The following is a 144,179-nucleotide window of genomic DNA, read 5'->3' on the forward strand; positions in this document are numbered from 1 at the left end:
GAGATGGATAACAACCACACATTGGGAATGCAATTAACAGCACTGAAATATATGCCATACCTGAATATGGTTAAAAGAGGAAATGTTAAGTTGTATAGGTAGAATAGGATAAAAATTAAAAATCCATGAAACTGCACTACACAGTGAACCCTAAGTTAAACCATGGACTATAGTTCCTAGCACAATTATAAAAATGTGCTTTCATCAATTGTAACAAATATATCACACAAATGCAAGGTGTTAATAATAGGGTGATATATGGGAATCCCGTATTTTATGCATGATTGATCTGTGAACCCACAATTTCTCTAATAAAAAAATTTAAGTAACAACAACAGCAGCAGGCCTTTTATAACTCCTAATATTTTATAGGAATTAGGTTTAGTGAGATAATTGACATAAATCCTAAATTTTAATGACTGACCTAGAATAGGTACTATCTTTCAATCTACAAAGTTTTTTGACATAATTACACTAATCTTCACGATTCATAAACTTACGTTTCTTATTTTAGAGAGGAGAAAACTGAACTTCATAGAGTTTAAGGGACTTTCCCGAGGTCTCTTGCTTAATTAGATGCACATGCAGGCCAAAATTCAAACTTCTTCCTCCTTCTGTCATGCTGATTTCACCTTAAAGAAATTTATTTAGAGCAGTCTTCTGGAAGCACAAACTAAAGTCATCATTCGCCTTCACTCTTCAGCTCATCCTCATCATTGACAACATAGCTCTCATCTCTGTGGTTTATCTTTGCATTTTGCTTGCCTTCTCTTTGATCATCCTAGAATGTGAAGGCTACAAAAGCAGGGCCCAGGCACAGTCTTGTTCACTGATCTTTACCTATACGATATCTGGCAAGCAGTTGGTACTCAAGGTTTATTGCGGTGGAGCAATATATTCATATAATTCCTCCCCTTTCCTCTGTTCTCCTTGTGAGAAAGCAGCTAATTTACAAGAGTAAATGTGCAGAAGTGGATGTGGCTCAGGTGACTAGGCTCCTGCCTACTACATAGGAGGTTGCTGGTCCGGATCCTGGTGCCTCCTAAGGAAGACAGCGGGCTGGCACAACAAAGGACACAAGAAGAGGGAACATAGTGAGAGACACAACAAAGCCGGGAGCAGAGATTCCCTGTGTCTCCTAAAGAAGACAGCCAGCTGGTGCAACGGGCAGGTACAACAAGATGACGCAACAAGAGACATGGGGAGGAAAAACAATGAGAGACACAACAAAGCAGGGAGCAGAGGTGGCTCAAGTGACTGGGCATCTCCCTCTCACGTTGGAGGTCCCAGATTCAGCTGCTGATTTGGTTCCGGGTGCCTCCTAAAAAGAAACAAGGAAGATAAACAGACACAGCAAGTACAAATGGCAAGGGGTTGGGGGTGAGAGGAGGGGTGGAGAAATAATAAAATAAAATAAAATAAAATAAAATAAAATAAAATAAAATAAAATAGAGTAGATGTGATAGTTTAAGAAGCAAGGTGAGGGCAGGGAATGAAAGAAAACAGAAGTAACTAGGGAACCTTAAGGGAAACTTCCCAATAGTGAAAGTGGTTTTGGATTGAGTAACAACGGAAAAATCCTGGGAGTAGCCAAAGAGATGTAGAAAGGAAACCAGTTAAGTGGCAGTATACCAAAAGGTCATTCGGGTACTCACATGAATTTATGCCAAATTTATTAACTTATTATTAGCCCCTACCTAAAAAACATACTTTAACCAAAAATTCACATTAAATATAATATTTTTATGGTTTCCTTTCCATATCCTATATTCTTTTTAGGAATTTAAAAAAAAAAAACATGTAAAAGTTGAATCTGCTCTGTGTACACAACGTTTCTGCGATTGTTCCTGCCACACCCAAAGGTAAAGTGAGTTTTGGTTTGCTTGCTTGCCATTTGTCCCTAACCTGTATATGGATCAACAATGCACAGAATTTTCCTTGTTTAGCCACTTGAACCACAATAATTTTCATAGTCACGTTTGGGCATGTCAAAACTTCAGACGAACAGAACCTAGGAATTTGCATAAAAGTCAAACCGAGCACGAAGACAAGGAGATTAGTGGCCAAAGTGTGGGCTGCTGGGGTACAGAGCCGGCTCTGCCAGTTCTACCTCGAACAGCTATGTTACCTAAGACGAGTAATGCTGGGCCTGAATCTGCAAAACGTGGAGAATAATAACATCTAATTCATGGAGTTGTGATAAACAAATAAGCTATGCCTGGCAAATGGTAATTGCTCCAAATTCAGCTATTTTATCACATTGTATCAGATTCCTGAAAAGCCATCCAGCTGCAAAGGGTGGGGCTTTAGGGGGCCTTTCAATCTCTTCTACTTTCTGTCAGTGGATTCTTTGGTTGATGGAGAAACAATGCCCTCCTTTTATAACATTTGAATAAGAGATATTTTTCTTCTACCTTGGGTGCATCAAAAATCTTCAGATCTGTATCTATAATTTCCAGTCCAGAATAACCTCGGAGGCTGGGTTGCTACTCTCTGTAACCACCTGTGAGATACCTGCTCATCTCTTACACATTGTTAAAAGGCTTCTGCTGCTAAGACATCTTTCGACTCTGTGCAGCCTGCTCATTCCAGTCTCCTCTTCATGCTGTCTAAGAGGTGGATACAGGGTGAAATGCAAAGTTGTATCTGGACTCGTCAGCAAGACAGAATGTGGTGATGTCTAAATGCCTACTTCACATTAAGTCCAGGAAGTTAGACTCATACAGTCAGATGTCTGGGTTCTCCAGCCTTCCAAGGTCCTTACTGACAAACCCAGGTAATTACAATCGAAGCTTCCATAATTATGTACTTTTATGAGGTACCCTTTCCAAATTCTTGGCATCCCTCTCTGAGGGAGGTATAGTCCTCAAATCCACACAGCTGTGTCTGTTGTCACTCATCACCTCAGACAGTCAACCTGCTCCAGATCTCTGCAGATCACTTTAATAAGCTTCTCCTGACCGGTATTGCCTGCCCAAATTACCTTCCTAAGTGTTAAAGGAGGCTGCTCCCTTAACTCCTTTAAGCACAGCTAAAGCCAAGCTATAGCATTTAACAAGACTTACTAAAGACTTGAGGATATAATGGGGAAGTACAATGAGAAAAGACGAATGTAGCCTCACAGAGTAGCCATCCCTGTCCAAAGGAGGCAGGCATCCTCTTGCTTCAGAGGGTACCCACCTCACAAAAAGATCTTATAGATTAAATGAGTCTGCATGAGTGTTATTTAGAATTCTGCCTGATATCTAGTAAGCACTCAATAATGTTATAATTATTATCATTGTTATCATCGTTACTTCTCATCTCTATTTAGCACTCAGCCCACCACCATTCTCTAAGGAATAGACCACTTCCTGTGATAACTTTACCCGTTCCCTTGCCCCAAATCCAAAGCTCCGGTTTTTTTCTGGAATTCAGAGATTGGGGGGAAAATCCTTTTTGCCCCTCAATAGACTAATCTGCATCCAAACGAAAGACAATTAGACAATTTTATTATGTAGAGCAGTTATTTATTAGCTTGTATTCCTCAGTAATAGAAAAAGATTTTTGTTTTATTCTGCAAAACAAAAGGTCCTTTAGAATGCTTTTCTCCAATGGAGCCTCCTACTCAGAGCAATGTGGGTGCCAAGGAGACAGGCAATAAAATAGATTAGCAAGGGAAGTGGATTTGGCTCAACTGATAGAGCATCTGCCTACCATATGGGAGGTCCAGGGTTCAAACCCAGGGCCTCCTGACACATGGGGTGAGTTGGCCCACACACAGTGCTGATACATGCAAGGAGTGCCGTGCCACACAGAGGTGTCCCCCACGTAGGGGTGTCCCCACACGCAAGGAGTGCACCCCCGCAAGGAGAGTTGCCCCACGCAAAAAAAGTGCAGCCTGCCCAGGAGTGGCACCACATACACAGAGAGCTGACACAGCAAGATGATGCAACAAAAAGAGAAACAGATTCCTGGTGCCACTGACAAGAATGCAAGTGGACACAGAAGAACACACAGTGAATGGACAAAGAGAGCAGACAACTGGGGGGGTGGGGGAAGGGGAGAGAAAAAAATCTTAAAAAAAAAATAGATCAGCAAAAAATATGTAACTACTAATTGAGAAGAATGTTATGAATAGTTTTCTGTGATAGAATACAATAGGGAGAGCTAAGAAAGACCTCTATGAAGAGATGATATTTTAAGAAATACCTGAAGAATGAGCAGGAACCAGCTGGACAAAGGGTAGAAAGAATATCGCTCCATGCAGAGCAACACTCTCCCCTTCTTATCCCCAATTTTGATATTTTGTAATTGTCACAGACACATTTATTTAGGGAATGTTGATTTCGCTGGATCGTTTTCCCGCTCCCCCCTGCCAAATCCATGTGATGTGTAATGATTGGGTTTAACTAATCATAGTAATGCTATCCCCTTTCACCAGTGATCGGTCTTAGGGTGGGTGTAGGACTAAGTTCTGGCAAGTGAGAACGTAAGCAGAAATATGCTAGAAGGTTCTATGAGTGCCTTTTGCTTTTTTAAGGGAAAAATGAAAGGAGAGCTCTGTGTCAACACCCTTTCCTCTTCTTTCATTCAATGTAGAAGTTACATATGGAGCAGTGGCTGTTATTTTGAGTATAGAAAGCAAAAAATATTCTATGTATGACTGAGTAGAAAAACAAAACCAAAATGGATCTTTGATGAACTTCTTAAAATTGAAGAGCCCTGAAACCTACTGCCAGACTTCATCTAAAGTGAGAAAAATAAAATGCTATGTGTTTAAGCAATTGCTAGATTTTCTGTTATTTGCAGCTGAAAGGATTCCTAACAAATACAGCACAGGAGAGATGTGATCGTATTTACCTTTTAAGTAGATCCTTCTGCTGTTCTATAAAGAATTAGACCACTAACAGAACAGTACTGTAAGTTTTCTATGTAAGTTTGTGGTACAAATTTATAATCACACAGACTTAGAGATACAGGGACATTTATCACTTCAAGATGAGAGAAAAAACCTCAGAACATTCTCTCCTTCAGTAGAGTTAACTAGGTGTTGGGGAAGCCTTGGCTCTGAGAAAAAGCAGAATGTTACATCCAGGTGTACTTTACATAATAGACTCCATTTAACATCTCCCTTATGTCAGCTGGTTACCTGCTAGGGCAATAATTGTCAAACTGCTTCTGTAATAAAGCTTACAATATTTGATATTCTATGACTCATTCTGTTCTCTTCTATTTTACATAATTTCTGTGAGAATGAACTTTGGACATGGGATACAAATAAGACTTCATTTCCATTGCCAAAAGGAAAAATAAAAAAAAAAGGATAGTAATATAATCTACTAAGTCTATTGACTGAGAGAATTATACCTGATGATCCTTCAGGATGTGATACAGATAGAATGTGACAAGCAATCAGACGTTTGCTGCTTTTTAAAAAAAATATGATACATCAAACATTCTTCCCACACAAAACACATCGATGTCACTGAAACTTCAAAGGGAAATGAAATAAATCCTGAAATTGGGATCCTATTAAATCCCATCTAAGTTTACTATATAATGCTCACTTCTGTGAGGCAGGAATTGAGGCAAAGAAAGTTCCATAGTCCTGAAATGTTACCCCTTTGCACACAATATTATAGAGCTAGCCAAGAAATTTCTGAGAGATCTAATAATGAAAAACAAGTAGTAATTAGGAAATAATTCCAGCTAGAATAAGATTTATGCTGTAGGCTGGCAATGACAATCAATTAATCCATCCATCAATCAATGTCAGATCTTCAAAAGACCTATTAAGTCATCTATTTCATATTTTTGCAATAAGAAGATAATTCAATAAAAAGTAATTCCTGGTTTTTTAGTCAATATTATTTTTATTTTTCTAGTCTCAGTTTTTTTCCTCCATAAAATTATTTTATTTACTATTAGTAAAGTTTTTCTGCAGTAATTTTTTAAAATGCTATTTAAATAATAAACTATGCCATTTCTTCTAGCTATGGTCCCATACCTCTTATCTTCTAGCAAGAAAGACAAGTGCCAACTAGCCTGCCTAATTGGTAAAGTACACCATCTGAATGAGTCAAGGCTCTTAGGATGCAAACAGCAATAGGCTCTAGTAAATTGATGGAAAGAAAATTTGTTGAAAGAAAATTTTTTGAAAGAATAGCAGAGCTCATTATCTGGCAGGAAGCCTAAAGAGCCAGGCTATCAAAGAGTTAGAGCCAAGTCATCTCCGGTGATCTGGAAACTGACAGGAATTATCTCATAATGGAAAAAATATAGAACCTCAATGCTGGAATGGATGAATTCCTACTACTTTCTCTCTTTAATCCTCTACCCATGATTAAATTCCAGGGAGTAAGTATCTAATTGGCCTAGTTTTTATCATATACTAAAACTTTGCCTAGGAAAGAGCAGGGCCCCTAAGTACAGCTTTACAAGGATGAATCCAAAATAATAATAATAAAATTAAAATTGCAATTCCTCTAAATGAAATGTGGTGCTATTGGGAAGAGGAAATGAATACTGGGCAGACACAAATTACAGATGCTAATTCACTATGCTTACAATTTTTCAATAAATTACCCTACCTATTTTCAATTCATTAAATGAAAAACTGTTTTAAAAGCATTCTGAAAACTCAGGAATCTCCTTATCATTGCTTTCAGTCACTAAAAGATAGGAAGGCCTTAGTGGAATTTATTCAAGCTGAGAGTTGACAGTAGTAGAAAGCTCTAAGAGGTACATAATATAAAGTCAATTCACTAGGAGTTTTCTCCCCACTGCTGAGGGACACAATCAGCTGCTTTGTTCAGAGAGTGATTTGTCACACACTCTTTTGAGTCATAGTGATGGATATGAATGATGACTCCTGAAATGATAAGATCAGCTGTGCCTTATTTCTCTTCCATGCCAGCAACTGGCCCTGTAATCACCATTGACGTGGCCTTCCCTCTCATCTTTAGCATCCCATCCTCTCCTGGCCCACCTTACCCCACAGTCTGACTCTCCCTGATTGTTTCTTGTACCTGCTGATAACTTGCCTTTTCTACTTTGTCCATAACTTTTTCCCCTCTCCACCAAACTTCTACTAAAGTGAGGCTAAAGAATGATGTTATTTTGCTTTGTCTCATTTGTTTAGGTAGGAAATGATGCTATTCTTTGTTTTTTAATGGGACACAGAGTGTCTCAGAAATCCTCAGAAAGGAAATGTAATGAATATTAATACTAAACTGAGGGGGAAAGATACCAGTTGTTTAACAGCTTCAGATCCACGAAGGAGCAGAGTGGGAGAAATATTTTGAAAAGAATCTATTGGGTAATTTTAAAAAATAAAAAGAAAATGATGACATATTGATTTTTCTCAGGACAAGAAGAATGAGTACCTTCTCTATGTTTTGTTGATCAGACAATTTTCTTACCCAGTCTGCCCATAGACAAGTTTCTATCTCTGATTGACAACTCAGTTTTTTTCTAAATAGTTGACTTGGTAGAAATACTTTCAGAGAAAGGCTACACTTGAAAGCTATCAGAAATAATTTAGACTAGCTTCCTTTCATTTTCTTATTTAAAAAGGGAAAGAGTCACAAGAATAGTTTGAGCCTTCACAGGACATTTGTAGTTGCGGCAGAGAATATACAATCAGGTCTGGATGTCTAAATTGCTGGTTCTCAGAGAAGCTGGTTCCTCAAAGCAGAGCTTGAGGCAGAAGTTCATGTAATACTACCTTGTTAGGAAATGCAATCCCAGGGAAGGAGAAGTGAGGAAACAGAGTGAGAAGGAAGGTGGGAGAACCCAAACCAGGGTTCTTACCAAAATAGATCTTTCAGTTTTGCTCCTACTAGGCCCCTGACAAACCAGCCAAGGCATCTCTCCTTTCCCAGAGCCTTTGCATAAATACATATCTCAGTATATTTCTCCCTCTCTACCAAGTGGACATTTGTACTGCTCATAGCACTGCCTATGGGGAGCATTTCTCTTCACAACTCTCCTTTCACTCCTGGGTGTGGCTGTAATGTGGCAGCAACTCATTTTCCACTAACACTAATATATTGTGACAATTCATATATAAACTGGACCCAGGGTATGTCTTCTTCCATTCTTGGTCATAGGGTACTTTAGCCCTCCCCATAAGGCCATGGGGTGGGAGTTGAGGGAAGGGCATTAGTATAACTGAAACAGCATGAGAGTCTGAGATACATGTAATTTATTAATGCCTTCTGTACCTATTCAGGCTGAATCCCAAATATTTTATTTCTATCTTAAGTCTGCTAATATATCCACCCAAATTTATCACTCGATGTATCTGAAAGCAGCATGCCAGCCAGCTACAGCTGCACATATTCTCCTGATATCCCATAGTCAGACACCTGGTTTCTAAGAGAATCTGGTGAAATATCAGGAGCCAATTTTGACACGAGACCGTTCTTGCCATCCCCAGTTCCCGGGTCTCCTAACTGTGTTGATTCTGTCCATTTCAAAGCCTGATTCTCCATCCTTTCTGCCAAACAATGAGCACCAGAATCCTTTCAGCAATCTCCCTTTACTTAAGTAATCTGTTTCTGTTGCTTGCGACCAAGAAACTCAGATCTATAAAAATGGTGTACTGTTCAGGCAGATTAGGTGATAGGTAGTTCCTCCATTCGTGCAAACATTGAGGTATGCATTTTTGTATAACATATACTATCATCATGACATTCTCTATATCGTCATCTGTGAGAGCAAAATATAAGAAATTGCTTCAGTTTTCCAGTGTGTCCAAGGAACAAATTTAGGTCTCTCAGTGCTATAACAAAGGAAGGAAAACACTGTAGCACTATTTACATCTAGATTGATGCTAGTCTTTCTTCTTTGGTCATTTCACATTCAATTAATGTAATGTTTGATGGTATGTATTCAGCGAGCCACATATCTCACTCCAGAAATTATACCAGTTTAACACAAAAGGAAAATTAATTACAGGCAGTTTTGGCTGCTTTTCTAAGATATATATATATATATTTATTTATTTATTTATTTATTTATTTGTTTACAAAATTAGTTTAGGACATTAAAACTGAGGAAATATCAATACCGTCCTTAGGCTCCCCTTTTCCACAAAAACTTCTTAGAAACTGGTAATAGAGCAGGCCAGGTGGCTGGAGAACTGGAGTGGGCAGAAGATTTTTCACTGCATTCCCTTTTAAACTTTTGAAATTTTGCATTATGTGAACTGATATCTACCCAAAATAAAATAAAGTAAAATAAAATAAAACTTCCAGAAAGGGAAATAAATAATCCAGTAAACTGTGCTTATACATATTCACTTATATTTATATGATGTAATAATATGAAGCCATTAAAATTGTATTTTTAGGCAACACTAAAAAATAACCCTTAGGGATATACATGGATGGTAAAAATATATAGAAGTAAGGAAGTAATTACCATAAAAGTCATGAAGGCAGACAATTTCAGGGGCAAGGGAGAGGGTTGTGTTAAAATGGTGTTTCTGGGATAACTGTCAAGGTTCTATCTCCAGAGAGAGGTGGTAGCTACAAGAGTACTCACCTTATAATAATTTATGCAGTTTTCTGTACCTGTGTTACATTTAACAACATAAAAACATTTTAAGAAAGGAAAATATTGGAATGGGAAAGCACTCACAACATGAAATTAAGTGGAATTAAAAAGATAAAATTCTTTTGCATATGATCCCAATTATGCATATGCGTATTATATATTTATAGAAATTAAGATAGACATGCCAAATATTAATTTTATCTATCTGTTAATTTTTTAAAATTTTATATGGCATACTATTTTTTTCAATGTACATTATAATAATTTTTATATAATGTAAAAGATGTAACATTTATTATAAAAATAAGAAGATAAGCCAAATTTGTAGGATATTTTAGCCCTTAACCCTAATATATTAAATGTCTAAGTTCCTATAAATTTAGGCATTTATAATATATTAAAATCATAAAACTTTAGAGCTAGAAGAAATCATAAGCAATCACCTTATGGTCACCACTATTTTATGGACTCAGATAGGTTAAGTGTCTTGGCCAGGGTCCATGATTAGTTAGGAGCAAACCTGGGATGGGGCACAGGCTCCTGGCCTAGTTCATAGCTCTCCTGCACTGATACGTGCCTTGTATTGACTGAGCACACAAAGCCCTGCTCCTTAAGGAAAGTTCTACTGACTTTTCAGAGCATCAGTATGTAAAAATTAAAATTAAGCAATATCACCAATGAAATGGAAATTTGCAATGCAATAACAATCTAATAAGGTGTCTGTTAAAAATTACTATTGAAACAAATTCATTTTTCAATGTTTTAAATAAACAAACAAGCACCAATAAAAGTGTTTAGAATAACTGCTTGGATTCAATCAGCTAAAATGACATGTGACTGCAATAAAGTCCATCACTGCTGCTTTCAATGCTAAAAAATGATACAATATATGGGTCAACTGCTCTAAATCATGCTTGTTTTGACAGACTGTTTCTGAGTTCCACCTCATTTGCACTTTAGCCCCAACTGTGTGTCATGTACACCCATGCAATTTGGACAAACACCACATGATTGCAGTGTACTATGGAGAGAGGGGAAAAAAATAAAATAAAAGGAGACAAATGACTCCACCCATGAAGCTCCAGTTTCCACCTGGTCTATTTCTATTGTTTGACTACCTTCCAAATTCAAAAACTGGTTTTTTAAACACTTCAAGTCTTAACTCCTCAGAATGCAGTGTTTGAAATTTTCTTTCCCACACTTTACTCCCTGAAAGAGAATCTCCAATCTTCAAGCACACAATATATTGAGCACCTACTATGTGACAGACACCATCCTCAATGGTAGGAATACAGAAAGAAGTAAAACAGTCTCAGAAGCTGATTATTTAGTGGAGCATCTAGACAAATACACTGATGATGGCAGTAAAACGGGATTGGTACTATAAGGAAATCAGTGGGTGCTACATTAATGGCACTTTATCCTGAGAATAGCACTTGGCTAATACTTGAGGCAAGTATCTGGCTGTACATTCCCACGCCTCTCAACTACCTCTTATAACCCCAAGGTGAGGCCAGGTGAAGCTCTAGGAATGCCAATTCCCAGTTTAGGTCAAGTTTACATAAACAAATAGCTTTTCTATATACATGTGCAAAACCAAGCACTCAGGAACCCTTAAAATACAATTTCCTCATATATAATGTCAAAGACAAGAGTATGAAACATATTCCTGATTTATCTTCACCTTTCTATGCAGTAGCCAGAGAGTTCATTCCATGAAGATAGGGACCACAGAAGACGTTGTAATCAACTAACCAGCATCTAAGTCTCTCCTTAAAAACAGAATCCAAATTTTATTTGGGGTAGCTCTCACTTTATAAGCAGTATCCCAATTTTACTTGGGACAGCAATAGGTACAGCCTCACTCCACTTTGGTAGATAATTCTCTCCCAGACTGCTTCTTCCTTGCTAACAAAATCCAGATTTGTTTACCTTTGGACACATCATCCAAGGGAGATTAGACCCCTTATGCCCCAGAAAATAATCTTGATTAGTATAAGCCAAACATGGTAGTCTCAGACCCTTTGTACAATGAGAGATTTATACCTGGGGATAAGATGTAATTCTGGCCAATGAGGCCAATTATACTGTGGACTTTGGAAAAAATTATCCCTCACCAAGAAAAGGAGATACGTGGAAGGAAATGAGTATCTTCTCAGGTTTTCATGTGCTGTCCAGATCTGTAAGAGTCACTTTTCAACAATAAAGAATGATGCTTGAAGACCATGCCACCACACTAAGGATAGAAATGTGGAGGGAGAGGAAGAACCTGGGTCCTTCAATGATATAGTTGAGCCAGTCCAGGAGCCAAACTCCCTTCAGATTCCTTGCCATATGATATAATAGATATCCCCTTACTCTTGCGTCACTTTTAATTGTATTTTCTATTACTTGCAGCCAAGAACATCATAAATAATATGTGCACATAAACTCTCTTTGAATTGTGTGTGACAACGTATGAAAATGTGCATATTTCATTATCTACGGAATCAGAGAAATCTTCCCATCAGTATGAAGCATATGGAAAATCATACAGTATGCTAAAAATACTTTCTAATATTTTGATTCTGAAAGATAAATCTTAGAATAATAAGATGTGTTTCATTAAAAGTTCCAATGTAATATATTTGGGTCTAAAAGCAAGCCATTTAGGTAAACAGAAAACTCTGGCAAAGCAAAAAAAGGTCCAGGAAATGATTTAGAATTCTCAAAACCACTCTCTAAGAATTGGATAGGAATTAAAAATAAATTAATATCTACTATCATGCAGAACACTACGCTAAAAAAAAGTTACATATATATACTTTCTCATTTAATTCCACACAAGTTTTATGTTTTCCAAGTGCATATAAAACCATGTTTACACTTTACTGTAGTCTATTAAGTGTGCAATAGCATCATGTCTTTAAAAAAACAATGAACATACCTTAATTTAAAAAACATTTTATTGCTCGGGAGCAGGTGTAGCTCAGTGGTTAAGCGACTGCCACCCAAGTACAAGGTTCTGGGTTCAATCTCTGGTACCTCCTTTAAAAAAAAATCTGTTGCTGAAAAAACATAAGTATCATAATCTCTTTGCTGGTGGAGGTTCTTGCCTCGATGTAGTGGCTGCTGAAGTTCGGGATGCTAGTGGCAAATTCTTAAAATAAGACAATAAGCTTTGCCACATCAATTGACTCTTCTTTTCATGAAGGATTTCTCTGTTGCATGCAATGCTCTTTGATAGCATTTTACCCATGGTAGAACTTCTTTCAAAATTTTACTCAATCCTCTCAAACCCTACCACTTCTTTATCAACTAAGTTTATGTAATATTCCAGATTCTTTCTTGTCATTTCAGCCATGTTCAGAGCATCTTCACGAAGAGTTGATTCCATCTCAACAAACCACTTTCTTTGCTCATCCATAAGAAGCAACTTCTCATCTATTCACATTTTATCATGAGATTGCAGCAATTCAGTCAACCTTCAGGCTCCACTTCTAATTTTAGTTCTCTATTTCCAACACATCTACAATTATTTCCTCCACTGAAGTCTTGAACCCCTCAAAGTCACGAAGGTTGGAATCAACTTCTTCCAAATTCTTATGACTGTTAATATTTTGACCTCTTCCCATGAATCACAAATATTTTTGATAGCATCTGGAATGGTGAATCCTTTCCAGAAGGCTTTCAATTTATTTTCCCAAGATCCATCAGAGGAATCACTATCAATGGCAGCTATAGTATTATGAAATGTATTTCTTAATAATAAGATTTGAAAGTTTAAATAACTCCTTGCAGAATGGAGGTTGGGTTAGCAGGCATGAAAACAACAATCTCATACATCTCCATCAGAACTCTTGGGTGACCAGATGCCTTGTCAATGAGCAGTAATATTTTTAAAGGAACATTTTTTTTTTTTCTCTGAGCAGTGGTATCAACAGTGGGCTTAAAACATTTAGTAAAGCATGATGTTAAATAGATCTGCTGTCATCCAGGCTTTGTTGTTCCATTTATATAAAACAGGCAGAGTAGACTTAATTTGTAAGGGACCTAGGATTTTTGGAATGGTAAATCCATACTTCTGAACATTGACTTCTACTTAAGGTCAATAGCTGCATTAGTCCCTAACAAGAGAGTCAGTCTGTCCTTGGAAGCATTGAAAGCAGGCATTGACTTTTCCTCTCTAGCTAAGGAAGTCCTAGATGGAATCTTCTTCCAGTAGAAGGCTGTTTTGTCTACATTAAGAATCTTGTTTAGTGTAGTCACCTTCATCAGTTAGCTTAGCAAGACCTGCATTACTTGCTGCTTCACCTTGGACTTTTATGTTATAGAGACAGCAGCTTTCCTTAAACCTCATGAACTAACCTTTGCTAGTTTTGAACATCTCTTCAGCAGCTTCCTCACTTCTCTCAGCCTTCCTAAAATTGAATGAGCCTTGCTCTGGATTAGGTTTTGGCTTAAGGAAATGTGGCTCATTTGATCTTCTATCCAGACCACTACAACTTTCTCGATATCAGCAATGAGGCTCTTTTGCTTTTTTATCATCCACGTGTTTACCAGTGTAGCACTTTTAATTTCCTTCAAGAACTTCTCCTTGCATTCACAGCTTGGTTAACTCTTTGGTGCAAGCAGCCTAGCTTTCAATCTATCTCAGTTTTTTGACATGCTTTCCTCACTTGGCATAATCATTTCTAGCTTTTGATTTAAAGAGAGAGACATGCAACTCTCCCTTTCACTTGAACACTTAGAGGTCATTGTAGAGTTATTAATTGGCCTAATTTCATTGTTGTTGTGACTCAGGGAGTAGGGAGGACCAAGGAGAGGAAGTGACAAAGAAATCTCTTTTGTGTCTTACTTCTGATGTGTCCTGGATCTCTGTTCCTTCTGACTTCTTGTCACATGTTCCTTCATTTTCAAGTGTTTTTCTTTTCTGCAGTGAATATGTTTGCTGACTATCTAGGCAAACTATCTAATTATTAAACCTTGTCATTAGTCACTTGGTGTTTCCAGTATTGTTGTGGTTAACTAAGTGAATGACTTTTGTTAAACAATTAATATCCATAACTTACCTTAACAGCAGTCCTGAAGATTATTGACATATTTACAGAGGCTTCTTAAATGTTCAATGTTTTAAGCAACATAGATAGCAACATTAAGTTGTGACATTTGTAAAGCATGGTATTTACATTTTTGTTAATTATTCATTCTCTTTAATCTGTTCTTTGGGACTAAAAAGCAAAGAGCCTGGCAGGCATGCTAAAAATTAAAAATCCTCCCAAGCTTGACGGAGATAAGAACCTGAACAAAACTGAAGCTAAAGAAAAGAAAAACAAATAAAGCTTTGTAGGATGGATGGATGGATGGAAAGGAAGGAAGGAAGGGATAGAGACTGTAGTTTATAATGTTATATAACTTAGATTTGTAATAAAGCAAGATATTAGAAAATCACAGGTTAACTATCTAAATGTAATAATTTTCAAATAATTAAGAAGTAATATAGACTGATTTATTCAAAGATATACTTTCATTACTTTAAAAAAATATATCTCGAGAAGAAAAAAGCCATAATACTGTAATTTTTTTCTGGAGTAAATCATTCCTTTCAATTTATTTTACTGGTCCTATTGAAGACCTAGTTTAAAATCTAAACCATCAATAGAACAGCAAAGCATATTTTAATGAAGTTTAAGCCTATTGCAACCCTGAACAAGTAGAAGACTGAAAATAAGACTTTAATCTATCAGTCAGGCAATTTTCTAAACCTGTCACAATTCTGTGAATCCACCTATCCAAAAGGTCAGCAGAAGTAAAGGTTTCATTGCACAAGTTGATACCAGTTCTATATCCTTTGCCAAGAATGCTTAGGAAAATAAAGGATTCCATTGTTTTGATAAGTTGACCTAGCCACTAAGTCAGAAAGGTCTTCTTTATATTTTCTTTATAATTTAGTAGAAGAAGCAGGATAAAGTCATGTAACTGTTTTAAGGTAGAATTACTTCAGAGTAGTGCTTAAGAGGTCTGGAGTTTGACAGATCTGGGTTTGAATCTTGTCTCCACCAGATGTGAGATCTCAGTAAATTTAACTTCTCTATGACTCAGACTCCCCATTTGTAAGATGGAGATAATAATAGCACTTAGCTGTGGGAGAGACTACTCTCTCCATACCCATTCTCCTCTTCTTCCTTTCTAATAGGACTTTAATTTTTTGTTGGATACACAAATGTTTGAAGGATAAAACAAAAAAGAACTTACATTTCCAAGTCACTTTGAGACAGTGACCATCTGTTTAAGTCCTGGGGTATATGTGAAAATGGTATGTGGTACTTCTGGGAAATGGCCTTGAAGAAAGGGGCATACCTACTTTACCCTTCCTCCTACCTGCAGCTAGAATATGGACATGATGGCTGGAACTCCAGCAGTTTTCTTTTTCCATGAGTAACTTTGGAAATGGGAACAACATATGCCAAAAGTATAAGATAGAAAGAGACTGAGTCCCTGCCACCATGTCGTATCAACCCTGTATTGACTAAGTCTGGACTTCTTGAATAGGAAAGAGAAGTAAACCATTTGGCCTATGTCACTGTTTGGTGATATTTAATTCTTCTCTATCAAACCTAATCTTTTTTTTTCATTTCTTTTATTTTTCTGAGTAATTTTTTTTTGGATTTTTTTAAGATACATAGACCACAAAAATAGTTACATTAAAAAAAAAAAGAGGTTCTCACATACCCCACACCCCACCACCTCCCCTCCTCTCACATCAAAAACCTTTTTCATCATTGTGGCTCATTCATTGCATTTGGTGAATACATTTTTGAGCACTGCTGTACCACATGGATTATAGTTTATATAGTAGTTTGCACACTCCCCCAGTACATTCAGTAGGTTATGGCAGGATATATAATGTCTAGCATCTGTCCCTGCAATATCATTTAAGATAACTCCAAGTCCTGAAAATGCCCCACATCACATCTCTTCTTCCCTCTCCCTGCCCTCAGCAAATACCAAGGCCACTTTCTCCACATCTATGCTACGATCTCTTTGATTAGAATACCAGTAAGTCCGCTGTAATCCATATTTTATGCCTCTGTCCTGTTGACCCTGGGATGGTGATGTCCATTCCACCTCTTTATCGAGAGGAGGCTTAGGTCCCTCATAGTTGATGGATGTGATTCTCCTACTTGGAGTTGTAGGCACTCTCATTTCCCTGTTGTGGTGGTTGACCATCTTCACCTCCCTGTTAGCTGACCTGGGTAAGGCCAACGAACTGGAGAGTAGGAGTTGCAACTCTGTTGAGGCTCAGGGCCCAGGTAGCACATGGCCAGTCCAGAGATTCAAGTCTCCTGGGTACATACCAAGCCCAGTGCCAACCACAGGTTCAGTAAAAGTGACAGAAGAGGCATATGTAGAAAGGTCACATCTGTGTCCAACTCCATCACACTCAGGATCACAAATTCCAAAGTAAAGCCCACTGACAAAGTACTGAACTCCAGAGCCAACTGCCATAACCATAGAACCTGTGTGTCTCCATAGCCCACAGGAGTACCAGTACCTGGGGTTGTATCTACTTTGGCTGTCTCTGGGATCCTGCTGAGGTGTGTGTAAGTGCAACCCCTCTGATGACCCCCCACTCTTTTTTTTTTTAATTATTAAAGTTAATAGATCACAAGGAACATTACACTGAAAAAAATTAAAAAAACAAAAAATATAAGAGGTTCCCATAAAACCCACTCCCCACCCCCACCACATTATTTTTGTGAATTTTATTTTTTAAGATATATACATCACAAAAAATTACATTAAAAAATAAAAGAAAAAAAAATATATAAGAAGTTCCTGTATATCCCCCACCCCGCCACCCCACTCCTCCCATACCAGCAACCTCCCCCATCATTGTGGCACACTCATCGCACTCAGTGAACACATTTTGGGGCACTGCTGTACCATGTGGATAATAGTTTACCCTGTAGTTTACACTCTCCCCCAGTACATTCAGTTGGTTATGGCAGGATATATAAAGTCCAGCACCTGACCCTGCCATATCATTTAGGACAACTCAAAATCCCAAAACTGCCCCCACATCACATCTCTTCTTCCCTCTCCTTGCCCTCAGCAACTACTGTGGACACTTTCTCCACCTCAATGCTAAAATTTCTTCTATTACTCATCACAGTAGTTTTATAGTAGAATATCAGCAAGTCCACTCTAGTCCATATTTTATTCCTCCATTGTGTGGACCCTGGATGGTGATGTCCTCACCATCTCTAGATCAAGAGGGGGCTTAGATTCCACATGGATGATGGATGCAATTCCTCTGCTTGCAGTTGTAGGTACTCTTGTTTCCCTGGTGAGGTGGTTGACCATCTTCACCTCCTTGTTAGCTGGCCTAGGTAAGACCAACAAACCAGAGAGTAGGAGTCGCCACTCTGCTGAGGCTCAGGGCCCAGCTTGCACATGGGCAGTCCAGAGATTCAAGTATCCTGAGTATGCACCATCCCTAGCGCCAACCACAGGTTCAGTAAAAGTGACGAAGAGGCATGTGTAGAAAAGTCACATCTGTGTCCAGCTCCATCACACTCAGGAGCAAAAATTCCAAAGTAGGGCCTTCTGACATGGCACAGAACTCTAAATCCATCTGCCATGACCATATACCCTGTGGATCTCTGTAGTCTTCAGGAGAACCAGTATCTAGGGTTGTATCTACTCTGGCTTTTTCTGGGGTTCTGCTGAGGTGTGCATAAGTGCAACCCCTCTGATGACCTCCTGACTCTTTTTGGAAGACTCTTAGCCATATAAAGTCATTTGTCTTTACCATTTCCCCTTTTATTCAAGGTCTCTTTCTACTTGCATCACCAATTAGTGATTATTAGTAATCCCTTGGTGCCAGGGAGACTCATTCCTGGGAGTCATGTCCCATGCTGGTGGGAAGGTAATATACCTACATGCTGAGTCAAACCTAATCTTAATTGATAATGCCACTACAAAGAGTGGTCTGGGTAATTAAATGAGATAATATAATTGCTGTACAGTAAGTGTTCAGTAAATGAAACTTATTCTCATTTTCCTTATAATTATTCCACAAGGTTAATATTAGGGACTAAATATCCAGAAGAATAAAGTAGATCTAGAAAAGCTTACCTTTCAGACCAGTGACATTAAAATGTTATTAAAACACCTATTAAATGATAAACTACTGGGAAGCAATTTCTGATGTCATTAAAGTAATGATTACCTGCAATTTGACAAGAGGTCAAATAGACTTGGAATAGCAAGTGATCCCCAAAGTAACTACGTATATATTTTCTTACACCAAGTGTTGCCTGATGTTGACAGTCTGAAGGACCCTGAATTTTAAATGAAAATGTAAAACGGGAAAGAGTATGCCTATGTAGAATCCATAAATCAAAACCTTTTGAAGTGTGATGGATTTCCTAATGATAACCTCAATTTCAAATAGCACTATGGACAAAAGAAACACTTTTGGAAAGAGGAATAAACTCTAAAAGCTCAAAACAAGGAACAAAATTAATTAATTAATTTCTCTATATTTATATAAACATGTTTCAGATTTCTGCAACAGAAATTGTTAAGAATCATTTGAAATTACACAATTTTTATCATAGATATTGATGGAGGATTTGAAAACTAAGGGACAGCTTCCCTCTTCCCCCAACCATAGATTGTGTCAAAATAATGTCAAAATCCAAAGGTTTTTAAAAATATCTGTCAAGATGATTTTTAGCATCTTTACCCTAACTGAACTGCCATCAGGGCTCCTCTTAGATTGCTATTTTACTTTCTCTAATAAACGCAATACCAATTCCATGGTCTTCACTCCTCTATAAGCTAGATATCTCCTGGAAAATTGCAGGAAAGACAGAAAAGGGACTCACCATTGAGAAATGCACATTAGGAGATTTCAGTTCCAAAGAAAGGTATCCCTGAAGACAGATACGCTTTGAAATTCAGTTTCTTTCAGATTTAGAAAGAAAATAGGGTATACCATGTAATACGAAAACTTCCCAGTAGGATCTGAGGCAGCACCTCATAATCAAATGTCTTATTTCTTCTGTAGTGAAGTACATGAGTTTGCATGCCAAGAGGGATAAATAAAGGCTATAAATAGCCTCACATTAGTTCTGTACAGTTTTCACTGCTAAATGAGTTCAAGTTAGGTCAGATTTTGAGTTTCAAAAACACTTCCCTTTACATAGCTTTTTGGATTGCATAATTGCAGATAAGGGACGTGGACTTGTACTATGCCCTGCCTCACCAAATAAGGAAACTACTAATGATAAACTGACTGACTGATTTACCAGAACTGACTTTCCACGAACAGTGTAAAAACAGGTTTGTCCCATATACTTGGCACAAGCTTATTTCTTGCCTTGTGACTCAATTACAGTCCATTATGGGACTCAATTGAATTAAAAAGTAGGCTATGAAAGTGAAATACAGGTCAGACTACTAAAATTCAGGTAAGCTATTAAGCAATTCATGTGTGACTCTTCTAATTCAATGTTGAAACTATAGTTAACTTCCAGCTGCTATACTTAACTGGCAAATAAAACAAATGATAAAATTAGAAAGTACTATGAACAGATTGGTATCCCCTGAAATTCATTCATCAATGTGACATTAAAGCCCAGAAAAGACATTTGCTACCAAAGTTTATTTTGGCAAATGAATTTGCAGTAAACAGTCAACACATTAAAATTCTACCCCCATAACTATATAAACCTGTGGGGTAATTTAATGTGCATCTGCCTGTCATCTGTTGGGGAGCCTCAAATCAAAAATGAACCACTGGGGAAGTGGACTTGGCCCAGTGGATAGGGCGTCCACCTACCACTTTGGAGGTCCACGGTTCAAACCCCAGCCTCCTTGACCCATGTGGAGCTGACCCATGTGCAGTGCTGATGCACACAAGGAGTGCCATGCCACGCAGGGGTGTCCCCCGTGTACAGGAGTCCCCCACACAAGGAGTGTGCCCTGTAAGGAGAGTCGCCCAGCACGAAAGAATGTGCAACCTGCCCAGGAAAGGCACTGCACACACAGAGAGCTAACACAGTAAGATGACACAACAAAAAGAAGCACAGATTCCCAGTGCTGGGCACTGATGAGGATGGAAGCGATCACAGAAGAACATACAGCAAGTGGACACAGAGAGCAGACAACTGGGGGAGGGGGAAGGGAATAAATTAAAAAAGAAATGAACCGTTGGATCTCTTACATGATTGTATCATGGTGTTGCATTGATACTCTCCTCTGCTATGTATATTCTCTTTTAATCTTTGGTCTTCTTGGTTCTATAACTGGGAATATTTTACCATTAGATATTTATGTGATTCTTATTTTTAAATGTCAAGATATGCTGGTCTTGGGGAGTTTTTAAAATTAATACTACCAAAAACCAGACAAAAAATAGTAAAACACTAAAAATAAAAATAGATGTGAAAAAAATTTTGACAACAGAATAAATTTTTTTTTAAATATACATGGAACTATATTACTCAGTGAACCCTAAGTTAAACTATGGACTATAGTTAAGAATACAATTATAAAAGTGTGCTATCATCAGTCATAACAAATATTCCACACCAAAGCAAGGTGTTAATCAGGTGGCATATGGGAATCCCTGTATTTTATACATGATTGTTCTATAAACCCACAACTTCTCTAATGAAGAAAAAATAATAATTAAAAGATTTTGGCAGAGCAATCATTCCTTTTAATAAGCTTGTGGCCTTTGTTTATGATATTCATCATCAATATGATGGGTAATGAGGTTACTGTTCTTTTAGAGTTTTTGCCTTGTAAGCAGGTCAATGGTTAACTGTAAACTGTTATACATATAAACATAAATGGCAAAAAAAAAAACGTTTAACTAGATCTGGTACCAGAGAGAACTGTGCTACATGGACAATCAATTTAAAAAACTGAGCAAGAAAAGAAAAAGCAGCAAAAAGGTCTTCAGTGTTGCATAGAAAATGACATCTGACTGGTCAGACTTTAACACAAAATTAATCAACATCTTTTTTTATCAGCTGTTAATTCAGTTTATCCCCCAATTTAATTCTTTCAGAAGTTCATATCACATCAGGAAGTGGAAAAAGAAGGTAGTTATATTAAAAGCAGAAAAGACATGAGCAACATCAAAGAGTACACAACAGCTGGCTAACTGCCATTGCTAAATGCTACAAGTATTGCCATTAATCACCAAAATTATTTATTTCCTAAAAGAGCATAATAGATTGGAAGCAAATAGTAAATATTTTAGAAACTGCCCCTTGACCTGTATAAATTGGGTACAGATGTACTGACCCCGTCTCTGCCTCAAATGCAGTAACTCATAGCAATTCAACTTATGATTACCCACTTTCTGCCACTACCAGGCCCTTTGTTGCCCTTTCCACTCTCTGTACAGAGAACGGATTCCAAGTAACCTTCAAGAATCTGAAAAGCTAATTTTCGGCAAATGGGTAACTCTAATTTACCACATGGCTATTTTATGGAGCATTTAGGGTCAGACTGTTCAATCAATGGAAATCTTATAAAGTTATTAATCCAATTATCTCCACCTTTTACAAATGAAATAACTGATAGCCAGAGAGTACTAACTTGCTCAAGGGTACACACTTATTTAGTGGCAGAGCCCAGACTAGAAATAAGTCATCTGACTCTTTCCAGCGCTCTTTCCCACCAGCTTCCTCAGGTCATGTTTAATGTATTAGATTAAACTGGTAGAATCTTTTGTTAAGTAGGCATATATGTCCTTTGTCCCAATTGGGCTCTTGAATTTCCTCATCCCAACCCTAGGTTTATGCTTTTCTAATTCTATGGGATTTAATAACCCCTTTTCTCCAAAGCATTTCAAGAGCTATTCTGCAAATATTAACTATTTTTTCTGCGCTTTATTTGAATTTGGCTGGTAACATTTGCACTGCTGTAAGGATATGAGGTTCAGAAACCGTGTCTGAGATATAAACGGGGTAACCACTTTTCTGCTAAAAAGATTATAGCAAAAGAAGATGATAAGCAACAAATAAATGGCCCTGAAGCAGATAATTCTCATTAGGGGCTCTAGTTTCAACTCAGATGAAACAGACCAACTTGTCCTCAAAAGTCAGACAGAGGTTCCTATCAAGCTTTAGATAAGCAAAGAGAGTAATAGGAAGCACTTTCCTGTTGAGGTAGAAAGCACTCTCTAAGTTGAATATGCTCCCAAATTAAATTACTTGTGTTAGCAAAAAGAACTCAATAATGTGGCAGCCAGAAAACAAACATCTATTTGTATATTTATTCACAATTGCTATTCCTTGAGCAGTGGGGGTGATGACATAACATTGTTTGCTATAGTGGAAGATTTGGTACCATGTATCCACTTCAATTATCATGTAAAGTGGTTCAGACAGAGGTAGCTAAATGATCTCCATCAAAAAACAGAATGACCTTTAAGAATCATCAGAAAATAACCACAGGCGGCGGACTTGGCGCAGTGGTTAGGGTGCTGTCTACCACATGGGAGGTCCACGGTTCAAATCCCCGGCCTCCTTGACCCGTGTGGAGCTGGCCCATGTGCAGTGCTGATGCACGCAAGGAGTGCCCTGCCACGCAGGGGTGTACCCCGCATAGGGGAGCCCACGTGCAGGGAGTGCGCCCCGTAAGGAGAGCCGCCCAGCAATGGTGCCACACACACGGAGAGCTGACACAAGATGACGCAACAAAAAGAAACACAGATTCTGGGTGCCGCTGACAAGAATACAAGCAGACACAGAAGAAAACACAGTGAATGGACATAAAAAGCAGACAACTGGGGGTGGGGGAAGGGGAGAGAAATAAATAAAATTAATTAAAAAAAAGAAAATAACCATAAAGTAAGACTCCATTAATAAAGACCTGACTTATTTCCACTGTTTATTTTGTGCTTTCTGGAACATTATATACAATATGACATTTATTATTGACATTCTATGACACACTATGTACTGCAGAAAAAAAATTTCATATCAAATCTGTAATAAGCCCACTCCAAAATAAAGCCAAAATAGCTGTATTAGTCAGCTAAAGGGGTACTGATACAAAGTACCAGAACTCTCTTGGCTTTTATAAAGCGTATTTATTTGGGGTAGAAGCTTACAATTACAATGCCCTGAAGAGTCCAACTCAAGGTACCTTAAGAAGTACTTCATCACCCAAAGTCATTGACCATGCACTGGAGCAAGATAGCAGGCGATGTCTGCAAGGGTTCGGCCTTCCTTCTTCCTCTTAAGGCTACATGGTTCCAGCTTCTCCCAATCTCAGCTGTAGCCTGGAATAAGGCTTGTCTCTCTCTCCCTGGGGTTTGTTTCTTTCCAGGCTCAGCTGCTCTGGTCTCTCACAAGGTCAGCTGTAGACTATCAGGCTCATCTTTCCTTCCAGGGTTTTGTCTGTGGAGCACTCTCTCTTCCTGCGTATCTGCTTTTGTGTTCTCCTTCTCTAATGTTTACTTTCACGTAAGCATCTGTTTATCCCCAAGGAGCTGGGACTCGATGCTGAATCACACACTAACACATGACACACATGGTTGTGTCAGAGCCCTAATCTTAACATAATTTAATGAGACTTCTCAGTTGAATCTAATATAGTCAAAAGTTTATCACGCCAGGGGAACTGACCAGTTTAAAACATAGTCAATATTTCTTTTTGGAATTCATAAATAATATCAAACTGCTACATCTGCCTAAAGCATTTTGTTTCTGAATTTTTAGTTGACCAGCTACACCTTCATAATAATGTTTTGTTGACATTTCCAAGTTTCCGAGAAATGATCTTTTTTTTAGAATGTACCCAGGACCTCATACATGGGAAGCAGGTGCTCAACCACTTGAGCTGCATCTACTCCTCAGAAATGGTTATTTTTAAAGTAGAAATACATTAGGTACAGAAAAGGCGGAATTTTATCAATTGGCTTTTAATTTGGTTTATAACGTATACACAGGCCTGGGAGACATATTAATGGTGTACAGTTATATGAAAAATTATTTCATATTCAAACCTAGTACCTTCTCAAACCACAACAGCAGATGTATTTCCTTTAAAAGGACATCAATTTTAGCTTCTTTATACCTGAAGAGCTAATCAGTGAGAAACTTCAAGGCACTATATCTAAAAAGCATTTTGAAAATTATAACAGTTATGATTTTAATTATTATATGTATTTATTTTTATCTAATTTGCTTCACAGAAGTGAGACAACTCATAATTTTTAAAAATGTAAAGGCAATATTTAAAACAGGAGTCCTTGGATGAGATTCCACTAAATGACTCTGAGCTTCCTGGCAGCCAAAGCAAAAGGAAATTTAGGCTATTTTCCTTTTGTCTGATAAGAGAAAGTATACAAGTTCATCTGAAAAGATAGATTTTCTTTTTCCTGGTATTTGAATCCTTGGAGGAATTATATATGAATACCAACTAAGAGATATTAAATATCAAAATGGGAAAAGCTTTCAAAGAGAAGAGCTTTGCAAAAGACTGCAGAAGTATTCTACATATGAGCATTTCTTCAAATGGAAAGAAAAACAAGGAAGCAAAGTTAATTTATGAGTGAAACTGTTTCAGAGAAGTAAATTTATGTAATAAGTACTTCATAATCTCTTGTTCCAACTTGATTCAGGGATTTAACTTAGAGAAACTAGAGCAGCATTTCTGAAAGTCTGTTGTAAAGATGGCTGCATCAGATTATTCAAGTGTCCTTTTAAAAAACAGAGTTTTCTGAACTCCACTCTAAAACTATTGAATTAGAATTTCACATATAAATCCCAGGAAACTCAATTGTAAGTAAGTTATCCTGATGAATTTCATACGTGGTACTGGTTATTAACACTCTCTCATGATCAAACCTACCCTTTTGTGGTGCTCAAGCTAGGTCTCTGTAACCACATTTCTTCTTTGCCGCCTGGCTTCCTGTTAGGTTCTACCAATAAGGGGCACTAGAGAGAGAATGGAAAACAGGAGGAAGGAAATAGGCCATGTTCCTTCTAGTTTGTTTGCTTTTCCTGTCGGCATTATCCAGCTGCACTTCTTCACTCCATCCATTCTAGTTGTTGGTTCCAGTAGCAGTTGGTTCCAGTTTCCACTTTTTTACCATCTTTCAGAATCTAGCCCCACAATACCAGCTGAAAGCACCAACATCTTTAGAAGTCTTGGTGCCAGTTCCATGAGGCTCATCTCTGAACCCCTGATGCACCAGCATCATCCAGGGAGCTTCCCCACCTCAAAGGTCCTGCTCCTAGGTTCTAGGTTCTATCAGCCTCAACCTTTCGACTTACTTTCCCAAGCCTTGTGGTGATAGCTGCTTTCCGGAATTACTCTCTTTGTGTTAGGTCTGTTCTTTTTTGAACTTTCAGTCTTCTAGTACCTGCATGATCAATTCTCGATATAAATTCTCTCTTAAAATAATTGGCATGGTTTCTTTTTCCTGAACTAGGACCCTGACTGATATGCAGGTTAAAGTTTGTGATCTAGTGACTTGGAAGATGAGGAAGACAATACATCCCTTAGCAAGTCCCTCTTAATTATCAATTGTCTAAACTGCTTTTTTGATATCTATAAATAAAAGGCTGGTACCGACTGCTTCAACTGCTACAATGTATTGCCTTAAGAAATTTCTAGGAGCTTTGGGCTCCAGATGAGCAGATAAAGTTGAAAATCTATTATCAAAAATGAAGAATTTTTATATAAGCACTTCTAGATTCAGAGCTCATCTAACCGTACATAGAGGTAGTCCACTTATGAGCCTGTAAGCATTATCTGCAGAATAAAAACCAAACATTGGTTTTATATTTAAGACCACCCATGATGTTATACTTAGTCATTTTACTCTTACCTGAATGCTGCCTCCATCTGAGCTAGTTGTTGTTCCCTTCCATGCCTCATACATGGATTCCTACCTCCCCACCTTGGTTCAGGGCATTTCCTCTACCTAGGAGTCCTCACTGAATATATAAATACCTAGAGTAGTGCATACAATGGGTACTCAGCATGTTGTAACTGGCTTGTATTGCCTCCCTTCTGCATGAAAACTTCTTTAGCGTTGTTCTTTTTCAAATGATCATAAGCAATTACTTCATGTACACATTTTGTACAGAGCTCATATTATGTTGTAAATTGCTTGTGTATATGTCTAACCTTCACTACTAGATTATAAACCCAGGACATTTTATATATCCTCGTATCTCCAGTGTGCTGCACAGACATTGAACAATAAAATAAATGGCCTGCTTAATAGTCTCTACCTTTTTGAGTCTTTCCTATCTCCTCTACTATTTTATAGCAATCTTAAATTCTTTTGCAAATGTAGAGGATATAAATAATAACCAATATGCCTTATACTGTATCCAGTACAACTATAAATAATGTTTTTCATTTGTCTAAATCTACATAATATTTCTCACATATTATCAGTTTAAATTTTGGTGCCAACCCTGTGGAATGAACAGAGTAACATCATTTCTTGCATGACAACCAGAAAAACTGAGGCTCAGAGAAGTTGTGACCTTGTCCAAGGACATATAATGAAACAATGATATTCCTGAAATTTGAGCAGGGCTCTTCACGTACTTTATAAGGCCTCTAGGGAAGTTACTGCTTAGCAAATCATGATGATGAACTCACCTGACAGCTTGCCCTTCTCCCTCTGAAGAGACTCTAGGTTCAACTCCAGGAAGACCTGAAAGGAATGACTCACAGTTCCCAGCAGCAGTGCCAGTTTATGTGCTGGGATCCTGACCACAAATGTAATGATCAGGCCAGGGAGTCATATTTCTGCTGGATTTAGAAAAGCATCTATGTGTTTGTGAAAGAAACCCGATGAGTTGATAGTGCTGCGGCTCTTGGAGGATCCCAATCTACCCCTTCTCCCCAGCCAGAAGCATGGCTAAGGGAGGAGGAAGGAAGGCAGCAGAGAGGTAAGTGCGGCTTCCTGGCTTCCCCTTCCGCTCTTGGCTGTCTTAAAGCCAGAGTGGTCACTGGGTAAGCTAGTCTTATATACTGATTCGTAAAGCCTAGTGAGCCATGGAAATTCCTACTGGCCCACAAAATTACAAACACACTGAGGACACAGAGGGGCAAAGTGCAGTTGGCTTGAGCACACCTGAATACATTTTCTGTCCTTATTGAGCACCTGAAAAACAGGATTAATGCATCTTGGGTGGCACTGTCCACAGAGGATTTGTGGAACATGTTAAAACAGTTGTTTATAACTTGCAGACATTTCAAAGATTTAAATTCAGACAATTTAAACTTGTATCCAGGTTCTCTGGATTCTCAAAAAATAATATAATTAATATCTAATTTTCTCTATATAACATTTGATACATTAATAAGATGGCCTTATTGCAAAACAAATATTAGATTAGAACAAAGATCAAACCTGGTAAAGCTTAATTCACGTAGATAACATCTCTCTAACTTTTAAGGAAAAGGATTGACCAGACTTCTTCACTTCTCTCACTCTGGCCGCCCTCCCTTCACCTGTCTCCTGGCCTTTTCTGCCCCGTTTTCTAACCACTCTGGGTCTTTCCTTGCTACCCCACCCCCTCTAATCCTTCTTCCTTTCTTTCCTTTTGAGGAGGAAGGACTCAACCTTTCAAAAAAATTTGTTTTGTTTGCTGCATTTTCTCTAAGGCTAGGTATGAGCAGCCAATCCTGTTTGCCTAAAATAAAAGTTAGAAAACTAAGTTTTGAGAACCAAGGCTAGAGGAGTTACGCATTTTATTGCACAGTGCATCATCCCAGAGTTCACCCTATCAGCCTAGAACTAGGTCCAGTTTTTCTGAGTAATACCTGGTCTACCCACATTCTATATTGGTAAAATATGTGCTTTGGCAAGAACTATGAGAGGACTAAAAATTATAAACTAAGTGTAAAATATATGTCTCTAGTTACTAATAAGTTAGCACTTTTACTATTAGAGAATGTGATGCTTTCCATTATAATTGATTATATAATTTGGTTTTTCACCATTATTTAGGAGTCTTTATGGGATTGTGAGCAATATTTCATTTTCTGTCAAAAAGAAAATTAGAATCATGAAGATTAACTGTTACTGGAGATAGGGCAAGTATAATAAATGTATAGATTCCTGAAAATGAGCAGATGGAAAATCAATCCAAACAAACTAGCAGAAGGAAGTCAAATCAGAACCATGCAACATGCTGTAACACTGAAATGCAATAATTAAAACAGTCATGAGGTTAATGTACTGAACACTTTCACCCACTGGAGTCAGCAGATCATCCCAAGGTGAAGAAAAGGTATAGGTGTAACATTGTAAGAGGAGAGCTGTGGGACACAGCTACAGACAAAGCCAGTGAGAGAAGAAAGCACAAGAGCTAAATATTGAATTTGTATGGTGTTACTGGAAGATGGCCAGGAAAGGTTTACTCTGCCCTTTATGCCCATGTATAAAATGGATGGTCCAAGAAGATGCCCCTGTTATCTTGAAGCCTCAGTCACCCAGATGCAGAGTGCTGCCTCAGGCAGTCACACAGAGAGTTTACCGCACAAGGAGCCTCCTGAATTTGTGAAATGTGAAGGCCCTTCTGCGACAAACCCCTGGGATCACATAGAGTAAAAGAAAAAAAGTAGGGTGTAAAATATAGTGACTTTTTTTTCCCCAAATAAAACATACATAGAGAAATGACCAGAAGGAAATATACCAAGATAACAAAGTTTCTGATATGTACAAATTTGCTTTCTCTTATTCCTAATTTTCTGTATTTCTACATTGAATAAATTTTCAGCTTTTTAATAAATTAAAGGCACTTAATAAATAAGCAGTTTAAAGCATCCAAGCTGATATTTATAACTTTAATGTCATAAAAACTATTGAAATTTTAATAATTAGAACAGTTTCTATATTGGAAAAAAGCATTCAGAAAAATGGGCACTACTTTTCTATAATTGCTTACATTTTCAACTCATTTTGCAATTTAAACTATTTTTAAAATACAAATGTTAACTTTTGAAATCCTTGATTTTGTTATAAATGCTAGAGAACCTATATAATATATACCCAAAGATAGAACAGCTTTCAAGTAGTCTTCTCAGGCATGAAGTTATCTCAGTACTGCCCTCCTCTTAGTTTGGCTTAGATCTAAGTCTAGCCTCAAGATACCTGCCAGCAGCAACTGGGGCTACATGCTTCCTGGTCCACCTGGAGAATTAGGCTAATCAGCCCTAAACCAAACACAGGCAAGGGGAATGGATTGCCTTAGATTAACCAGTACTCACCCCTAGACTTGGTATCAATGCATCACTGCCACACAATGGGAATGGGTAGACTCAAGGGAAAATACGTGTTTTGTTGGACTGGAAGTTCATTCAATCAGAGGTGTATTAGTTAGCCAAAGGGGTGCTGATGCAAAGTACCAGAACTCTGTTGGCTTTTATAAAGGGTATTTATTTGGGGTAAAAGTTTATAGTCACAAGGCCCTGAAGAGTCCAACTCAAGGTACCATAAGAGGTACTTTCTGGGAGCAGATTTGGCTCAACGGATAGAGCGTCCGCCTACCACATGGGAGGTCCAGTGTTCAAACCCCAGGCCTCCTTGACCCGTGTGCAGCTGGCCCATGCACAATGCTGATGCGTGCAAGGAGTGCCGTGCCATGCAGGGGTGTCCCCGCGTAGGGGAGCCCCACACGCAAGGAGTGCACCCCGTAAGGAGAGCCGCCCAGCGCGAAAGAAAGTGCAGCCTACCCAGGAATGGCGCTGCCCACACGGAGAGCTGACACAGCAAGATGACGCAACGAAAAGAGACACAGATTCCCGGTGCCACTGACAAGAATGCAAGCTGACACAAAAGAACACACAGTGAATGGACACAGAGAGCAGACAACTGAGGGGGGGAGGGGAGAGAAATAAATAAAATAAAAATAAATCTTAAAAAAAAAAGAGGTACTTTCTCACCCAAAGTCTGTTGCCATGTGTTGACACAAGATGGCAGGTTATGTCTATGAGGGTTCAGCCTTCCTCTTCCCTCTTAAGGCAACCGTGGTCCTGGCTTCTTCTGATCTCAGCTGGAGGATGGCATAAGGCTCACCTCTCTCCCTGGGGCTCATTTCTTTCTGGGCTCAGCTGCTCTGTTCTCATCACAAAGTCAGCTGTAGACTATCAGGCTCATCTCCCTTCCCTAGGCCTCTGACATGTCTAATAAGCTTTCTCTTTTCCTCTATGTTCTTCTTCTTTGTGTGTCTACTTCCCTGTAAGAGAGTCTGTTTTATCAGCCTACCAAGGGGGCAGGAACTCAACCCTGCACACCCTAATGACATGGTTGAATCAAAGCCCTAACCTTGATTTAATAAAGTAAAAATGAAACCTCTGAACTTAATACAATCAAAGGGGTATCATGCCCAGAGGAACAGACCAGCTTACAAACATAATCAATATCTCCCTTATGAAATTCATAAATAATATAAAACTGCCACAAGGGGGGTTCTCTTTAAATAAAACAATTTTAAAAATACAAATGTCTCATGAAAACAAACACTTATGTAGAATGAGAAAGAAAAGTACAACAAATTACAATTGTTAGAAAACTGAAAAATACCATAAACATCACAAAATCCAGAAAGGAGAATCTCATATTTTAAATTAACTTCCTGACCATCTCTATTACACTTTTTTCTACATTTTAGGAGGACACATATTCTTTACTTGCCTCTTCATAGGAAAATTTTGTAATAGTTAATAAAGATTTGGAATATAATTCAGTCTTTCCTCTAGCACAAATTACTGATATTTGTTTTTTCATTATTGATCATTTCAAAAACTTTCTTTTAGCTTCACAATTCGTGATCAGGGATGTCATACAAATTTTAAGGAATGCTGTCAAATTTGGGTAAACCTCTATCAAGTTCTTTTTCCACATATGAACTGTAAGATTTGGAAGAATTTTCCACAGACTAGTTTCTGGATCCATACCTTTCGACCTTGAAACTCCTCTGCTACCCTCATACTACCAGTAACCACTTCAGGAACCACTCCTGTCCTCACACATCCTAAATGTGCATAAGCACAGCCCAGTGAATGGAAGGTGTATTCCTGGAAGCCATTTCTACACCAGGGCAGCTAACTGTACATGGGAGTAATTGCATTGCAAACCACTTAAATATATGTCATTAAACCCAAACAAAAAATCCCCTATTCACCTTCATCTTAGTCAGATCTCAAAAGTACCCTCTGCTATTGCAACACCATCCAACAACAGAAGGCAAGTATGATAGAGGGGAAGTTGCAGAGTAAAACAGAAAGCAGTCTTAACTGATTAGAGTTAAAATATCTCATTGTTACAAAATTTTACAAAAAAAAAAAAATGAACCTGTTAAATCAGGGCTCATAAAGCTTTGAATTCTATTTTGGAACAAGCTATCAAAAATATTGTTTGAAAAAAACAAGGTAGTATACAATAGATTTTTTATTTTGATACTCAAATAATATCTGCTTGTTATTGTATTATGTCCCTAATGTGAGCCTATATCCCATGGCAAGGGAGAAGAGGGAGTAGACACAGAAATACATCACATAGACCCTGCCTTTGAAGAACTACTGACTTGACAGGGACACCAAAATCTATAGGCATGCATTTTCTGCTTTAAAAGACTTCATAGATTGAAAGAAAGTAATATAATTTTAAAATGGTAATGATATCTTAATTTTGTATTATAATACATATTAATTGCATGAAAAAATAAAGGCTAGTAGACAACTATTTGAAAAATTATTTGGTTTGAGATTCAAACTGAGGCTGTGGAAAGAATAGTGCTTACAAAATGACATTACACAGTGTTTCATCTTATATTGGAGGCTATTCAACATTTTCATCAGTTGTGTGGTTGATGGAGTTGAGCGCGTGGTGATTAAGTTTACAGATAATAGCAAATTGAAATGAGTGGTTACTGCTTTGGAGACAGGATTAGAATTCTAAATGACCTTGAAAAGCTGGAAAAGGAGTCATATAAATAGACTGATGAGCAAATGAATTGAGAAATGTATAGAGATGTACACTTAGGGATATATTTTAAACCATATGAACAAAATGTGGTGAATTCTTGAACAAACATTTTTTAAATGAAAAATCACCACCCATAACAAATTGAATACACATCAGTAAGTACAGAAATTATGAAAAAAAAAAATCTTCATTTTTAAATGGTTTAACAACAGTGTACATGGAAGAAAAAATACATTTTCCCACAAAACTGGTACCATGTACTCTTTCCTGGACCAAGTTTTACTATAGGGAGAAAATGATTTTCAGAGAGCATCTGACTACAGAGCTTCTGCATCTAATGGATTTCCCACTGATTAGAAGGAATGCCAAAGAAGCGACACAGGGGACATCACCAAACAAATACACAGACATATCTCAGAAGTGGGTCTTAATTAAATCAGTTGAGGGAAGTGGACTTGGCCCAGTGGTTAGGGCGTCTGCCTACCACGTGGGAGGTCCGTGGTTCAAAGTCCCGGCCTCCTTGACCCGTGTGGAGCTGGCCCATGCACAGTGCTGATGCGTGCAAGGAGTGCCCTGCCACGCAGGGGTGTCCCCCGCGTAGGGGAGCCCCACATGCAAGGAGTGCGCCCCATAAGGAGAGCCGCCCAGCGCGAAAGAAAGTGCAGCCTGCCCAGGAATGGTGCCACCCACACGGAGAGCTGACGCAGCAAGATGACGCAACAAAAAGAAACACAGTTTCCCGGAGCCACTGATAAGGATAGAAGCGGTCACAGGAGAACACACAGTGAATGGACACAGAGAGCAGACAACTGGGGTGGGGGGAGAGAAATAAATTAAAAAAGAAATTTAAAAAAAGAAATTAAATCAGTTGAACTAAACATTTGTACATATCATTGCACCACGTACTTTAGGAAATAAGCTACATAGGGCATAGTACCTATGAACAAAGGAAGATTTGGATGAATTTTTAAAAACAACAATAATATACATTTTCTTCCTTAATTTTATATCTAAGAAACTTCAGTATTCCATAACTAAATTAGTGACATTTGTCAATTTTATATGCATGTCTGTCTCAGTTTGCCAGGGCCACTATGACAAATGCCACATAATCAGTTGGCTTAAACAATAGATATTTATTGTCACATGGTTTTGGAGGTAGAAGCCCAAAAATCAAGGTCTCAACAGGTCGCGTGTTCTCCCAGTGTCTGTAACGTTCTGGTGCTGGTTTACCACAATCCCTGGGTTTCCTTGATTTATATCTCTGCCTGTCATATGACTTCATTTTCCTTCTGGTTTCTACTTTTCCTACTAAGTCATTATGTCTCTGTCTAGAGTCCCCATTTAAGGACTTTGGCCATATGGATTAAGGCCTACCCTGATTCAGTTTGACTTCATCTAAATAAGATCTATGATGATCTTATTCACAAATGAGTCGACGCCTTAATAGCAACATATTCAAAGGTCCTATTTACAAATGGGCTCACACCCATAGGAATGTGTATTAAAACTTGAGCGTGTCTTTTGTGAGGGATGTGATTCAATCCCCAGAATTCATGTTTCAATCACCAACTATTTCTCCAAAGCTAATTTTATGAGACAAATTGAATTTTAAGCCAAATAAATGTAGAAATATTTATAAAAAATAAATGTGATAGATGTAGAGATACAACACAAACACATCTTAAGTAGCTTTGATGAGTCAGTCACAAGCACTGTGCCCCACACATATCAAAGGATCAGAAAACTGACAGCCTTCCAGAATATTATGACTAGTTAAAAATCAATACATACATTGATTTTTGGCATGGGTCATTTTGTTAGTTTGCTTTTCTGGTATTTGAAAGCCAGCCACAAGGTTTTGACGAAAGTCTCATTAGCCTTATTAAGAGAGTGTATCATATAAAAAAGGTTGGACTAAAAACAGTGGGATTAGAAACCATGTGAAACCAGGAAACCCATGGGAAACTAAATCACCACTTATACTTTATCCACATGTTTTTATATAATCTTAAAGATAATCTATGAATGATTTATGTTGTTTCCCCTCCATTTTTTGTGTTAGTTGTGTTTCACCCTCAAGGATAATAAATATCCCAAAGATATTTCCTGCTATTAAAAAAAAGTGAGTTATAACTACAAGAAAGGCAACACTAATTATTATTTATTAGAGGTTTCAACATATCATTTCTTTAAATAATAATGATTGTAACAAATATGAAACTTTAGGGTAAAAAGTATTTGACAGTCTTAGCAGTCTAGGGCAGAATAGTTTCCCAAGAAACTAATGCCCCAGATTTAAAATCTCCTCTGAGCAAACACTCTGTGACTGTAATTCTCAGGGTTGGAGTTATTACTTCAAATGGGATTTTTTAAAAAAGGGTATTTCCACAAAATTATTAAAGGTCACATATCAAATGAATTAGAAGGAGTGCCTGAGAGAAGAGGGAATGTGAGTAGGGATTAGAAATTCAAGTAAAAAATTCAAAATAAATCATTAAAAAAGAGAGGAGCCCTCATGAACTGCCAGTGGCAAAGAGGAATGAATTAAGAAGTTTAAAATGTTAAATAAATAAATAAATAAAAGGGGAGGTGGGGGAGAGATGGCTGTATTTCCCAGGCAAGATAAAACAGTGATTTTCCAATTTTCACTAGAGCAGTGGTTCTCAAAAGGTGGTCCCTACAACAGCATCATCATCAGCCCCTGGGAACTTGCCAGTAATACAAATTGTCAGGCCCCATTCCAGACCAACTGAACCAGAAACTGGAGTGGGGCCCAGAAACCTGTGTTTTAACAAGCCCTTGAAGTGATCCTAATGTATGATACAGTTGAAGGACCATATTAGGAATATCTGGGAAGGTTTAAAATTACCAATAACCAGGCCAATTCCCCAACCAATCAAATCAAAATCTGCGGGGATGGGACTTGGGCATCTCCTCCCTTCCTGCACACACACACACATACATACATACAGTGCTCCCCATGTGCTTCCAAAGTGCAGCTGGTTAGAGAACCATTACCTTAGATAGGCCCTTTTCACCCCAGAGAAAAGAACCATCTGCTGAGCTCCAAAACTCTAACCCTCCATCCACTGGATTAATTGAATTCTGCATTAGCTTGTTTTACTTCTATTTAAATGAATGGCTTTCGTAAAAGAAATGTGAAAGCCACAGGCTGAACACTGTAAGTAAGACTGATTGATTCCATTTAAATGTGTTAGTACCTTTGTCAGAAGATCAGAACCCCATGGCAATAGGGACCCTAAAGCTTAATGTTTTGTAGTAGAAAGGCAGGTAGGGGTGACCAAGGGTAGGGCATGGTGAGGACACCTAAACAGCCAAGAATCTGGAGAGCTCACCAGCAGGAAGGAGGGTAAGCCTGTCCTGGGAAAACAGGCAGGCCCGAACAAGGGTTTAAAAGAACAAAAAGCGGATATGGTGTCACAGACAAATTTCACCTGCATCAGAGTTTACCTGAGGCTAACTTTGTACAGCCAAATGGAGATTAGTCAGATATAAAGATAAATTATCTCAGAAATTACTTTACAAATAAGGGGGAAAGTTTTTAAAATTTGCTGACATTAAATATACATGCAAATTTTCAGGCACTTATCTCAACAAGGTGTGCTCAATCACTGCCATTAAAGATACTTGGAATATGAGCTGAGGTGTCTCACAGTAGGGGAATGACAGTTGTTCAGACGATGGTGTTTCCCTTATTTCTGGGTGGAAACTGGCTTCTGGAAAATAGAGAGAAACCCAGAACTGTTCTGTCATCACTTCCTCTAACCACCAGAACTTCAAGAAATTGTTCTGAAGGTTTGCAGAGCAATTTTAGAGGGATTTTCATTCTTCGTAAAAAAAGAATAGACATACAAAAACTGCGACTGAATAATTTAGCAGTTGAATTAGAAAAGATGGCTATTGGATATGCTAAGTTAAAAGCATAATAGAAATTAGTCCAGTTAACTTTCAATTGAAATATTTAAACTGTAGCTTTGTATAAATTAGTAAGTACCCTTTGAAATTTGGTCCAGACATAAAATACTGCAGACGCCAAGAAATGGCACATGAAAACTGTAGAACAGTGGGGAATTTCAACAGTGTAAGCATTAAATATGCTTTAGTCCATCCCTAGAACACTTAAGCTGCCTTAGAATCACCTGGGGCGTTTGTTAAACCTCAGATTGCTGGGGTTTCTGATTTCAGAAATCTGGAATTCGTTCCCTGGTTTTGCATTTCTAATAAGATCCGCAGAGTTGCTGCTCTGAGGACCATATTTTGAGAAGCACTAGTTAGGAGTACTGTGCAAATTCTAGCATGTAGAATTTGTTTAAATTACATAATACCTAAGATTTACTAAAAAATAAAAAACAATAAATATACTTGACCCACCACCTAATGTAAGAAATTTAACATTACAACATTTGACATTACAACATTTTGGCCATGTGTTGATAATTGCTTTGATGGATAGTGGAGCTCATTGTACCATTCTAGATTATGTTTGAAAGTTCCAAAAGATAATAAGAGGATGATTCTGGTTGCTATATGGAGAATGCATAGCACCAGGGGTTGGGGCTAGAAGAGGGGCAAGGCCAGGATGGGGAGTCATTGCTTAATGAGTACAAGTTTCTGTTTGGGGTGATGAAAAAGTTTTGGTAATGGATGGTGGTGTTCGTAGTACAATATTGCGAACATACTTAATATAAGTGACTTGTACACATGAAAGTCATTTATTGTACCACAATAAAAATTTGTAATAAAAACTTTCTTTTGACATTAGAAACTCCTAAAGCTGTCTTTCTGCTCCTCCTCAAATAAGAGCAAAAGTTTTCAAAAGAATCTAGCCTGGCTCTATAGTCTCTCTTAGCCATCTTTATTCTCTCCTACCTCAACCCAGTCCTGCTTTTGCCCCCAGACCCAAGGATTAGACCTCATTTCGCTCAACTTCTCTATGGCACTTTACATGGGTAACCATTCTCTCCTTGAGCACTATTATTATTTTGGGTTTCACTGAGCCTGTCTTTGCTAGTTTATCATCTTCCCTCACTTACCACTCCTTTGCAACAATCTCTCTGATGACCTCTAAATGTCAAAAGGTCTAAATCTGTACTTTCCCCAAAATCCTATAGCCCATTCATTGAGCTACATATTAAACATATCTCAAATCTCCTTGCTTCTCACAATCTCCATCCCTACTTACTTAATCCAAGCCACAAACACGTTTTACCTGAAAGGTCTCTTATCTGGTGTTCCTAATTGCATCATGTGCTACACCTTACAAAGCATTCTCCATATAGCAACCAGAACCATCCTTTTATTATCTTTTGGAACTTTCAAAGATAATCTAGAATGGTACAATGAGCTCCACTATCCATGAAAACAATTATCAACACATGGCCAATCTTTTTTCAACTTCACTCCCCCAACCTCATTTTTCTCTAGCTGAATTATATTAAAACAAATCTTTGACATTATTTCACCAAGGGTTCATCCATAAATTAGAGTGTTCCTTTTAAAGCATAAACCAGTCATGTGCTAGGGTGTCCAATGTCTCAGTTTGCCCAGGGCTGTCATGGTTTAAAAACTGAAAGTCCCACATTCCAGGAAACACTTCAGTTCCAGAAAACTGGGTTGGTTGGTCACTCTAGGTTCATGTTAGTCCTCTGATAAAAAACAACTGAACGGCTTTCCATTGCGCAAATTCTTTACTATGGACTACAGCGCCTACATCGCCTGGCCCCTGCCTATCTTTCCTACATCCTCTCTTACCACACTCCTCATTCAAGAGAGCACAGACATTGGCCTTCTTCCTGTTTTAAGAACACCCCACCTTAGGTCCATTCCTCATGATCTGAACAATATGCCTCTAAAGCTTGACATACTGGATTTTTCAGGTCATGCAGGCATCAACTCAAATGAACCCTCCTCAGTGAGGTCTTCCCTGGAAAAGTCCCCTTTTTATCATCCTATGTGTTTCCTTCTTGATATTTCTCAGAAACTAAAAATGTCTTGTTGAAGTATTTAGGTTCTTGTTTACTATCTATTTCTCCAACCAAAGTAAAAATATAAGCTCCTTATGAAAAGGGATCTTATCTAACTCATTCACTATTTTATCTCCTTGCCAATCACAGTGCCTGACAGGGAGAATAACTATTCACTAAATAAATGAATCTATGTATTTATAAGGCTGGTCTTGATGATGGAGCCTAAGGAAGGATATAGCCACAGGATCATGTAGAGAGAGTTGGGACCTGCAGAGTGTTCATTCACTCCATTTGTTCTCCAGTCAAAAGCCCAAGATTTGGGAAACAAACACCAACCCTTACTTAGAGACCTGGGCAAGTCATTTAATGACTCCTTTGTAAAATGAGATTAATAATAACATTCTGCTGTTTATATACTTCTAGTTCATTTCTAGTAACTTTCTACTCTACTCACAATGTGACAGCAAAAAAAAAAGGCTTCTTTCAGATCCTCAAACAAGGTAGATTTTCTGTTGTTTAACTTTTCACTCTTCAGGGTCTTTTGAGCTACAAAGGTATCAACAGTCGCTTTTCATCCTACTTTTAGGATTTGTTTATAAACTTTTTTACTAATATAAAAAAATATATAGTAGTCCAGAGATGAATGAACCTTCAGATTTCACCTGTCTAATTACTTCCTCCCACTGTGATTCTGCCCCCCTGCCCCTATATTCACATATGAAACTTCTTTTTTTTTCTATGAGACCATCTGCACTGATACTAGTTGCACTGAAAGAAGTAAAGGCTCTTAAACCCTTCCCCTCAGGCAGATGTCCTGAGGACTTTACCGGGAAGTACATTTTTTTTTTTTTTTTTTTTTAGCTTTTTAAAGCATTCCTTGATATTTGAGATTTACAGAAAAGTTGAAAGAAAAATATCTTCTCCCCATTATCCTTTACCCAGATTCCCCAAATGTTAACATGTTGCTATATTTGCCTCATCATTCTCTTTATGAATATAAGTAAATACATATTGTTTTATTCAATGAACTGTTTGAGAATAAGTTGCAGACATGATATCTACCCCTCACTGTCCTAAAAACAAGAACAAGAGCATTCTCTTACATAAATGCTGCACAATTATCAAAATCAGGAAATTAGAATTTATACAATATTACTAGCTTATACACAGATTTTCAAATTTCTCCTTTCTAGCAAAATAAAATCCTGGCTCACATACTGCATTCAGTTAGCATGTCGTGTCCACTTTATTCTCAACAGTTGCTCAGTCATTCCTTATCTTCCATGACCTTGACATTTCTGATGTGTCCAAGCCAATTATTTTTAGACTACCCCTCAGTTTGGGTTTTCCTAATGTTACCTCATGATTGGATTCAGGTTTTGCATTTTTGCCAGGAATATCCCTGAAGACTACCAGCTTTCTCTTCTTTAAAGTAACTACTTTTCCTTCTTTAATTAATAAGTGTTTCCAGGGAGATTCTTTGAAATTATATTACTATCCTGTTACACATTAAACTTTTGCCCACCAGTTTTAACACCAAGTGATAGTTCGATTATTGCTATGATAGTTGCCAAAAGGTGATTTTCTAATTCCACCATTTCTTCCACATGTATTAATTGGCATTTTACTATAAGAAGGAATTTTCCCATCTCCCTCAACTATTTATGAAATCATGGATTCTCATTTTCTTCAATGGGTTATAATCTGTTACTATCTTTACTTATTTTAATGTTCATAGATTTGGCCAGTGGGAACCCCTTCTAATTGGTTCCTATTTCCTTTCATATGTCTGCATCTGTCTTTGAGCATTTTCTTACTTTCTGGCTCCAGATGTTCCAGACTTTTATACTTTCCAGGACCCAGCCCTATAATATTTCTCCAAGGAAACCTATTTCCTTTTAGAGGATAAGAGTTTTTAGAAACAAAAATCCGGGTATCAAGTGTGCTCAATATCTAATCCTATACCACAGGGTTCATTTTAGTTTTTCCATATTTCATATTTATAACTCCCCTTCTCCAACAGTGAGAAATTTTGTTCCATTATTCAGAACATTTGTTTAGTTTTAATTAAGAATTCTAACCCGTACTTCTGAGATAAATAAAACTTCTAACTAAAATTCAGTATTTATATGGTGTTTTTTGTTTGTTTTTGTTTGTTTTGTTTTGTTTTGTTTTTTGCCTCTGGGAAAAATTCTTTCAAAAAGAATGACATATTAAGATAATAAGCTACTTGAAATCAGGAACTGGTCCTATATAATAATAATTCTGTTATTCTTCCAATAACTCTTCTTCCATCACAAGATCTAAATGTATAGGTAACTCTCAATAATTATTTGGTTAATGAGTCAGTGATTGAAATAGATTTTTATGAAGAACCCATAGGGAGTGGATGTGGCTCAAGCAGTTGAGTGCCTGCTTCCCATATTGAAGGTCCTGGGTTCAGTTCCTGGGGCCTCCTAAAAAATATATAAGCAAACAAAAAAACAAAAAAACAACTCAGAGGAGCTGATGTGACTCAGTGACTGAGAGCCAGCCTCCCAAAAACAAGATCCCAAGCTCAGTCCCCAGTCCTGATATCATAAAAAATAAATAAAATAAAATAAAAAGCATTGTGGCTTGAAATAGTACATATACTAATATATATATATCCTTGTGCCAACTTTTCTAAGAGATGGACTAGCACTTTTCTTGTTAGGACTCCACATAACCTGGTGAGCCCCTTAGGTCCTGGGACTAGCCTTGTTCTTCCTTGTGTTCCAGTCACCCAGCACAGACCATGCACATTGGAGTTTAGAAAATGTTTATTGAATTAATAAAAACAAAATTCTGATTTAATTACTTTTAAAAGGAACAAAAATGTTGACAAGATCTGAAGGCTTAAAAGAAATTTTTAAATAGGTAAATAGAAACCACACTGGATAACCCACAGTGATTGCTTAATCTACATAATAGATCCAAAACGAAATGTTAAAAGGATGGGTCTCTTCCTGGATTGCTATTAACAGAGGTGTGAAAAAGTTCCTTTAGAGATGCTGTCATCAACCAGGGAAGGCATCATGTGTCTTCTCCCTCAGCAGCATTAAAGAAGTTGAGAGGGGAGTGGATATGGCTCAAACAGTTGAGGGTCTGCTTCCCACATGGGAGGTCCTGGGTTTAGTTCCTGATGCCTTCTAAAAGCAAAAGAACAAACAATAGCCTGATTTTATCTTTGGTAACCTAATATACATATCTGATCATTACTACGTGGGTCTTTTTTTAAATGTTGACAGGGTTTTTCTAATTTGTAAAAGTAATATAAGCCACTGTGCAAATTTGGAAGACAAAGAAAAGTATAAATAGAAAATAAAATTTATCCATAATCCACACCTCTTCAGAAATAGCCACAATATGCATTTTGATTTATTTCTGTCCAGGAATTTTTTCCTGTGTACATATAAATATTTTGTTTCAAAACTAGGATTATGTTTTATAAGCTCAACAATACTGTATGACCATGGCCTCTTTTCAATGAATATTCATGGTAAATGTGATGTAAATAGTTGCATAGAAGTCATCATACAGATGTCACAGAGTTGTATTTAACTTGTCCCTACAGATACAAAGCAGTAGAAAAAGTAGTAGCTATACATATTGATTAAATTCAAATCATTTCCCTTCCTCAAAAGTAAACTATTCCACATCAAGCTACAAATTTTGCCAAATCAACTAAGTCCCCAGTAATTGTGTGATACGACTTAGTGAATACAACCTCTTGATGATATCAAAGATCTCTACTTTTAACACAGGCTGAAATTTTGCTCCCAAAATGCTTGCTTCAGGGCCACAAAGTAAGAGAGCACTGTTGGTGAATAGGGTTTGAGTAGAATCTCCTTGGTAACTGAAGGGTTTTCAAACTCAATTTTGATCTCCATGGGTCTAAGCTCAACAATCAAAGTCCAAGGTCAGTGTGCTTCATCCTTAAAAATAACCAATTACATGGAAGGCCTAAAAATAGAGTACTTGTTGGCCAAGACACGTTTCTGAAAGCTTGCTTGGAATCCTGTCATGCAGTATCTCTATTTTAGTGCCACAGTATAGCAAGATTTGTTAGCCTTCCCTAACCATTAGCACATATTTTAGATTGGCACATATTTTAGAATGCCAGTAAAGAATGTGTATTTTACCAGTGAAGAATTGAGTGCATTGTAACTGGTTAGGTAAGGGGCAAATTTGGAAGTCAGCATCTTTCTATATAGGAACAGGAAAGATAAGTCACCATTTAAAATTCACAGGGCAGATATGAAAAAGGGGTAAGGAAAAGGAATTTATGGGTAAAGGTGACTCACTGTGAGATGCTAAAAATACTATTGCCCAATTCGGAAATGCAATTGTAATCAGGCAGAATTACCTTATTTGACTAAAGTTATTAAAACGGCAATAGCTATAATTGTTTAAAGCAGAAAATCATATAGAATAATCATCAAATCATCAAAGTTAGTGATGCCATATCAATTGGCCTTATTTTAAGAAACTTAAAAGCACAGCCAGAAATTCCCAGTTATCAATCTAGAAATTTCCACAGACACGGACTATTCATTTTTGTGTGTGGTAATTTCATGCTTTAAATTTTAAAATAAATAAATAAATAAATGAAGCAAAAGACTGGAAGCCAAAATATTCAGATTAACAGGTAGTAGAGGGAAACGGACTTGGCCCAGTGGTTAGGGCGTCCATCTACCACATGGGAGGTCCGCGATTCAAACCCCGGGCCTCCTTGACCTGTGTGGGGCTGGCCCATGTGCAGTGCCGATGCGCGCAAGGAGTGCCGCCCCACGCAGGGGTGTCCCCTGCGTAGGGGAGCCCCACACGCAAGGAGTGTACCCTGTAAGGAGAGCTGCCCAGCGCGAAAAAAAAAGTGCAGCCTGCCCAGGAATGGTGCCGCCCACACTTCCCGTGCCGCTGACGACAACAGAAACGGCCAAAGAAACAAGACGCAGCAAATAGACACAGAAAACAGACAACCGGGGGAGGGGGCGAATTAAATAAATAAATAAATCTTAAAAAAAAAAAAGAAAAAAAAAGAAAGAAAGTATAAAAATAAATAAAAAACAGGTAGTAGACTCCTTCCAGCAGAGGCACTATGACTAAAGACTACAATTCTTCTTTCTAGAAGTGTAATTAGTTACAATTCAGTCTTGCTGTCATAAAGAAAAAAATATATTCCATTACAATAATATTTTTCTTCATTCTTGCCAAGTTTCTGGCCACTCTTAAAAATCTCAAAGCATACAAAAAGCAGTATTAATATATATTTTTTAAAGGAGTTACTTTTTTTTAATAAGAGGTAGGGGATTGAACCCAGGGCCTCACACATGGGAAACAGGCACTAAAACCACTGAGCTACACCCACTCCCCCTCATATTCTTTTCATACAATTGTAATACTCTATCTAGTCCAAAACTTGGAACCAGAAATTCTATAACCTTCTACAGGTGAGTTCCTCCTTAGGAAGACCACCTCGACCTCACTTCTACTCCAACACTCCAATCCCATAGGCTGAATTATGCAATCTACATTAGGGTTCCCATTGCATCAGCAAAAAATACTTATTATATATTTATCACAAAGTATTATAACAGTTTAAATATAGTCACTTTGAAAGTCAGAGTCTTAATCATTGTTGTATAACCAGCTCTTGACCCAGACCAGTGTATAATAAATGCTCAAAGAAGTTCTGTCAGAACTATACCAGGAGAAGAATGTTTTCAGAGACAGTGTTAGTAGTTTTGAAACACATGGTATAATATGTGCTAAAGATTTAACATGTGATTAATACCATTAGTACAGAGCCATGCAAAGCAGCAATTATTCCACATATCCCTGGAATATTCACACCCCATTTCTTTTAACATTTATACTTCCAGAACAACTGCTGTTCATTTCTAGCAATAGAAGAACAGTGCTAACTGACCCTCCCTTCTTCAAAAGAGAACATAGATGGTTCAGCAAAGAAAATGAACTCTATGGAAACTGTAAAAGATGCCCTGGGATGGGTGGAAGTACCAGTATGACTCTTCAGAGCAACCATTCCATCATTAGGAGATTGAGTCAGAATTTCGAGGAGAAGACAAAGACCATGGAAGAGATCCTTCTAAATCAGAACATTAAAGAAATCCATTTTCTTATTACAACCATTAGGGGTAGAAGGTAAAGTCCTTGAATTTATTGATGGCCAAAGAGAATCTCCCTCTCTCCTGTCTCCTCAGATATCCATCTATGTAAGTGACCTGAGTTGTTACTACAGTCATAATTCTTGGAACCACAAAGATGTTAGTATGCCCTCACTACAGTAGAAATGGATGTTTTTGTCTCCCTAGGTGATATACCCATCTTATATTGCCAAAGGCCTACTTTTACCCTGCCCAATGATAATGAACTACCTTAGTGCAGCTTTTCCTGGGAACTTTTAAGATTCCCAGACCCCTCCTTCTGAATCAAATCATCTCAGGGGCTTCCAAAGGCATTGGGAGCCAGTGCCTCAGGGGAATTTGAGAGGTGATTTAATGGACTATAGATTGATTTTATATAAAGAACTATGATTCTGGGGGAGCAGTTTTCAATTTTGACTAGTTCACTAATTGGCTGTATCTTAATCTCTTCTTAAGTAAACTGGGAGCACCAATTCTCTCAAAGCTGTGTCAGACTAGTAAGATATGCAATCAGATAATATATATATATTTTTAAAAAGCATTTGGGAGGTTAAAGTGCATGTAAAAGTAAGGTATGTTCCTGTTATGAGGACTTACATGGGCTTTGTGCCAATTCTGCCACTTTCTACGAGTATTTGGATGGGTCACTTATCCTCTCCAGAGTTCAGTTCCCTGAGGTATAACTGGATCATCTTCCACATTCTTCCAGTTCTACCTTTCCATGGCTCAAAAATTTTTCATCTTTTTATGCTTGGAAAAATATCATCTTTCAATCCCTCACTGCATTTCCTGCCTCTTATCATTCTAACAACTTCTGAATCTCAGCTCCTCTGAAAAGTCATGCAGATATAATCACTTCACAATTTCCTTTCACAATGACATGGCAGGTAGAGAAGTGGTGCCACATAGTTAGAGTACTTTGAAAAAATAAAAGCTTCTTAAAAATGAAAACTATGTAGAATCCAGGGCTTCAAAGATGAAAAATAATGAAAAATCTTGAAGGACCATTTTCAATGATATCCATAATATCATAAATTTTCTGCATGGTTGCAGGATAATGCCCCAAACAGGGTGAGACTACCACAAGGTATTTGCCATCCTGAATTAAACTTTATATATACAGTAGCCACTTGCCAGGGTTTTCCCCTCTCAAAAAGAAGTAATTAAAGGAAAACTATTATAAATATTGTTAAGTTTGTTCTTCAATAAGCTCTGCCTTAATTTTGCTTTAGCTGCTATCACAAATATAATGGGTTGGTTTAAACAAGCATTTGTTGGTTCAAAGTTTCAGAGGTCAGAAGTTCAACATCAAGATAACAGCAAGGCTGGCTTTCTCCCCAAATATTGTGACATTCTGTTGCTGGCCTACCAGCAATCTTTGGGGTTCCTAGGCTCTCCTGCAGCCTGGTGAGGTCCCTCTCTTCCCAGGTTCCAGCTAATTTGGGGGTTCCAGCTCCTCCCCGTGGTTTTCTCTTAAAGACTTCAGTAATCTGGACCAAGACCCAGATCCTCAAGGGATCCCATCCACAATGGGTCCACACCCACAGGAAAGTGAATTAAAGTTAAAAACAGGTCCAAATTGGGATACATAACTGAATCCACCACAAGCAATGTCAATGTATGTAGAGTTACACTGTTATTGTTAATGAGAGCACTTGCCATACTCTTCTCAGGTAAACGTTAATGTTAGTTAGCATTTCTTTGAGACAACCAACAAAATTATGACAAAGGAAATGTTTCCCTAAATTTCCAAAAAAAATTAATCTAGTCTTCAAGTTCACATTTTTGCAAATCTAAAAGTCTGGTCACCCTAATGCAATATAACAATTTAAAGCATTTGCAATCAACTTGCCTTAGGTTTGCTATGGTAAGTATTTTCTCAAGACATGGTTTCGGTCTGCTTTATAGTGTACAGATGGCAGGATGATACCAGAGGGGAAGTTAAGTCTAGAATTCTTTGTACAAAGACTCTGCCAAAGAGATTAGCATATCACTATCATTTTGGGTGAATCTGTACAAGTTCAATAATTTATTTCTGAGTCATCAATACTACTTGGTTCTTTTGTCTTGTTATTCATTCCAAGGAATAAAAAGTAAGATTATTCTATACAGTAATGTAAAAGTGAGTTTTAATCATCTTTTAGGAGAAAATACAAATACAAAACAAACAAACGTTAGTCAATGATCTGTACTGACTGAGGAATATATCCAAGATAAGCCAGCCTTGTTACCATCACTGCTTTCTTGATTTCACCTTCTAATCTCATTGTCAGCTGCCGATCCTATTTCTCTGGGTTCTGTTTCCTACCAAACACCAGCATTGTCCTCCAAACATCCTTAAAGCAAATAGGAAACAATAATAGTACAAAATATGCTAGTTGTTCATTAAATACCTACTATATGCCAAGAACTGTTTTAGGCATGCAGAAATTACTAATATATGGTTTCTGCCCTGAAAAGTCTCATAGTTTGAGAGATGGTATTTTTAAAAATTGGTTATAGTAGTATGATGAGTGCTGAAATAGAATTAGGTATGTGCAAGGTATTATGGAAGAGCAGAGAATGGTATCTATGTTGATGGGGAGGTCAGGAAAACTTCATAAACACTTAATATTAGCAAGGGGCTTTAAGGAAACTAGAAAGAGAGCTTTCCAGGCAAAAGGAATTGCAGGTGCAAAACCATGGATCTAAGGTAGAGCTGGTAAGGTCTCAATCTTGGCATGACCTTGGACAGTCTTAAATGTTTTGCTAGAGAGTTTGGATTTTATCTAAGGGTTAATGGAGGGCCACTGGAAGAGTTTAATTAAGAGAATAACAGGATCAGATTTGCATTTTTGAAAAATGGCACTTGGGACCAGATGTGGTTCAAGTGGTTGACTGTCCACCTCTCACATGGGAAATCCTGGGTTTGGTTCTGATGCCTCCTGAAAAAAATAAAATGAAAACAAACAACAAGCAAAACAAATGAAAAAAACTAACTCAGGGAACCTGATGTGGCTCAGTAGTTGAGGGCCAGCTTCCCACATATGAGGTCCGGGCTCAATCCCTGGCCCCCATACCTCGAATAAAGAAAAAGGGCACTGAATTTTTTAAAATACAGGGTGGATTAGGTAAAGACAAGAGTAGAAGTCACTGAATCGAGCTATTGCTATACAATTCAGTAAATATTATTAATGGGATGAATGAAGGAATGAAAGAATAAATGAACTAAGACTGTAAGAGTAAAAATTGGAAGGTGTGGGAAATTATCTATTTAGTAGAGAGAATCAATAGAATTTGGTAGCAAATCAGATGGGTAAATGAAGAAAAGGAAAGAGTCTAGCATGACTGCCAGTTTTCTAGCTTGGGTACATGAAGGGCAGAATTGTGACTCATTGGTGTAAAGAAAACAGTAAGATGAAGATGTCTCATGGGGGAAGGGAGGAGATTATTGGCTCAACTTTGGCATATTAAGTACTAAGTATCTGGAGTGCATCTCATGGAAATATATACCTGGAACTAAGAGAAAAGTCTTTACTGGAAGTGTACTTTGGAACCATCACTGAATGTCTGGAAGATGAAACCAAAGAAGTCCTCAAAATGTCTCTGAGATTTTAGAACGTAAAAGAATGGTAGAGGAGGAATAAGAAAGACGCTTAAAAACGCCAACTATAGGGTAGGAGACAGGTGATCTCAGGAGCCAAAAGAGGCAGGCAAAACAAGAGTTTCAAGAAGGAAATAAAGTAAGACAGGAGATGTTTTAGTTTCCTGGCTGCTAAAAGAAGTATCATGGAATGGGTTGGCTTAAACAATGAATGGGAACTTACTGGCTCATGGTTTTGAGGCTAGCAGAAGACCAAAATCAAAACATCATGAAAGTGATGCTTTCTCCAAGAAAACTGTGGCATTCTGGATCTGGCTGTCAGCAATCCTTGGTCCTTGGCTTTTCTGTCACATGGCAATGCACCTGGTGGCCTCTCCTGGCTTCTTCCTTCTCTTCCTGGTTCCACTGACTTTCAGCTTCTGGCTGCTCTACCTGGCTTTCTTTCTCTATGGCCTTCTCTATAAGGCCTTCACTAATAGGATTAAGACCCATCCTGATAGACCTGGGCCACACCTTAACAGAAGTAACCTCATCAAAATGTCCTATTTACAGTGGGTTCATACCTACAGAAATGGATTAAGTTTAAAAAACATGTTATTCTGGTGAACATAGCTCCATCTGTCAAGTAAGGTTGTCACAAGAGTTAGGTAATACTCAGAAAGTGTTTAGCACAATACCTGTACATAATAAGTATGGATAAATATAGTAGGATGATTAGTTTTAGACAGGCTATATCCATTGAGCCGTGTCCGCTTCCCATAGACAGACTATATCCAAAGCAATAACGATGACTTGACTGTGCCAATGGTGTGGAGCATAGATAATTTTTATACCTCTCCTCACTCTCTTGGCAGAAAGAACACCAAAGACATGAGTTACATATGCATGCCGTGTCCATTAATGGAGTATTAACTAATACAATTTCATCAAAATCAATTCATATTTACAAATAACATACTAATAAAGGAAAATATCTCTAAATTATAAATAGTCCCTTTTAACATAAATTAAAGACATTCCAAATTAATTAAAAGGATCATTATGAGACTTGTAAACAGCATGGATTTAAATGGAATTATTTTCGGAAGTGATAGATTGTAAAGCGATTTGACAGAGTTTGAGGAAGAGATTATTTCCATTACCAACACTGCTTGTAAAAACACCAAGTATACTTTATAATACAAAAGTGCATTTCTCAAAGAGGATTATAAAATCACTTTGTCTTGCCTTCATGTTACTCAAATGTGGCCAGTCTCGAAGCCAAACTCAACATGTAAATGCAATGCCTTCCCCCCAGCGTGGGACATGACACCTGGGAATGAGCCTCCCTGGCACCAAGGGATCACTACCAAGTACCAACTGATGATGCAACTAGAAAATGACCTTGAATTAAAGGTTCAATGCGGACCAGCAGAATATCCCTGTCTACATATAATAACAGGAGTTAAAAATGCTGTTTGACCTAAATTAAGGGGGAAATGGAAAGGACAAATGAGTTTATATGGCTATGAGTCTCTAAAAAAGAGTCTGGGGGATGTCAGAAGGATTGCCCTTATGCACACCTGAGCAGAGTCTCAGAGACAAATAAAGTAGATACAACCCCAGGTATTGGTTCTTTTGAGGGCTAAAGAGACCCACAGGTTCTATGGTCATGACAGATGGGGTTCACTGCCATGTCAGTTGGCCCTTCTTTGGAGCCGGTATTTCTGCATGATGGAACTGGATACAGATGGGATCTCTCTTCACAAGGCTTTCATGCTACTTTACTGGAATTGTAGTTGGTGCTGGGGTTTAAGATATATCTAGGGGATTTGAATCTCTGGACTGACAATATGATAGCCAGGCCCTGAGCCTCAACAGAGCCTCAACTCCTACACTCTGATTTATTGGACTTACCCCACTCAGCTAACATGGAGTTAAAGAATGTCAACCACCACACCATGGAGCCTAGAGTGCCTACAACTGAAAGCAGGAGGATTGCATCCAGTACCCATGTGGAATCTAAGCCCCCTCTTGACATAGATGTGCAATGGACACAACCAATCCAAGGTCCACAGAGAAAATGTGGCATTGGTGTGGGAAAAGTGGCCATGGTGGCTGATGGGTGCAGGGAATGGGAGGAAGAGATGAGATGTGGAGGCGTTTTCGGGACTTGGAGTTGTCCTGGGTGGTGCTTCAGGGACAATTACCAGACATTGTAGATCCTCCCAGGGCCCACTGGATGGAACGTGGGAGAGTATGGGCTATGATGTGGACCATTGACCATGAGGTGCAGTGATGCCCAGAGATATACTTACCAAATGCAATGGATATATCATGATGATGGGAGAGAGTGTTGCTGGGGGGGGAGTGGTAGGGTGGGGGCGGTGGGGGTGAATGGGACCTCATATTTTTTGAATGTAATACTTTTACAAAATGAATAAAAATAAATAAATAAATAAAGAACGTTGTCTTAGTGGCAGACTTGGCCCAGTGGTTAGGGCAGCACCCGTCTACCACATGGGAGGTCCACAGTTCAAACCCCGGGCCTCCTTTACCTGTGTGGAGCCGGCCCATGTGCAGTGCTGATGTGCGCAAGGAGTGCCCTGCCATGCAGGGGTGTCCCCCGCATAGGGGAACCCTACGCACAAGGAGTGCACCCCATAAGGAGAGCCGCCCAGTGCAAAAGAAAGTGCAGCCTGCCCAGGAATGGCGCCGCCCACATGAAGAAATGACACAACAAGATGACGCAACAAAAAGAAACACAGATTTCCATGCTGCTGACAACAACAGAAGCCGACAAAGAAGACGCAGCAAATAGACACAGAGAACAGACAACTGGGGTGAGAGGGTAAAGGGAGAGAAATAAATAAATAAATAAATCTTAAAAAAAAAAACCACTTGGTCTTGTGGAGCAGATGTAGTTCAGTGGTTGAATGCCTGTTTTGCATGTACTAGGTCCCCAGATTCAATCCCTAACAAAAATAAAAAATAAAATAAAATCACTTGGTCTATAAGTTAGTTGTAGAGATACTTGTCTGCCTAACTGTCATCTGATGCAACCCTTTCATCTCCTTTTCAACTCATGGAAGTGTGTCTCCAAATTGTCCTGAACTGATAGGCACAGACCAATATACCAACAAAAACATTTTCACATTTGGTGTATTAGTCAGTCAAAGGGATGCTGATGCAAAGTACCAGAAATTGTTGGCTTTTATAAAGGGTATTTATTTGGGGTAAAAGCTTACAGTTACAAGGCCCTATAGAGTCTAACTCAAGGTACCACAAGAGATACTTTCTCACCAAAGTCTACTGGCATAGGGCTTGTTTTTTCCAGGCTCAGCTGCAGGCTGGCATAGGGCTTGTCTCTCAGGGCTTCCTATACTACCTGCAAACAATCAGGCAAATGGCTCATCTCTCTCTGGGGCTCCAGGGTTAAAGCTGACAAATTTCTCTCCTCTTCCTTGTCTGTGGAGCTCTCTCTCTTCCCATGTATCTTCTTCTGTGTCTTCTTGAGTGAGTGTCTGTTTACATTAGCCCACAAAGGGAGCAGGGGCTTAACCTGAGTTACACCCTACTAATGTGGTTGAATCAAAGCCCTTATCTTAATATAACTTAATCAAAGCCTTCTCAGCTGAATCTAATATAATCAAAGGGTATCACACCCAGAGCAACAGACCAGTTTACAAACATAATCCTTATCTTTTTTGGGAGCTCATAAATAATCTCAAACTGCCACGATTGGCAAAACCACAATAATATTTCTTCTTTAAAGCTTATCAAAGAAAGTGGGAAATAGCATGAATGGCATTCTTTTCTGACAACAGCAACCCTGGATGGACAAACAGGAATAAATAATACTATAAAAGATCATGGATTGGCTTCATTCATGAGGGCCTAAGGAAGGTATCCCAAAGGAATGCTTTTCACAGTATCTGTATCTAACTAATTTCTATAGTTTTCATCCTTAATGGCAATGCTTCTCAATAAAAATGAATTACTAGAAAAGTGAAATGGAAAATAGATATTAAAAATACAAGCCTAATTTTAAAAATTAAGCTTGGTAGATATAAAATTACACTATCTAATTGCTTAAAAATTTTCTAAATGCTTGGTTTAAATTTCTATACTTATCTCCTCTCAAACCAGTAACAAACCATTCATTCATAGACTCCATTTCACAGAATAAACTTTGAGTAACACTGCTCTAGGGACAGCTTCTCCTGAAATATTCACAAAAGTGGAGCAAATGACAGATTTTAAGTAACTGACTACATAATTATGCTTTTATGATTCACTTTTACTAAACTCTAGAAAGATGGCATATAAGCCAGAATTCCAGTACATTTGTAGTAGAATAACTCCTTTCCAGGATCACAATATGTGAGAAGACAAATTAATAATCCAATTTTGTTTGTTGAGCCAAGAATCAGAACATAAGAAAGTAAATAACCTTGGGGAGTTTTCAAGGCCAGGAAAGCAGCATAGGAGAATGCAATCAGGTGACTGGAATTTGAATCCCTTAATACTTGTGTGACTTTAAATCACAAGTATTAAGTGCATCACTTAATACTTGTGTGACTTTAAACTTTCTAAGCTCTGTATCCTCATGTTTATAATGAAGATATTATCAATCTGGAGAGATTTATATAAGAATTAATACAGTCCTTAATACAGAGCCTAGCACAATACTAAGCACTTAATAAATGTTATTTGGTGTTATTAATACCATCCTATAAGATATTTCTCTACCACAACAGCAGGTTTATGGCACACAGATTCAAAACCTCTTCCCAAGATAGTTCTGGAAACACTGGCGACCTTCAAGTCTTTAAACTTTATTTTAATATGCATCCCAGTTATCATCTTGCTTCTTTTCTCATAATCTTCCTACAGACAGATATAATCAAATTAATTCAGTGGCAGTTTACAATCAAATTCCAGTGCTGCATTCCTTAGATTACACCTAAGTCACCTAGACTCAAGTCTTAGATGTTTTCAAATGTCTGTCACACATTTACTGACAATATCTTGTTTTACACCTGTAGATATGGTATATAGACACCCTTGTTATGGCAGTTTCTGATTCAATTCTCTGAAGACAACCTGTTTCTCCTTACTTCAAAAGCTTAGGGAGCTTCCCATTGGTTCAATTCTCTGAAGACAACTTATGTCTCTTTTCTTCAAGGGCTTAGGGAGCTTCTCATTGGTTGGGCATTATATTCTCACATCTGAAAGCAAATTATAATCAAAATTCTTGATAAGGATGGAATCAGAACAAGAATGGTTGTGATGCTTTTGGGGCCTTGAGTTAAGTTAGGATAACCTGGTACCTCCATCTTTGCTGCAGAACCTGTCAGAGTCATAGAACCTGTGAGAAATCTCTTCCTTGACAAATTACCAATTTCTAGATACCATGCCAATATCTTTGAAAAATATTCTTACTTCTAAATAGTTAATCAAACAATTCAAAATTTTTCAAAATTTCTACCAGGCAAATAACATTCCATATGCTCATTTTCTGAAAATATGGAGGTATCCCTAGCAGATCTTGAGGTTTATCTCCTACCTTTCTTTCCCTTTATTTTGCTTCAGCCCCTGGGGTATTTCAGTTCCTTGAGGACCATATAAACTCTTCCCACCTGGGGAATATGCACTGCCATTTCCTCTACCAGGAATACCATTTCTTCCCCTCTTTCAGTGCTTCAGGTTTATTATTTAGGTCTCAATCTCTTCAAAGACACAGTCTCAACCCTGTCTAAAGTAAGTTTCCCCAGCTATTCTGTTAACAGCCTTCACAGCACATATTCCAACTTCCAATAATATTCTTTGCTTATTTACTTATTTATCTCTCTTCCTTCATCTGAGTGTAAGTTCCATTCAGACAGAAACATTGCTTATATTTTTCATCATAAAGTAGTAGAGTACCTGGCATATACAAAACATTTGATAATAAATGTTGAGGATGAGGGAAAATTTATAGCCAAAACTATGGAAGTAGGTGAGAACTCCAGAGAATATGTAGAGTAAGGCCACGTGGCCTTAGGACAAAACTCCACTGAACAATGCTGATGAAGTAGCTAAGAAAGGAAGAACCTACAAAGAAAATTGAGAAAAACTGGGAATGGGATGCCACAAAGGATTTGGGCTGAGAAAGTAACTTCATCATATACAAACAGTATTAGTCAAGTATATACTACATACATTAACATATTTGAGGATTGGGGAGTGGATGTGGCTCAAGCAGTTGAGCACCTGCTTCACACATAGTAGGTCCAAGGATCAGTCCCTGGTGCATCCTAAAAACAAACAAACAAACAAAAAAACAGCAAGCAAATGAAACAACCAACTCAGGAGAGCCAATGTGGCTCAGTGGTTGAGTGCCAGCTTCCCACATACAATGTTCCAATTCAATCTCCAACTCTGTACCTCAAAAAAATAAAAATTTTTTTAAAAAATATGTTTGAGGATTCAAGTAATACATGACATGAACAGCCTTCTTTAAATAGAACGGACTTCAAGATGTTTTTTATACTCATTTTCTCTGCCCCCCGCCTTTTGAGGTACTGGGGCCAGGAACTGAACCCAGAACCTCACATGTAAGAAGCTGGAGTTCAACCATCGAGCCACATCAGCTCCCCTGAGTTTTCTTTGTTTGCTAATTGTTTGTCTCCATTTCCAGGAGGCACCAGGGACTGAACCTGGGACCTCCCATGTGGAAGCAGGGGTGCAACTGCTTGAGCCATATCCATTCCCCCTCATTTTCTCTTACAGTCAATATTTCTGAGCGATGAAATGAGCTATGTCAATACATGAAGATAGCAATATTTGTGGAAAATACCCAGTTTAAAACAATTAGAACCTGATCAAGATGGTGGAATGAGACACTTTATGGCTTCTGCCCCACTCCCTGACCCTCAGAATCTTTGAACAACCAAAAGAATTGGCAGAAACATCTTTTTCAAAGCTCCAGAAACAATGAGGATTGTATTAACATGACAAGCCTAGAATCAAGAAAAAGGCCACTTAGAAGTAGTAGGAGAGGGAACCGGTATAGCTCAGTGGTTGAGTGCCTGCTGCTTTGCATGTACTAGGTCCCAGGTTCAATCCAGGTACCTCCTAAAAAAGAAAATTGAAAAAAAAAAAAAGAGGTGGTAAGAGACTAACTTCTTGGCCTTTTGGCTAAGATCGTGTATAAAAGCAGTAAGAGTTCCTTGAGCCCTGGTCAGCCCTTCTCCAACCACTTACCAGCTCATGTTCCCAGTGCATGGGTCTCTGGTCCTAGTTCTGGAGGGAGTAATCTGCATGCACATACTGGGAGCATGTATGCCTGAGGGATTTACCATCCTAGAAATTGCCCTGTAGGTAAACAGCAGCTCACTGAGCTCTCCTGCAGAACACTGGGTGAGAGCAGTCAAGTTGCTTCCTGGGGCCAGGGATTTCTGGCTATAGGACATACAATGCAGTGCCCAGGACCATGAGGAAACTGTTTCCTAGGGAAGAGGGGAAATTTGGGAGAATTCCAGGAACAAATGAACATGCCCAAGACTAGGGCAGAAAGAATCAGGATGGGCCTCAAACTTTGGCCTTGATCTATTCCTTAAGCTTGTTGTAGGTTTAAGCCCTGAAGGAGACCTCATACAAGTTAATCTTCACTTACTGAGAAAGGTGTTTTCTTTCTTTACTTTTTGTTAACTCCTGACAGTCAAGGAAAGCTTTGTCATAACACTAGATGGATACAAGCTTAAGGAATAAACACCTCAGAGTCTAAATTCCAGTGATAATCCCTTAAAATTTCAAAATGTTTGGGGTTCAACAAAAGGTTACAAAACATATAAAGAAACACGAAGTGATGAACCAAAGGAAAAGATTAAAGCTTTAAAAACTATCAATCAGAAGGACTAGACTTGGGACATACCAGAAAAAGACATTTAGACATAACATAGAGAAATTGAAAGGTGAAGAATTTTCTTGTTTAAGTGTTTGTCTGTTTTTTATTATTATTATTGAAATAATGAAAATGCTCTAATAATGATTGAAGTGATGAATGTACAACTATGGATTATACCAAATACCACTGATTGTACACTTCAGATGAAATGTGTGCTTTATTAATACATACTGGTAAAATCGATTTGCTTTAAAAAAAATCCTAAATGTGTTCAAAGAAAGCTAAAAAAAAAAATGGACCAAGAACTAAAGAAAATCAGGAGAATGACACATGAATAAAAAGAGAATATCAATAGAGACTTTGCAATTAAGAAAAGGAACCAGAGATGAAGACCACGGATAGAAATTAAAAATTCCTTAGAAGGGTTCAACAGCAGCCTGAAGCTGGCAAAATAAACAATCAGTGAACTTGAAAATAAGACCATTGAAATCATCCAATCAGAGGAGCAGAAAGAAGAAAGAAGAAAGAAAAGTGAGCAGAGCCTAAAGAACTTGTGGGACACCATAAAGTGTGCCAATATACACATTGTGGGAGTTTCAGATGAAGAAAGAAAGGGGGAGAGTGAGTATTCAAAGAAAGAATGGCTGAAAACTATCCAAATTTAACAAAAGACATGGATGTACACATCCAAGATGCTCAACAAATTCCAAACAGGATAAACTCAAAGACAAACACAAATTCCAAACAGGATAGAACCAAAGAGAGAATTCTGAAAATCACAAGAAAGAAGCAGTGCATCACAATCAAGGGAAACTCAAGAAAGTTAAGTGTCAATTTCTTATCAGAAACCATGGAAGCAAGAAGGCAGTGGGATGATAAAGTGCTAAAAGTAAAAATCAGCCAAGCAAGAATTCTGTATCTGGCAAAACTTTCTTTCAAAAATGAGGGAGGAATTAAGACATTTCCAGATAAATAAAAGCTGAGGGACTTCATCACCACTAGACCAGCCTTACAAGAAATGCTGAAGGGAGTTGTGGGTTTTGAAAGGAAAGGACATTAGACAATTCATTGAAATAAGATCTCTGGTTAAAGATAATGACATGAGTCATTGTAAATACCAGCACATTTTGTTTTTTTTTTTTTAATTTCTCTCCCCTTCCCCCCCTCCCCACTTATCTGCTCTCTGCATCCATTCGTTATGTGTTCTTCTGTGACCGCTTCTATCCTTATCAGAGGCACCGGAAATCTGTGTTTCATTTTGTTGCATCATCTTGTTGTGTCAGCTCTCCGTGTGTGCGGTGCCATTCTTGGGCAGGCTGCACTTTCTTTCGCGCTGGGCGCCTCTCCTTTAGGGATACACTCCTTGCACATGAGGCTCCCCTTTGGGGGGACACCCCTGCGTGGCAGGGCACTCCTTGCGCACATCAGCACTGAGCATGGGCCAGCTCCACACGGGTCAAGGAGGCCCGGGGTTTGAACCACAGACCTCCCATGTGGTAGGCGGACACCCTATCCATTGGGCCAAGTCTGCTTCCCTGTATTTTAGGTTTGTAACTCTACCCTTTACTTACAAAAGGATCTAAAAGGCAAATGCATAAAACAATATGATAAATCATGGTTTTGGACTTACAATGTATAAGTATGTAATTTGTGACAAAAACTACATAAAGCTAGGGGACAAAGGAGTATAGGAACATAATTTTATGTACATTATTGAAGTTTTTAAATTGATGACAAAGTAAACAATATTATTATAGATTTAAGATGTTAAATATAAATCCCATGGTAACTTCAAAGAAAATATCTTAGAATATGCAATCTCATAGAGACAGAAAGTATAGGAGAGGTTACAGGGGGTGGGGGACAGGAGCAGTGGGAGAGTTAATGCAAAATGAGTGTAGGGTTTCTGTTTGGGGTGAAGGGAAAGTTATAGTAAAGGATGGTGAGGAAGGCACTGCAACACTGTAACTGTGATTAATCCCCCAAATGGTAAGAATGGGAAGAATTATGTTGTTCTTATATTTCCACAATTTAAAAAAGAGAGAGAAACTAAAGAAATAATTAAGTGAAAGCATACGACCAGATGGGAGATATGAATGAAGGAGAAAAGACTCAAAAAGACATTATTGGGATATAAGAAAAAATTGGAATGTAGAATGTAAGCTTTCTATCAATGCTAAATTTTTTAATTTGATAACTGCACTTAAGGTGATTACATAAGTGAGTACCCTTGTTCATAGGAAATGTACATGGAAATATTATGTTCAAGGAGTATGATGTGTGCAAACTGCTCTCAAATGTTCCAAAACATAGTACATAGATGATGATGATGATGAAGCAATTATACAGGTAGGTAGAGAGATAGATAGGTAAACAGGCAGAATGATAAAACAAATGTGGCAAAATGTTAAAATTGGTAGATATGGGTATCGGTAGGGATAGAGGAATTTTATTCTCTGTATGAGGTTTATATTATTTTTGTAAATGTCCTATAAACTGGAAAGCATTTCAAAATAAAAAGTTTAAAATATTGAAAGAATTTTAAAAAGCAGTTGTATTAGGGTGGGAAAAATATGACTAGTATAGCTTTTTGTTGTTTTTGTTAAATAAGTGTTGTTATATTCACAGGGAATTGTTCAAGAACATTTCTCCTTATGTAAGTCTTGTACCAGTAAAGCTACTTAGGCCAGTGTCTGTCTGGATTATCTGTAGCCTAAATGCCAACTCTGTAAATTAAACCTGTCAAGTGACAGCTTTGCCATAGCATGCATAACCAGCCTCTAAAATTTATTTATACTCCACTCCCTTTCTCTGGCCAGATTAAATTCTCCTCTCCTAAGCTATTTTTGCCTCACTTCAGACTGTGGCATAATTCACCGTGTTCTAAACAATCACATGGAGACTGTGGCCCTCATGATTTCCAATTCCCAAATGATTTTTATTTAGACTCTAAAACAGCAAAAGAGATTTTACTAAGTTTACAGAAAATAAATGTTTTCTCAAACTAGATTCTTCCAGGTACCAGCATGTGAATTAGGTATAATAATAATAAACTACAAAATGTTTATTCTTGAGCAATTAAATCTTCTATTACTATGAGTTCTTAATAATTCAGTGTCCCAAGGAAATGGTTCCTTCTGGCATGCAAATGGAAAATATTCTCTTGATTAATCTGCCCATCACATCTTAATATAAACTGAATCTCCACAGAAGTAAGTACGCACTACCAAATGGCAGAGGTACTAATGTGAAAACACATTTTCATCTGTTTGAAGACCACCTAAGCAATTTTCAAGTTTGTATTTAAGTTGATTAAAATTAGACATGAACAATAAAGGGACAGAAAATGGGTATAATAGAAATTGATTAAAGAAAACTGTTTCTTCAAATAGACACACACAAAAAAATTGTTCAAAAACAGCCTTAATCAATTTTACAGAAAATCATGACCTTTGATGGTTGGATTTAATGTTTTCATAAGATAAAAAGGATTCACGTATATGTCAACATTTACCTTGTTAGTACCCACCTGGTAGGTAACCAACAGGTTGTCTGGTTGTGTACAATACACACAATAGCCCAAGGGCAATTACTGGTCTGTGGACTTTGACCTTTAAACTAGATTCCTTGAAAAGCTTGTTACAACAAGCTAAACTGCTCACTGGAGACTTCTGTGTCTAAAGTTCCCACAGAAAGGATGATGTTGCCCTGCTGTTTGGTTTTTATTATTCATTAATACTCATTAAAAGGATTCTTGATAAAATTTTAAATCATTGCCTTAAGGGAAAGAAAACTAAGTCAATTCTTAATATAGAGCATGTTTTAGTTTTGAACAACATTCAAGCACTCATAAATTATGTTCACAGAAACTTAAATATGCAACACATTTTTTTACAACCACACAAGATTAATTTTGGATACAATTTTATCTAAAACAGCTGACAGAAAGTAAACTTTGGCCATGTTGATATGGCCGCTTCTAGGACACATTTAAAATATGTGAATGGGGGATGGCCATCTGCACTGGGATACAGACATCCACTGCGTTATAACCAACTGGGATTTTTGCTTTTATTATGTATACTTAGTACATCATTATACCTTTTTTTATCTTTCCCATTTGTGAAAGTGTCACATTTAATCTACCATTGCAATGGTTATGCTTTTGTTTTACTAAATGAGTCTTGATCAGACTTACTCATAACCCCAACCGAACAGTCACAGCTCTAATCAGTCTAAGGTAACTGAAGAGGATGAAATCATCCATTCCTTCTGTGAACTTGGCATAGTTGGAATCATTTGATGTCTACTCTATATGCTGCCCTTGTAAGGACCTCTCTGTCCTACATCATCAGGATCTGCTGATTTGTTACCTTCTGTAGTCTCATCTCCCTTAAATATCTTTGTCTCCCAACTGTTGGCCTTTGAATTTTGAATATGCCAATGAAAAGTCTTCCTATGATGATGGAGTCAAGGACAGATGTTTTGCTGAGAGAAGTGGTTTCCAACTGGGCATCCTGTTCATCAGGAAAAGAAGTCTTCCATCTTAGGGCTTCTTCTGGAACATCACAGTAAGCATTGACTTTAGGGGTGTTCTCTAATTCCTTGGTATCTGGACCACTATTTGCAAGTTCACATACCATGGGGGCTCCTGACCAATGTTGGGATGGATTACTGTTTTTCCAGCATCAATAGCTTAAAACTATTGGGCTGAGTGGAATAGACACACTCAGCACAGCAAAAAGCCATAATGGCACAGGACACATATAAAAACAGCAACTACCAGAGTGCAGGCCTACAACTGAGAGATTTTAAAATATCCTTTCTCTCAAAATCAAAAGTTTTTTCTACTTTTCCATCCTTCAAAGTATGTTTTTCAAAGTAGGTCAGAGTAGTACCTCACCTGAGAGGCTCAGACCCCAAAGAAGAGGATTGGTCTACTTGAGAATTTGAGCCCAGCTCTTAAAAGCTTGATGAGCTTAGCAGCCTGAATTCCCTTGGTGAGAATATTTCATGTCAGCAATGCCTATGGTAATTACAGGATCTGTGTATCACAAGGCTCACAACTTGTATCACAAGTTCTACTAGAAAGCTGGCTAACACTGATTTGGTTCTACTTACCATTTGCTCACAGAGTTTATATCTTCTCTCACCAAATTCATTCGTTTGCAAAGTTACTACAGGAAAAACTTTCATTATTCCAGTTAGCATTACTGTGCTGACCAACTCTTGGGGTGAGAGTGGCATAAGATGTGCCTGTTAACTACACTATTATCTATGTTGGTCAAGCAACCCACTTATAAGTTTCTTATTTATTATATTAACTCTGTCAACAATATTTTCTTGCAGTCTGCCATGAATACTTAGTCAATATTTTTTTTGCCATGAAGAAATTTTTATATTTTATATGAAATTTGTCAGTCTTTTTCTTTATGACTTGAGATTCTGGGCCTGCATAGGAAGTCTCTTCCCACACTAAGATTATTTTTTTAAATCCTTGTTTTCTTACAGGATTTAAAGTTCTTAAATCTTTCCTCCTTTTATACTTAATTTGTGAAGGGAAATAATATACTTCTCAAGCTCTCCAGTTTCCCTTGAGTTAGATGGATTCCAAAATTTCCAATGCAAGCAATTTTCTTTAAAATGAAGATGAGTTGATTTTGGTTCCTTTAAAAGCCTGACCCTTTTTTTTTTCCCGAAGAGCACTTACTTTGTTTACAGAGAACGTGTTTTCAAGAAAGTTGAATAACTATGCAAGAACATTCCAATAAATTCAGAGATGCTGTAGTACACTGATTGAAGACACAACTTGATCCGCAAAGCCCTCTCCTATCTAATCTTTAGTGAAAACAGCAAACAAAAGGCTTCAGTGTTAGTGGAAAACAGTTCTTCAAAGCAGGTAAAGGTCCTGTTTACTTCTAACAGAAAGCTGAGGAGAAAGGGTTTTCAGATTATACATGACAGAGCTGCCCTTGTGTAGCACAGAACAATTGCGATAAGGCTTTACTTCTTTGGGGCCTAAATTATGAAGAGAGTGGAATCACAAGGACAGAATATGAACAATAACCAAAAAAGCTATCCTTTGACGCAAAGAATTGCATCAGTCCTCGACAAAACCGGAGATTCTTAATTTTAAAAAACGCTTCCTTTTAGCAATGCCTAACCTTTCATTATCTGTGATAACACGTTAAATGAGCAGTCGTACAAAAGATGCATGTGATTTCGAAATGCCACAACTGAGCCAGCAGCAGTTGCCGGCGTATGTACTATGAAAGCGTTGACCAAAAAGACCATAGGGAACGTAGGGTTTTATATGCATCACAAGACAACTTTCACTCTCTTCTGTATGGTAAGTTTTGCCAAGATAAGTTTATCCCCACTTAAAGATGCCCCCCGGCGACAAGTATTCCTCTTGCCCAAACCCGGGGCCATGGCAGTCAAGATGTTGAGTCACTAGGTACAGCAGTCGCGGGACATAAATCTGATTTGATGACGGAGATCCTACGGGAGTAGGTGCCAAGGTAAACCGCAGGCAAGGATGACTGTGGTTATGGCTTAAGGCTGAAGAAAGCAGGTCGGGCATGAAACGCGATTCCAGCCCGAAGAGACTGCATTTTAAGTTTGAGGCAAACTTCAAGCCTCGCCTGTGACATTTGTGCATCCCTTGGTGGTTTTAACCACAAGAAACAAGCTTTGCGGTGCGACCGCTTCCAGTCCCAAGTCCCGAGGCTTCTCTCGCTCCCACCCCTTCTCCGCCCCAGGTTTCGTCCACTAGCGAGTCTCTCTTCCGCTACCTCCCTCCCTCCGCCGCCCGGGGGATGCTCCCACTCCGAGGCTTTGCCATTCATCAACCGGTTCACACCGGCGGCCGCCGCCGCGCTGTGACGTCAGCGGCGAGAAGGCCTCCGCCCCCGCTCGTCGGCGTTAGGCCTCGAGCCCCGGGCCCCGATTGGCGGCCGTGGTTGCGTACATCGCTCTGGCTATAAAAAGACGAGCTTGTGACGCAAGGGCGCCTCGGCGCGCGTATTGGCTCTCCCGGCTGCGGACCGGCTCGGCGACGCGCTCTCCTCAGAGCCGCTCACTGCATGGTAGAGCCTGGTGCCACCGCCGCCGCCTGCATCGCCACCGCCCCGCGACGACCACCGCCACCCCCTGCCCTGCAGCCGCCGCCAGCGCTTGTTTCGCCGCCGCCTCGGGACCGGCTGTATGATTAGGCCACAATCTTCAATGAGTAAACATATTCCTGTGAGTAGCCGTCGTACTGCCGCTTATCGAGCAGGGAGTCCGCGCCCGGCCCCCCCATTCCCGCGGCCGCCTTTGTTCGTAGCCGGGCGCCCGCTCCCCGCTGTCCCGGGCCGCGGTTTCGATGTGTGCGGGGCGGGAGCGGCGTGGTCAGAGGCCCAGTGGCCAGCCGTCGCGGCTGGGAGCGGGGAGACGGACGCCGGGGCGCCCTCGGGGTCCGGCTGGCGGTTGGCTTCCAAGTCCCAGCCGAGCCCGGGGCGGCGGAGGTGATGCGGCCGGGCCTGTGCGGTGGGCGGGGGCGGTTTCGGCCGCCGCAGCGGGCCGGGCGGGGCAGCACAAAAGCCGCTTTGTGACCGCTGCCTCCGCCCTTGGTGCTCGGGCTTGGCGCGCCCGGTCCGGGCCCGGTGGGCTCCGCGGCGTTCCGGGGCCCCTTTGTTCGGCCGAAGAGCCGCCCGCCCGGCGAGCGGGAGACGTGGCCCAGGGTGGGGCGAGGGCTGCGCGTGTCACTGCAGAGCCGGCGGCGAGGGCCCGGCGGCGGGGTGGGCAGCAGACCCTGGCCGGCGTGGGGTAGGCGGGACGGCCGGGCGCGGCTGGTAACGGTCTCGGCGGAGAGGTCTCCGAGCTCGGGGCTGGCGCGGGACAGGAACCTGGTGCGGCCACCCGACGCCTCACACAAAATGGCCTCGGCGCCGGCGCCTGACTGAAGGCGCGGCGCGAACCCGTGATTGCGGCGCGGAGAGGGGGCGCCTCGGGCGGGCCCGGGCGCGCGGAGCCGCGGCCTTCGGGGAACCTCCCGCGAGCTGCTGCCCTGCGGGGGCTCGGGCGGGCCCCTGCCAGGTGAGGACACCGACCCCCTCCCTGTCCTGCCCTCAGTCGCCACCTGGTAATTCGAGCAGTTCCGCATTTAACGCCCCACCTTGGGCTGTGGATAATGGGAACAAGTCGAGTCTTGCCTTGCTCTGGGACTAGTCCTTCGAGAAATGGCCCGGGTCTGAGCGCCTTGGAAACTGCCAGGGCTACTGTTAGAAAGAGGCAAAGGAGTCCTCGAATCAGCTGATGGTTTCCTTGCTAATCTCGGAAGGGCCCTGGATCTGGACCGTTTTAATCAAGGAGTATTTAGAACTGTTCCTGAAGTCCTTGGTGTAATATGTGTATCCTTCCGTTGACTTGTGGCAACAGTAACGAGGCAGAGCCAGACTTCCAAAGTTTATCTTTTGTCGGTGGGAGCCTCTGCCATTCCAAGAGGATTGGCTTACTTGCACTGTACTTGCAACTGAATTAGTTGAAAACCAGAAAACTAGATCATTCCCAAATGTAAGCAGCATTTTACACATGATTTATCCTAGATGCAGATTAATGATTTGGCAAAGTGGTCATACTGATTAATTGGCTCGGCTCTGCAATCTGACAAACCCCATGTATGTTTTTGTGATCCTACGGAACTAGTATGTAGGAGGATTAAAAAAAATCCCTTGGTATTTTGAACTACTAATTGTGGATAGGTTTCCCCATGAAACTGGGAATTGAGGAATGACTTGGGCAAAACAGATAGGTGTGTTAGTAGTGTTCAGTAGTCAGTGCTGCTTTGGGAGAAATTCCCCCAGCCACTGGGTGGCTCTGCTCAGTAAAAATAACCGGTTCACTAAATTCTGTGCTTCGTGATGATAACTGCTTACATGCAGGTTTGTGACCAGAGTAGGATTTAACAGGAATTTATATTCTAAGGAAGTGATACATGATTATTTCTGTGATCTGATAGGTCTTCATGTGAATTCTTCAAAATTTAGCAGAATTATTATAGAAAATAACTGGCAAGGGACTCTATTTAAAGGCTATAATAAATTACTTGGAAGAAAAAACATTAATATTGATGCCTTTCCTGTACATATTCTGAAAATATCCTGTGATATTGGCATAAAACTGATTTTAGTTCTTAGAGAATTTATAAAAACTAGTAAATGTGTGTATACATATTTATATTTATACTTACTGATAGTAGAAGTTGTTTTTTGAGACCTTAAGTGCAGGATTGATTCAACCCTCCAACTACCTACCACCTCCTTTTTTTCTGAATTAGATTTCATTTTTAGGCTGGATAAATGAAAATTTTGTTTGAAAGTATAAAGTTCACATTATTATTAAAGTTATGGTATATTTTTATAACTTATAAATCGTAATGTTTTCCTTTTACATTCATAAGCATACATTCTTATGGTACTTCGCATAAACTGACCTTCCAAGATTCATTTTCCTCATTATTAAATGGAAGTGACAGATTAATAAGTTGTTGAGAATAGCATATAGAAGCACTTTGAAAACCAGTCTTTTTTTTTCTCTTGAGAAAAGGATGTATTGGTTGTATCCTTAAGTCTTTAGAATAGTAGGTAAATTTCATTGAGAGCCAGTTATTTTTACTATTTTACTATAAGTAGAATGTTATGTTTAAACTCCGATTCCTTAAAACTTTGACTTAAATGTATTTTTGAAATTGAAAAAAAAATGATTAAAAGCACAAAATGAAAATTAGATGTGACTTAATAATTTAACTATAAGACTTGGACATGGTTAACATAACTTATTAATAACATAAGACCAAGATTTATAGGACAATCTTTGAGAAATAATTACATAAAGAATTACTGTCTTTATAGAAGGCCACACAACTGACATCTCCCACCCCCAAAGTGGCTTAATAAAAAAACAGTAACTATAAAAGTAAAAGATGTTTTTCATTATGAGTTGAGTAAATTATCCAAGGTAACAGCTTCAGAGTATTAATGAAATTTGTAATAATGTGTGAAATGTTGGAAGACTCAGTATAGGCAATTGTAAATATAATTCATGACAATGTAAAGCAAACAACCAACTATTAAAAGAGGATTAATAGAATAAAATATATAATGGTTATTTACCAAATGTCAACAGTGCTTTTCTTTATAGGTCATCAGTAATTTTAGTTTTACTTCTTACCTGGCGTTAGGATTCTGTTTAAAGTTTAAAGATTTTATATGATAAATAAACTTTTGTTAAATGCTTATTGATTTAATCTATAGTCATAACTTGTATTTTGTGGTAAATTTAAAGTTGAGAATAGTGGCTTGGACTTTAATTCACAAAGATCATTGTGCACTTAAAAACAGTAAAAGCCTAACGTTCCTTTTTGAATTGGAAAGCAACTTTTTTTTCCCTCTTTGTCTCTCTTTTTCTTTTAAACAGCAGTTCTGTGGTGTTCTTGGTCACACATTTATGGAGTTTCTGAAGGGCAGTGGAGATTACTGCCAGGCACAGCACGACCTCTATGCAGACAAGTGAACTGTAGAAAGTTACTACTACTCCACCAAGAAACCCCCATAAGAGTGGTTAACCTGGACACAGAAGTGTTGAATTGAAATCTGCAGAGCATTTTACAAGAGTTCTGACCTGGATGGGGTAAACCTCAGTGCACTTCTTTATATTGCCTCAGTATTACTGGATTGAAGAATCGCTGCTTCTTGTTAGGAGGTTCATTTCATTTCCCATTACTCCCAACTTCATATGCAAAGCACTGAGAATTTCAAGTGGAGTATCTTGAAGTAGACTTCAGTTTCTTTACATCATTTCTGTATTCTTTTTTTTTTTTTTTTAATTCTTTCATACCTTATTGAGTGTTTTTTAACTAAATTAAAATGGCTCGAATGAACCGCCCAGCTCCTGTGGAAGTCACATACAAGAACATGAGATTTCTTATCACACACAATCCAACCAATGCAACCTTAAGCAAATTTATAGAGGTAAGGTTTGACACTTTGTAATGTCTTAAGTTGATTTCATTTTAACAAGGATGTTGTACCTGGGAAAATAGCTATTACTTTTGAGAATTTTGAGATATTTACATATAGCGGAAATTCCTAGAAATGAAACGTTGATAACTTCTGTACGCTAGAGGAAAATTATTTTATAGATTTCAAGAGGGGACATATACTTGAATTTAGTTTGGATTTACCTCTTGGGTTGTTTGCTTAATTTAAATCTTTATATGTGGACAGTGTAACAGTATAGCTATCACCTGTATGAAATTTGTAGGGTAAATGCTGTCGTCGTTGAAGTTTTCAAATATTTACCGACTAATGCCATAAACCAAAGTTTAGGTTGTGTCTTAGACTCCCTATTTGCTATTTAGAACCCATTTTCTCCTTGTTAATTTTGGTTTTTCCTTAAGGTAGCTAGGTGCCCAAGACTGTTTGACTACTTACCTCTTTTGCCTCTAGGAAGGACTGTAGTGCAGAATAATTTAGTTGGCCCATGCACGTTTTATCTTAAAAATATCTACAGGTACTCAAACAGCATATGACGCCTCACCAGTTGGTAATACTTCATTGGTGTTTTTATTTTTGATTACCATCAAGATATTAAATGCTTGGAGAGATATAATTGGAAAAGCATTATGAGCCTGTAGTTTTAAATGGTATGTGTAAAGAGTGTGTGTGTGTTTTAAACTGTATTTTCAGTATTCTGGAGTCTCTGTATATACTTTTAAGGTTCTAAATTACACCGTACTTCAAATGAATAAAAATTGAAGAAATTAATATAAATGAGTGAAGTCAGATTATTTCTAGTCATGAATGAGTCCTTTGATTCTTTTGACCTTTGTCCTGTTGATTCTCTCTTATTAGTGTTTCTTCCCCTTTTGTCAAGAGTATTTAACTAAAAGAAAATAGGTGTGGGTTTGTAACGTTCCCTTTTTGCTGGTCTAGAATTATCATTTAGAACAAGATTTTGCTAACATGTTGAACATACCTAGGTTGTACTGTTTCTTCCATAATTTTCAATTACCCAGCAATACCAAATCGAGAGATGAGCAAAATAAATGATAAATAGTAAGAGTGTGTAATAGTGATGCAGTTTAGAAGATTTCATCCTGTTCTTCTATTGTGTGTTTTATCCAGGAACTTAAGAAGTATGGAGTTACCACAATAGTAAGAGTATGTGAAGCAACTTATGACACAGCTCTTGTGGAAAAAGAAGGCATCCGTGTTCTTGTAAGTAACTGTTCCTATGTTTCTTAATAACTGCTACAAAAATTTTATTCAAAAATAAGCTACAGACCTTAAAACGTTTCATTTTAAAGGTTTTTACAAAATCATGCAGTGTCTTTTTCAAATAAAAGTGAAAGCTTAGCAAAGATTTGAGGTTAATAAAAGCTCTTTTAAAGATAAGCACTTGAGTTGCATTTCGTTAACAATTGGATTTACTAAACTTGGGTAAACATGTTAAAATGAAAATGTCTCTTGGAAACATTTAGATGTTAGAAATTTAGAATTATTTTTAGTGTCTATATTGAAAATTTAAAACATTTACATAATTCTTTTGACTTAGGATTGGCCTTTTGATGATGGTGCACCACCATCCAACCAAATTGTTGATGATTGGTTAAGTCTTGTGAAAATTAAGTTTCGTGAAGAACCTGGTTGCTGCATTGCTGTTCATTGTGTTGCAGGTCTTGGGAGGTAAGATAATTTCTTACATCCATTTATTGGTATTGATCTTAGCTCCAGTAAAAACTTGATTTTCAGATACATGTTTGTAAATTAAATTTGCCTTGTTACATTACTGAAATGAACTTCAAAGTAGGTGAGATATGGTAAAAATCATTTGTGTTCCAATACAGCTGGAGGTAGCAAATGCAATTTTCAGTTAAATTTGTGGGCAAAATTGCTAGAAAACTAATCTTTGAATTATGAATTGTATGTCCCAAAGGTGGTCTGCATTGTGTGTGTCGTTGTATATTTGATATGGGATTGGTCCTGAAGATTCTGATTCAGTAGGAACTCATTACATATATAGTGCCAAATTGTATAAATGTTCAGACTTCTTGTAAACCTCCCAGTCCCACTCACCACCAAGTCCCTTTTCTGGCGGAAAGAGTTAAATGAAAAGTGATAGATTCAGGGATTTCGGGTACTGCAACTCTGTCACCAATCCCATTGATAATAAAATATAGAGAAGAAAGCGTAAGAGAGGCATTCGTGACATTTAAAGAAATGTCCTTTGTGTTTTTTTAATAATAAACTATTTTTAAAGAGGTTTCAGATTACAGATGACTTACATCAAAGTATGAGGAATTCCCATGTAACCCCCTCCCTCTTCCACATCACCCCCCTTTTTTTAAATTTATTCCCCGCCTCCCATTGTCTGCTTTCTGTGTCCATGTGTTCTTCTCTGTCTGCTTATATTCTCATTGGGCACCTCTAGGAACCGATCCTGGGATCTTTCCAAGTGGGAGAAAGGTGATTGCTCTCTTGTCCCACCTCAACTCCCTCAAGTGTGAGGAACTATTTTTTGTTTGTTTTTTGAGATACCGGGGATTGAAACTGGGACCTCATGTGGGAAGCCAGCAGTCAGTCTCTGAGCCACATTGGCTTCCTTGTTTTTTTTAAATGTAGCAGTGCAATTTATCTGTGAATGCCACTCATTTTAAAAATGCATGTTAAAAAAAATTATTCACTTGTGAAGATATACCTACAGTAATAATCTAAAAAATAAAACCATTGTGACAGTTATCAGTACTTTATACATCTAACAAATACTGAAGGAGGCAACTACCATTATTATAACTTCTTTAAACCCAAAAACACATCATACTTAAGAGAAACATCAGAATGTTCACATTTGCATGCGTTTTTGACGAACTTGCAAAGATGCCACATATAACAAAACCACAATTTTGAATCAAAATAAATATTAAAAACATTTAAGCCTTGTGACTAACTTACTCTATGGAAGCAAGAAAAATAGTGACTAGTAACAGCAGGTTTATCTCTACAAGAAAGCAATCACTAATTTCCCTTATCATAAAACAAAAGTCAGTGAGTCAACATTTTAATAATACTGACCAAGTTATTTATTATTCAAGAATTTACTTTTTTAAAGTTATATCTTTAAAATGTATCCATCCATATATTTAGATTAAATTAAACTTATGCATTAAGAACATTTTGCTCAGAATTCTAATCTTAATTATAAACCATAACTTACCAAAGCATAGTCTAAAAACTATATAATAATGCTACCACTTAGATTTATATGCGGTATCTGGAAAACTTAAAAAACAGGAGTTTTGCCTGTTTCTCCAGAATAAATGTCCCTATGTCTAAAATTTTAAATGATAATCAGCAAAGATTCAAATAATTCATGCTATCCATTTTCCTTCATTGGCTTTGATAAAAACAACCATCTGGTATTGGAGCACCATCTTCCTTCTCAGTTACAGTCTCTACAGTCTTAGAAGCAGACAAGCTAACCATTGTTTTATTTTTGAAGCAGTCTTCTGCTTCTCAGCCATAGCTGCACAAACAGCAACAATCTCACCACTTTCAAACTCAGTCAGAAATTGACTTTGGTGAGAAATCTGTTACTTTCTCATGATTCATTCTTTTTAATCCTCTGTGCCAGTTTTCTCCTGCTTCTGGAGTGTTCTTGCCCAATAAAGATCTTTCCGTATTTCAGGGTTTGTTGGTGTATTAGTCAGCCAAAGGGGTGCTGATGCAAAATACCAGAAATTGTTCTTATAAAGGGTATTTATTTGGGGTAGGAGTTTACAGATACCGGGCCATAAAGCATAAGTTACTTCCCTCACCAGGGTCTGTTTTACTTGTTGAAGTGAGATGGCTGCCGACATCTGCAAGGGTTCAGGCTTGCTGGGTTCCTCTCTTCCTGGGGCTTGCTTCTGTTTTCTCTGTGAGCTTACTTCCCAGGACTCCAGCATCAAACTCCAACATCAAAACCCTTAACTCTGTCCTTTGCCGTGTCTTTTATCTATAAGTCTGCACCCACCAAGGGTTGGGGACTGGACACCCTACTGGCACAAGAGGTTTACTTGTTTAAGGAATCCAGTATAATCTAATATGCCCAGAGGAAAAGACCAGTTTACAAACATAATCCAATATTTCTTTTTGGAATTCATCAATATCAAACTGCTACAGTTGGATAGATGTGAAAGGCTACTTGATAACCTGGAATTGCTTCCTCCATTTTGTCCATCTGGCTCCCTGTTGTCATATTCTATTGTCTATCTTTATCCTTTAGTTTACCTTTCCTCATAATCTTCATTTCAAAACTCTTCACATCTCTTGCCCTTGTTTTATCCTTTCAGGCTGCACTACTCCTTTTAGTATCTCTTGCAAATCTGGTTCTTTGTCTGTGAACAACTTGGAACTCACCCTCATTTTTGAAGGACAGCTTTGCCAGATACAGAATTCTTGGCTGGCAGTTTTTATTTGTCTTAAATATGTCATACCACTTTCTTCTGTCCTCCATGGTTTCTGATGAGAGGTCTGCACTTAATCTTATCGCGTTTCCCTTGCATGTGATGCTTTGCTTTTCCCTTGCTGCTTATAGAATCCTCTATCTGCTATTTGTCCATTTTAAATAGTAGGTGTCTCAGGGTGGGTCTCTTCAGACTTATTCTGCTTGAGGTAGTTGTCCTTTGGATATTGATATTTATGTCCTTCATAAAGGTTGGGAAGTTTTTGGTCGTTATTTCCTCAAAATATTCTTTCTGCCCCTTTTCCATTCTCTTCTTCTGGGACACTAATAATGCAGATGTTTGTAAGTTTTGCGTTGTCACTTAATTTCCTGAGACTGTTAGGTTTTTTCCATTCTCTCTCTGTTCTCCTTCCTGTCTTCTCCAGTTCTGATGTTCTGTGTTGTTGCTTCAAAATCACTAATTCTGTCTTTGCATAATTCAAATCTGCTCTTATGTGCCTCTAATGTATTTTTAATCTCATCCATTGTGTCTTTCATTCCCATAAGATCTTTTACTTTCTTTGCATGCTTTCAAATATTTTTTATGCAATCCCATTGTCTTCTTAATATCCCTTTAGTCATGTTTTCTTTACATTCTTTGAAGTGATTTTGAAGAATTGTATAATTATCACTGATTACTTGTATTAAAAACTGTATTTCTTTATGATATTTAGTTTGTTCTTTTAGCTAGACCATCTCTTCCTGTTTCCTAGTATGGCTTGTATTTTTTTGCTGATGTCTAGGCATCTGAATATGTTGGTGTATCTATTCTAACTCATTTCTCTCTTTTGCCTTTTTCCCCACAGCTCTTCCTTGATGTTTGGGTCACCTTATTCTCAGTCTTTAAAATTGTCCAGCATATATTTTCAAAGTCAGGCCAGGAATTCATTAGTGGGGTGCAGGTTTTCTACCAGAGGTAGGATGCAGAGAGTACCAGAAAGTTTTTGTCCATGCAGTTTCCAGACCGGCCAGCAGATGACTCTAGTCAGTGCACGTTTTTATGGAGGTGTTTCTGTGTTGAATCTCCAGATCAGAGATTCATAGTGGGCTCTGCGAGCTAAATTCACTGAAGAAAAGCACCCTGACCTCCTCTGCCTTGAAATAGCTGACAGGGAAGAAGATGTCTGTTCTCCTCTGTCGGCCACAGTGAGCCAGGGCTTTTACCCCAGTTTAATATCTTGAGAGTGGGGAAAGGGGGAGCCCTTCCTGGCTGCAGCAGAGGCCTGGTAACTCACGTCTGTCTTTTCAGTTTCTTTGTCTCTCTGTTCTTCACTCCCTTGGGAGTTGTGTAGCATTGTCCTGGTCTGCTGGCTCCCAAAGCAGGTCCCTCAGACAGCTTTTGGCTCTTTCTCCTTTGTTTTTGTGAGCATTCAACTCTGCTTGTTAGTTAGTTGGTCACCATCTTCCCACAGTCCTCCCAGAGTCAACATGCCTTTTTTTTCCATTTTAAAATGGAAAATATTTTTTCACTGCCTGGAATACATGAAAAATTGTAATAGTTAAGGGCATAGTTCATTTTTGGTTCTTGAGAAAAGTCTGGGTTTGATATGAAAATACAGAAAAATACTGATTCTTTTTAAATTAGTATAGTATTAGTCACCTAAAAGGGCCCTCATGCAAAGTACCAGAACTCTGTTGGCTTTTATTAAGGTTATTTATTTGGGGTAGACGCTTATAGTCACAAGGCCCTAAATAGTCCAACTCAAAGTACCATGAGAGGTACTTTCTCACCCGGTCATTTGCCACATGTTGAAGCAAGATGGCAAGCAATGTCTGCTAAGGGTTTAGCCTTCTTTCCTCCTCTTAAGGCTGTGGTCCCAGCATCTTCTAATCTCAGCTGTAGGTTGGTATAAGGCTCATATCTCTCCCCAGGGTTTCTTTCCAGGCTCAGCTACTCTGTTCTCTTCATAGATCAGCTGTAGACTATCAGGCTCGTCTCTCTTCTGAGGGCCTCTCCTGCTAATGAGCCATCTCTATTCCTCTGTTCTTTTCCTTTGTGTCCTGAGAGAGTCTGTTTTATCAGCCCACCAAAGGGCTGGGACTCAACGCTGAGTGGCACTTTAATGACATGGTTTTTAGCGAAGCCCTAATCTTTACATAATTTAATCAGACGGTTTAGCTTTATCTAATCAATCAAAGGGTTGTCATGCCCAGGGGAACAGACCAGTTTACAAACATCATCATATATCTCTTTTTGGAATTCATAAATACTGCCAAAAGTATCAACATTTACAACTGGTATTTCTTATATAGGAAGTATGGTAGATAATACTTCTGGATTGGGAAATGTTTGTAGTAATGAATTTCCCTGTATTTTAAGATTTATCAAAATTCTTAAATTATCAGAGCTCCAGTGCTTGTTGCCCTAGCATTGATTGAAGGTGGAATGAAATATGAAGATGCAGTACAGTTCATAAGACAGTAAGTATTTATTGGGTTCTTTAATTCACCATCTCTTTCATTTCCGCCATTGAATGTCAGTGAATTTATAGTACTATGTAAATGAATCTTTTCTGATAGAAGATCTGAGTGTTGTGATCATTTTTAAGATAGTATTAAGCAGAAAGTAAAGATCTTATTTCATGGTTTTGCATTCCATCCAGATGTTCATATTACAGAGATTCAAATCCAAAAGTATTTATTTATTTGAGGTACCAGGGGTTAGGGAACAAACCTGGGACCTTGTTTGTGGGAAGCCAGTGCTCACCTACTGAGCCACATCAGCTTCTCTGAGTTAGTTTTTTCATTTGTTTTGCTTGTTGTTTTTGTTCTGTTTTATTTCTCAGGAGGCACCAGGAACCAAACCCATGACCTCCGATGTGGGGAGGCAGGCACTAAACCACTTGAGCCACATCCACTCCCTAAATCCAACAATAATAGATTCTGAATTGTTTTAATTCTTGATTGAATGTCTTTATTATTCTGTTTTATTTTTGTTGAAGTATAATAAACAGAGAAAATGCACAGGTCTCACAGGTAGATGGTGTTAATAAAACATTTAAGTAACAAGTATCCAGTACATGTTACAGAATAATTTCTTCACTCCAGAAAATGCATTCCATTTTATGCCTTTAGCAGTCAGTTTATCTTCCCTGCAACCAGAGATTAACTTTTGACTTACTGTCACCAGAGACTGGTTTTTTTTTCTTGGACTTTGTAAGTGGATTCATGAATTTTGACTATTGTAACCACCACTCAGAAGAACAAAAATTCACTTTTTACTACTTTTTCCCATTTACAAGTGTATGCCTGTCCCATATTCCTTTCTGTGTTAGCACACTGAACATTACTATAGTGAGATTTGCACAGTCTAATTTTTTTTCCTTCCAGAAAGCGGCGTGGAGCTTTTAACAGCAAGCAACTTTTGTATTTGGAGAAGTATCGTCCTAAAATGCGGCTGCGCTTCAAAGACTCCAATGGTCATAGAAACAACTGTTGCATTCAATAAAATTGGGGTGCCTGATGCTATTGCCTTGGAAGTGGAACTTGAGAGAGGACCTAATTTGTCAAACATAATAACCCACATATTGGTGAATAAGTCTAATGAAGTTTCCATATGAGTATTGAAAAGCAGTCTCACCATGCTACAAGTTTGACAGAATTGCAACCTCTGTGGGTTACAGTCAACCTGTTTGGATTTTTGCTGGTCAGCATTTAAAATGGGCTTATCATTTGTAACAATTGACCTTTTCTGAAATCATGCAGTATTGAGTTATAAGTTGTCTTTAAATCTATTCCCATACCAGGATCTTATCAATATATAAGAAATTTTTGAGAGATTAGGTGCCAAAATACCCAGCACAATACTTGTATATTTTTAGTATCATACAGAACTTAAAATCCCAGGAACTATGAACACTCTAGACCTTATGTGGTTTATTCCTTCAGTCATTTCAAACATTGAAAGTAGGGCCTATATGGTTATTTGTTCACTTTATGTTTACATCTCCCACATTCGTACCAATATACATCAGGTTTGCGCAGCCATTGAATTTTGTTGGGATTTTTACCGAGTCTTACGGTGATTATTTAATGTCAACAAAATCTCATCTTGTGACTTTAGAGGAAACCTCCATTTTGAACATCTGCATTGTACAGAAGCACACATGTCTTTAATGTCTCCAGACAAAAAAAAGCCTTACAGTTAATTTAATGTTTGCACTTTGGGGTGCAACTTAACCGGGGAGGGCCTGACAAATAAATGGGAGGGGGCTATTAAATATTTTAGTAAAATGTTGCTTTCGTCTTGTGCGGAACATGTAGATATGCTCTTTAATTTAGTAATTATTTTTTTAAAAGGTAGCGATGCTTTGTTATGATAGCTACAAATAATTCTTAATCATAAAATTTCTGAAATTCTTGTAATTTTTTCCATATCTATTGGAAGTTGTTTACCAGCTATTTTGTTTGAATTGTGATTTTTTTTCCTTCTCTTCCCAACCTCTTGCAAAAAAAAGTAGGTTTCTGCTAATGAATTCAGCAGACATCTAATATTTTATATGCCTTTTGAGCTGTGTAACTTAATATTTGGATACTTGATAATTTCTTTTATTATGTAATTGATAAAATGGTGATGTGTATTAATGTTAGTTCAACCATATATTTATACTGTCTGGGAATGTGTGGTTATAGTTCTGTGGGAGAAATAATTTGTCAGTGTTCACCAGCTTGTAAAAACCTAGTGCGAGAGCTTAAACATCTAAATAAATAATGAAATGCATTTATCACTGAGATTGTTTTGCTTAAGATTAACAATTTATTTTGTAAAAACTGAATGAATTGCACTTCACAGAAATGCCATTTGGAGTAAAGTGTGTCCACCCTTTGTGAAAGGATTAAATGAAGTCAGTGTTGTAGTAAGCTTTTAGATAAAATTTGTTAGGGTGGTGGTAACTATATTTAATACTAAAAGTGTTCTTCATTATAAACTAATTTAAAGGTCTAAAAGACCTTTTACTATTCTATACTGAGGAAGCAATGTTTACCTGGGAGGAAGACTTTGATTTGGAGCTCAGTTAAACCAGTTATTAGCAGTTTTGAGCAACATAACTTCCGAGCCTCAAGTTTTCTCATTCGCAAATTGATAATTGCATACCTTTATGTTTTGAAAATTCGTTTGAACATATTATTTGGCATCTGAGGGCTGAATATTAGCTTCTTTAAATAGTTTGAGATAATAGTGGAAATACTTGTTTGCATAGCTTTTATTAATCTGAAAAGGTTCAAACGTTCTCATCTGATAGCTACAAATATAAAAGATCCAATTTGAGTAAAATGTGAAAAATCCACCTTTTGCTTATAAGAATTTGTTTTCATCTCTTCATGGCAGTTAGCATTTAATATACTTAAAACTGAGTAGAAAGGGAAAGAACGGATATTTGGAGGCCCTTATGTTCTGTAAATCTCAGAGCTTTTGTTTTTGGGTCTAGTTAACTTTCACTACTAATATATATCATTCATACATGAACATACAGAGTATATATTAAAAGTTGTGAATTCTAACAATGTACGTAACACTATACAGGGCACCCATAGTACCTACACTATTTTTGATTTTTTTTTTTACTAACCTACTCTTGGGAAAACATAATTTTGTATAGTTAGTTCCTGATAGACTATATCACCACATAATCTCTAAAACAATATTTGCATTTGTTGAGAGGAGATGCCATTGTGATTAATGGAAAGTGTCTTTTTGTGTTAGAAAAAAGTTAGTTTGCAGTGTTGGATTGTGAAAATTAAATTTACTTTATAAACCTTATCAGCACAGTATACAATATAAGGTTTGTGTTTTTGCTTTGTTTTTTTAAAGGGTTGCCAGGAATTGAACCTAGGACCTAGTACATGGGAAGCAAGCACTCAACCACTTGAGCTTCATCCGCTCCCCAAAATGAGAGTTGGATTTTTTTCTTTGTCTTTAGGAGGTACTAGAGATTGAATCCAGGACCTCGTGTGTGAGAGGCAAGCACTCAACCACTTAGCTATATCCACACCCAAGACCATTTCTTTTGTTAAAACACTCAAACATGAGTTCATGAACTCATTTTCCTCAAAAACAAAGTGCTTTTCTTACATCTGAATAAACCCTTATTTGTAATTTTCTCCATTTAAATTGAAGCCTTTTCTGTTTTTGCAGAAAAGTATGTCATAATAGGCTAATCCATGCTTCAGGAACAAATCTGAATTCTTTGGGACTTAGAAGAGATTGATTTCTCACTTATGTTTCCTGTCTTAGCACAGGGACCCAGGCTCATCGAGTATCTACTTTTTGGAACACGGCTAGTTGTGACAGAAGGACAAAATGGGCTTTGGAGTGTCACGTGGTAACGAAATACTCGCCAAGAAGTCACCCGTGTCATTTCCACCTAATTCACTGGCAACTTGTCACACAAACATAGGAAATGCATTCCTATCATGTACTGAAAGGCCAGAATATAGAGCAGTATTGATTGCTACCATATCAGGATTTTATTAAAAGTATATCCATAATAACACCTCAATAACTGAAATAGCAAGTATAAGGGGATAATTTCCAAGCAGCCAAAACTGGTGTCATAAAGTTCAGACACTTAAAGCTTGTGAGTGATACTTACAAGGGAACCATAGGCACTTATTTAAATCTATTGAATGTTTTAGACATAACTTTAGTTTTGATAGTTCAGTTTCCTGTCTGGCATGAGTTGGTAAATAAAGCAGAACATGGAGGAAAGAAGCATGTAAGTGGCAGTAAGATGTCTGTCAGCCTGGTACTGAGAGATGAATTACAGAAACTAGGCTGACTTCAAAAAGCCCAGCCGTTTGAAATAAATCAATGCTATGACTACCTTTGGCTTACATTCCTTAATAGACCTTGGCTTAAATGATTCACCCACAGGAAAGAACCTTTTTAGATGTTGATGATTACCTTAGTTATCAAGAATGGATTACATATGGTTTTGTTCTTTAGTCCAGTGTTTCCAAGGGATATACTTAGGTATATTAGAAAAGTGGTACCATAAATAAATTTGGCAAACACTGGACTAAATGTAGACATTTACTGCAATATTACTCAAGAGTGTTAATATGCCAATAGCATTTTTACTATTTCTGAGTACAATATGGTATTTAGCCATTGTATAAGTCAGCATCTCTGAGGTAAACAGATGGTAGACTCAGAGTAGGTAATTGAGAAGCATTTAATAAAGGGAATAGTTGCCACCTTCAGCCCTAGAGGGGAAAGGGAAAAGTTAGCAGAGCTGGAGAGGATTGCCTGAGCTGTGACCTTAGGAGGAAGATGGAGCCCAGCTATTGGCAATCCAACAGCAAAGAGAGAGAGACTGAGGAATAAATAACCTAGCCTCAGTTCCCTATCCTCTTTAATGTCCTGCTGGTATCTATTAATCTGACCTGCCTGTTCCCTACCCCCTGCAATTAGCCAAACCAAAGGATGGAGAGGTGCGATGGCTTGCTCGGTCGGTAGAGGTGGGGTCTGGCTGCGGACGAGGGGTTGGTCCAGCTCTGGACGAGGGGTCGGTCCGGCAGCAGACGAGGGATCGGTCTCACAAGGGGTTGCGCGGTTCGGCTGACGGGGTCGCCCGGCGAAGCCGGCGACGAAGGGGTCGCCCGGAGAAGCCGGCGACGAAGGGGTCGCCCGGAGAAGCCGGCGACGAAGGGGTCGCCCGGAGAAGCCGGCGACGAACTGGGGACAAGGGAGGCCAGGCCCTTGTCGGGGGCTCTCAGGACTGGAGGGCGCACGGCAGAAAAACTACCGCGGAGACAAGGTAAACACGCAAGTCCACTTTATTGAGGGCGAGGCAACAGTTTTATAGGGGCTGGGGAAGGCTGATTGGTTGAAGCCACGCCCTGTTCTGATTGGTTGCCGGCGAAAGGTCAGTGGGCGGTACCGGATGGGGGAGGGGTGGATTGGCTGTCGCTGTTGCTGGGGGAAGGGGCAGGGTTTAGGGATTGGTGGCTGCTGTTGCTGGGGTGGAGGGCAGACTGGAGTTTCCCGCCCACACCGGGCTGTTGCTGCTGTCGGGGGAGGGAAAAGGGCAGACTGGACTTTTCCGCCCACACCTGGCTGTTGCTGCTGTCGGGGGAGGGGAAAAGGGCAGACTGGAATTTTCTGCCCTGCGCCTGTGCAGGGAGAAGGAAGAAGAAGGGTGCCGCCCCACAAGGCATCGGGTGGCGCCATCTGGGAGGAGGGGCGGCCGCGGAAGCATGGCTGCCGAGAAGGGGAGACCCGAGGGCACTCTGCGCCCATGCCGAGCTTCCTTCAGGGGTGGCGGTGGGCCCGACCAACCACCCTATTATGGGGGCAGCGGAATTAGGCCTACCGCGGCCGCTCCCCTGCCAGGCCAGCAAACCACACTTCAGCCCGAGGGGTGACCGCAGAGAGGGGCAAAGGAATCTGCAAGCTATACAGATCAGTCTTTCGGGCACAGAGAAGAATAGAGGCAAGTAGAAAATGGAAAACAAAATATCCTGTACCATTGCTTTTTTTCATAGATGACTGGGATTAACGTTCTACAGAGAACACATTGGGAAAAATTGGCATAATCTATAGTTATCTGTCCAAATTTATACACATGTATACATATTTTTAAGTGGCAATATAATGAATCCACATTAATATGAAACAGTTCATTCAACTTCAATTAAGTTGGTTTTGGAGGAGTGGGAGCATAGTTTTTCTGAAAAACTGATAAGATTAAACAACATACTGCCCTTCATTTCACTTTCGACTTCTGCATTGTGATCACAGAGCTGGTAATTTTTGCAAAAATATTCCAAGGCTTTAATTTTCCCAAAGGCCATTCTTAGTCTAATATTCATTAATTCTGTCTTGAAGCATCTATTATGACACCCATACAATTTTTTTTTTTGTATTCTAATTTAACTCTGCCTGACAATAACTTCTGTTGTGATTTGAGCGATTTTCCAACATAATTTTCATTGACTTCATAAAATCCTGCAACTGAAATTTCTGTTTCATATGTTTGCTTTGTGTTTTTGGCTACATTGATTGGCTGGAAAATGACCAACAAATAGATCTGAACTCAGTAGATGCTAGTGTTGATTGGGAAAATATATAAGTAGATATTTACTAATGAAAATATACTTTTGCCCCCCTAGAACTTTATTATCATAGGGACTCAAATAGATCTCAAATATTAATAAAAAGAGCTCATAATCGGAAGGAGTAAAGAGCTAAACTAGGTCAAATGTGGCTTCAGTAGATATGACTCACAAATTCTATTTCAGTTGTTTGTGTTCTTTAGACTTGTTCACACCAGAAGTCCACCAATAGTGTTGAAAAGATGATTCCACAGAACTTGACATTCCCATTTCTTGTCAACCAAGAATCCAGCTTGAGGGAAACAACTCATCAGTTGGTTTCTCTAGTGCTCATAATGCAAAATCTGTAACATGAAAATGCCTGCAAGTAGTCGTGCCTTCCAGTTTCAGCATATTTAAATACCTGACTTCTTTTAAGGAAACGTTTTAGAGAAATCTGCCAGGATATTTCTCTAACTTGAATGTAATCATAAGGAAACTAGCATGTTAAGAAAACAACCATGGTAAATTCATTTATACTCACTTTTTGATAGTATTTTATATGTAACATTAATTTTTATCATGTTTGCTAGGATTTATTCAGCAAATATTACATACCAAATTTTATTATTAAATGTTCTTTTCAATTCAACACATACATATACTAGGAAAGAAGCATCTTTTTGAAAAAAGTAGGGAGTCTGCTAATGGTTGGTGGTCAGAGCTAGAAGCTAGAGGAGAGGTAAAAATCCCAGCCCTTAGAGAACTGTCTGGTTTTTAAATTGACTAGAATTAGGAAGTTATGCATTAATTCCATAGATGTTCATTAAGAGAAGATTATGGGGGAGCGGATGTAGGTCAAGTGGTTGAGCACCTGCTTCCCAGGTATGAGGTCCCAGGTTCAATCCCCAGTACCTCCTTAAAAAAAGATTGTGGTCACTGCAGGCAAAGTGATAAAGACAAACATGGTCCTTTACTTCATGGAACTTAGACTAGCAGGTGAAAATTTAAACTTGACCTGCTCACCATAGCATGATAAAAAGAAGTATATCTAAACCAAAACCACCTCTCCCTAAAGCTTCCAAATTGCAAAAGAAGTATATTAAAATGCCCCTGTTGCGAAGGCATATACAAGTAGTTTCATGGGTAGCTATCAATGGAATATCATTAAAACATGGAATCAAGATGACTTCTGGGAAGATGGTAGATTAGAAAGACATGAGGTTTTCTTTTCTCCCAGAAAAATAGAAGGAAGACAGAAATGGCCTGTGAAAAAATCTAGTGTTTAGGATACCTGGGGAAGGCTGAACACCACATACAAGGGAGCAGGGCACAGGAAAAAACCTCGACAGAAAGATCACATATAGGAACTGCAGCTACAGCTGCCAGCACCCTCCCCCCACCCTCTGAGCAGACAAGTTTGAATTCTCTTGCTTCATGCCTGCAGCCACAGAAAGAATGGGTCATAGGGATCCACCTCCCCAGGAAACAGGAGAGACAAGGACACAGCCTAAGACTGATTCAGTTTTAGCCAACAAATTTGGTCTGCTGTGTCCCACAAGCCTTTCCAGACTGGGTGGGGTTACACCATTGTTTGCCCTGGGAGAGGCATGGGATTAAATATATCCCACTCTCAATCACACTCCTACTAACTTAGATTGGTTGTTGAGGAAGGAATGGGGAATGGAATTATTTCCTACCTGGGAAAATGGTGGGGGCTGCCAGCAAAGGTTGGATATCAGCCTATGAGGAAGTCTGAATTGCAAGACTCTGAATAGCCTCCAGGCAGGATACCCTGTCACACTGATCTAGTCCCTGGTGCAGTGAACACACTCCAACTAGTTTTATAACTGAGAGGGTTGTCAAAGAACACCATCTACTGGTGTACCAGGGAAATATATGTGAGGAAATTAAAAGTGAGTAAGTAAGAAAGTCTTTTGAAGGCCTTTAAAGCCTTTCTTCCCAAGGTTCTTGGAAGCAGGTCTGCAACCCATTACTGAGTCCATGGCACAGATTTGAACAAATAACAGTGACAAGCCTAAAGACCTAGAACAGGTTGAACCAAAAATCAAAGAACAGGGAAGCAGAGTTGGCCCAGTGGATAAGGCATCGGTCTACCACATGGGAGGTCCGTGGTTCAAACCCCAGGCCTCCTTGACCCATGTGGAGCTGGCCTGTGCGCAGCGCTGATGTGTACAAGGGGTGCCGTGCCACACAGGGGTGTCCCCCGTGTAGGAGAGCCCCATGCGCAAGGAGTGCGTCCTGTAAGGAGAGCTGCCCAGCATGAAAGAAAGTGCAGCCTGCCCAGGAATGGCACCGCATACACGGAGAGCTGACACAACAAGATGACCCAGCAAAAACACAGATTCCCGTGCTGCTGACAACAACAGAAGCGGACAAAAACAAGAACATGCAGCAAATGGACACAGAACAGACAACTGGGGGGAGGGGAGAGAAATAGATAAAAATCTTAAAAAAAAATTAAAGAACAGCAGTGCAGTAACACATAATCACTAAATCCCTATGTAAGAGAAACTGAGCATAAGAATATAACTGACCTACATAATTAGATGCCTAGACCTCAGCAAAAAATTACAAGCCATATTAAGAAAATGGAATAAGCAAAGGAATGTATCAAAACCCCAGATGAGACACAGGATTTGATATACCTAATCAAATGAGTTGAAAGCTAATATGGCTAAAGAGAGAATATAACTGACCTACATAATTAGATGCCTAGACCTCAGCAAAAAATTACAAGCCATATTAAGAAAATGGAATAAGCAAAGGAATATATCAAAGCCCCGGATGAGACACAGGATTTGATACACCTAATCAAATGAGTTGAAAGCTAATATGGCTAAAGAGAGAAAGGACATCAGGAAGACACAAAGTAAGCACAAAGATTTTAAAAACCTGAATAGAAAAATAACAGTTCATGGGAATGAATACACAGCAGATAAGATCAAAAACGCATTAGAGGGAAGCAGATGTGGCTCAGCTGACAAAGTGTCTGCCTACCATATAGGAGGTATGCGTTCTAACCCAGGGCCTCCTGGTTCATGTTGTGCGCTGGCCCATGTGCAGTGCTGCCATGCACAAGAAGTGTCATGCCACACAGGGGCAACCCTTGTGTAGGGGAGCCCCCTGCGCAAGGCATGCACCCCACAAGGAGAGCTGCCCCGTGCAAAAAAGCACTGCCTGCCTAGGAGTGGTGCTGCACACATGGAGAGCTGATGCAGCAACATGACGCAACAGAAAGAGACACAGATTCCTTGTGCCAGTGAGAATGCAAGCAGACACAGAAAAAAACACAGCAAATGGACACAAGAGAGGAGACAATGAGGAAGGAGGAAGGGGAGAGAAACAAATCTTTAAAAAAAACACATTAGAGAGGAGTGGATATAGCTGGAGTGGTTGAGCACCTGCTTCCCATATAGGAGGTCTTAGGTTCAACCCCTGGTACCTCCTAAAAAAAACAAAAACCAAAAAACACATTAGAGACAAACAGCAGTCTTGAAAGGATAGAAGAACGAATTAGTAATACAGAAGACAGAAGAGCTGAAATTGGAATCCAGATGTGGCTCAACTGATAGCGCATCTGCCTACCATATAGGAGGTCCAGGGTTTAAACCCAGGACCTCCTGGTCTGTTTGGTGAGCTGGGCTATGTGCAGTGCTGCTGCATGCAAGGAGTGCCATGCCATGCAGGGGTGTCCCCCACATAGGGGAGCCCCACATGCAAGGAGTGCACCCTGCAAGGAGAGCCAACTCACATGAAAAAAAAAACGCCCAAGAGTGGTGCCACACACGGAGAGCTGATGTACCAAGATGACGCAGCAACAAAAAAGAGACACAGACGTGGACACAGAAGAACACACAGTGAAGGGACACAGAGAGCAGACAATGGAGGGGGGAAGGGGAGAGAAATAAAAATAAATAAATCTTATAAAAAGAAGAAAAGCTGAAATTGAAGAGAGTAAAGAACACAGAAAGAAAAGAATGGAAAAAAATGAGCAGGGGCTCAGAGAGTTGAATGAAACATGAAATATAACAACATACATGTCATGGGAGTTCCAGAAGGAGAAGAAGGGAAAAGGGGCAGAAAGAGTGATGAAATAATGGCTGAAAATTTCCCAATTCTCATGAAAGGAATGAATTTACATGTTGAAAAAGCATAGTGTATGCCAATCAGAAGAAATCCAAATAGACCTACTCCCAAGACACATACTCACAATATAAAACACCAAAGATAAAGAGAAAATTCTGAGAGCAGTAAGGGAGATATAAACTATATCACATACAAGAGACACTAGTGACTTAATGTGACTTAATGTGGATTTCTCATCAGAAACAATGGAGGTAAGAAGACAATGGTATGACGTAATTAGAATAGTGAAAGAAAAAATTGCCAGTCAAGAATTATCTGAAAAGATTGTTCTTCAGATATGAAGATGAGTTTAAAATATTCACAAATAAACAAAAACTAAGAGTTGTAAAAAAGAATCCCCCTTTGCAAGAAGTATTAACTTAAAACCAAGAGAAAAAGACAGAAGAGAGATAAGTGGAAGAGAGTGTAGAAGATATGGTTAGCAGAAAAGATAAACAAAAAGAGTAAAAAAACAGACGAAAATAAGATACAACAAATGAAAGCCAAAGAATAAAATGGTGGAGTTATTAAATAATGCATTTACACTAATATCATTGAATGTGAATGGAATAGACTCCCCAATAAAAAGATATAGGCTGACAGAATGGATAAAAAAACATAAACCATCTGTATGCTGCCTAAAAGAGACTCACCTTAGACCCAGGGATACAAACTGGCTGAAATGAAAGGTTGGAAAAAGATACTCCACTCAAATAGTACCCAAAGAAGAGCAGGAGTAGTTATACTAATCTCAGACAAAACAGACTTTAAATGCAAAAAATGTTATAAGAGATACAGATAACCATTATATATTTCAAAAAAGGGATAATCCATGAGGAAGGTATAACAGTATAAATAGCTATGCACTAACAAGGGTGCCCCAAAATGCATGAGAGAAACCCTGGCGAAAAGGAGAGAGGAATAGACATCTTGACAATAATCATTGGAGATTTCAACCCACCACTCACATCATTAGATAGAACATTAGAAAGAAGATGAACAAGTAAAAGAACTGGAACAATATGATGAAAGAGTTAGACCTAACAGACATACAGAATGCTGCATCCAAACTCAGCAGGTTATCCATTCTTCTCAAGTGCCCATGGATCTTTCTTCAGGATAGACCACATGTCAGGCCACAATGCTACTCTCAATAAATAAAAAAAGATTGAAATTATACAAAGCACCTTCTCAGATAATCATAGAATGAAACTGAAATCAACAAAAGACAGAAAAGAGGTAAATTCACAAATGTGTGGACAGAAAAGAGGTAAATTCATAAATAACTCTCTCCTAAATAATCACTGGGCCAAGAAATTCCAAGTGAAATCAGTAAATATATTGAAATGGAAATGATAACACAGTTTATCAAAACATATGGGCAGGGATTACAGCAAGATGGTGGCAGAGTAAGGCGCTCCTAGAGTTAGCTCCTGCTACAGGGTAGTTAGTAAACACCCAGAGCTCTTTGGAGCTAGTGGAAGCACCTGTTTGGGGGCTTGAGGAGGCCAGAAGGGCATCCTGCAACATCCTTGAAGGAATGGAAGAAGGAGGCTGCCCATCTGCTGAAAAGACTCATAAATAGAGTGCTCCATGCCCCGGAGGCCAATGCCCAACATCCACCAGAGGCATAAGCCACTGCGGGAGCTATTCTGTGGCTGGAATTGAAAGTTTCACTTTCCAAAAATGGGGGAGAAAGAGACGATTGGGCACCAACTTCAGCTACTGAATGAGTAAAATTCAGCAGGCTAAAGTATAATCCTAAGAACAGCTAAAGTTTGAGGCTGTCCAAGTCAGAAAGAGTCCAGGAGCTGCCATCTTAACTCTGCACCTGGCACAAGGGGAAGCGGGATGGACTGAAAACCCCAGTGCTGGTTGGGGACTGGCTTCTTTCCATCCAGGTCTGATTGCAGGTCTAACCTAAGACCCAGTGCCACCTCCGACAGGGAGGAAGCTATAGGGAACTGTACCAGCCTCTCTGGGAAATTGCCGGCCAAGCCATGGAGGCTGGTAATTATCCTACTCTGGTGGTGCAAGCAGCCCCAGGAGCTATTCTGTGGCTGGAATTGGAAGCTCCATTTCCCAAAAAAAGGGAGGAGACAGTTGGCTGCTGATTTCAGCTACTGATTGGTAGACTCGGATGGCTAAGGAATAACCCTAGGAACAGCTGGGGTGTGAATTTGTTCAAGTTGGAAAAAGGCTGGTGCCCACCATTTTGATTCCACCCCCAGCCTGAGGGGAAGCCAGCCTGACCAAATATCACAGTGACAGTAGGAACCGCATTCTTTCACCCGGATCAGCCTGCAGCCCTAGCCTAGGCTTCAGTCCCACATCTGGCAGGGAGAAGTTTGGCTAGCTCAGCACCAGTCTATCCAGGTAACTGAGGGTACAATTGGCTGACACAAACTGAATAATTAAAAGTCTACTGGGGCTTGAACTGCACTGCATAGATTGCTGCCCACACCTGCAGCTCCATCCGTGCCCCAGGCAGGGGAGAAATGGGCGTGAAGCTTCATCAGTCTCTCAGGGCAACTATAGTCTAGGCCTGCATGACTTGGATTATTCCACGCAATTGTGACTCTGTCCCTACCTCTGGGAAAGGAGAGAGTTGGGAGAAGCTTCATCCATCCTTGGGCCAATGAGGGAAGCTTGAGCCTTCACAGTTTATAGCACCAATTACATCCTCGGCTCCTACTGCACAACTAGCAAGGGGGAAAGTACAGGAAGCCCTAAACTAAAGAGAAAAACTGCACCCAGAATAAATACTCTAAAATGCAGATGAGAAGACTCCAACCAAAAATTACAGTCCTCACCAAGAAACAGGAAGCTATGGCCCAGTTAAAGGAACAAGATAAACCTCCAGATGACATAAAGGAGTTGAGACAACTAATCATAGATGTTCAAACAAATCTCCTTAATAAATTCAATGAGATGGCTAAAGAGATTAAGGATATTAAGAAGACATTGGATGAGCACAAAGAAGAATTTGAAAGCATGCATAGAAAAATAGCAGATCTTAGGGGAATGAAAGGTGCAATAAATGAAATTTAAAAAAAAAACATTGGAATCATGTAATAGCAGATTTGAGGAGGCAGAAGAGAGGATTGGTGAGCTTGAAAAAATGGCCTCTGGAAGTGAACATACAAAAGAAGAGATGAAGGGAAACGGACTTTGGCCCAGTGGTTAGGGCATCCGTCTACCACATGGGAGGCCCGCAGTTCAAGCCCCGGGCCTCCTTGACCCGTGTGGAGCTGGCCCATGTGCAGTGCTGATGCGCGCAAGGAGTGCCGCGCCAAGCAGGGTGTCCCCCGCATAGGGGAGCCCCACGCACAAGGAGTGCACCCATAAGGAGAGCCGCCCAGAGCGAAGGAGGGAGCAGCCTGCCGAGGAATGGCGCCGCCCACACTTCCCGTGCCGCTGACGACAACAGAAGCGGACAAAGAAACAAGAAACAAGATGCAGCAAAAAAAAAAGACACAGAAAACAGAAAACCAGGGGAGGGGAGGGGAATTAAATAAATAAAAATAAAATCTTTAAAAAAAAAAAAAAAAGAAGAGATGAAGAAAAGAATAGAAAACCTTGAACAAGATCTCAGGGAACTAAGTGACACTGAGAGAAGTGCAAGCATACATGTCATGGGTTTCCCAGAAGGAAAAGAGAAGGGAAAAGGGGCAGAAGGAATATTTAAAGAAATAATGGTAGAAAATTTCCCAATCCTATTGAAGGACATAGAGATTCATGTCCAAGAAGCATAATGTACTCCCATCTGAAAAATCCAGATAGACCAACTCTGAGACCATACTAATCAGAATGTCAAATGCCAAAGACAAAGAGAGAAGTTTGAGAACAGCAAGAGAAAAGCAATGCATAACATACAAGGGATTCCCAATTAGATTAAGTGCTGATTTCTCACCAGAAACCATGCAGGTAAGAAGACAGTGGTCTGATATATTTAAGATACTACTAGAGAAAAACTTCCAGCAAAGAATTTTATATCCAGCAAGACTGTCTTTCAAAAATGAGAGCAAGATTAAAATACAGATAAACAGAAACTGAGAGAATTTCTAAGCAAGAGACCATATTTTCAGGAATACTAAAGGGTGTGCTAGAGGCTGAAAAGAAAAGATAGGAGAGAGAGCCCTGGAAGAGAACTAGAAATGCAAATCATATCAATAAAGGTAACTACAAGTGTCAAAAGAGTGGTGAAAATAAAGTATGACAGATAAAACCCAAGTAGTCAACCAATGATGTAAAGCACTTGTATTCAGAAAACTGTAACCCAATGTTAAAAGAAATAAAAAAAGTTCCAAATAACCAGAAGAACATTCCATGCTCATAAATTGGAAGACTAAATATCATTAGGATGTCAATTCTACTCAAATTGATAGACAAATTCAATGTAACCCTGGTAAAACTTCCACCAGCATAAAAAAAAAAATTGAAAACACAGCAAATTTATTTGAAAGGATAAGGGGTCCTGAATAGTCAGAAACATCATAAAAGGAAAAGCAAACCCTCATCTCTGGACTTTAAATCATACTACCAAGCTATAGTGCTAAAAACAGCATGGTACTGGCATAAAGACAGATACATAGACCAATGGAACCAAATTGATGGCTCAGAAACAGACCCTCACATGTGTGGTCAAGTGATTTTTGACTAACCTGTCAAATCCATGCAGCTTGGGCAGAACAGTCCATTCAGTAAAATGGTGCTGAAAGAACTGGATGTTTATAACTAAAAGAAGGAAAGAGTACCTCTCTCTCACACCTTATCCAAAAATTAACTTAAAATGGATCAAAAACCTAAAAATAAAAGCAAGAACCATAAAACTTCTAGAAGAAATTGTAGGAAAATATCTTCAAGATCTGGTGGTAGGTGGTGGATTCTTCATGGAGATAAGAAAAGGACTGAGATGTACTACTGATGTTTAATGTATGTAGAAGTTTTAATTAGCTTTACTGTAAAATTGTGGAAATGTATAGAATGGATGGCAAAAATAGTAATAGCTAGTTTGTAAATAGAGATGTGGCTGAAAATGGTAGTCTGGGGATGTAAATGCCAACTGACAGAATGCTAGAAAATAATCTAGGAACTGAATAGCACAGTAAGCCAAGAATTGGACGAGAAATGTGGTTGATGGTACAGATGCAAGAGTGTCCTTTGTGAGCTAGAGCAAATGCATATCACTACTGCAGGCTGTTGGGAACACACAGTAAAAATACAACTGGAATGACCTGTGGACTGTGGTTAACAGTAATAATATAATATTCTTGCATCTATGCCAAAGATGTACTATGTTGATAATGGGGCAGTATGGAAAATGTGAGGCAAATGTATAATATTGGCAGGATAACTATCAGATGATATTATCTTTCTGTAACAAGTGTTCCACCACAGTATATTGTGTTGATGGAGGGGTGTTGCTTGGGAATTCTGCATATGTGCATGATTGCTTTGTAAGTTTATAACTTGTCATAAAAAAATACATTTAAAAAATAATAACATGTGTTGGGGGAAAAACACACCAAATGTAAGATAAGGACTGTAATTAGTAGTAAGATTTTGACAATATTCTTTCATAATTTGTAACAACATCTCATGACAATGCAAGGCATTAGTGGAGGTTTCAGATATGGGACCCCTGTATGATGTTTTACATGTTTGCTTTTTAAGTTCATAACTTTCACAATACACTTAATTGTTTATGTATGTTCATATATAAATGACATAAAGATAATAGTAATAGGGAGGGTTGGGGGAAAATAATTTGGTTAGTAGTAATATTTTGACAATGCTTTTAAATCATTAGTTTAAAAAGTTTAACAAGGTAAGGTGTTGGTGGTAGGGTGAGTTATGAGAGTCCTGTATGATGTTATATATGTTTGGTTTGTAAGTTGACAACTATTACTATACACTTATCATTTATGTATGTATGTGGGTGATATATTTCAATAAATTAATTTAAAAAACATATGGGTACAGTGAAGGCACTCTTGAGAGGGAAATTTATAGCCTTAAATGCCTATATTAAGAAAAGAAGAAAGATCAAAGATCTATGAGGGAAGGCCCGGCAGTGCAGCCATCCAAGCCATGAGACTTGTGCTACAAGACATGGGACTATGAGTAAACTCTAGCCCCCACATGCCCTTGAGTAAACTCAGGGATGGTCTTCAAAGCGCTGAGTCGCAGGGCGAGGACAGTGCGCATGCACCGCACCACCATTTCCTCTCCTTCCGCCATTTTCTCTAGTAAATCTATAGTTACCATATATAGACATATTGCTGTCCCAACCAATCAGATAATGTTTCTGCGTTCACCCTACATAACTCCCGTCCACTACCCCTTCCCCGGACTCACTAGCAGATCGCTCATAAACCCGCACACCCTGGCTCCCACGCTTCTGCCAATAAAGCTGTCTACTTCTCCTGGCCAGTGGCTTGTGTGAGTTTGTAGCCCAGTCCCCCTTCGCTGACTAGCAGCCCCGGCCAGCAGTCCCCAGCACACGGCTGGTGAGGTGTGTCGATGCTCCCGGCTCATGAAGGCGGTGGCGAGGAACGCTTTCAGCAGCCACCGCAGTGGCGGAGAAAGCGAAACCAACATCCATGCAGTGGGCGCCACCTCCGCCCCCCCCCCCCCCCCCCCCCCGCCGGCAGATGGCACCCAACATGGGGTCCCTGAGCTTCTGCGCCTTCACCTCCCATCGCCGGAACCTAGAAGACCCCATCGCCTCATTAACACCGTGTTTCGAGTGAGTTGCCCTGCCCGCATCATGGGCAATCTTTCTTCCTGTACTCACTCTCCCTCTGCGCTGCCCGCAGCAGCTTCTGCTTTGTCAGAGTGCCACCCTTCACCTCTAAATGATGCTGATTCGGAGGCGGACAACACCGTCCCCCTCAAACCCCTGCACCCAGGGCCTCCTAAGTATGCTTCTGCTGACCCATTGTACACCCCCCCCCCGTCGTGCGACTGTGCTCGTCCATCCACCCCTCTGCCAAGCGCCCCCACCCTGGCACACGTAACTTCCTCTTCTTCCTCTTCCTCTGGGTGCTGCCTCATCACCCCTGCTGCCATGTCTATCTGGTAGTTACTGCTGTAGATGCAGAGCATCCTATAAAATGGACCCTTCATGATTTGAAAACTATTTCTACCCTGCATAAGGCAGTTCAAGAGGACAGTCTACACAGTCCTTATGTTCAAATGCTTTTAGACAATATCGCTTTTCAAACTAATTGCCCTATTGACTGGAAAAATACAGCTCCCGCGGTTCTCCCCTCTAGTGACTTTCTCACTTGGAAGGCACTTTTCTTTGACAAAACGGAGAGCCTTTTCCTCTGTACCAAAGACAGCAAGTCTGAGGTTCCTGTTGATGCCCTCAGGGGCGAAGGGGCTTTCCTCAACCCTGAGGCCCAAATAAACCAGGATGATAATTACTTCGACAAGGTACATACAATTACTACTCTGAGTTCTCTGGACAAATTGACTGTCATTTCCCTCAACATCGGCTTATTGCCAGCTTGCTCACCTTTCCTCTTGCCTCTTTGCCATTTACCTTCCCTGCTTCAAAACCCCTGCCCAACCAGCCCGTTGCATTCACAGACCCAAATTCCTCCCGTAGCGTATACATCCTCAAACGATTCGGTCGCGAAGATGTTTCCTGGCTGTGCCCTCATGTTGGGTCTGTCCAACTCAGAGAGCTCTACGCAGTCTACAACCTCCTACTACATATCAGGATATCCCTCTTAACATTTTTTTCGACAGTGCTTATGTCATCCAGACTGTAAATATCTTGCTGCTTACTGTCTTTGCCACCAAACCAAATGCACTTGATTCTCTCCTCCAGGCTACTCAGCTTCTACTTGAAAATAGGAGATGCCCATGGTACATTCAGCATATTCATTCCCACACAGGGCTCCCAGGACCCCTATCCACTGGAAACAGTGCTGGAGACCATCTACTCATTGCTTCCATGTCACCTTTACGCCAAGCTGTCTCCTTACACTCTCAGTTTCGCGTCAGCTTCAGCCATTTGCACCTTGTTTCCCCAACTCTCATTCTCAATGCAAACAGGTTGTTCATGCGTGTGCCTCCTATGCTCCTATTCTTCCACTAGGTCCGCTCCAGTCCCCTGGTGTCAACCCTCGAGGTCTCAAGCCTAATTCTCTTTGGCAAATGGATGTCTCCCACATCCCCCACTTCGGCAAACTAAAGTATGTTCATCTTATAGTTGACACTTATTCCCACTACACTTATGCTGTCGCTGCTGCAGGTGAAACAGCCCGTCATGCCACATCGGCTCTATTACAGGCAATACTTGTCATGGGCGGTCCTTGGAAACTAAAAACAGACAACGGTCCATGTTACACTTCCAAACCATTTCATACGTTCTGTTCATCCTGGAATATTTCCCATGTCACTGGCCTCTCTTACAATCCTCAGGGACAGGCCATCATTGAGCGTGCGCACCTCACCTTTAAAGCCTTGCTTCAAAAGCAAAAGAATAACACATTGGGTATACCTATGCCTACCCCCCACACTACCGTTGCTCATGCTCTTATCACCATGAATCACTTAACCTTCTCAGTCCATGGACAATCACCTGCACAATTACATTGGGCAGGGCTCCAGCCCCCCATTACTCCTCTCCCACTAGTCCACTGGAAAGACCCACTCTCAGGCGAGTGGAAAGGGCCTCACCCCTTATTAACACAGGGAAGAGGGTATGCATGTGTCTTTCCAGAATCTGCTGATCAACTGATTCGGGTTCCTGCATGGCTCATCCGACCTGCTCCAGTTCAAGCCGATGACCACTAACACCACACCGACCAACACCATGTCAACTCCTCTAACTCAGCAGCTGGCAGCGCTGATGCTCAATGACACCAACGACAACCCCACACCAGGAGGAGGCCCTATCTGATGACACAGACGTCCTCATCAAAGCTGAACTCAGGGGCTCACACCAAACCCACACAAGGACTCTGAGCACTGGTGAAACACCTGCCACTTTTCCTCCCAGTGCCCCAAATCACCTTGCAATTCCCCATAACCTGGGTCTCCAATTGTTCTTTCAATCTTCCTTGTTAACATCACCCTCAATCATACTCAAGTAGCAAATAACTATCCCGGGCTTAAGTTTTGTCCAACGTGCCTTAGCAAAATTTGTTAGTATGTCCCACCCTGAAACCCTAGCCAGTTATCTCATCATTGGTGCCTCGATTATCTTAGTAATTATCATATGGAGAGACTCCCACAAAAAACAAAAAACTCTCCACACCTCCCTCACCAAAATACAACTAATTCAACTTGCTTTAGTCAATAAAAAGGGGGGAGATGAGGGAAGGCCTGACAGTGCAGCTGTCCAAGCCATGAGACTTGTGCTACAAGACACAGGACTATGAGTAAACTCTAGCCCCCACATGCCCTTGAGTAAACTCAGGGATGGTCTTCAAAGCGCTGAGTCATGGGGCGAGGACAGTGCGCATGTGCCACACCACCATTTCCTCTCCTTCCGCCATTTTCTCTAGTAAATCTATAGTTACCATATATAGACATATTGCTGTCCCAACCAATCAGATAATGTTTCCGCATTCACCCTATATAACTCCCGTCCACTACCCCTTCCCTGGACTTGCTCGCAGATCGCACATAAGCCCGCACGCCCTGGCTGCCGCGCTTCTGCCAATAAAGCTGTCTACTTCTGGCCAGTGGCTTGCGTGAGTTTGTAGTGTGGTCCCCCTTCGCTGACTAGCAGCCCCGGCCAGCAGTCCCCGGCACATGGCTGGTGAGGTGTGTCGACAGCCCGCGGCTCATGAAGGCGGTGCGAGGAAGGCTTCCAGCAGCCACCACGGCGGCAGCAGAGAAAGCAAAACCAACATCCATGTCAGCGATGTGACCCCCCCCCCCACTGGCAGATCTAGCTGAACAACTAGAGAGACAAGAAAAAGAACAGCAAACCAATCCTGATACAAGCAGAAGGAAAGAAATAAAAAGGATTAGAGCAGAGAGAAATGAAACTGAGAACAAAAAAAAACAATAGAAAAAATCAACAAAACCAAAAGCTTGTTCTTTGCAAAGATTGATAAAATTGGAAAACCTCTAACTAGACAAAGAAAAAAAGATGCAAATAATACAATCAGAAATGAAATGGGGAAAGTTACAACTAACTCCACAAAAATAAAAAGGATCATAAGAGGGTATTATGAGAAACTGTATGCCAACAAAATTCATGACTAAAATGAAATGAAATGACAAATTCTTAGAAATGTACAATGACACTACAAGAAGTAATTAACAAAACATTCACATTTAAAATGACTGAATCTGTCATAAAAATATCTCAAAAATAAAAGTCCATGTCCAGATGGCTTCACAGGTGAATTGTACCAAGCATTTCAAAAAGAATTAACACCAATCCTTTTTAAATGCTTCCAAAAAATTGAAGAGGAGAGAAAATTACCCAACACATTTTATGAAGCCAACATCACTCTAACACCAAAGCCAGATAAAGATACTACAAGAAAAGAAAATTAAAGATCAATATCTCCAATGAACATACATGCAAAAATTCTCAACAAAATATATGCAAATCAAATCTAACAGTATATCAGAAGACTTATACATCAAGACCAAGTGGGATTTATTCCTGGTATGCAAGACTGGTTCAACATAAGAAAATCAATCAACATGATTCACCACATTAAACAAATTGAAGGGAAAAAGAACATTTTCATCTCAATAAATGCAGAAAAGGAATTCAACAAAATCCAGCATTCTTTCTTGATAAAAACACTTCAAAAGATAGGAATAGATGGAAAATTCCTCAATATGATAAAAGGCATACATGAAAAAACCACAGCCAACATCATACTCAATGGAGCAATGTTGAAAACTTTTCCTCTAAATTCAAGAACAAGACAACCATGCCCACTGTCACCATTATTATTCAATATTGTACTAGAAGTCCTAGCTAGGGCAACTAGACAAGAAAAAAAAAAATATCCAAGTAGGAAAAGAGGAAGTAAAACTCTCACAATTTGTGGATGACATGATCCTGTACTTAAAAAATTCTGAAGTATCCATAACAAAGTGACTTAAATGATAAATGAATTCAGCTAAGTGGCAGAATACAAATCAACACACAAAAATCAGTGATGTTTTTGTACACTAGCACTGAACAATCTGAGGAGGAAATCAAGGGAAATTTTCCATTTTCAACAGCAACAAAAAGACTCAAATACCTAGGAATTATTTAACCAAAGAAGTACAGGACCTATATGCAGAAAACTATAAAACAATGCTAAAAGAAAATTTAAACGATGTAAACAAATGGGAAGACACTCTGTGTTCATGGATTGGAAGAATAAATGTCATGGTGAAGATGTCAGTCTTACCGTAACTGATTTATAGATTCAATGCAGTACCAATCAAAATCCCAGCAGCTTACTTTACAGAACTAGAAAAGAAACTTACCAAATTAGTTTGGAAGGGAAAGTGCACCTGAACAGCTAAAAGTATTCTAAGAAAGAAGAGCAACATGAGAAAAATTTCACTGCCTGACCTTGAAACATATTACAAAGCTACAGTTGTTAAAATACCATGGTTCTGGCATAAACATAGACACATTGGTCAGTGGAATAGAATTGAGAATCCAGAAATAAACCTTCACCTATACAGTCAACTGGTTTTTGACAAACTAATCAAGTTAATGTTAATGGGACAAAACAGCCTCTTCAGCAAATGATGCTGGGACTACTGGATATCTATAACCAAAAGAATGAAAGAGGATCTTTATCTTACTCCCTATACAAGAATCAACTCAAAATGGATTAAAGATCCAAATATAAAAGCCAGGACCACAAAGGTACTAAAAGAAAATATAAGCACGTGCAACAAAAGAAAAAAAAGATAAATGGGATCTCCTCAAAATTAAACATTTTGCACCTTACAGGACTTAGTGTCAAAAGGCAGCCAACTCAATGGGAGAAAATATTTGGAAATCACATCTCCGATAAGGGTTTAATATCCATGATATATAAAGAGATGTTATGACTCAACAAAAAAAGACAAATGACCTAATTAAAAAATGGGTAAATAATTAAATAGACATCTGTACAAAGAAGTACAAATGGCAAAAAAAAAAAAACACACACACACACACATGAAGAAATGTTCAACATCACTAATGATTAGGGAAATGCAAAACTACAATGAGCTATCATTTCACACTTGTCAGAATGGCCACTATTAAAAAGAATTCATAAATATCAAATTGCCATAAATATGATATTGTCTTGACTGGCAGTTTTTCTCTTTCAGTATCCTAATTGTATCATACCACTGTTTACTCACCACCATAGTTCCTTTTCTCCTCCTCCCTTCCCCCTTCCTCTGCCCTGCTGTTTTTGCTATGTCCATTCATTGTGTGAGCTTCTGTATCTATTTCTCTTTTCATCTTCTCGTCTCATTTTTTTCCCTCTAGGATTCACCGGAATTCAATCCTGGAGACTTCTGAGGTAGAGAGAGGTTCCCTGCCTCCTGCACCACCTCAGTTCCTGTTTTCTGCTATGCTTCACATTGACTCTCTCTCTTTTGTTGTGTGCATGACTCACTCGTGTGGGCACTGGCTCACCATGTGGGCACTTGGCTTGCCATGTGGGCACTCAGCTTGCCACATGGGCTCTTGGCTCACCATGCAGGCACACTTTCTCTTCTTCTTTTTCACCAGGAGGCCTCAGGGATCAAACTCAGTTCCTCCCATATGGTAGGCAGAAGTCCTATCACTTGAACCACATCCACTCCCCACCCCATGGTTTCCGATGAGAAATCCATACTAGCCTTCCTGGACATCCCTTTTAGTTGATGGTTTGTTTTCTCCCTTTTGGCTTTCAGAATTTTCTCTTCTTCTTTGACATTTGACATTCTGAATAGTATTTGTCTTGAAGTAGTTGTTTTCAAATTTATTCTGATTGTTGTGTACTGTGTTTCTTGGACATGTAAGTTCATTTCTTTCATGAGTGTTGGGTAATTTCCAGCTATTGTTTCCTCAAATACTCTTTCTGCCCCTTTTCCCTTCTCTTTCTGGAACTCCCATGACATGTATGTTATTGTGTTTTGTGTTGCCATTCAACTCCCTGAGCCCCTCCTCATTTTTTTTTTTTCATTCTTTTCTCTCTCTCTGTTCTTTTCTCTCTTCAATTTCAGCTGTTTTGTCTTGGTATCATTTTTTCTTCTATCATTTTGAGTCTGCTGTTGTATGCCTCAAACGTGGGTTTTTTTATGGCGATGATTTTATTTTTATTAGAAAAGTTGTAAGTTTATTAAAAATCAGGCAGTTAATACAGCATTTCCCCATAGACCTCCCTCACACACACACAGTTTTCCCTATTGTTAGCACTTTGCATTAGTATGGTGCATTTGTTACAACTGATTAGACAATACTATAATTAGACTATTAATTTCAGTCAATAGTTTTCATTAGGGTTCACTGTGTTGTGCAGTCCTATGATTCTCTTAAAATTTTTATTCTAGCAACATATATACAAACTAAAGTTGTTTCATTTAACCTCATTCAAATATATAATTCAGTAGTGTTAATCACATTCACAGTTTTGTGCTTTCATGACCATACATTTGTAAAACCTTTCCATCACTCCAGACAAACTCTATATGAATTAAGCATTAATTTCCCAAGACCAATTCATTTTTTTCTTCTTGTATTCTTTTTTTACCAAAGTGGGAAGGAATGGTTTTTTATTTCAAAAAGAAATGTCAATTTTCAGTAGCAAAACAGTTGCATTATCGTTCCTCTTTTCCCCAATCTGTCCCCAAAAGAGACTTCACCAAAGAAGGAGGATATGTTTTATCCCAAAAAGCTGAAGACTTCACAGGAACCTCACCAAAAAGGGGGAACTGGGTGGGAAAGGAATTATGAAAGATCAGCACACCACCAGCCCAGACTGTAGAAAGCACTCTCAGCCAGATAGGGTGGCCAGTGCTCTCCAACTCCAAAGAAGCAAAGTTTCTAAATAATATAAAATAAAACTAAAAAGTTTTGTCCATGAGCTATTCAAGATTTCTCTAGCATTGACTTATCCAAAGCATGAGATGGAAATTTTAGATATCCCCCCCACCAAGGTGGCTCCCTCATATGTTTGCTTTTTGTCCATTCATTGTTTTTTGCTTGTTTTCTGTTTGGTTTTTCTTTAGGAGACACTGAGAACCAAACCTGGGACCAACCATGTGTGAAGCAGGCACTCAACTGCTTAAGCCACATCTGCTCCCTGCTCATTTCTTCTTGCTCATTGCTCATAATTTTTGCTCATCTGCTCATTGTCTGCTCTTTTTTTTTTTTCCTCATTGTGTGCTTGTTGTTTTTTTCTTGATGTCTGCTCTTTGTCTACTTATTGTTTGTCTTTCTTTTTAGGAAACATAGGAGATTGAATCTAGGACCTCCAATGTGGGAGGTGGGTGCTCAACTTCTTGGGCCACATCCACTCCTAAGATGGCACTTTAGAGACAGTAGCTTCAGACCTAGAAAAAGGGTGATGAGATATTTCAGATGGCTAAATCAGAGGCAAAAACATAATTTTATTTTCTTTACTTTGTTTAAAGAAGGCAGGAGAGTAAATCATTGGGCACTACAAAAGGGGAACATGATACATTCTTTGAGAAGTTGGGAAGGGGGTAGGGAAAGGATGGAACAAAGATAGAATGATTTGGTTTCAGACAGAGGCCTCACAATATTAATATTCCCCATCCTTCTTCGTGTACAGAGGTGTTCCTCTTTGTGCATTTCCATTTATCTTCCAAATCATCAATTGTCTTTTCCAGTTTGGCTACCCATTTCTCAACAAACTCAGCACAGGTCTCTGCCTCTTTGAGTTTATGAGTAAGAATTTCTAGCTCTTCTTCACATTGGTTTTCCCTTTGAGAGTCCTTTTCTTCAGAAGCACTCAGATGACACATCCAGTCTGGTTCATCAGTCTGATCTGTTCATCCACCTCTCAGCAAACAAACAGACTGTCAGCTTCACTTCTTTCTCAGTGCATCCCAAGTCCCCTTCAATAATCACTGGCTATGACCCACTTCCTCATACTTCTGATCTGCTTCTTCTGCCTGTGTTAAGCTTCTTTGAGTTCCATCTTTTCTTCATCTTTTAAAGCCTGGTTTTCAATAACCTTCAGACCTCCCTTGGTTCAGCAGCAGTGTTCTCTGCTTCCTTCAGCATGTTCAGGAGAGTGCCACACAGCTTCTCTTCAAGCAGGATCTCTAATAGGGTTTTTTTTCTCTTATATTTTTTTAATGTAACATTAAATGTAAAAATAACATAAAAATATAAGAGGTCCTCATATACCCTCCACCCCCCTCACCCACTCCTCCCACATCAACAACCTCTTTCATCATCATGGCATATTCATTGCATTTGGTGAATACATTTTGGAGCACTGCTGCACCACATGGTTAATGGTTTACATTGTAATTTACACTCTTCCCCAGCCCACCCAGGGCGCCATGGCAAGACATACAATGTTCACCATCTGTCCCTGTACTGCCACCCAGGACAACTCCAAGTCCTGAAAATGCCCCCACATCATATCTCTTCTTACCTCTCCCTACCATCAGTAGCTACCATGGCCACTTTCTCCACATCAATGCTACAATTTCTTCCATTACTAATCACAGTAGTTCCATAGTAGAATATCAGTAAGTCCATTCTAATCCATACCCTATTCCACCATCCTGTGCACCCTGGGATGGTTATGTCCACTCCACCTCTATATCAAGAAGGGGCTTAGATTCCATATGAATGATGGATGCAATTTTCCTGCTTGCAGTTGTAGGCACTCTCAGCTCCCTGGTGTGTGGTTGACATTCTTCACCTCCCTGTTAGTTGGCTGGGGTAAGTCCAACGAACCAGAGGGTAGGAGTTGCAAGTCTGCTGAGGCTCAAAGCCCAGCTGTCACATGGACAGTCCAGAGATTCAGGTCTCCTGAGTATAGACCAATCCCAGCACCAACCACAAGTTCAGTAAAAGTGACAGAAGAGGCATGTGTAGAAAAGTCACATCTGAGTCCAACTCCATTGCACTCAAGAACACAAATTCCAAAGTAGGGCCAACTGACTTGGCACTGAACTCACGAGCCATCTGCCATAACTGTAGAACCTGTGGGTCTCTGTAGCTCTTAAGAGCACCAGTACCTGGGTTGTATCTACTTTGGCTCTCTCTGGGATCCTGCTGAGGTGTGTATAAGCATGACCCCTCTGATGACCTCCTGACTCTTTTTTGGAGACTCATAGCCATATAAACTCATTTGTCCTTTCTATTTCCCCCTTTTATTTGAGGTCAAAAAGCAGTTTTTAACACCTGATCCTACATGTAGGCTGAGATATTCTGCTGGTCTGAGTTGACCCTTTTATTCAAGGTCTTTTTCTGGTTACATCACCAGTTGGTGCTTGGTAGTAATCCCTTGGTGCCAGGGAGGCTCATCCCTAGGAGTCATGCCCCATGCTGGGGGGAAGGTAATTCATTTACATGCTGAGTTTGACTTAGAGTATGGCCACATTTGAACAACATGGAGGTCTCAGGAGGTAACTCTTAGGCACCCTACAACTCTAGGCCTAGTTCATATTTCAGGCACACAGGCTCATAAGCATAGTCATCAGTATCAAGGGCTCACTGTTGGATCATTCTTCTTTATTGGTCTTTGCCATTGCACTTGGGGGATTGTTGATGTTCCATTGAGGAATGTGATAGCACTCCCCTGACTAGGAACTCAGCACTCACTCAGCTGTCATTTGTAACTGTAACTACTATGAAAATATCCAAACATTTTTATGTGCCCCTCATCAACAACACCCAACACTAGTGTTCCTCCCCTGCCATAGTTGAACCTCTCTGCAGTCTAAAACTTCTTAAAAAATGAAGCCTAATATTTTGCCAAGTTCCATGGATAGTAAAATGGAATATAGTTTAAAGGTTAGATATAGAATACATACTAATTTAGAAAAACTAAAATAAAATAATAAATGAATAAATGAAAAAAAAAAAGAAAAAGCTTTGTTTTTGACATTTTGCCTTTCATCACTGCAATAGGTGTTGCCCTGTATGTACAGTGGCAAGGCAATTTCTTTCATTTCTTCCTCAGTGTCTACATCCTTTTTTTTCCTAATTATTAATTTTGTCTTCACAAAAGTTTTAGATCACAGTAATTCACATATACAATATAGGGTACTCCCACATATCCAACACCAAACACTTGGTCCCTTTCCCAGTAATGATCTTTTTACATGTTCATATTATATTTGCTGGAGCTGATGTACAGATATTGATACATAGCTTTCAAACATGATTCCATTTTGGTTTACATTATGGTTTATATTTTATTTTATTTTTTTAAAAGATTTATTTTATTTATTTCTCTCCCCTCCCCCCCCCAGTTGTCTGTTCTCTGTGTCCATTTGCTGCGTGATTTTGTCCGCTTCTGTTGTTGTCAGCGACATGGGAATCTGTATTTCTTTTTGTTGTGTCATCTTGCTGCATCAGCTCTCCGTGTGTGTGGTGCCATTCTTGGCAGGCTGCACTCTCTTCCGCACTGGGTGACTCTCCTTATGGGGAGTACTCCTTGCGCGTGGGGCTCCCCTATGCAGGGGATACCCCTGCAAGGCAGGGAACTCCTTGCGTGCATCAGCACTGCACGTGGGCCAGTTCCACATGGGTCAAGAAGGCCCAGGGTTTGAACCGTGGACTTCCCATGTGGTAGACAGATGCCCTATGCACTGGGCCAAGTCTGCTTCATGGTTTATATTTTAGACTACACAATTTTCTAAATTTTTACTTACCTTATATTTTACATTATGGTTTGTAATTTAGCCTATAGACTTTTATACATTTTTTGGTGTGATTTAACATGTCCTATATCCATCATTGCATGATCTTGTGGAAAACTTCCATTGTCCCACAGTTAAACTGATTCCGTCTATTCAATACCTCTTTCCCCCTCCCCTCAGGGCCCACAGTGACAGTAATCTTCATTACTTGAAGGACCATATTCACAGATACTTGCAACAATGTTGAGGGCTTGACACACTCAATTGCCCTAACCCATTGGGAGCCACCAATTCTCTCCTGAGATCAATCCCCTCTGTTTGAGAACATCAGTCCTCCCCAGGATATGGGTATACGTTCACACTCATTGTATGGGTCTCCACCCAGTGATATAACCCACTGTGACAAAATGAGCACTCACACACTCCCTAGAAGACTGCCCTGTGTCAGATGGCCCCCCTTAAGCATCTTAAACAGGTAACCTTATTATATTTTCTGAAGAGTTTTCTCAACATTATAGTTTCAACCACATACCTGACAATCTCCTATGTTCATATATTCCCCCCACCCTTCCCCCAATTTCTTGGGCCATCTTACCCATCCTCCCATCCCTAGCCCCCCTCAAGCCCACGAAGCCCCACCCAAAGGTATCCGTATGCCCCCATTTTATCCCTTCCCTGTACAAATACTTACCTCCAGCTTATTATAGATTTCACCCATGTGGGTGTCAGCTCACATGAACTGTTACTTTTCTATTTGGGTTTTCAAATTCTTCTTTGTGCTTACTCAATGTTTCTTGAAGTCACTTATCTCTTTAGCCATATTGTCTTTCAATTCATTAATTTGATTTTGGAAATTTGTGTGCATTACATTAACTAGTTGTTTCAAATCCTATGTCTTTTCTGGGGGCTTTGATATATTCCTTTTCCTGGGCCATGTGTTCCTTTTTCTTAGTATGGCTTGTGATTTTTTGCTGATGTCTAGGCATCTAATTAGGATGGTGAGTTTACTCAGATGCTCAATTTCTCTCTCATATGTAGGGATTTAGTGGCAGGAGGCTCTGTGTTACTCTGTTCTTTGATTCTTTGTTAAACCTGGATCTTTAGGATTGTCCCTGTTGGTTGCTCAAAAGTGGGCTCTGGACACACTAATGAGTTGCATACCTGATTCCTAGGGCCTTGGGGAGGGAGGCTACAAAGGCTGAAAGAAGCCTTTCTTATTTACTTTTAATTTCCTCACATGCATTTCCTTGGTCTGTGCACAAGGCACACTTTGACAGTCCTCTCAGTACAGTGCCTGGTTGGAGTGTGTTTGCTGCAACTCGGACTGTATCAATGTGATATAGGTTCCTGCCTGGATCCTAAGAGCCTTGTAATTCAAACTTTCTCAGAGACATTTCTCCAACCTTCTCTGGCAGCCTCCTCCCTTTTCTCAGGTAGAAAATAATCCCACTCCCCTCTACATCCTTAACAGTCAGCCCCAGTTAGTAACAGGAAGATTGAGAGAGTTGAATCTCTTTAGACCCTCTTTAGTCCCAGATCTGCTGACTTTTGAGCTGGCTCCCAAGTCAAACAATGGTGTGGCCCCACTCAGCCTGGAAGGGCTCAAGGGACACAGCAGATCAAATTTACAGGTCAAAAGTTGAGTCAGTCTTAGGCTACGTCTCTCTCTATCTTCTTTCCTGGGGAGGTGCTTCCTCAACAATCAGTCCCTGTTAGTAGAGAGGGAAATTGATAGGGTTAGATCTCTTTAGCCTTATGCCAGCTCCCAATGCAAATAATGGTGCAGTCCCACCCAGCCTGGAAGGAGTGGTGGGATACCGCAGATCATGGTGGGTCAAAAGCTGAGTCAGTCTTGGCCTGTGCCCCACTCTCTCCCATTTCCTAGCCAGGTGGGTCCCTGGGATGTCCTTTGTCTGTAGCCACCAGTGCAGAGGCCTGGGTACTCAAAGTGTCTTTAGTGTGGAGGACAGTGTCAACAGTAGCACTTGCTCCTTCTAATCCACAGTTTTCCCTTTGAGATTCTTTTCCTTTGTCCCTCTCTCTTCTGGGCAGTGTCCAGCCTTCCCCTTTTGTCCTAAACCCTAGAAGATTTTTTTCCCAGGGCATTTCTGCCTGTCCTTTAGCTCTTTTTCTGGGAAGAAGAGAGTCCCATGTCTTCCTAGTCTACTATCCAGAAGTCTGTCCCAGCACCATTTCTTTTTTTTTTACACTTTTTAAAATTAAAGTTAATAGATCACAAAGAACATTACATTAAAAAACATACAAGGTTCCCATATAATCCACTCCCCACACCCCACCCTCATCACTTTTGTAAATTGTATTTTTTTGAAGATTTGTACATCATAAAAAAGCACCATTTCCTAAAAAGACAGTTCCATCCCAGAAAAGTGGACTTTGTATGTTTATAAAAAATCAGTTGACCATTAAGGTACAGGTTTATTTCTGAACTCTCAGTCTGATTCCGTTGATCAATGAGTCTATCTTTATACTAATACCATGCTGTTTTGACCACTGTAGCTTTATAATACACTTTAAGGTCAGGAATCATGAGTCCTCCATCTTTGCTCTTATTTTTTAGTTGTTTTTTGTTTTGTTTTGTTTTGCTACTTGGGACTTTTTCCCCTTTCAAATAAATTTGGTAATTGACCTACCAACAGTAAGGTAGACTGTTGGAATTTTGATCGGAATTACTTTGAAACTATAAATCAGTCTTGGTAGAATCTTCACAATGTTTAGCTTTCCAGTTCATGAACATGGAATGTCCTTCCATTTGTTTAGGTCTTCTCTGATTTCTTCTAGCAGTGTCTTGAAGTTTTTTGAATATGGATCCCTCACATTCCTGGTTAAATTAATTTCTAGATATTTGAATCTCTTTGTTGCTATTGTAAATGTAATTTTTAAATTTCCTCCTTACCTTGCTCATTAGTAGTGTATAGAAACACTACTGATTTTTGCATGTTGATCTTTTATCCTGCCACTTTTCTGAAGTCATTTATTAGCCCTATGAGCTTTGTTGTAGATATTTCTGAGTTTTCTAAATATTGGATCATGTCTTCAGTGAATGTGAGAGATTACTTACTCTTTTCCAGTTTGGACGCCTTTCATTTCTTTTTTTAAAGGACTCAACAAAATTTATTTTACTCTTTGGTGATTCCAGTTATTCTGTCATGCAGGTGGGAGAAGAACATGCCAATGATCCTCAGCTGACTTGAAGAGCAATCTTACAAATATTTATATAGTTTAGTTATACAATGTTGTCAATTACAGCATTATTATTACTAGAGAAACAAATTAATAAATTATTCAACCAAGCAGAATTACAAGTATCTTTTGGTAATTATTTTTATGTCTAGAACCTTCCAAGTCTTATAAGACCCCTTTGTCCAAAGAATACTTCTAATATCTAATATTTGTTAAGAATGGAACAAATATTTATGAATAGTTACATAAATCTCCATGTTGCACAGGAAAACAAGATTGCTATTCTTAGAAAGGTCTCTGTTTAATGTCTTATCAAATTGGGTTGCTTCATCTACTTTTTAAAATAAAATTTTATTGAAATATATCATTCATAAATTAAAGTACATAAATATATGTGCATAGTAAAAACCTGTGGATTTACAAAACCACTGTGCAAACCATCATACAGCATTCCATTATGTCACTCCACAAACAACTTGCTTTATTTGAAACATTTGTTATAAACTATCAAAGAGCATCATCAATACATTACTACTAACTATAAACAATGTTTTACATTCGGTGCATTTTTCCCCCAACACACCCGATTATTAACACCCTGTATTCGTACTATATTTTTTGTTATAGTTCATGAGAGAATGTTCTCATATATGTTCTGTTAAGTACAGTCCATCTTACACCACTGGATTCCCTATGTTATACAGCCCTAGGCTTGTTAGAGTCCATTCCAAGTGTATATTCAGTGGCTTGAATTTTCATTAAAGAGTTGTGCTGTCATCAGCTCAGTCAATTATAGAACATTTTCATTACTTAAAAGGGAAAAATCACATACCAAATTATACTCACCTATTTTTGTCCCTTAGAATTGATATATCTTCCTTGCCATTGTTGCAAAAATATTACATTACTGTTAACTGTATTTATAAATTACATTAGTTGAAATTTTCCAGTGTATCACCATATACTTAACACTTTGTAAAAGAATATTCTTACATTTCTGTGAAAAGGGCAGTTGCAACTTCTATTGGGATTGTACTGAATCTGTGAATCAGTTTAGGTAGAATTGACATCTTAATGATATTTAGTCTTCCAATACATGAACATGGAATACCCTTTTATTTATTTAGGTCTTCTTTGGTTTATTTTAGCAATGCCTTGTATTTTTCTGAATATAGGTCCTTTATGTCCTTGGCTAAGTTTATTCGTAAGTATTTGATTCTTTTAGTCAATATAGTAAATAGATTTTTTTCTGACTTTCTCCTCAGATTATTTATCAGTAGTGTACAAGAATACTGCTGAATTTTGTGTATTAATCTCATATCTGCCACTTTACTGAACTCTATTAGTTCTAGTGGCTTTCTTGTGGCTTTTTCAGAATTTTTTTTAGGTATAAGATTGTATCATCAGTGAGTAAAGAAAGTTTTACTTTTTCCTTTCCTGTTTGGTACGTTTTATTTCTTTTTCTTGCCTAATTACTCTAGCTAGAACTTCTATCACAATATTGAATAACAGTGATGACAGTGAGCATCTTTGTCCTGTTCCCGATCTCAGGAGGAAAGCTTTCAGATTTTCATCATTGAGAACTTTGCAAGGTAGAGAAAGCTTCCTTCTATTCCTATCTTTAGAATGTCTTTTTTTTTTTTTTATCAAGAAAGGATGCTGTATTTTGTCAAATGACTTTTCTGCATCAATTGAAAGGATCATGTGATTTTTCTTCTTCAATTTAACAATGTGGTGTATTATATTAATTTATTTTCTTGTGTTGAACCACCTTGCATACCTGGGATAAATCCCACTTAATTGTGGTGTATAATTCTTCTTATATGCTTTTGGATTTGGTTAGAAAATATTTTGTTGAAAATTTTTGCATCTATATTCATTGGAGAAATTTGTCTGTAATTTTCTTTTTCATAGTATCTTGATTTGGTTTTGTTATTAGGATGATGTTGTCTTCTTAAAATGAGTTTGGTAGTGTTTTTTCCTGCTCAATTTTTTGAAGATCTTGAGAAAAATTGTATTAGATCATCTTTGAGAGATCGATAGAATTCACCTGTGAAGCCATCTGGTCCTGGCCTTTTCATTTTGGGGAGGTATTTGATGACTGTTCAATCTCATTACTTGTAATTGGTTTCTTGAAGTCTTCTAGAGTCAAAGTAAGCTGTTCATGTGTTTCTAAGAATTTTTCTATTTCATCTATAGTGTCTAGTTTGTTGGCATACAGGTTTTCAGAGTAACCTCTTATTATCTCTCTTATTTCTGCAGGGTTAGTGGTAATGCCCCCCTCTCATTTCTGATTTTATTTATTTGACTCTTCTCTCCTTTTTATTGTCAGTCTGTCTAAGGCTTTGTTGATTTTATTGATTTTCTCAAAGAAGAAACATTTGGCTTTGTTAATTCACTCTATTGCTTTTGTGCTCTCAATTTCATTTATTTCTGCTCTAATCACTGTTATATCTTTCCTTCAGCTCAATCTGGGGTTAATTTGCTATTCTTTTTGTTCCTCCAGGTGTGCAGGTCTTCAGTTTTAGCTCTTTCCTGGTTTGTAATGTAAGAATTGAAGGCCATAAATTTCCCTCTCATCCCTGCCTTCTTTTGATATATTGTGTTCTTGTTTCATTTGACTCAAGATATTTCCTGATTTCTCTTGCAATTTCTTCTTTGACCCACTGATTATTTAAGGATGTGTTTAATCCACATATATTTGTGAAGTTTCCTTTTTTCCATCTTCTATTGATTTCCAGTTTCATATAATGATGATCAGAGAAAGTACTTGTATTATTTCAAACTTTTACATTTATTCAGACCTGCCTTATGACCCAACGTATGGTCTATTCTGGAGAAGGATCAATGAGCACTTGAAAAGAATGTATATCCTGTTGTTTTGGGGTAAAATGCCCTATAAATATCTGTTGGTCTAGTTCATTTATCACATTACTCAAGCCTTCCATTTCATTATTTATCCTCTGTCCATTTGTTCTATCCAACGTTGAGATTGTTTTATGAAATTCTCCAACTATTACTGTTGAGACATTTGTTTCTCCCTTCAGTTTTGCCAGTATGTGGCTCAGGTTTCTTGAGGCACTCAAGTTAGGTGCATAAATATTTATTATAGTTGGTTATACTCCATGAATTGCCCCCTTAATTAACACATAATGACCTTCTTTATCTCTTATAACAATTTTACATTTAACATCTATTTTGTCAAATATTAGTATTGCTACTCCAGATCCTTTTGATTACTATTAATATTTGTGTGGAATATCTTTTCCCAACCTTTCACTTTCAACCTGATTGTTTCCTTACATCTGAAGTGAGTCTCTTGTAGACAGCATATTGGTGGCTTATATATTTTTATCCATTCTGTCAGTCTAGGTCTTTTGATTGAGGAATTCAATTGATTAGCATCCAATGTTATTACTATAAAGGCATTACATACTTCATCACTTCATCCATTTTATTCTTTGATTTTCCATTGTCATATCTTCCTATCTGTCTTTTACCCTTTAGGTTACCTTTACTATTAATCTTCATTCCTACACTCTGCTCCAAGTCTCTCATCCTTGTTTCTTCCTTTCAGGCTGTAGCACTCCCTTTAATAGTTTCTTGTACATCTGGTCTTTTGATAATGTACTTTCAGTTTTTGTTTGTCTGTGTAGACTTAAAACTCATCCTCATTTTTCAAAGACAGTTTTGCCATGTAGAGTTATTGGCTGGCAGTTCTTCTCTTTCAGAGCCTTAAATACATTATACCACTTTTTTCTAGCCTCCATGGTTTCTGATGAGAGAGTGGCATTAGTCTTACTGAGCTTCCCTTGTATGTGATGCATTCCTTTTCTCTAGCTGCTTTTGGAATCCTCTCTTTATTTCTGACATTTGACATTCATAATAGTAGGTGTCTTGAAGTAGGTATATTCAGATTTATTCTGTTTGGTATCATTGTCCTTCTTGGATATTGACAGTTATGTCTTTCATAAGCATTGGGAAGTTCTTGGTCAATATTTCCTCAAATATTATTTCTGCCTCTTTTCCATTATCTTCTCCTTCTGGGACACTGATAATGCATACATTTGTGCATTTCACATCATCATTCAATTCCCTGAGATCCTTTTTTTTTGTTTCCATTCCTTTCTCATTCTGTCCTCCTCTCTTTTCAACTTCTGATGCTTAATCCTCCAAATAACTAATTCTTTTCTGTCTTTTATCAATTCAAATCTGCTGTTACATGTCTCTAAAGTATTTTGAATCTCACCTATTGTGTCTTTCATTTCAATAAACTCTGTTACTTTTCTTTGCAGACTTTCAAATTGTTCTTTATGTTCACAAAGTGTCTTCTTAATATCCTTTATCATTTTAGTTGTATTTCCCTTAGAATCCTTGAATTTGTTTAGGAGATTTGCGTGATTATCATTGATTAGTTGTCTTAAATCCTGTATTTCATCAGGATTTTTGTTTGTTCCTTTACTGGGCCATCTCTTCTTGTTTCTTAGTATGGCTTGTAATTTTTTGCTGATGTCTAGGCATCTGAATATGTTGGTGTATTTACTCTGATGGTCAATTTCTCTCTCTTGACTACTGGTTTTCTTTCACTGCTCTTCTTTAAAATTTGGTTCAACTTATTCTTAGACTTTAAAATTATCCAAATTAAGTTATCAAAATAGGGCAAGGGGCTCACTATTAGAGTGCAGATTCACTCCAAGTGGTTTGGGATCAGACTCTTAAAGTGGCTTTTCTCTTTGAGGTTTCCTGGCAGGTCAGCTAATGGTGCTCACTGACAAATCTTTTCAAATCTTTCAACCTCTGATTTCCCATGATTCTTGTCTGGCCAGAACTGAGATTTTAAGTGGGCTCTGCTGCCCAAATTCACCGAGGGGAAACTACTCTCCACCCTCCACTGCACACCTCCCCCCCCCCTTCCCAGATAGAAAGATGTCTGTTCGCTTCTCACTTGTGTGCCATGAGCCCTGGGTTTTATTCAGGCTGCTCACCTTGAGAGTGAGCAGATGCCTTTCCCAGCCATGGGGGTTAGTAAGTCATGGTTTTCATTTTGGCTTCTTCATTGCTCTATCCCTAGCCCTCCAGGAGGATGGAAAGCACTCTCTTGGTCTGCAGTTCCCCAAGGTATCTCCCTTGGACAGTTTTTGCCCTTCCTCCATTATTTTTGAGTGAAAGTTGAAGCCTGCCTATCTATTCTGATACCATCTTCTAGAAGTCTTGTCTTTTATTAATTTTGTTGCCTAAACACTCTAGAAAGAACTTCTGACACAATGTTGAAAAACAATGGTGACAGTGGGCATCCTTGTCTTGTTCCCAATCTTAGAGGGAAAAGTTTCAACCTTTCCCCATTGAGTATAATGTTGGCTATGAAGTTTTCATATGCCCTTTACCATGTTTAGGAACTGTGATGGTAAGGCGATTGCGTCAACTAGGCCAGTTAATTGTGCCCAGTTGTTTGGTCAAGCAAATTCTGGGCTACCTGTAATACAAGGGCATTTATGGACCTTAGTCACCATTGACTTTACTGCAATGGTAAATCATAGATAGCTGGTTACATCAATCAGGGAGATTGCCATCACCAAGGAGTAATGCTTAACCCAATCAGTTGAATGCCTTAAAAGGGGAAGTGATTCCAGCATTGAGAAATTCCCAGCTCATCTTTGGACAGCTGACATCTCCCAGAACTCATCAAGAACCTTCATTGGACTTCCATTGCAGTCCCTGGTTGTGGCCTGCTTGCAGAACCTGGACTTGTGCATCCCCACAGCTACATGAGAGACTCTTATAGAATTGCATACTATTGACAGATATCTCTTGTTGATTCTGTTTCCCTGGAGAACCCTGACTAATACAGGAACTTTCCTCTATTACTATATTTTGAAGTATTTTTTATTAAGAAAGCATGCTGGATATTACTAAATATCTTTTCTGCATCAATTGAGATGATCGTTTGGTGTTTTTCCTTTCACTTGTTAATGTGGCATATTAAGTTAATTAATTTTTCTTATGTTGAACCACTCTTGCATACCAGGAATAAAACTCACTTGATCATGGTGTATAATTCTTTTAATATACTATTGGATTCAATTTGCAAGTTTTTTGTTGAGAATTTTTGGATCTGTGAGATTAGAGAGATTCACCTGTAATTTTATTTTCTTGTAGTATATTTATCTGTCTTTGGTATTAGGGTGATGTTGGCTTCATAAAATGTGTTGGGCAGTTTTACTTCCTTTTCATTGTTTTTGAAGATTTTTAACAGTATTTGTATTATTTCTTCTTGAAATGTTTGGTAGAATTCTTATCTGTGAAAGCATCTGGTCCTGGACTTTTCTTTGTTTGAAGTTGGTGGTTTTCTTTTTTAAGATTTATTTATTTATTTATTTATTTATTTATTTATTTATTTCTCTCCCCTCCCCCCCCAGTTGTCTGCTCTCTGTGTCCATTTGCTGTGTGTTCTTCTGTGACCACTTCTATCCTTTTCAGCAGCAACAGGAATCTGTGTTTCTTTTTGTTGCATCATCTTGCTGCGTCAGCTCTCTGAGCGTGTGGTGCCATTCTTGGGCAGGCTGCACTTTCTTTCATGCTGGGTGGCTCTCCTTACGGGGTGCACTTCTTGCATGTGGGGCTCCCCTACATGGGGGACACCCCTGCATGGCAGGGCACTCCCTGTGTGCATCAGCACTGTGCATGGGCCAGCTCCACACAGGTCAAGGAGGCCTGGGTTTGAACCATGGACCTCCCATGTGGTAGGCAGACACCCTACCATTGGGCCAAGTTCACTCCCCTGTTGGAAGATTTTTAATCACTGATTCAAACTACTTACTTGTGATTGGTTTGTTGAGCTCCTGTATTTCTTGTAGAGTTAATATAGGTTGTTTGTGCATTTCTAAGAATTTGTCCATTTTGTAATTTTATAAATTTTGTCTAATTTATTGGCATACAGATTCTGATAATATTCTCTTGGGATCCTTTATATTTCTAACATAATGTCCCATCTATCATTCCTGATTTTATTTATTTGCAACTTCTATTTTTATTTGTTAATCTAGCTAAGGGTTTGTTGATCTCAAAGAACCACTGTTTGGTTTTGTTGACTTTCCCTTTTTTTGTTGTTGCTGTTCTCAACTTTATTGATTACTACCTATTCTTTGTCATTTCTTTTTATTTGCCTTGATATTGGTTTGCTGTTCTTTTTCTATTTCCTCCAGGTAGTCAGTTAGGTCTTTGATCTTAGCATTTTCTTCTTTTTTAATATAGGCATTTAGGGCTATAAATTTCCCTCTCAGCATTGCCTTCTCTGTATCCCATAAGTTTTGATAAATTGTGTTCTCATTTTCATTCATCTCGAGATATTTACTCATTTCTCTTGCAATTTCTTCTCTGACCCACTGATTGATTAGGAGTGTGTTGTTTAGAACCCATATATTTGTGAATTTTCCCTGTTCCCACATATTATTGATGTCCAGCTTCATTCCATTATGGTCAAAGAAGCTGTTATATAATTTTCAATCTTCTTACATGTACTGAGAACTTTTTGTGACCCAATAGTTGGTTTATCCTGGAGAAAGATCCATGAGTACTTGAGAAGAATGTATAACCTCCTGATAACGGGTGCAATGTTCTGTGTATGTTTTTAGGTCCAGCTCATTTATCATATTGTCAAATTCTCTGTTTCCTTATTGACCTTCTGTCCAATTGTTCTATCTATTAATATGAGTGGCATGTTGAGGTCTCCAAATATTTTTGTAGAAACATCTATTTCTCCTTTCAGCTTTACAGGAGTTTTTGCCTAATATGTGGGACCCTGTAAGGTGCATTGTCTTCTTACTAATCTCTTCTGTATCTCTTATTTGTTTTTTCTATTTAAAGCCTATTTTGTCCAAAACCAGTGTATTAGGCAGCCAGAGGAGGGCTGATGCAAAGTACCAGAAATCTGTTGGCTTTGTTAAAATATTTTTTTTTATTAGAGAACTTGTAGCTTTACAGAAAAATCATGCAGTTCACATATACTTCCCTTTCCCAAAATTAACACTTTGCATTTTTGTGGTATCTTGGTTACAAGTGATAAACAAATGTTATTATTTTTTTAAGTAAAAATATGCACTCCTCAATTAAATGTACTGGATACATGTAATTTTTTAAAATCATACAATATGTTACACAATATATTGGTTCATAGTAATGCAGTCACATTATTTGTCTTCTTGTGCCTGGCTTGCTTCATTTAACATAATGTCTTCCAGGTTCATGCATGTTGACATATGCTTTATGACTTCATTTCTTCTTACAGCTGCATAATATTCTATCATGTGAATATACCACAGTTTGTTTATCCATTCATCCATTGATGGACACTTGGATTGTTTCCAACTTTTGGCAATTGTGAATAATGCCATTCCAAAGATCGGTGTGCAGATGTCTCTTGTGTCATTGCACTCAGTTCTGGGTATATACTCAGTAGTGGTATTGCAGGGTCATGTGGAATTCCATATTCAATTTCTTTAGGAACCGCAAAACAGTCCTCCACAGTGGCTGTACAATTCTGCATTCCCATCAACACTGAATAAGTGTTCCTATCTCCCCACATCCTCTCCAATACTTGTACTTCTCTGCCTTTTTAATAGTGGTCATTCTGATAGGTGTGAAATGATATCACATTGTAGTTTTGATCTGCATTTCCCTAATCATTAGTGATGTTGAACCTTTCTTCATGTGTGTTTTTTTTTTTTTTTTTTGCCATTTGTATTTATTCTTTGGTCAAATGTCTATTCAAGTCTTTTCCCCATTTTTAAATTGGGTTGTTTGTCTTTTTATTGTTGAGTTGTAACCTCTCTTTATATATCCTGGATATTAAAACCTTATTGGATATGTGATTTGCAAATATTTTTTCCCATTGAGTTCGCTGCCTTTTCACACTTTTGACAAAGTTCTGTGAGGTGCAAAATGTTTAATTTTGAGGTAGTCCATTTACCTATTTTTTCTTTTTTTGTGTGTGTGCTTTGGGTGCAAGGACCAAGAAATCACCACCTACTACAAGATTTTGAAGATGCCTCCCTACATTTTCTTCTAATAGTTTTATGGCCCTGGCTTTTATATTTAGGTTTTTGATCCATTTTGAGTTGATTAATATAGAGGGAATGAGATAGCGGTCCTTTTTCATTCTTTTGGTTATAGATTTCCGGTAGTCCCAGCACCATTTGTTGAAGAGACTGTTTTGTCCCATTAGCATTAACTTGGTTAGTTTGTCAAAAACCAGTTGACTGTATAGGTGAGGGTTTATTTCTGGATTCTCAATTCTATTCCACTGATCAATGTGTCTATGTTTATACCATGCTATTTTGACAACTGTAGCTTTGTAATGTTTCAAGGTCAGGCAATGAAATTCCTCCCACGTTGCTCTTCTTTCTTAGAATGCTTTTAGCTATTCAGGTGCACTTTCCCTTCCAAATGAATTTGGTAAGTTTCTTTTCTAGTTCTGTAAAGCAAGCTGCTGGGGTTTTTATTAGTATTGCTTTTAATCTATAAATTAGTTAGGGTAAGACTGACACCTTCACAACATTTATTCTTCCAATCTGTGAACACAGAATGTCTTTCCATTTGTTTACATCTTTTAAAATTTCTTTTAGCATTGTTTTGTAGTTTTCTGCATATAGGTCCTGTCCTTCTTTGGCTAAATTAATTCCTAGGTATTTGAGTCTTTTTGTTACTATTGTAAAAGGAAATTTTCCCTAATTTCCTTTTCAGATTGTTCAGCACTAGTGTACAAAACATTACTGATTTTTGCATGTTGACATTGTATCATGCCACTTTGCTGAACTCATTTATTAGTTCAAATTGTTTTAGCATGGATACTTCAGGATTTTCATGTCATTCACACAGTGGATGCCTTTAAATTTTTCCTGTTTGGATGTCTTTATTTTTGTTTTTTCTTGTCTAACTGCCCTAGTGGAACTTCTAGTACAATATTGAATAACAGTGTTGATAGTGGACATCCTTGTCTTGTTCCTGAATGTGGAGGGAGAGCTTTTGACCTTTTCCCATTGAGTATGAAGTTGGCTGTGAGTTTTTTATATAAGCCCGTTATCATATCGAGGAATTTTCCTTCTACTCCTGTGTTTTGAAGTGTTTTTATCAAGAAAGGATGCTGGATTTTGTTAAAAGACTTTTCTGCATCAATTGAGATAATCATGTGGGTTTTTTTCCTTCAATTTGTTAATGTGGTGAATTACATTGATAGATTTTCTTATGATGAAGCAGTCTTGCATACCAGGAATAAATCCCACTTGGTCATGATGTATAAGTCTTTTGATATGCTGTTGGATTTCATTTGCAAGTACTTTTGTTGAGGATTTTTGCATCTATGTTCATTAGAGATATTGGTCCATAATTTTCTTTTCTTTTAGTATCTTTACCTGATTTTGGTATTCGGATGATGTCAACTTCATAAAAGGAGTTGGGTAATTTTCTCTCCTCTTCAATTTTTTGAGAGTTTTAACAGGATCGGTGTTAATTATTTTTTAAATTCTTGGTAGAATTCACCTATGATGCTATCTGGACATAGACGCTTATTTCTGGGAGATTTTTGAAGACAGATTCAATCTCTTTAAATGTGATTGGTTTGTTAAGTTCTTACATTTCTTGTAGAGTCACTGTAAGTTGGTGGTACATCTCTAGGAATTTTTCCATTTCATCCATGTGTTTCTCAATATCCTCCTTTGATTCCTTTTATTTCTGTGGGGTCAGTTGTAGCTTCCCCCTTTCATTTCTGATTGTATTTATTTGCATCTTCTCTGCTTTTCCCTTCGTTAGTCTAGCTAGGTCTTGTCAATACTATTGATCTCAAAGAACCACCTTTTGGTGTTGTTAATTTTCTGTATTTTTTTTTTGTTTTTTGTTCTCAATTCCATTTATTTCTGCTCTAATCTTAATTATTTCATTCCTTCTGCTTGTGTTGGGATTGGTTTGCTGTTCTTTTTCTAGTTTCTCTAGTTGTTCAGTTAAATATTTGGATTTAGTTCTTTCTTCCTTTTAAATATAGGCATTTAGAGTTATAAATTTCACTCCCAAGACTGCCTTTGCTATGTCCCATAAGTTTTGATAAGTTGTGTTATCATTTTTCTTTGTCTCAATGCATTTGTTGATTTCACTTACAAATTCTTCTTTAATCCACTGATTATTTAGGAGTGTGTTGTGTCTCCACACATTTGCAAATTTACTTTTCCCTGTTATTGATGTCCAGTTTCATTCCATTATGATCTGAGAAGGTGCCTTGTATAATTTCAATCTTTTTATATTTACTGAGAGCTGCATTGTTCCCTAACATGTGGTTTATCCTGGAGAAAGATCCATGGCACTTGAGAAGAATGTATAACCTGCTCAGTTTGGATGCAGTGTCCTGTATGTCTGTTTTGTCTAACTTGTTTATCATATTGTTCAAGTTCTCTGTTTCCTTGTTGATCTTCCATCTAGTTGTTCTATCTAATGATGTGAGTTGGGGTGTTTAGTCTCCTATGATTATTGTAGGGATGGCTATTTCTCCTTTCAGTTTTGTCAGAGTTTGTCTCATTTATTTTGGGACACCCTGGTTAGGTGCATACATATTTATGATTGTTATATCTTCCTGGTGACATTTCCCTTTTATTAATATATAAAGGCTTTCTGTGTCTCTTATTAATTTTTCACATTTAAACTTCATTTTCTCTGGTTGTTTTTTGCAAACTCTCTTAGTTTCTGTTTGTGAATTTTTAAAAAATATTTATTTTATTTATTTCTATCCCTCCCCCCCCCCAATGTTTGCTATCTTGTGTCCGTTTGCTGTGTGTTCTTCTGTGTCCACTTGCATTCTTGGTGGCACTGGGAATCTGTGTCTCTTTTTGTTGCATCATATTGCTGTATCAGCTTTCCTTCTGTGTGGCGCCACTCCTGGGTGGGTTGCCCTTTTTTCATGCAGGGCAGCTCTCATTGCAGGGTGTACTCCTTGTGTGTGGGGCTCCCCTACATGGGGGACACCCCTATGTAGCATGGCACTCCTTTCACACAGCAGCACCGTGCATGGGCCAGGTCACCACATGGGCCAGGAGGCTCTGAGTGTGAACCCTGAACCTCCTATATGGCAGGCAGATGCCCTATCAGCTGAACCACATCCACTTCCCATATTTGTGAATATTTTATACTCACCTTCATATTTTAAGGGCAATTTTGCTGAATAAAGAATTCTTAACTGACAGTTATTCTTTCAGTATCCTAATTGTATCATACCACTGTCTTCTTGCCTCCATTTTTTCTGAAGAGAAATCCATGCTAATTCTTACTAAGCATCCCTTGTATGTGATGGTTTGCTTCTCCCTTGCTGCTCTGAGAATTTTCTCTTTATCTTTGACATTTGACATTCTGACTATTAAGTGTCTTTGAAGTAGTTCTATTTGGATTTATTCTGATTGTGGTATGATGCACTTCTTGGACATGTAAATTCATTTCTTTCATGAAAGTTCAGAAATTTTCAACTATTAATTCCTCAAATACTCTTTCTGCTCCCTTTTCCTTCTCTTCTCCTTCTGGAACTCCCAAGACTTGTATGTTTTTTGTGTTTCATTTTATCATTCAACTCTCTGAGCCCCTGCTCAATTTTTCCATTCTTTCCTCTCTCTTCTTTTCTCACTTCAAATTTCAGCTGTTCTTTCTTCTGTATCACTTATTCTTTATTCTATTATTTCAAGTTTGCTGTTTTATGCCTCTAATGTGTTTTTAGTTCACCTATTGTGTCTTTCATTCCCATCAGCTCTGTTATTTTTCTACTTAGGATTCCAAATTCTTCTTTGTGCTCATTCAATGTCTTCTTAATGTCATTTATCTCTTTAACCATTGTCTTTCAACTCATTAGTCTGATTTTGGAAATTTGTGTACATCACACTGATTAGTTGTCCCAAATCCTACATCTTTTCTGGGGCTTTGATATAATCTTTTCTTGGGCCAGCAGCAGCCACTGGTTTTATATCACAGTTCTATAGTTATGATTTCCCTCTTTTGTCCCTTTCTCCTTTGGGCAGTGTCAGGCCTACTCCTGGTGTCCTAAGCCCTAGAAAACCTGTTTCTATGCTGTTTTAGTCTGTCCTTTGGCAATATTTCTGGAGAGAATAATGTCCCATGTCTTTCTAGTTCACCATCTTCCCAGAAGTCCTGCTGTTGACTTTTATAAAGGGTATTTATTGGGGGGTAAAAGCTTACAGTTACAAGACCCTAAAGGGTCCAAGTCAAGGTACCATAAGAAACATTTTCTCACCAAAGTCTGTCATCATGTGTTGAAGCAAGGTGGTTGCTTATCTCTATGATGGTTCAGTCTTTCTCTTCCTCTTAAGGCTTCATGGGCCCAGCTTCTTCCAAACTCATCTTTAAACTGGAGGGCTCTTCTCCCTTGGCCAGCTGCAGCTTCCTTCTGCCTCATCAGCAACTAGACCAGGGAAGTAGGGAGGGTGTTTGGAGGGCAAATTATCTTTAGATCTCTACCAGCTGTCAGGGCAAACACATGGCCCTACCAAAATGGGAAGTGTGCAACCCCTGGGACACAGCAAACCAAGTTGGCTAGCCAGAATTTGAATTTGCTGTAGGCTGTGTCCCTCCCTCTCTTCTTCTTGGGGAAGAGGACCCCTGCAACCCCCTCAGTCCATAGCTGCTGGCCAGGGGTGGGTGGACTCACTGCTATTTGGTCAGGGAGTGGGCAAATGGGCACCAGCAGTTGCTGCTGCTTCTTTACTCACCAGATTTTCCCAGTCAGACAAGTCTCCTTTCTTAGCCCCTCTCTCTTCTGGGTGGTGTCTAGCCTTCTGCTAGTATCCTAAGCCCTAGACAAGTTTTCCAAACAGTTTCTGTCTGTCCTCTAGTTATTTTTCTTGGAGAAAAGTGGGCCCTCTGCCTCTCTAATCCTCCATCTTTGTAGTGATAATGTTAATAGGGTTTGTTTATGTGAGCAATAATTCCCAATTTGCCTAAGCTAGTTTCCTAAACTGATGTTTTGTTTTGTTTAAGCAAGAGTCATGATGTATATCTTGAGAAATATCCTCTTTGGAAATTTACTCCATAACTAATTACTTTACTCTTAGTTAAGCCAGTGTTTTATATTTAATAATATGTTTGAACTGAACACTTTAAAGTTAATTTTTATTCTTTCTTATTTAGGAATCCTTATTCCTACCTTTACTATAAGGACAGTTATTCATGATTTGAAGGATGAGAAATAAAACTACATAAAAAGGATTCCTAAAATTAAGCATAGTTGTTCATGTATACATTGTCTAAAAATTTCAGAGAACTAGTCTATTATTTTGAAGACAGTGCTGTACCTTTTATACCAAAAAGAAAATACCATGACTCAAAAAATGAAGTTAGTTAAACTTTTTAGCAAAATTCTGGTGGTAAGTGTTAGTTGGACAGCTTTATGAAATAGGTGCATTTCCTATTTGTGGGCAGAACAATGAGTACAGTGCAAGAGTGTGGAACACTGGATTGCTCTCCCCAAATCCAGTGTTTTTATAGTGGAGTGAGAGTATCAACTCCTGCTGGCTATTCCTTTATTCAACTAATATTAATTATTCATTTTTGTTGGGCAAAACAAGGCCAGACCACTGGATTGTGTACATGGAAAGAAAATGGAGACTTCCAATTGACAATAATAACTGCTAAGAATCTGGAGGGTGACAAGTTGTCCACATGGAGAGAGCACTGAGATGACTTGGAAGGAGAAATGCCTGGTTGCCCTTAGCTGTTCTAGCTCTCCACCCTTCCAGCTCCAGCCACCCACTGACTACAACTGCATTAGAGACCTGAGCCATGATACCTAACCAACACTTTCTTGAACTCCTGACCAACAAAAACCATGAGAGATAAGAAAATGATTGTTGTTTTTAAACCACTAAGTGGTTTTGTTTTTATGCCACAATAAGTAAGTGGAACATGTAGGGAAAAAGAAGTTTTAGATTATACATAGATGCAATTATATTATAATTATTCTTTTATAATATGTTTTTTTACTTAAATATTTTGAGATTTACTCATGTTAATAAATGTGCATCTAAGTCATTAGTAATTACTGCTCTAAAGTATTCTATTTTATTAACAAACCACAGTTGATCCATTTCTCCATGAGAGTAGTTTTTCTTCTTCCGTATTTCTCTATCACCATCAGTGCTGCAATGGACATTCTTGTACATGTCTCCTTGTCCACATAAATTGAGTTTCTTTGGGCAATATACCTAGAAACAGAAGTGTGGTATTGTAGATTGCCAAATTCATCTGTTTAATAATTGGGATAGGCAGATCTAGAGTAACAAACATACCCCAAAATATAATACCAATTTATTTCTCATTCACCTAAAAGTCATTGCTCGTAACAGAAGATAACAGACCTTCAGAGTCACCTTGAATGAATTCCAGATAACTTGAAGGTTGGGATGGGGGAGGAAGACTCTGTTCCAAACTGTTATTCAGGTAACCAGGCTGTCAGGGATCCTGCCATTTTCAACATATGGCTTCCAAATTTCCCTAAGCATTGCTACACCAGTCAGCCCCAAGGGGAAAAGAACAAGGAGAATTATTGATATTACAAGGAACTTAGTAGTTTTCAGTCTCATTCCACTGGCAGCACTCAGTCACATGACCACACCTATCTGCAGCTGAAGCTGGGTAAGGTGGTCTAGCTGTGTGGCCAAGAAAAGGAGAATAGATTTGATAAAGATAGCAATTTCTAACTTATTTTCCAAATTTATAGAAATAATTTACATTTCCTCCAGGAGTGTATTAATTTCTAGTCCTTTATATCCTTACCAATGCATATTGTCAACCCCTTCAATTTTTCTCTAGCTAATGAGTATAAAATGTCTTATCATTGTGCTCTTAATTTGCATTTCTCTAATTAATGGTAAATTTGGACATCTTTTTATATCCCTGTTTCCTCTGTTTAAACAGTTACTCTATTTTTCCTGTTTTCCTTATTGATCTTGGAGGAGTGCTTCAGAAATTCTATTATTCCTATTTTGGTTACATGCATTATAAAATTCTTCTAGTTTGTTTGTGTGTTTCTTTTCACTTTGTTTATTATGTCTTTTATCAGACAAAGCTTCAGATTTTACTTTAGTCAAATTATCAGTTTTCCTTTATGGGTTGTGCTGTTCGTATCTTATTTAAGAAATTCTTTCTTGCACAGATGTAATGAAGATATCCTCCTATGTTTCCTTTTGAAATTTTCATAATATTGTATTTCACAATTAGGATCTAAGCCATCTGAATTTTTTGGAGCTGGTAAAAATTTCCTTTCACCCCCACATAGAGACTCAAATGTTCAAGCATCATTTATTAAACAGTCTATTCCCCAATGTTTTTTTTAAATTTTATTATATCAATGTTACAAATTACTAATTTAACACATGATGATAATTAAAATAACAATAAATCTGCTTTAATTGATGGTTATACTTCTTCCCCTTATTTTTGTTCATTCCTCAATCTTGAGAGATTTGAGATAATGTCCATTCTGACAGATTGAGGTTGAGAAGGAATGTAGATATTATGGGGCAGAGAAATAGAATTACTTTGCTTGCAGTTGGAAATACTCCTTGATTTCAGGACAGGGCTGGTCCATGATCATTGTTTTGTTAGTTTCCAGGGCAGGCCTGAAAAACTGGAGATTGGGAGTTGACTGCATACCTGCTGGGTTTCAGGGTTAAATCAGGATGGGAACAATCCAAAGGCTTTAAGTCTCTGACAAATAAACTTAAAAAGTAAATTAAAAATTATAGGTTCAAATAAAAGAAGTAGAAGTATCATGATTAGGGAATTTAAAAATGAGTATAACTATGATACATTGGGGAAACTGCTCTTTATATATTCCCTGTTAGAGCCCCTTGAAAAGGTGTTGATTTCATGAAGCTATGTGACTTACTTAAGGTGTCTGGATGTCCCTAGGACCCTCAGGAGCACTTTTGTTTGAAGCTTTGTTTACTATGGCAGTTTGTGAAATCTGGCTGAGACCTGCATAAGTGTAACTTCCAGAATGACCTCCTGACTCTCTTTAAAAGCCATAGAAACTCTACTTTATTTAATATGTTCCCTTTTTGATCAAAGCCTTTCTCTGAATGCATTGGTGATTAATGCCTGGTAATAGTCCCTCAGCACCAGTGAGGCTCATCCCTGGGAGTATTGTCCCACATCAGGACCCCCTAGTTTTTATATCACTTCTGTTGTAAATCAAACACCATATAGGGAAGTGGATTTGGCTCAATGGATAGAGCATCTGCCTATCACATGGGAGGTCCAGGGTTCAAACCCAGGGCCTCCTGACCCATGTGATGAGCTGGCCCATGTGCAGTGCTGATGTGCACAAGGAGTGCCATGCTACACAGGGGCGTCCCCCATGTAGGGTAGCCCCATATGGAAGGAGTGCACCCTGTAAGGAGAGCTGCCCAGTGCAAAAATGTGCAGCCTGCCCAGGAGTGATGCTGCACACACGGAGAGCTGATGCAGCAAGATGAGGCAACAAAGAGACACAGATTCCCAGTGCCACTGAAAAGAATATAAGTGGACAGAGGAGAACACACAGTGAATGGACACAGAGAGCGACAACTGGGGGGGGGGAAGGGGAGAGAAATAAATAAAAAATTTTAAAAATCTTAAAAAAAACACTCCATATATACATGGGGTCTGTTTCTAGACTCTATTCTTTTTTTAAAAAAGATTTATTTTATTTATTCCTCTCCCATTCCCCCCATTGTCTGCTGTGTCCATTTGTTGTGTGTTCTGCATCTGTTTCATTATCCTGTGTCACTGGGAAACTGCATCTCTTTCTTGTTGCATCATCTTCCTGAGTCAGCTCTCCGTGTATGCGGCACCACTCCTGGGCAGGCTGTGCTTTTTTTTTCATGCAGGGCAGCTCCCCTTGTGGGACACACTCCTTGTGCATGGGGGACCCCTATGCAAGGATGCCCTAGCATGGCACAGAACTCCCTGCACACGGCAGCAGCACCGTGTGTGAGCCAGCTTACCACAGAGGTCAGGAGGCCCTGGGGATCAAACCCTGGACCCTCCATATGGTAGATGGATGCTCTATCAGTTGAGCCATGTCTACTTCCCTAGACTCTTCTTTTTAATTGTCTATCTGATTATCCTTGTAACAAGCGGACATTTTAAGTATTACAAATTTATTGTAAGATGATATCTAGTAAAGATAATCTTCCTTCCTTAAAATTGTCCTGGCTTTTCTTGGCCCTTTTCATTTGAGTTTTAGAATGAGTTTATGAAGTTCCATGGAAACTCCGTTGAGATTATGATAGAAATTTGCAATAACATCTTAGACCAATTTGGAAAAATTGTCATCTGTATGATGAGAAGATCTTGGAATTTGAACATCTTGATTCTAGAATATCTTTTTATTGTGATGACACAGAGTTAATACTTTAGGCTATCACGTATGATTCTTGTTAGTTGTGAAATTTTGGGTAAAGTTTGTTTTTCTTTTAAATTTTATATTACTCAATTTATTTGTTTCATAGGTTATGATAGTACTTATCTTAAAGGTTGTTGTGAGGAATATATGATACATGTGAAGTCCTTATCACAATGCCTGGCAAATTGGGAGAATTCAATAAATGGTGGCTACAACTATAACTCAGGTCCTATCACTCATCCCTTTGGTGATAGACTAACTTCCCAGCTTTAGATTTGATCTCTGACTTGGTTTTTAGCTGTAAAATTAATTCTTTCACTGGAAAAATATTCATCCTGCCCCAATATTGTGCTAGGTACTATAAATACAAAAACACAAGTTCTCTGTCCTCAAATAATTTATAATCTAGTAGAGGATACAGATAGGTAAATAGGCTATTATAATATGATACCATAGTACCACAAAAAGCAATGCTTTACCTGCCTTCCATATTCAGTTTCCAGGATTTTCCCAACCTCTGAATCTAGCTGGTCTTAGGACCCAATCTTGTTTGGTTTGACCTACAAAGTTACTGACCAAACCTAAGTTCTGAGATAACATTGAGTTCCAAAAGGTCTCAGGCCCCAGTAACTCTATCTAGACCCACCACTATTAGAAACTGAAGTTTTGGGTTGATTGACTGCTTTCCTATAAGAAAAATACACATTTAGTATTTATTATTATTAAACTATAACCATAAAACTTATAGAAGAAAGTGTAAGGAAACACCTTCAAGATCTTATGCTAGGTACTCAATACATGGGCAATGAAAGAAAAAATAGATAAATTGGAGTTCTTCAAAATTTAACATTTTTGTGCTTCAAATGACTTAAGTAGGTGAAAAGGCGGCCTACTCATTAGGAGAAAATGTTCAACAACTACCTATCAGATAATAGTTTGATCTCTGTGTTATATAAAGAGATCATAAAGCTCAACAATAGGAAAGCAGATGTGGCTCAACTGATTGGGCTCCTGCCTACCATATGGGAGGTCGGTGGATTTGCTTCCCAGGGCCTTCTTGTGAAGGCAAGCTGGCCCATGCCCATGGAGAACTGATCACCTGCACCCACAGAGAGCTGGCACAGCAAGATGATGCAACAAAGGGAGACAAGCAGACATAGAAGAAGGCACAGAGAATAGACACAGGTAGCAGACAACAAGCAAGTGGCGAGGGGGGCAGATAAATACATAAAATAAATATTTTTTTAAAACTCAGCAATAAAAAGATAAGAAACCCAATTTAAAAATGGGCAAAAGACATGAATAGACATTATTTCAAGAGGAAATACAAATGGTTAAAAAACACATGAAAAGATGCTCAACATTACTAGCTATTATGGAAAAACTGATGAAAACTACAATGGGATATCATTTCATGCTTTACAGAATGATCCTTATTAAAAAGGCAGAAAACTACAAGTGCTAGAGAGGATGTGGAGAAATAGGAACATTCCTCCTCTGTTGGTGGAAATGTAATATGGTACAGCCTCTGTGGAGGACAGTTTGGTGGTTCCTCAGGAAATTAAATATAGAACTGCCATATGATCTGGGAATCCTGCTACTAGGAATATATTCAAAATAACTGAAACCAAGGATATGAATTGACATTTGCACACAAATGTTTATAGCACCATTATTCACATTTGCTAAAAGATGGAAACAACCCAAGTGTCTATGAATCAATGAATAGATAAACAAATTGTGGTATGTACCTATGATGGAATACTATGCAGCTATAAGAAGAAATGAATTTGGGATACATATGAAACCATGGATGGAACTTGAAGATATCATTTTGAATGAAATAAGCCAAACACAGAGGAAGCAACAAGATGGCATTGGTTTAAGTGCACACTTAACCACCTCTCTAACAAAAAAAAAAAAGTGCTGGTGGAGGCCAAGATCCTGCCCAAGTGAACTGTTTTGGGAACCCAGAGAATAGGAGGCTTCAAGGCATCCATCTGGAGAGAGCTGGACAAAGAGATAAATTTCTCAAGGGAAAACCCTGAGTTTCTTGTCCCTGAGGCTGGAAACTGCAGAACAGCTAAGCCACTGTGAACCCCAAACCCCAACCCCTAAGCCGCGACTGACATCAGCCACCCAGAGAGAGGGAGTGTTCTCCAAGAGTGGGAGGGTTCTGGCGAAGGGTGGAGAGGGGTTTCCTTCCTGTGGGTTTGATTGCCTGGAATCTCTTTGAGCATTGAGGAGCATACCAACGGGCTCAAGGTGGCACCAGGAAGAGGGGAGAGGCAAATCTGCTGAGGCAGCCCGAATTACCTAACTGCCCTGGGATAAAGAAACTTGGTCTGGAATAGGGTGAAGTCAGGCAAAGGACTAGTCCCTTGCTGAAAACTATCAACATTTCAAATCCCCTAAGGAAGATGCACAGTAGAAAGTGCTTGATAAGCTTCCAAGAGCCTATTTAGGATCCCCTGGGAACAGGGGGTGGTCTAGAAGAATGTTGAGTCATTTTCCTCTGGGGAGTTCAGTCACCAGGGTCCCATTTGAATTTCAAAAGGGAACTCAACCAGACCTGGAGAGGTAGGGAAGGGGGGGGGAATCCCCTCACACAGGCTATTGCATCCTGCTGCCCTGGGAGAGAAAGCAGTAAGAATTAGAAAGGGGGCACTGGATAGACTCCTAATGAGCAGGCTCTATCCCACTGCGGAGTCAAGCCTGCCCAAGGTAAAGTGACTGGATAGCTTTCCGAGGAGCTAAGTGACCCAATGAGAAAGTTCAGCTCAGTAGAGGAGTTTCCACCTTGAATATATGAGGTCCCTAGTTTGATTCCCAGCTCCTTAGAGTATTGTTCCACTGGCATAACAAACATCCAGCTGATTCTTTAGGATAGGGAAAACATAGATACTATTTTTATATTGCTTCTCCTGGGTCTCTTATTTTTCATTAAAAAAAGATTACTTTTTTAAAAATTAACGTAATTTACTCACTGAAACCGACTTCAAAACCGGCTGAGGGTAGGATGCAGTATAATTGATTGATGAACACCGGCAGTCTGAGAAGCTTCACAGGGGCCTGAGAGGGAAAGCTATTCTTCTTTCGTTTTTGTTTGACTGCATGCTTGTGTGTTTGTTTTGTTGGCTTGTTTTTCTTTCCTCTTTCTCCCCCACCTTTTTTAATTTTTTATTTTTTTTAATTAGGTATTCCTGGCTTCTTATTGTTTGCTGCATTTCCCCTTCTTTTATTTCTCCTCTTTTATGGATATCAATTTTGTCTATCAAGGCTATCTCTTTTCCTTCCTTCATCTTTCTATCTTACACTTCTGTAATTCTTACATTTCACCTCTCTGTTTAGTCTTCAATTCTTACGGTTTTAATTTCTATCTTGTATATTCTGTTTTCTTTCTTATATTAACTTTTTTTTTTTCCATTTTGTCATTTCTTCTTACCTCCTCATCATTCTGGCCTTTTTTAAAAAAAAAAAAATTTATTTATTTATTTCTCTCCCCTTCCCCATTCCCTCCACCCAGTTGTCTGCTCTCTGTGCCCATTTGCTGTGTGTTCTTCTGTGTTCACTTGTATTCTTGTCAGCGGCACCTGGAATCTCTGTCTTGTTTTGTTGTGTTATCTTGCTGCATCAGCTCTCCGTGTGTGCAGTGACATTCCTGGGCAGGCTGTACTTTTCTCGTGCTGGGCGACTCTCCTTACGGGGCACACTCCTTGTGTATGGGGCTCCCCTACACGAGGGACACCCCTGCATGGCAGGGCACTCCTTGTGCGCATCAGCACTGCGTGTGGGCCAGCTCATCACACGGGTCAGGAGGCCATGGGGTTGAACCTTGGACATCTCATGTGGTAGGTAGATGCCCTAGCCATTGGGCCAAATCTACTTCCTCATTCTGGCCTTTTAATTCATTCTATATATTATTCTCAATGTGGTTTCCCATTTCATTGTAGATACTCCACTTTTTTATTCCTACACTGCTTACATGAGTTAAATATTCATTTTCCTAGGTCTTACATGGTTCATCTTCTAGCTTTTACTATTATTATTGCTACTATCCTATTTCTTTTCTTATCTCTTTTACTTTCTCCAGCTCTAATAATTTTCCTTCAAGGGAACGTAGAAAACAGCAAGGAGATAGAACAAGAAGAACAAAGTGTCAAAGAGAAAACTTAACACACACACAAAAACAGCAATTAAATAAAACCCTAGTGTAGAGAGAGGCTAGTCAACTGAACAAACCCAACAAGAGAAAAAGATGACCAGACAGCAACAAAAGTTACAAACCTTGCCAAGAAATAGGGACGATATAGCCCAGTTCAATGAACAAACTAAAAACCAGGAAGAGATGCAAAACATTGAACAACTAATCAAAGCTGTCCAAATATCATGGATCAACTTAATGAAGTGAAGAAAGAGATTAAGGATATTAAGAAGACACGGGGAGAACATACTGATTATTTATGTAAACAAAGATAACAGATATGATGGTGGTGAATGGCACAAATCCAAGAAATTAAAAACACACTGGAAGCACATAACAGCATATTTGAACAGGCAGAGAAAAGAATTAGCGATATGGAAGATAGTACATCTAAATCAAACATATAGTAGAACAGATAGATAAAAAGATAGAAAAAATTCCAGCAGAGACTTAGGGGTTTGAATGACAACACAAAATGAACAAATAAATGCATTATAGGCATCCCAACGAGAGAAGAGAAGAGAAAGGGGACAGAAGGAGTGTTGGAGGAAATAATGGCTGACAAGTCCCAGCCCTATTGAGGGAGATGGACATACGTGTCCAGGAAGCACAGTGCACTCTAAACAGTATAAATTCCAACAGGCCTACTCCAAGACATACTTGTCAAACTTTCCAAAGCTCAAGACAAAGAAAATATGGAAGGTGGCAAGAGTAAAGAGAACCATCACATAAAAGAGAAGCTCAATAAGATTAATTACTGATTTCTCATCTGAAACCATGGAAACAAGAAGGCAGTAGTATGACATAGTTAAGGCACTAAAAGAAAAAAACTTCCAGGAAAGAATTCCCTATCCAGCAAGGATGGCATTCAAAAATGATGGAGAGTCCAAAATATTCACAGGTAAACAGAAAGTAAGAGAGTATGCCAAATGTGGGGGCATTTTCAGGACTTGGAATCATCCTAAATGATATTGCAGGGACAGATGCTGGACATTATATATCCTGCCATAACCCACTGAATGGACTGTGGGAGAGTGTAAACTACAATGTAAACTATAATCCATGAGGTACAGAAGTGCTCCAAAATGTATACACCGGAAAGCAGAGTTGGCTCAATGGATAGGGCATCTGCCTACCACATGGGAGGTTTGTGGTTCAAACGCTGGGCCTCCTTGACCTGTGTGGAGCCGGCCCATGTGCAGTGCTGATGCACACAAGGAGTGCCCTGCCACGCAGTGGTGTCCCCCGCATAGGGGAACCCCACACACAAGGAGTGCACCCCATAAGGAGAGCTGCTTGACTCAGAAAGATTGAAATTATAAAAAGTAATTTATTTGACTACAGTGGAATAAAGCTGGAAATCAGTATGGGCCACAGAACCAGGTTAGGCACAAAGAAATGGAAATTAAACAGCACACTCTTAAATAAACAGTGGGTCAAGGAGGAAATTTCAAAGAAATCAGTAACTACCTTGAAACAAATGAAAATGACAACACAGCATACCAAAGCCTACAGGATGCAACAAAAGCTGTACCAAGAGGGAAATTCATAGCCATTAATGCATATATCAAAAAATAAGAAAGAGCTAAAATCAAAGACCTAACTGCACATCTGGAGGAATTAGAAAAAAAAACAACAACAACAAACTAACCCCAAAGAATTTAAAAAGAAAGACATAACAAAGATAAGATCAAAACTAAATGAAATAGAAAATAAGAAAGCACTAGAAAAATAAAACCAAAAGCTGGTTCTTTGAGAAGATCAATAAAATTGGCAAACCCTTAGCTAGAATAACAAAGAAAAAAAGAGAGAAGATACAAATACACAAAATAAGAAATGATGAAGGGGGTATCACCACTGACTCCACAGAAATAAAGAGTAACATAAGAGGATATTTTGAAAAATTATAAACCAACAAGAAGGATAATTTAGAGGAAATGGACAAATTCCTAGAAACACATATTGTGTTAAAAGTACTTGCTCAAGCACTGAGGCAAGAACCAGATATAAAAGGCATCCAAATTAGAAAGGAAGAAGTGAAAATTTCACTATTTGCAGATGCCATGATCCTATACATAGAAAACCCTAAGAAATCTACAACAAACTTCCAGAACTTATAAATGAGTTCAGTAAAGTCACAGGTCATAAGATCAATGCACAAAAATCAGTAGAATTTCTATATACTAATAATGAGCAATCTGAGGAGGAAATCAAGAAAAAAATACCATTTACAATAGTAAATTAAAAAATCAAATACTTAGGAATAAGTTTATCTAAAGATGTATATGATTTATACACAGAAAACTACACAACAACGTTAAAGGAAATCAAGAAAGACTTAAATAAATGCAAGAATATTCCCTGTTCATGTATAGGAAAACTAAATATCATTAAGATGTCTATCCTACCCAAACTAATCTACAGATTTAGTGCAATCCCAATAAAAATCAACACAGCATTTTTTCTGAATTGCAAAGATCAACTAGGAAATTTATTTGGAAGGGCAAGAGGCCCCAAAAAGCCAAAGACATATTGAAAAAGAACAATGAAATCAGAGGCACCATGCTACCTGACTTTAAAACATGCTACAAAGCTACAGTGGTCAAAACTGCATGGCACATGATAAGCATACTGACCAATGGAACTGAACTGAGAGTTCTGATATAGATCTTCACATATACAGTCATCTGGTATTCAACAAGGCCACCAAGCCCACTCAAGTGGGAGAGAATGGCCTTTTCAACAAATGGTGCTTGGAGAACTGGATATCCATATCCAAAAGAATGAGAGAGGAACACCATCTCACACCTTACACAAAAATTAACTCAAGATTAATCAAAGATCTAAATATAACAGCCAAGACCTTAAAGACATTGGAAGATAATGTAGGGAAGCATCTATAGGACCTTGTAATAAGAAATCGTTTCATGAACTTCATACCCAAAGCACAGCAGCAAAAAAAAAAAAAAAAAAAAAAAAAGTTAAATGGGACCTCCTCAAAATTAAAATCTTTTGCACCTCAAAGGAATTCATCAAGAAAGTAAAAAGACAGACTACCCAATGGGAGAAAATATTTGGTAACCATATATCTGATAGGAGCCTAATATTCAGCATACATAAAGAAATCTTATATCTCAAAAATAAAAAGACAAAACAACCCATTTAAAAAATGAGCAAGTGATTTGAACAGACACTTCTCCAAAGAACTACAAATGGCTAAAACTGACACATGAAAAGATGCTCAACATCAATAGCTATTAGGGAAATGTAAATCAAAACTACAATGAGATACCATCTTTCACCTATTAGACTGGTGACCATTAAAAAAACAGTGGACTGCAAGTGTTGGAGAGGATGTAGAGGAATGGGGATCTTCATTCTCTGCTGGTGGGAATGTACAATGGCCAACCATTGTAGAGGACAGTTTGGTAGTTCCTCAAAAAACTAAATATAGATCTGCCATATGATCCAGCAATTGCACTGCTAGGTATATACCCAGAAGAACTGAAAGCAAGGACATGAACAGATATATGCATACCAAAGTTCACAGCGGCATTATTCACTATTGCCAAAAGTTGGAATCAACACAAATGTCCATCAACCCATGAATGGATAAACAAAATGTGGTATATACATACAATGGAATATTACTCAGCTGTAAGAAGGAATACAGTACTAACACACAGGATAACATGGATAAATCTCAAGGACCTGATGTTGAGTAAAGCAAGCCAAGCATTGAAGGACAAATAATATGTGACCTCTCTGATATAATTAAACAAATCTAGCCAACTCAGAGAGCTAGAGTCTGGAAGATAGGTTTAAGGAAATAGAAAGGGAGAAGAAAGCTGTGAACCAACACCCATATGGGTTAAATCTATGATAACATGGAAGTGAGTAGTTTTACAGTGAAGGCATATGACAGGAGTGTATAGGGATACTTTGGGTTGGATGGTGCAAGCTTGACAGGGGGATAGGATAGGGAGGATGTGTTAGATGTTCCATGGAACTGGGGGAAGGGTTGGGAGAGGAAACAGGTAAACACTGGGGATTGGTGGGTAGATGGTTGAAACTACAATGTTGAAAAATTCTTTTGGCAATGTGACAAGGAAGGGTTACTGGTTTAGGGTGTTGGATTGGGGGGGGGGGTGGCTTTTGGGACAGGGTGCTCCTGGTAGAGTCTTCTAGAGAATGTGGAAGTGATCATTTTGTCATAGTGTGTTGTATCAGTGGGGGGAGACCCACATAATGAGTGGGAAGGAGTTGGACACCCATATTGAGGAAACCCAATATGGTCTCAAACAGAGGGAAGGGTGTTTCCTAAGAGCATGGGAGATTCCTAATAGGGGAGGACAGACTAGAGGGTCAAGTCCTCAGTATTGTTGCAAGTATCTATGAATCTCTTCCTTCATGGAGTGAAGCCTAGTGGTCACCATGGGCCCTGAGGGGAAGAGGAAGGAGGAATAGAGTAGATGAAAGAGGGGGTATTTAGGTAGCAATGGAAGTGTTCTGCATGATCTTGCAATGATGGATACAGACCATGTTAAATTTCATCAAAAATTTACTAAAACGTATGGGATAAAATGTAAACCATAGTGTTAAGCATTGACTATGGTTAGCAGCTATTTTTTCAGTATTTTTACTTAAGATGTAACATATGTATCATCCATATGTAAAAAGGTTATTAGTAGGAAAGGGGGAAAAGGGGAAGATGCTGGGTATATGGGAGTCCCATATATTCTGTGTGCGACTTTACTGTTACCTAAGACTTATTTGAAGACAAAATGGAAAAAAGTAAGAAACTGGGGAAGAAATGGGAGAAACACCACTGTACATACAGAACATCAGATATCACAACAATGAAAGGCAAAATATCGAAAAAGTGTTTTTAATATTTTTCATTTTTAATACCCCATTTTTTTACTTTATTTTAGTTTTAGTTTTTCTAAATTATTATGTATTTTATTTCATATGTTTAAACCTGTCATTATTATTTCATTTTCCTATTAATCAAGATGGACAATATTCTTGGCTTCATTTTTTAAGAAATTTTGGATCACAAAAGGGTTACAACTATGACAGGGGAGGATCATTGGTGTGGGGTATCAGTGATGGGGGGTACATGGGAAGTTCACCAGGGCATACATATAAGGTGTATATGTGTGTTCAAACGTTCCTGGGGCATTGCCATAGTGAGTAGAGATTCACACAACAAGTGAAATAATATTGAATGCCCATCCTGGGGAGCTCTACCACATTCTCTAATGGAACAGCAACAGTCCCCCACAGGCAGGGGCAATGACTAATGAAGAAGGATGATCCACTGATGGGCTCTTGATATTGACGACTATGCTTATGAGACCCCTGCTCTTGAAGTTGTAACAGTGTTGTAGGATTCCTAAGAGTTACCTCCTGAGAGCCTCCATAATGCTCAAATATGGGCTCTGTGTAAGCCAAACTCAGCATATAAATTACCTTCCCCACAGCATGGGACTGACTCCCAGAAAATGAGCCTCCTTAGCTCTGAGGGATTACTATCAAGCACCAGCTGGTGATGCAACTGGAAAAAGACCTTGAATAAAAGGGGGAAAGGTGAAGATATATGCACACCAAAGTTCACAGTGGTATTATTTACTACTGAACAAACTCACAAATGAGTTTATATGGCTAAAAGACTTCAAAGTGAGTAGGGAGGTCATCAGAGAAGTAACGCTTATGCACATCTCAGTAGCTCTCATAGACAACCGAAGTAGATATTACCTCAAATAGCTGAGATCATAAATTAGCAGGACACATAACATTTACACATTCAATCATTTTAAAACCTGACATTTGGTTTAATGTAATATTATAATTGCTAAGCATCAGTTAATTACCCTAGAGCATATTATGAGTTCTAAATGGGTTTTTTTTTGCCTCTACAAAGTCTTTAGTCACATCTCCTGCCTCATCTTATCCACTGGGATTTCCATATGTTAAGGATGCCCACAGTGCTCCTTAAAATACTCCTTGGTTTCTCAAGAAACTACACAGGAAGCAACCAATAACAACTATGTACAGATACCAAAAAAATAAATCTTATCCTAAATAAACCTAGTATTCCTTATTCACTGACAAAGAATTATTGGAAATCAGCCACAGAAATTGAAAAAAGAACAATGCGTGTCTTTAGTTATTGCATGCTTTTAATAGAAACCAAGCAAAGAATTTTCTGAAGTTCAAATGTTTTGTACATTTACATATATATTTCATTTATTTTCATTCAGAAAGAATATATATTATACTCTTACATTGCAGTCAGCAACGTGGTTCAGATCTTTGCTTGTTTGAGAACAGCAGACAAACATGGGTTTGCTGCCTTAATGTGTTTTAGAAATTTTCTTTAAGATGTTTAAGATTTCTATTTTCCTTTTGCACTATTTTCACATATGATTTTTTAAAGCTTTTAAAAATGCTTATTTATTTTGAACTCATAAAAGTTATCTGCCCAAAATATTGGTGTTAAGCGCATGAAGCATAGAATGACTTTGGCTTATTAAATATTTTGCATATGTAGTTCCTGTGTATTATTATTTTTTAAGATTTTTTATTTATTTCTCTCCCCCCCCCCCAGTTGTCTGCTCTCTGTGTCCATTAGCTATGTGTTCTTCTGTGTCTGCTTGCATTGTCAGCGGCACTGGGAATCTGTGTCTCTTTATGTTGCGTCATTTTGCTGCACCACTCCTGGGCAGCCTCAGATTTTTTCCCATGGGGTGGCTCTCCTTGAGGGGCACACTCCTTGCACATGGGGCTCTCCTATGCAGAGGACACCCCTGTGTGGCACGGCACTCCTGCTTACATCAGCAAAATGTGTGGGCCAGCTCATCACATGGGTCAGGAGGCCCTGGATTTGAACCTTGGACCACCCATATAGTAGTCAGAGACCCTATGCATTGGCCAAATCTACTTCCCCCTGTGTATTATTAAGTAGAAATTCTAGAGTGATGAATGTAAAGAGAATTTGGTAAAAACAAAACAAAGCATTCCCCTTGCTGGAATTTAGCTGCTATACTATAGTAATAGTATTTATTAAACATTCTGTATTAATTTATAAAATTTTTGCCTTTCAAGCTTCTACTTAAAATTCCATTGGCATCAGGGGTGCATGAGAACAATAATGTAATAAATCACAAAATGAAGGCTTGTTTTGGCATTTGGGGAACACTTGGTCACATCCCTTAAAAAAAAAAGGAGAAATAAAGAAATGGTAGAAAAGAAAAGAAACCCTGTATTGCACAAAGTAAAAAAATTAGAAAAATGAACAAGACACAAATCTAATTGCATAGAAGTCCATCATATACTGAAAGAGAGTTTAACTATAAACTTTCAAAATAAAAAATGATGTATATGTTTTTACCACTATGGTACCATAGATTTTGGAATCCAACCTCCAGAGAAAGTTCAGGAAAACACAAAACTTCTGATGCAAAAGTTTCTAAATCTTTCTTCTGGTTAAACAGAGCAGAGCATTTTGATGGGCCTGAGCTGTGTTCTCAATTTGCAAGATACAGTGATATTGAACAATTAGTCTCTACCCAGCATTTTCCAATTATATGTATATTTTCTCAAATCTCTTCATGACCACCAAAACAACTACTAGATCTAAGTGTAGCCATTATTTAACTGTATTTTAAGCCAATTAACAAAAACCAATCCTTTTTTTTTTTAAAGATTTATTTTCATTTATTTAATTTCCCTCCCCTCCCCCGGTTGTCTGTTTTCTGTGTCTTTTTGCTGCGTCTTGTTTCTTTGTCCGCTTCTGTTGTCGTCAGCGGCACAGGAAGTGTGGGCGGCGCCATTCCTCGGCAGGCTGCTCCCTCCTTCGCGCTGGGCGGCTCTCCTTATGGGTGCACTCCTTGCGCGTGGGGCTCCCCTACACGGGGGACACCCCTGTGTAGCACGGCACTCCTTGCGCGCATCAGCACTGCGCATGGGCCAGCTCCACACGGGTCAAGGAGGCCCGGGGTTTGAACCTCGGATCTCCCATGTGGTAGATGGACGCCCTAACCACTGGGCCAAAGTCCGTTTCCCCAATCCTTTTTTTTAAGTTAAAAAACTTTTAACTGCTCACTCTTTTACTGTAATTATCCAAAGCATTGCAAAATTATTTCTATACTTTTAACTTATCAAACCTCAAAATAGGACATTAACTATTAATGTGCAATATCTTTTCCAGGTTTCCTCCTCCCCCAAACATATGTAATGATACAAGTTAAACACATAGGTTTTAGAGTCATGAAGACTTATATATGAGACCTTGCTCTACCACTAACACATTGTTTGATATTATTAACCTCTATAATACTTAATATTCTCAAATGTAAATAGAAATAATAACTGCTTGCTTGAGTGCTGTGAAGAATAAATGAAGTGATAAATAAAAAGAGCTTAGTCCAGTGCCTGAGGCATAGAAGGCACTGAATAAATCTTTATATTTTCATGCTCCTTTTCTTAAGGTACATCCATAATTGGGTAGTCAAAAGCAATAGAATGATTGGCAAAATAGTGATTATGATTCTTGTTTTATCCAGCTGCTGTCAGAATATGAGTTTTTATTTAACCTTCCTTACAAGCCAATAAGTTACTCTGTTGTGGATGCTGGTTCAAGACTCAAGACTTCTGGGTCAGAGACAAAGGACTTTCTTACAGCAAGCAGCACAAGCTTCATGTTTGCACGGATGCCACCTTTGCAATGAGTTTGCATTGCAGTCTCTTCTAATTCCTATCTACCTCATAGATGAGACTGGGATTAAACATAGATACAGAAATGCTTTGAGGAGCTTTTAGGAAAAAGTAAATGTGATACAACCCAAAAATTTAGCATAATGGCAGAAACAGTTGGTGTCAATGAATAAATTAATGAATAAATGAGGAATGCCCACAATCAATCATATATTTATTAGTTATTTTGCTGTACTTTTACTTTTAAATCAAAATAAATAAAATAATAATTTGTTAGAGAAAAAAAGCCATATATCTTGATTATTATGATATTTTATAAAACCATAAGACAAAAAGAGTACCTTTTAGGAAATATTGAGACCTGTCTATAAGAGAAATAGTAGAAATAAAAACAAAGGACTTGGGTGTTAATCAAATAAATGGTCAAAGTTTACATTATAAATGTAAATATATCCATAATTACATGCTTTGCTTATTATTCTTAACTGTCTTCAACTCTGCATATTGTAATTTAGAGAAGTAAATATAATGAGTAATTGACTAAATGTCTTCAAAACTCATAGAGTTAGGGAAGCGGCTGTGGCTCAATCAGTTGGGCTCCCGTCTACCACATGGGAGGCCCTAGGTTTGTGTCCCAGGGCCTCCTTGTGAAGGCAAGCTCACCGCACGCCGCTGAGAGCCACTGGCCTGCAAGCACCATGGAGAGCCAACTCAGCAAAGTGATACAACAAAAAGGGAGACAAGTGAAAATACAGAAGAGTACACAGTCACTGGACACAGAGAGCAGACAGCAAACAAGCCTAAGGGGGGGGGGGGGATTAAAAAAACTCATAGAGTTACTCTGTCAATCATTTTTCTCTGTGAAGCTGCCTATCAAGATCTGCTTTTGTGCTTCCATACTGCTCCACTTCCTCTTATCCTTTCAAAGCCAACTCTACACCATAAGGTAGGTGTTTGATTTAGTTTCTGTATACTTTTTGGACAATGAGTTCTAAACATGTTCTGATTAGTTTTTCAATTCTGCATTTCTGTCATCTGCAAAATCTAACGTGTATGCCCAGGAGCCCTTGAGTGCTTAGAACAGTACCAGCCACATAGTAAATAAATTATAACAATTACTATTGTTGTTGCTACTGTATTTTTTCTTCAAATGTTTCCATTTGTAAATTAACATTATATTCTTAAACATCAATTTCTCATTTGATCAGTTTTAAACAATATATACTAACTCACTACTTTATATGCTATTACTGCATTTACTCCTCCTGGCTTCTTTTTTTTTAAGATTTATTTTATTTATTTTATCTCTCCCCACCTCATTGTTTGCACTTGCTCTTTTTTGTTTCTTTAGAAGGCACCGGGAACCAAACCCAGGGCTCCAAAATGCAAGGGAGGTGTCTAATCGCTTAAGCCACCTCTGTTCCCTGTCTTGTTGTGTCTCGCATTATGTTTTTCTTCTTGGCCCAAGCAAAAGAATGTATAAAAGCCCCAGATAAGACACAGGATTTGAGACCACTAATCAACAAGATGCATATAAATTTCCAAAATCAAATTAATGGTTGAAAGACAATATGGCTAAAGAGATCAAGGACATCAAGAAGACAGTCAGCAAGCACAAAGAAGAATTTGAAAACTTGAGTAGAAAAATAACAGAATTTACAGAAATGAAAGACACAATAGATGAGATAAAAAACACATTAGAGGGAAGCAGACTTGGCCCAATGGATAGGGCATCTGCCTACCACATGGGAGGTCTGTGGTTCAAACCCTGGGCCTCCTTGACCCATGTGGAGCTGGCCTATGTGCAGTGCTGAGGCACACAAAGAGTGCCGTGCCATGCAGGAGTGTCCCTTGTGTAGGGGAACCCCATGCACAAGGAGTGCGCCCCATAAGGAGAGCCGCCCAGTGTGAAAGAAAGTGCAGCCTGCCCAGGAATGGCGCTGCACACACGGAGAGCTGACACAAGATGACACAACAAAAAGAAATACAGATTCCCGGTGCCACTGATAAGGATAGAAGTGTTCAAAGAAGAACACACACTAAATGGACACAGAGAACGGACAACTCGGGGGGGGGGGAGGGTGGGATTTGGAGAGAAATAAATTCTTTAAAAATCTTTAAAAAAAACACATTAGAGGGAATGGATATGGCTCAAGCAGTTGAGCACCTGCTTTCCACATGGGAAGTCCCAAGTTTGGTCCTCGGTGTTACCTAAAAACAAACAAACACTAAACAAATAAACACACTAAAAAAACAACTCAGGGGAGCCAGTGTGGTTCAGTGCTTGAGTGCCAGCTTCCTATATACAAGGTCTGGGGCTCAATCCCCAGCCCTAGTATCTCAAAACAATAACAAAAACAACAAAAACGTTAGAGACATACAACAAGAAAAAAAGAGAGAAGACTTAAAAGATAAAATCAGAAATGAAAGAGATGAATTTACAAATGATCTCACAGAAAGAAAATGGTCATAAGAGGGTATTATGATAAACTGTATGCCAACAAACTAGACAACCTAGATGAAGTGGACAAATCCCTAGAAATGCACACAAAGAAAACCCACATTGAGTCTAGGAGAGATACAAGAACTTAATAAACCAATCACATATAAAGGGAGTGAATCAGATGTATTAGTCAGCCAAAGGGGTGCTGATGCAAAGTACCAAAAATCTATTGGCTTTTATAAAGAGAATTTATTTAGGGTAAAAGTTTTCAGTTACAAGGCCCTAAAGAGTCTGTATTAGTCAGCCAAAGGGGTGCTATGCAAAATACTAGAAATCAGTTTTTATAAAGGGTACTTATTTGGGGTAGGAGCTTACAGATACCAGGTCATAAAGTATAAGTTATTTTCCTCATCAAAGTCTGTTTTCACGTGTTGAGCAAGATGGCTACCATCATCTGCAAGAGTTCAGGCTTCCTGGGTACCTTCCTTCCTGGTGCTTGCTTCTCTTTCCTCTGTGTGCTTACTTCCTAGGGCTCCAGCTTAAGGCTTCAGCATCAAACTCCAACATCAAAACTCCAACATCAAACCCCCCCAACTCTGTCCTTTGCCATGCCTTTTATCTGTGAGTCCCCACCCATCAAGGGATGGGGACTCAACACCCTAATGATGTGGCCCAATCAAAAGCTTTAGTCATAACTTAATCATGCCCAGGTACAGACCAGATTACAAACACAGTCCAAAATCTATTTTTGGAATTCATAACCATATCAAAATGCTACAGAGTCCAACTCAAGGTACCATAACAGGTACTATCTCACTCAAGTCAGCTGCTATAAGTATTAGTCAACCAAAGGGATGCTGATGCAAAGTACCACAGATCTTTTGGGTTTTATAAAGGGAATTCATTTGAGGTAGACAGTCACAAGGCTATAAAGAGTAAATTATTTCCCTCATCAAAGTCTGTTGCAATGTGTTCGAGCAAGATGGCTGCTGTCTCTGTGAGGGTTCAGTCTTCCTCTTCCTCCTAAGGCTCCATGGTCCCAGATTCTGATCTCAGATGTGGGCCACCATAAGTCTCATCTCTCTTCCCAGGGCTGGTCTCTTTGCAGGCTCATCTGCTCTGCTCTCTCCACAAGCCCAGCTGTAAACTATCAAATGAATGGCCTGGCTCTCTCCCCCGGGCTCCAGTGTCAAAACTAAGCTCTCTTTCCTCTGCCTGTTGTTTTTTGTGTGAGTATCCACCCACCAAGGGGGCAGGGACTCCATGTCCTACTGACATGGCTGAATCAAAGTCCTAATCTTAATTTAATCAAGTAAAAGTGAAAATTCTGAATTTAATATAGTCAAAGGATATCACACCCAGAGAAACAGACCAGTTTACAAACAACCTCACTTTCTGGAATTCATAAATAATCCCAAACTGCCACATTAGTCATCAAAAATTTCTCAGAAAGAAAAGTCCAGGTTCAGATGGCTTCTCAGGTGAAATTCTATCAAGCGTTTTGAGAAGAATGAACACAAATCCTGTTTAAACTAGGATTTAAGCTAGAGAAATTAGACAAGGAAAACATATATCTTCCTTCTGCCAAGAACTTTGTTTTCTTTAATAATTTCCTCTCCTCTATTTCTTCAATTCTGTCTTTGAAACACCTATTGCTTAATAGTTGGAGTTCCCGAACTGCACTTTGATATATGTACTATCTTTTCAAGTTTCCCTTTTCTGCATTTTTCCTTCTCCTTCTGGGAGATTTGCATGCAGGCCTTCTTTTAAAATTGTATTCTGTTTCCCACAGATGTTTGTATATTTTGATTGTTCATTTTTCACAATTTTCAGTATTGCTTTGTAAGTAGACTATCCTTTTGGACCTTTCAGAAAATACTAATGAGAGTTTAGGCTTTTTCCCTTAGGTTTTCCTATATTAGTTCTATTTCCATTTTTTGTTTGTTCCTTATTTGGTTTCTTCATCTTGATTTTTCACATTTAGACTGTTAATTTTTTTCTTATATCTTGGGATATGTATTTTTTCATTTATCTTTAAAATAAAAGACAAGGTAATTTGTATAGATGCTGGAATGGGTTTATTCTGCTGAGTCATTTTCTCTCTCCTGACTGGCAGATCAGTGTATGTACATAGGTGAAGTGAATTGATTCATCAAGTTTTTTATAGATTTTCAAGTAGAGAGCAAGAGGATAGTTTGGAGAACCATCAAAAAGTCAGATTGGAGGTGGAAGTGTTTGCTCTTAGATGTAACACTTAGAGGAGTAGAAGCTGTGGGCTTTCCTATAAAGTTCTTCAAATTTCTTCAGGAAATGACCTCACTATTCCTTAGCATTAGAGGTAAACTCAGGGTTTCTGGCTACTTCCTTACTCCTACATAGAGAAGAGAGTCAGAGAAACCAAATAGGCTAAATTAATCACCTTGTTTAGTATGAGCCAGTTCCATGACTGGAGCCTTCCTGGAAAATGCAAAAAGCTCTGATCTTACCTCCACTACAACCTTCACTTGTTTGTACTCTAAACTGGATCTCCTGCTCTGTTTGTCAAAAAAAACTATAATCCATTTTCCATCTTCCTAAAATTCATAGGAAATTCTAGTCAATTGATCAACCACCTTCTCATTTTCTTTACTACTATGGGTTTATTAATTATATCTAGGAATGGAGGAGCATTAAATAAGTGAACCCAGGTTAGTAGCTTTATTTATTCATTTGACAAATATTTATTGCGTGCATACAAAGTGTCAATACTAACATGAGATTAATTTGTTGGGCTTGTAGATTTTTATACTCACTCTAGGATGGCCATTTTATTTTCTTATTTCATCTATAGATGAAATAAAGGACACAGAAGCCCACTCTTTAACCACAGCTCCACTGATGGAAAACTTGATGGAACTGATTGCCCATCAGCCTGAATCAGCAGCCAATCTCCTTCTCCCTTTCCTCTTCTCCTTTTGGCTTGTTTTGTTTCGTTTGTTTTAGGGATTTTTTCCCCTTTGGCTTTTTCACATTTCTTTCAACCCCCCTTTGACTCTAGGATCCTACATGTTATTAAGATCATAGAAGAAATGATAAGACATTAAGGAATTATTAGGTGTTTTCATTTCCTTCACTGCCCAAATACCATTAAATGGGTTGGTTAAACAATGGGAATTCTTAACTTACAGTGTGAGGTCAGAAAAACGTCCAAATCAAGGCATCATCGTGGTGATGCTTTCTTCCTGAAGACAAGCCACTGGTGATCCTGGGCTCCTCTGCCACATGGCAAGGTATATAGCAGTATCTGCTGGTCTCTCCCATCTCTTCCAGATTTCATTGCTTTCAGCTTCTTGGTTCCTTCATGTTCTCTCTCTGTCTCTGTCTTTGAATTCTGTTTATAAAAGACTCCAGTGATAGGATTAAGACTCAGGCTGGAATGAGGTGGGTTACACCTTAACTGAAGTAGCCTTAAAAAAAGGTGCTACTTACAATGAAAGAGTTTACTTGCATGAATGGATTAAATTTAAGAACATGTTTTTCTGGGGTACATTCAGCTTCAAGTCACTCTACTATACCAAAACTGAAAGGAAAAACAAGAATCCAGAGAGTTATTCTATGAAGAAGGTAATTTTGGCTAACTACATTTTCCCATGGTTGTGGGTAAGAGTAGAATTTGACGTCTTTTGGAGAACAAGGGAGATAAGTCAACCTAGGTCTTAAACAAGGAATTGGGCAGGAGAGTCTAAAGGATCCTTTCTGCAGTTATTCCATGAAGAAGGTAATTTTGGCTAACTACATTTTCCCATGGTTGTGGGTAAGAGTAGAATTTGACGTCTTTTGGAGCACAAGGGAGATAAGTCAACCTAGGTCTTAAACAAGGAATTGGGCAGGAGAGTCTAAAGGATCCTTTCTGCAGTAAACTTAAGCTACTCTTTCAAAAAAGAATGATCTGGAAATAGAAGACCAATGTATAAACATAACCCAGTTCAATTCCCTGGGACATCCAGAGAATCTCAACCTTGAAATCGGTTTTCTATGGCCCTGACCTATAGCAATAATATAAATGCTAATCCCTTCTGGAGGAAAGTAATTTCAAAGTATTTCATTTCCAAGCACACTGTCCAGCAAACCACCAGGTACTCAACAAACAGGACTCCATGCACAAGAAGCAGATCCTCAAAGGCTCTAGATACTGTAATTATCAAATATTGACTCTAAAAACAACTATGCTGACTAAAGAAATAAAAAGATATGATAGAAGATATATTCAGAAAATAGAAAACTATAAAAAACGATATAGCAAATATGAAAAGGAATGAAATAGTTCTAAAGCAACATAAAATAACTGAAATTTAAAATCCAAATGGAAAGGTGAACAGCATATTAGACACAGCTAAAGATAATAAATAGTAAGAAACAAGACAGATATAAGAAATTAAGCAGAGTACAGCTGAGAGAGACAAAAATATGAAAGATAACAGGAGACATAGAGCAAATGGTGAGAAATTCTAACATATAC

At 38.7% G+C, this 144,179-nt stretch overlaps 1 protein-coding gene across 7 annotated transcripts; it reads left to right on the forward strand.

The window, feature by feature from the left end:
• Positions 1-27,346: 27,346 nt before the first annotated feature.
• On the forward strand, positions 27,347-76,394 carry PTP4A1 (protein tyrosine phosphatase 4A1). 7 transcript variants are annotated; one of them, XM_071218533.1, is made up of 6 exons: positions 27,347-27,473; positions 66,608-67,161; positions 68,317-68,409; positions 68,747-68,877; positions 74,021-74,095; positions 74,984-76,394. In XM_071218533.1, the coding sequence occupies exons 2-6, from the start codon at positions 67,057-67,059 to the stop codon at positions 75,120-75,122; spliced, it is 543 nt and encodes a 180-aa protein (XP_071074634.1). In that variant the 5' UTR covers positions 27,347-27,473; positions 66,608-67,056; the 3' UTR covers positions 75,123-76,394. The 7 variants fall into 7 exon arrangements, with proteins under 7 accessions (XP_071074634.1, XP_004470037.1, XP_004470038.1 ...); XM_004469980.4 differs by lacking the exon at positions 27,347-27,473 and adding an exon at positions 63,157-63,394 and having other exon boundaries at positions 75,005-76,394; XM_004469981.4 differs by lacking the exon at positions 27,347-27,473 and adding an exon at positions 63,157-63,394 and having other exon boundaries at positions 66,611-67,161; positions 75,005-76,394.
• The last annotated feature ends 67,785 nt before the right edge of the window (positions 76,395-144,179 follow it).

This window comes from Dasypus novemcinctus, chromosome 11 (assembly GCF_030445035.2).
Source record: "Dasypus novemcinctus isolate mDasNov1 chromosome 11, mDasNov1.1.hap2, whole genome shotgun sequence".
Lineage (NCBI taxonomy): Eukaryota > Metazoa > Chordata > Mammalia > Cingulata > Dasypodidae > Dasypus > Dasypus novemcinctus.

Coding starts and splice junctions, on each gene's coding strand:
- PTP4A1 (XM_071218533.1), top strand. CDS start 67,057: ATGGCTCGAATGAACCGCCCAGCTCCTGTGGAAGTCACATACAAGAAC. Junction 68,878..74,020: donor TGTGTTGCAGGTCTTGGGAG/GTAAGATAATTT, acceptor TTAAATTATCAG/AGCTCCAGTGCTTGTTGCCC. Junction 74,096..74,983: donor GCAGTACAGTTCATAAGACA/GTAAGTATTTAT, acceptor AGATTTGCACAG/TCTAATTTTTTTTCCTTCCA.